This window comes from Schistocerca serialis, chromosome 12 (assembly GCF_023864345.2).
Source record: "Schistocerca serialis cubense isolate TAMUIC-IGC-003099 chromosome 12, iqSchSeri2.2, whole genome shotgun sequence".
In the NCBI taxonomy this organism is placed as follows: Eukaryota; Metazoa; Arthropoda; class Insecta; order Orthoptera; family Acrididae; genus Schistocerca; species Schistocerca serialis.
Genome location: NC_064649.1, coordinates 116,100,525 through 116,218,900, shown reverse-complemented (window position 1 = coordinate 116,218,900; position 118,376 = coordinate 116,100,525). Strand labels below are relative to the sequence as shown.

At 41.8% G+C, this 118,376-nt stretch overlaps 1 protein-coding gene across 5 annotated transcripts; it reads left to right on the top strand.

Annotated features, from left to right (window-relative positions):
* The first annotated feature begins 26,714 nt into the window (after positions 1–26,714).
* Positions 26,715–115,026, top strand: LOC126427912 (uncharacterized). 5 transcript variants are annotated; one of them, XM_050089805.1, is made up of 10 exons: positions 26,715–26,850; positions 26,991–27,247; positions 27,998–28,289; positions 44,388–44,642; positions 57,538–57,682; positions 68,167–68,550; positions 73,014–73,201; positions 88,223–88,372; positions 95,031–95,198; positions 113,145–115,026. In XM_050089805.1, exons 2-9 carry the CDS (start codon positions 26,992–26,994, stop codon positions 95,161–95,163), a joined length of 1,803 nt encoding a protein of 600 aa, XP_049945762.1. In that variant the 5' UTR covers positions 26,715–26,850; position 26,991; the 3' UTR covers positions 95,164–95,198; positions 113,145–115,026. The 5 variants fall into 5 exon arrangements, with proteins under 5 accessions (XP_049945762.1, XP_049945765.1, XP_049945764.1 ...); XM_050089808.1 differs by having other exon boundaries at positions 44,385–44,642; positions 68,167–68,538; positions 73,020–73,201; XM_050089807.1 differs by having other exon boundaries at positions 44,385–44,642; positions 68,167–68,538.
* The last annotated feature ends 3,350 nt before the right edge of the window (positions 115,027–118,376 follow it).

Genomic DNA, 118,376 nt, shown 5'->3' with positions numbered 1-118,376 from the left:
TGATATTTCACTTTTTATGCAGTAAAAATATTATTATAACTTTATGGTGGAATTTCATTCCTTTGTTGCCGTGTACATCTGTTTATGACGACTATACTTTACGGTCTTCAAGTCCAAAACAAGCTGGAGGCATAATATGACAGGGTACGAGAAGAGAATTTGCTACTGAAGAAGCATATAAAGCAAATTAGTGTGCGGCACAAAATAACAATAGCACACTTAGAAACTTGAGCTGCAGGTATAAAAAAAGACTAATTAAGTTTCTGATGTGTTTAGTACTGAAAACGTAATGCATACGTTAAACAAGCTTCTATAACTTCATGCTGACGGTAAAGCATCACTATATTCTCAGCAAATAAGGAAACTGGCCCTGATCTTACATTTTTATTTTCCTAGGTTATATAGTTACTTACGAAAATTTGATAAATTATCTCACCCACGAATACTTCACTGCAATTACTAAGAAGTTCGTTATTTATAGACAGTGGCCATCTCTTTAAGGAAACTTACATGGAGAAGAGGTGCATTAGGTAAAATATAAATGTGCGCCACAGGGATTATTTTATCTGCAGAATACGTCTTTTATGTAAATCTTAATGTTTTGAGCAGACAGGTTAAGTTGAATATTTTAATATGTTATTCTACAAGTAAAACTAAAGAAAAAAGTTCATATAAACATAGGTCTGCAAATGTATAGTCACGGAGTTACGGCTAATAACAGATTTTGCCTGAAATTTAGCAACTTCGCTAATATGAAGCCATTGCAAAACTTTTTGGGGTTAAAGTAAAGCACGATTTCCATTTATTTTGTTGTAATTGGTCTGGTGAATCTTATAAAATAGTCACAGGCGTGTATCTGCAGTAGTTCTCCAGACCATCCAGAGTAGCAAAGATTATTATACAAGTAAATTTTTTGCTTTCCATTAAGAATGTAGAAACGATTATGCCATTGTTGGCAACCATTAGTGAGTTGTTTCAGTCGTTTCCTGACCTTGAAACGAGTTAGTTTTTGTTCAGCGAAAGAACATAACAACAACAGTGTATTTAAGAGAAACCAAGTAGTAACTGCTGTAGTTTGTAGATTATTTATGAAATAGGTGTGCCTTTCAAATATACGACAGAAGAATACGCCGATATGGTGTTTTTTTATGGCAAATGTGATTTAATGCTACGTCTGCAGTTAACGAATGTAGCGTACGTTATCCAACTCGGAGGATTCCGAATGCAAGAACCATTAGTGGAGTATTTCGAATGTTGCGGGAGACATGTTTTCTACATAGCCTTCATAATCAGTACGAGCGCTCGATACGTGAAGACGGTGATGAAAATATTCGCCTTAGCCCGGGTACCAGTACACGACGTATCTCTCAACGATTAGGCATTTCACAGTCTAATATGGCGTACACTGAAGTACAATAATCTGTATCCTTACCGCAAACAAGATGTGCATCTTTTACATCTGGGAGATCCTGCCCTTCGCTTGGAGCTGTGCCACTGGTTAAAAACTAATCGGCAATTACACAAATACAGGTTATTTACTGATTGTGCACAGTTTACTCGAGATGATACAAACAATTTACATAACGAGCACGTATGGTCTGAAGCAAACCAAAATGCAACAGTGCAGCACAATTTACAGCAGCGATTTAGCATAAATGTGTGGTGTGGTATAACCAACACACACTTTATTGGGGCATTCATTTTCCCAGGACGTCTAATTGGCGAGACGTACTTACCATTCCTTCAAGAAGAAATGTCCCACTTGTTCGAAGATGTTCCACTTTCTACGCGATTGCAAACGTATTTTCAACATGACGCGGCGCCTCCACATTTCACCAACGCCTCTACTGCACATTTAAATGAACATTTTCCCAGAAATGGATTGGTCATGGTGCTATATGTCTGTGGTCACCCAGATCGCCCGATTTTACGCCAATGGATTTTTGTGTACGGGGATGGATGAAAGACATAGTTTATGAGGACAAAGTCAACACACGTGAGGCTTTATTTGTTCGCATTATGAATACAGTAGACGAAATTAAGAACAACCCTGTGAAACTGAAACGTGCAACAAAATCTGTTCGTTCATGTGCAGCTAAATCCATTGAACTCGGTGGAGAATATTTGTTGAATATTTGTTGTGAATGTATTGTGAAATTGTCTGTACATTGTACAACTTCATTAACACTGAGCTTTGTTTTTCTTTCTGGTTTAACATGAATTCACGTGTGTTATGGCATTAATGAAATCAGGTTATTTGATACATTTGTACAGTTTCGGTTAACGTTATTACCATCATTTTTCCAAAATTAAATTCTCTAGAGCGCTATGTCTTGACTGGTTATGAATCTCGTATGCAGCTTAATTTCAGTAACATATGTGTGACAGCTTAGCATGCTTATTTCTGTCTACTCACATCTTCACTAAAGTGAGCCAACTTAGTGTGCACATGCCATTTATAGCGGTGAGTATAGTCTGTGACCTCCAATTATCGCTGCTTGTGTTTAGATACTTGTATGGAAGAGAAAAATTTATTCATTTTGAAAGTGACGTTAAAGAATAGTGACACACTTTTGGTTCCTCAATCTTCATATATGCAACACATTTCTACAGAAAAATCCCTCAAGGAAATAAAATTATACTAGGATGTATTACATTTTCACATGTATGAGATATAAAGTTTCTTTAAAAGACTACAAGGAATCTAGTACTTCTTATCTTCAAGGAGAGAGCTACGAGACTGAACACAAAATGCTCTACACATGTGGGTGCTGATCTCTTTGGAGCAGGGTTATTAAAGGCCTTAGAGCCAGTAAGAAGAATTTCCCCTGATCAGTCGAAACTAGTTACAACCAGGGGGGGCGCAGAAAGCGATGTGCAGAAAGCAACGTGTTTTCTCAGTTGTGCGCATGACGTCATGGTGGAAGCAGCTGTGCCAAACAGTACACAGTTCGAATTGTGTGTGATTGTTTTTGTTGTTTTGTGTTGTGTTTGAAGGAGTATTTTGATTGAGTTCTTTCTTCTCAGGTACTCAGTCAACAGCAGAAACATTCAGAATTCGGGAGTGTTACGGTTTTTGCTGTAATTGATATTTGATTCGGAACTGAAATAGTTAGCGATAGTGGACAGCGGGATCAACATTGTGTTCGCCAGCTCTATAGTTTATGGTTCGTCCTGTGAATTTCTTATTGGAGAATCTACAACTGAGTGAGAAAATTAATTTTTGCAATGCCAGGCAGTGCTGTTATGGGCTGTTTTTTCTACAACCGGAACTGACGTAATGTATCACAGTTTCCCGCAAATATGAAACATTACAAAAACTATGGTTGTCGAAATGTTGTAGGAAAGACAGTGTAAATGTTGCGCATACACGAATATGCTCTCGGCATTTCGCAGAAACAGATTACTTAAGGAATTTACAGTCTGAATTGCTTAATTTGCCCTGAAAAAAGAATGCTCAAGCCACGTCCAGTTCCTTCGTGCAATTTGCCGTGCAATAGTGCGACTGTCAATGTGTCACCCGCAACAGAAGACAGAACCAAATGGTATAATAAACGAGAACTACATAAGAGATCTCTGAAAACTCTGGAAAAGCTGTCACCAAATAAGAAACATCATAATAAGAGCACATGTACAGAAATTAGTTTTTTTGTCAGACACAGATGAAGTTAGTTTGATGAATACAATAGCGGCATTAGAAAGAAGGAATGCTGTTCTTACAAACAAGTGTGTTCAACTTCGAGCGAGGAATAAAGATCTTCAGAATCAGCTGCCTAGAACACGACGACTTATGCGCAAAGAAGAAATTAATAAGGAGATTCTTGTGTCTAAGGAAATTACTCGTGTGCTGGGAAAAATATTTTCACCCAATCAAATAAAAAAGTTTATTAAGTGACTCAAAAAGGGTTAGATGGAGTAATGAAGACATTTGTAAATCAATTACTCTCCATGCTATATCTCAGAAATGTTATAGTTTCTTGAGGGAAAAAATGGGGTATCCTCTACTGGCTGTGTCGACGTTGAGGGCCTGGATAAACCGCTCTTTTAGCTGCAGTCCTAGTATTTTGAAAGATGTCTTGATTATGATGAAAATGCAGGCTAAGACATTCACTGACAGGCAACATGTTTGCGTTTTGTCCTTCAACGAAATGAACATCGACAGTAGGATTTGCTATGATCAACAAGAGGACAGGGTGTTAGGACCCCACAGTAATGTTTTAGTTGTTATGGCGCATGGACTGTTTGCAAGTTGGAAACAACCTGTTTATTTTGATTTTGATGTTCGCATGACAGCTGCCCTCATGAATGAAATTATTGTCGCCTTAGACAGTAATTCATATAAGGTTGTAGCTTGTGTGGCCGACATGGGAACAAAAAACGCTTGCGTTTGGAATGAGTTTGGCGTGACGCACATAAACAGTTGTTTCCCTCATTCTAGCGACACCCGGAAACGTGTGTGGGTGTTCGCTGATGTCCCACATTTGCTTAAGCTGTTACAGAATCATTTGCTGGATGAAGGACACACTAGCTACTTCATACAGCTGGTCGGTGATACCTTATATGGCCTCAATTCAAGGACCTTGGAAAGTAAGAAACCTCTGGCCTGTGGATTCGGAATTCATTTTGAAGCACAAGAACAATGTCTGCGCAAGTTCTACAACTCCTGTGAGAGGATGCATGTTGGATCATCAAGACATTTGTTACCTTTTCAGAAAGGATTCATTAAATGCATTCGGTCACTTTTAGGTCTATTCAGTGGCTTAAGAGAATACAATGTCAAACATATACTTCCTGTCAGGCTGAATTAGGACTGTCTAGAAAACTTCTTTTCTCTTGTAAGGGGCCTGGGACATTTTTATGACCATCCAACTCGTGTAAATTTAAAAAATAGAATAAGACTATTATCGTTAAGTGCCAATTCTTTAGATATCTCTGTATCTAGTGCTTCTTTTGTTGAACCTGATGAAAAAGGAACATTTGTGACTGCAACAGTGTTCAGTAGCATTCTTCCCAATACGCCTGAAGCACTGTCATTGGTTGAAGTGCAGAAAGAAATTGAGGGGACAGAACTGACTGTAGAAAGTTATGAGAGTTCCTCAGCATCGGTGGATTCCATGCGGTACCTTGCCGGAAATATAGCTTTTCAGTGCCGGCAGTATGGCAGAACATTATCCACACCTACTGAAGAGCTGATGTCAATCCCAGGAGAAAACCCTGCCAGCTGGTTAGGCACGATTTCTAGGGGAAGTTTATTTGTGCCTTCAGAAACATGGCTTGAGACAATAAGCCAATTCGAGCTGACTTTGCTCAGATTCATGGCAGTGACAATTTGTCTAGACAAAGGGGCATCATTAGTAATTTTCTACAATAATACCTTCATCCAGCAAATGATTCCGTAACAGCTTAAGCAAATGTGGGACATCAGCGAACACCCACACACGTTTCCGGGTGTCGCTAGAATGAGGGAAACAACTGTTTATGTGCGTCACGCCAAGCTCATTCCAAACGCAAGCGTTTTTTGTTCCCATGTCGGCTACACAAGCTACAACCTTATATGAATTACTGTCTAAGGCGACAATAATTTCATTCACGAGGGCAGCTGTCATGCGAACATCAAAATCAAAATAAACAGGTTGTTTCCAACTTGCAAATAGTCCATGCACCATAACAACTAAAACATTACTGTGGGGTCCTAACACCCTGTCCTCTTGTTGATCATAGCAAATCCTACTGTCGATGTTCATTTCGTCGAAGGACAAAACGCAAACAAATACCGAACGGTCAGAGAAGATGTGTGAGACAGCAATTCGGCTGCTAAACGAACTCTTTGTCGGACACTGGCCTTAATAGGATGTGTGACTGAGTTAACTTCGGGCACGTTTTCATCTCGCCACTGTCTAAAGCCAAAAGTCTCTCGAATACGGATTTTGTCACTAACTTATTTTCTACAATAATCCCTTCAGCCAGCAGATGATTCCATAACAGCTTAAGCAAATGTGCGACATCAGTGAAGACCCACACACGTTTCCATGTACCTCTAGGATGAGAGAAAGTACTGCTTATGCGCGTCACGTCAAGCTCGCTCCAAATGGAAATGCTTTTTGCTCCCATGTCAACTACACAAGCTGGAACCGTATACGAATTACTGACTAAAGCAACAATAATTTCATTCAAGAGTACAGCTGTCATGCGAATGTCAAAATCAAAATAAACAGGTAGTTTCCAACTTGCAAACAGCCCACGTACCGTAACAACTAAAACATTACTATGGGGTCCTAACACCCTGTCCTCTTGTTGATCACAGCAAATCCTGCTGTCAATGTTCATTTAGTCAAAGGACAAAACGCAGACACATTCTCCGCCAGTGAATGTTTTTGCCTGCATATTCATCATAATTAAAACATCTGTCAAAATGCCAGGACAGCAACTAAGAGAGCGGTTTATCCAGGCCCTCAACTTCGACACTGCTGGTAGAGGATACCCAATATTTTGCCTCAGAAAATTATAACATTTCCGCGATATAGCACGCATAGTTATCGATTTACAAATGTCCTCATTACTTCATCGAACCCTTTTTGAGTCATTTAATAAACTTTCTATTTGATTGGGTGAAAATATTTTTCCCAACACACGAGTAAACTTCATTAGACACAACAACCCCCTTATCAATTTCTTCCTCGCGCAGAAGTCGTCGTGTTCTTAAAAGGTGATTCTGAAGATCTCTATCATGCTCTCGAAGTTGCACACAGTTGTCTGTAAGTGCAGCATTCCTTCTTTCTAAAGTCGCTATAACTTCATCAAAGAAACTTTATCTGTGCCGGAAGAAAGATTGTCATCTGCAACTGTGCCCTTATTAGGATCTTTCCTATTTGGTGACAGCTCTTGCAGATCTTTTATGTAGTTCGCCTGTCTTAATACCGTTTGCTTCTGTCTTCTGTTGCACGTGACACATTGACAGTCACACTACTGCATGGAAAATTGTATGACGGAACTACATCCGGCTTGAGCACTCTTTTTTTAGCCAAATTGAGCAATTCAGACTGTAAATGACTCTGTAATCTGCTTCTGCAAAATGGCATTCAAAATATTTACACTGTCTTTCCTACAACATTTGGACAGCCATAGTTCTTATATTGTTTCATGACACGGGAAACTGTTACACATTATGTCAGTTCCCTTTGTGTTCTGGATGTAAGAAAAACAGCCCGTAACAGCACAGCCTAGCATTGTAAAAAATAATTTTCACACTCATTTGTACAATCAGCACTGAATATTTCACAGGACGAACTATAACCATACAACTGGCGAAAGAATGTTGATTCTACCGTCCACTGTTCGCTAACTATTTAAGTTCCGAATCAAATGTCTATGCAATAACAGCAAAAACCGTAACACTCGCGAATCCGTTAAAAGTTTCCACTGTTGACTGTGTGCTACCGAGGGAAGGACTCAATCAAAGTACTCCACCAAATATAGTAAAAACTATTACACACAACGCGAACTAATGTACTGTTTGGCGCAGTTGCTTCCACTCTAACGTCATGCTAGCAACTGAGAAAACTTTCTTAGCATTACTTACTGCGTACCCCTGCACGTACACTTTAAACATTAGAGCCACCAGAGATGAACCAGAGATGAACAACGTTACAACACTATCACAGACGACCAACGTCAGTGGCTATCGATAGTGAATATTTATCATCGCCCACTTGTAAATTCCCGGGTTCCGCGCCTCGAAAAACAGCACAATACAAGAAGGTATCACATTCGCGATTGGTGCACTCCAAGTTTGACTGAATGGCCCTAGACGCTCTCACTCTTACCACATCTGCTGCATTTAGATTACTTTTCTCATGATCGTCTTTTTATTTTAATAACGCATCCCTTCAAAGCATTCAGTCACATTAACTCCAATACTTTTTTAAATACGGTTTTCACGCTTTAAAAGACGAGGTTAGTTCAAATTCCCCTTGCAACGGCTTTCCTGTCCTCAAAACCATAAACTGATAACATTATGTCACACATTTAGTGCAAATCACTATATTTACATCCACCTCTATAGATAGACTCTACGAACCACTTGAAGCGTGTGGCAGAGGGTACCGGCTGTCATACCAGTTATTAATAGTCTTTTCTGTTCCATTCAGGTACTGAGCATGGGAAAATTTATTGTTTAAATACCTATATCCATACTGTAATTAATCTAATATTGCCCTCATGGTTTGTATGCAAGCAGTATGTAGAGTCTTGTACTATATTCCTAGAGTCATCATTTACTGGCAGGCTCTTGAAACTTAGTTAGTAGACTTTCTCAGGATAGTTTCTATCTATCTTTATGAGTCCACCAGTCTGAGATCAGAATATGTTCCAAGATTCTAATACAAATCGAAGTCAAGGATAACAAAGGGGCTAACATAGCTGCAAATTCGGTGCAGAATCTGATAGGGATGTCAAGTTAATTTAGCAGCAATGTGGCAGGATAGGTCTGTGCCATCCAGGAAGTAACTTGTCAGCGGCACAATTGCAAAACATTCTTTGCTGTTGCCAAGATTCAATTATGCTACTAGCAGAGAGAATATCAACCGATGTGTTCCTCGAGTGGGCTAGGAAATGACTACAGCAAATGTCTCAAAGACATGGCTGTTGGGGAACAGATTACCCAAAGTATACGTCAGTAAGTCTTATTCACATTACTGTAACTAGGTTTTGGGACTAGCGCATAGTTACTAATTCTTGTCAGATGCACTGTATGCAAACTAAACATCACAGATCAATAACTATCACAATAATTTGTGTTTTTTTTTCGTCTTATGCCGACTGCAAACTAAACAGCTCGTTCATCAGACCTGATTAACATTTTATAATTCTCTCTAGTAGCTATACTGTAAATATTACAAACAGGCAACACATCATTTTTATATTTATAGATGTAGAAAATCTTTTTCTTGACACCACTGTTATTGGTGCTATCCCCATAAGAAAGACCTAGCGAGGTGGCACTTTGTCAGCACACTGGACTGAAATTCTGGAAGACAACAGTTGAAATCCCCGACTGCTCAACCTGATTTACTTTTCCCATGGCTTCCCTAAATCGTTCCATGCAAATGCTTTGGTGGTTCTTTTGAAAGAGCACAGCTGATTTCCTTCCCCATTCTTGGAACAATTCGAGCTTGTGCTCCATCTCTAATGACCTCGATCTCGAAACATTGCCAAAGAGAGGCATACAGAAGAAGAGACAACAACACAGCACCGATTTCAAAACATGAACATCCACAGGGAGCCTTCCTAATTTACAAGTGAGGAGGGGCTACTGTGTCTGAAACCATACGCAGTGACAGAAATTGTGGGTTCCAAAAACCATTGAAAATTGCGTGTAAGTGGTGTTGTAACAAATGTGGGTGAAAAAAACGCCGGAAATCAGCCTGCTAGAGCATGGGGACTAATAAAGATATCTCCAGGACCACACATATGGGCTAACAGCATTGAAGATACTTCGCAAATAAAAGAAGAGAAATGCATATGGCAATAAACAAACTGCCCTTCAGTTAGTTGCGTAGACGAAACATATCTCAATAATGTATTATCTACTCGTTTGATTACAATGTATTCACTGCCAATTGTTTATCAATAAAAGTACAAAGCACATATGTTGAAGACCTTTTCAACGTGCAGTATGCTTAAGGCAGCGTAGACTCGAAATAACAGCAAGTTCACCAAGATCAGTATCATTCTGAGATTTCTCCAACATTTGCATGTGAAAGACGTCTCTAAGCTAGCACAATGTATATGAGAATAATCGAGTTGCAATGCAGTGGCAAAGATGGGCAGATCTAGAATTTGTAGAGACTTTCCATATGCTACTGATTCAGAGGGCCAAACGACTACTATGTCGCATTATAGACCAGACTTAATTTCTGGCTGTGAAAGAATTGCTCAACAATGGGTGAATTACATCAACACCCCTGCACCCCATAGACAACACGGACTAATTATATTCCAATTAACTGCAGGAAAACGCTCTATGTGCCCAGATTTCTGCCAATGACTTAATTTCGTGCTCATCATACTATCATCCTATTGTGGTGTGGGCTGCCACAGTCTACCATCATTGACACCCACTTCCTCCACCCATCCACACACCCACTGTGGATGTCTCATAAATTATGACACTGAATGCAGATTCATACCTAAGTTAACTGGTTTCTTAATGTGAGCTTTTCTGACTGTGTAGGTTTCTTACCGTCAGCTTTTCTGACTGTGTATTCTGGCATTGCTCAGAATACGAATACTTCAGATAAGTACGAATATTCTGTATGAAAACATCCAATGTTTCCATTCTTCCAACTCCACCATTGAAACAATAGCGAAAAAAACAATAGAAAACTCCTATCAGCTACTAAATAATAGATAGTAATAGGTAATTAAGTTTGTCGAACTCCATTGGTCATCTCACTATTATAAAATGCTACCTCTTTGACACACACAGCATTCAAGGGTTTCATAGGGTTCCATTACTTGAGTTCGTTGCAGCCATTTTCAGTTACAGTAAAGAAGGAGGAAAAACATTTGACTTTAAATATACCTTTCTTGTGGGATTTTAATTTATGCCACAGTTGCAGTGGCACACAATTCCTAATGGCATCAAGAGTATGAACATCCTCTCATTGCAGAATTAGAAGGTAAGGCAGAAAGATGCAGATTTCTCACAAAGTAAACGATGAATGACAATGTGTTTCATAAATGAAGCAAGCTTGTTGCAGCTGAAAACTTAAATGTTTCTAGTTTAGCATCACTTATTACAAATTAATTTTTCAGAGTATTCTATCAAAATCACACATAAATATCTAATGAACTTAGTAGCTCCAGTCCTGGAAGTCTGACAATTATCACTGAGTTACGAAATATTTTCCAGATGGCACTTTAGATACAACTGTTTTTTGAAAGAGGGAAGATTAGGTTTTAACTTGCTGCCAATTCTGAGATCGTTAGAGATGGAACAAAAGTTTGGGTTGTTTTGAGGATAGGGAAGAAAATCAGCTGTACCATTGCAAGGCACTTGAAATTACGTTAAATCACTGCTGAGGCAACACCAAACTACTGCTGCACCTTTCTTTAATTACTCTATTTGTCACGCCTTCTCCTCCTGTTTCAAATGATTATCTATTCCTACATTATTGTCCTTTGTGATTGCGACTGTACTACATACACCTTTCACCTCACGTTTACCTTTGTATCGACTATCTTTGTGTCATTTACTTCGAGTACAAGACCAACTGTTTGTTCTTGGAGCCCTTATCCCCTTCATACACATGTAAGCTATTAGTTTGATCAGACCAGTTATTTCTTTGTGTTCCTGAAACGCCCAAAGTCTGTGTAGCCCATGGTGTCCAATATCATTCTTCTTGCCGCAGTTGGCAAAGTTACCATGTCCTCGGCCTGCCACTACCTCTGACTAGTCCCTTCATAAAATTACTTATTCTCCATTTCTCTTCCATCTTTATGGTACATTTACATTTCGAAAAAATCGCCAGCCATACTTATTGGGGCAGCGATCAGTATCCTGAACTTTTTCCAAAAATGTCTCAAATATCTTATTATTACTTCCTATGATTTTTTTAGAATCGTCTGGCAACTTTTTAAACAATTCCCAAACAGTTTCTGATTATGATTTCCTTCCGTTATTTGCTAATTTTCTATACCATTTCTCAAATAGTGTTTCAAGAAATTTTTCCCAAGCAGCTTGAGCATTCTATAGATGATGAACTCACACCACAAGCTGTCCTGTTTCTGTTCTGACCAATATTCTTGTAAGAATTGTACCTTAAATTCAACAAATTTCATATTTGATAAATCTAAATTTAATCGCTGACATTTTGTGTCAGCAGCTACAACGTCAATCACAGTTTTAATCTTCTCTTGGTCATTCATTTCTGCTGACAAAGCGGTATTACAATTCCTTAGGAATTCCACAGGGTACTACACTACTGGCTTTTGATGTGGATCATACTTTGCTTCATTATTTAAGCATTCTACCTTGTCGATTACACACGATACACAGTCCTAGTCGTTTTGCACATACTGCTGCAATGATTCAGTTCTGCAGTGGATTATAAACTCATAATCTCACATCAACCTAAATGCTGACCTATAGTATTTTGTATTTCATTTTTCTATTTTGAAATTTCAGCATCTGCTGCCTCTTGAATGTTTGTTTTAACTATTTTCAATGATTCTAGTACTTTCGATTCAGCCATTGCTTCAATATTCTTTCCAATGCTCTGTGTCTCACTATTAGACCTTTCGTTTATATCTGTGAGTGAGTTTCAACTTCCTGTAGTTCTTTGTGAATGGAAACCCCTTCCTAATCTATTTTTATTATCTCAATTCTGTTAGCTAAGTTGGCATTCAATTCCTCCTTTCCCTTTTCCCAATTATTTCATATTACATAGAATCTTACATGAAACATCCCTTTATAATTTGATCATTTTACCCAAAAGATCGCTTCCTAATTTTGTTACTGAACTAGCAAAGTTATTTCGATTGATAGCCCTAATAGTTCCAAACTTGGTATTCATATCCTGAAACAACTGCATGATTTGTTTATTAAATGATTGCTGATTGATAATATTATCCCTCCTGTTCTCTTCTTCCCTATAACCAGAAGCTTTTGAATTGCTTTTGACATAAAAATTTTCGTACTGTTTAGGGTCTTTACTTTTACTACACAAGAGTTAATTTGCATTCAAGCCACTTGCTTCGCTGCCTTGACCTAACGCCACTTCTTAACCCACTGCCCTAACAGCACTTAAAGCGATCGCGCCTGTTTCCTTTTCACTCAGGGTCGTAAATTTCTCACCAGATCTACCTCCTGTCAAGGAGTGCAGTGGGACTTCACCTGGCTATTTGGCCTTTGGCTGGGCCAACTCGCCCACTGCCCAGCACACAAATTAATTCTTTCTGTTCTTGTGTGACTGCATTGCAGCCTCCAATTTCTCTAGTATATTATTTCTTAACTTCTGAAAATACATATTGCGTTCTTGTTTTCCAAATGTATGTACACTGATGTTAAAAATTAAAGCAACAAACTTCTGTTTCCTCATCCTGTGTCTAATTCATGATATAATCATACAAACTGTCAACAGATGTCGTTACGATTGTGTTCTGCATGTAAGATGCCATTCCGTTCAACTAACAACCACACCGACAATGATGTCAGGGTACCTGTCAATAGGATGGCACAGGGAAGACGCCTACAAACTCTCGGCTGTGGATGACCATTGGAAGAATGGAAGCTGGAGAGTCGGAAACTAACGCGTCCTGATGGCTTAATGTGAATCGTTCTCTTGTTTCTCGGATGTGGCGACAGTTTATAGAGACTGAAACTACATCCCATAGACCAGGAAACGGTCGACTCCACGTGACATCAGAAAGAGTGGACCTTTATTTGGCTGCAGGGACACAACAGTAATGCCTGAGTACTGCATTGCAACTGGAATCCCCTGGATGTACTGTATCGAGGCAAGCGGTGTACACAAGGCTTCAACAGAGTGGTCTTTGTTGTCGGAGACCCTCTGTCTGTTTACCTCTGGCGTTTCTTCACACAAGGGAACTTCTAGAGTGGATCTGTCAACATGTCACCTGGACAGTGGAACAGTAGTCCAATGTTCTTTTCACAGATGAGTCCCGATTTGGTCTGGAGTGTGATTCTCAATGTAAAATGAAACTGGCTACTGTGAGTGAAAGGATGCCAATCTAGGCAAGCACGCTCTGCTGTTTCTTTCCACAGATTGGTCTCTCGCATAAAGATACAATTAAGCATGCACTGGACTTTGGGAGTGACTACTGCTAGTACAAGGCTGCTATGCAAAAACATGGTCGTGAAAACGATTGATAGGCTTCTGAATTTGCCAAAGCTGTGTAATGATACTGATATAGCTGGTGAAAGACGAGACGCTGTCGTCTGCATGCAAGCGCTGCTCAAGCATTGTACAGGGGGAGTAGACCCCACGACCGCCGGTGATTTTCTCACGTCCGTGAAAATATGAAGTTTCGCCCTGGTGTCTGACCGTCTTCACAACTAACTGCTCTCTCCATAGAAACGAAAGAGTTCTAGCGACTGTACTCAGTGACTGTCGAGAAGCAAGTCGCCATCTCTCCCTTTTGCCCAAATCCTTCGGAAAAAAATTTCCACCCCCCCCCCCCCTCGGTGTTCTAGAATAAACCTATCATGGCTCAGCAATGCCTACCATGCCACTAATGTTTTCTAGCAAGGATATCCGATCTTTCTAAACCAATCACTGCAATGCAGTACACATTGTGTTCTCTGAAAGAACAGCATACAATGCCTGGAGGTCCTGCAGCCAAACCGCGGCGCGTTTCACAAGATGAGGAAAGCTTCCTAGTGAAAACAAACTCCGTCCTGTCCATAAAACGATTTAGTGGGCACCCCTTTGACGGGGCGTGGAGGCATCTAAGCAACTAGACATCCAGAGAAATTCGTCATCCCGTCTCACAGGGTATGCTGTTCTTGTAATAAACACATTAGCCAGGCTCTAGCCAGACGTCGCTTTACCTGGACCCGCACATGGAATAAGGAGACCAGGCTTCCACACCACGTCCTCTCGCTAATAAAGCGGGTAGGCCGACGCAATGGTGCCTGGCGCCGCCAGTTTCTAAAGAAGTGTCATTTCGCATTGAGCCACACCATTCCCACCCTCTTGCTTGGCCACTAGTGGAACAAGGGCAGCCGCCAGAATGGCGGCCTATGAACCGCTGCCCTCCCAGGCCCATGGCCCGTTTCAGTGCGTGTAAAAGGAAGGCTAGTAATGAGAAGGTGCCGAGAACTTGCTGGGAGAAAGTTTTAAAGCTGTCCCTAATCCAAATGGTCACCTCCAGGGTCCAAAAATCTGTCTCTATAGCCGAGTTTAATTCTCCTATTGCTACACAAGTCATACAAGTACTGTGGGATCAATCAGTAGCTTACCCTAACCCCAACAGTCCATTAGCCAGGGAAAAATTTACACATATCGAAAAAACTTTCCATCACTCCGGTTGCCCAGAATTCCTGAAGATAGACGTTCACTGTGGATATTGTATCACAGACACAGTCCCACTGAATGTTCAGAGATGTCACTAAACGCGCCCAAAGATGTAAACAACCACGCACGAGCAGAGCCTATTACACAGACGGGTCCGACAGCCGATCAGTTCCAGTCATTCCACCAGAAAGGAGGTACACGGCTCGTGTTGCCTGTAGTTCAACCATGCCTACACGGTCAATACCGCGGTTCGATCGCATCCGCATTGTTACTTTGTGCCAGACTCTCAACAAGCGAGGTGTCCAGGAGTCTTGGAGTGAACCAAAGCGATATTGTTCGGACATGGAGGAGATATAGAGAGACAGGAGCTGTCGATGACATGCCTCGGTCAGGCTGCCCAAAGGCTACTACTGTAGAGGATTTCTACTTACGGATTATGGCTCGGAGGGACTCTGACAGCAACGCCACCATGTTGAATAACGCTTTTCCTGCAGCCACAGGACGTTGTGTTACTACTCAAACTGTGCGCAATAGGCTGCATGATGCGAAACTTCACTCCCAATGTCCACGGCGAGGTCCATCTTTGCAACCATGGCACCATGCAGCGAGGTACAGATGGGCCCAACAACATGCCGAATGTACTGCTCAGCATTGGCATCATGTTCTCTTCACCGATGAGTGTCGCACATGCTTTCAACCAGACAATCGTCAGAGACGTGTTTGGAGGCAACCTGGTCAGGCTGACCGGCTTAAACGCACTGTCCATCGTGTGCAGCAAAGGGTGTTTTGCGGTGGTATTATATGGGGCCGACGTACGCCACTGGTGGTCATGAAAGGCGCAATAACGACTGTACAATACCTGAATGCCATCCTCCGACCGATAGTGCAACTATATCGGCAGCATATCGGCGAGGCATTCGTCTTCATGGACGCCAATTCGTGCCCCCATCGCGCACATCTTATGAAGGACATATCTCGACTAGAGTGGCCAGCATGTTCTCCAGACATGAACTCTATCGAACATTCCTGGGATAGCTTGAAAAGGGCTGTTTATGGACGACGTGACCCGCCAACCACTCTGAAGGATCTACCCCGAATGGATGTTGACCAACAGTGCCTTGATGAACTTGTGGATAGTATGCCACAATGAATACAGGCATGCATAAATGCAAGAGGACGTGCTACTGAGTATTAGAGGTACAGGTGTGTACAGCAGTCTGGATCACCACCTCTGAAGGTCTTGTTGCATGGTGCTACAACATGCAGAGTGTGGTTTTCATGAACAATAAACAGGGTGGAAATGATGTTTATGTTGATCTCTATTCCAATTTTCTGTACAGGTTCAGGAACTCTCGGCACCGAGGTGATGCAAAATTTTTTTTGATATGTGTACATTCACCAAAGGAGAATGAAATTGTATGATAATCACCAAAACACAATGAAAGGGATGATGCCTGATGGGTACTACCACGGCAGTGGCCTGTCCAGAAGGCACGGCCACCTTTCACAGTGTTCACACCCCAACAACACTTTACTTAACATAATAAAAGCTATTTTGTTACTGACTGCACATTTGTGCCATTGCAGATACCAGAGTTGATATAATCTATCATGGACACATGACATATCAATTTCGACAAGGCCCTGCACCAGTTCTACACCTGTAATGACACTATCGCCCCGTTTTCTATTCGTAAAATATGATGTTCTGTAGTTTCACTGTGGGTGCTCTTGAAACACAGCAGCCATTTCTGCATGCCGTTTACATCAAAATTAGAGTGTGACTTTGTAACCCAGAGACTAACAACAGGGTTTATTGATGAAGTGTGATCATCGTGACTGGGAGTACAGTGCTCTATGTAATTGTCATTTCTTTCCATTATTAAGATGGTGATGCACTCACTGGTTTGTGAAAGTTTTTGGTGCATAGGCGAATAAAAAGTATATCATATTACAAATGGCGAGCACGGAATGTGACGGACAAATAGGGCTGATTGGGGTCAGGGACAAGCCCCCAGGAGGCCAGAATGCCCATCCTGAGAGATGGCAAGCTATTGTCCACCTATAAAACTTCACAGCCTTATGTCCAGTTGGCGATTAATACAGCTTCGAAGATAGTCATCTACCAGTTGTAGCAAGTAAGGGCTACACGACACAGTCTAGGCTCACAGCGACTCTTGATTTATTTCTCAGGTGCTGAGATGCGAGGCTAATGGTGAAGGTAGGTGAACGCGCGATGGTAGAAATAGTGTGTGACGTCAGGACTGCAGCTCTGAAGTCAGTGATGTTCTTGTTGCGATTGGCGTCCGAAGTAGACGCGCTATTTTGGGGGGATTCTCTAGTTGAAGGGAAACATCGCAATTGGGCAGTAATACCTCTTAATTTTGCAATTGACAATTAGCACTGTTTTGGCTGAAAAGAATTAGGAGGTCATAAGTGAGTGCCACTGCAGGTGTTTTTCAAATCCTGTATTGATGATCCCTACGTGGGTGATTCTTTGGCGGCTGAGAAATATCTTTAAATTCGTCACTTAGTAGTGGTTCTTGGGCTTTTGTCACACAATTTGCAGATTTTTTCAAGAGCCTGCAAAATGATCTTTCTCGACATCTCTGTGACATTCTCCCATAAGTCAACAAACCTGTGACTTTGTGTTGCTCTACATTTGTATGCAATACACTTACTGATATGGTAACACTGCTCTGCACTGCACTGAAATTGTAAACATCAGCATCTAAGTTGTTAATTTGGTTAATATGGGCAGTAGTTCAATAATGAAATGTGCAGTAATAGGACAATAATTATACTCAGTCATCTCACACACAGAGTGGTTTTTATCTGAATGCTACTTGTAAAAAGTAACTTTCTTGGCACATTGTCAGAAGCACTCAGGGTGCTGTCTGACCTATGCTAGTGATTTCTAATGTGTTCTGGGGCTCATTTTTCAGAGATGATTCTAATGTTTCAGTGTATAATACCTATTAATTTGACAGAATTTGATGTTAAACTTGTTTTTCTTTGCTGCTTTCAGCTGGTCTTGCAGTAGCTGTGAATCCATTATAAATAAACAGTTATCAAATCGGTTTCCTAAGACAGCATGTACTGTTGTTTTTACAGAATGTGACTCTACTTTAAGGTCTTTTGCGTCAGTGCTTAACTTTTATTCTGGTAGAGCATATGATGATAGCAAATGGGGGCACCTTGTTTCATGAAAGATGCAATTTGTATGTCCACAGAATTCCTTCGATGTAATGGTTAGTGAATTTATGAGTAAGAGTTTAAAATGACTGTATTTATGAACTTCAGTGCTCACAAGGGGCACCAGTGGCTACTTGATAATCACGTGGTATTACAGTCTAATATGACTAATGCTGCGAGAAAGCTTGAAGTCTTTTCTTCACATAATGAAAAGTGGATGCAAATACAGTAACCTAATCATCTTTGAAGATTACTGAACAAGATTTAAGATAAAGTATACTGATTAATAAGTTGAAAGTTTGTTTTGTTTGTGAAAGTGAAATAAAAATTTAATTAAACAAAGCACTGGAGTATTGTTTTGTTGCATATAAAATAATCATTTATGTGTATAAACCATTTGTTGCTGTAATTCCTTTTACAGATTCGTAACTGATTGTATGCTCCCGGTGATTGTAATGTAAGCTGAAATCCTGACTGAAATATGTATTGCCGACTGTGCAAAACTGTTAAACTGACTTGGTAGTATGTAGAATGACCTAAGCATTCTCAGAAGGAGGAAAATTTCTGAGAGAGATAAAAGAAGGCTTTACTTGATGTTAAATATGAGCTTTTGATTTTAATATTAATGTTTAATTCTACCTAATCTCAATAAATAATTTTCAAACAATATTGTCGTGTGCCTCTGGCTAAAAGGTGTCATTGCAGTATTTACTTTCTGAAAACCGTATATTTTGGTAGTGAAATGATTGGAAGGATGTTGTGCTGTTTATACTGTTAACTATTAAAGCTAATAGTTCGGTTTCAATTAAAAAGATGGGCTATTTTGCCATGATTTTGGCAATGTTTAAGAAATGAAATTTCGCATCAATGAATTAAGTTCTCAATCATCTGATTATGTGTATGCCTGCACAAAAGTAAAAATCTAATTACGAACTCACATGTGATTATCAATTCAGTGGCTTGCATTAGAGAGGTTAAGTTTTGCACAGGATTTTTAGGGAAAAACCCTTGTCTTGGTCTCAACAATGTGGAGGACTGCGATTGACTTCTGGCTTCAGCAAATGCCTGATCTCAGCATATTTAACACCATCTCCATTTTTCTAACCTCCTTAATCTGTGGCATAAAAATAACCTCAGAATGAGGAAAATTAAATTATGGAATGCCACTGGGTTCAGTACTCGGTCCATTCTTCTTTGTAACCAACATAAATTATCTCCCAGTGAAGTTAAGCGTGAGCTCAAAAACTGTGAGGTTTCCTTTTTATACAAGCACAGTAATCAAGGGTCCAAACTCAACCTTAGCAAACATCACTGAGTAGATAGTTTAAGTTGCCTACATAACTTCACATGTAACAGTTTAAGTCTTAATATCACAAAGACTCATGTTAAAGAGTTTCAAAGAGCAATAACGAACTTGTAGCGTCAGAAGTAGGCAGTAATGCTAACAGAGTGAAAGAAATACCATGTGTAAAATTCTTTAGTGTCTACTGGATAACAAGTTAAAGTGGAGTGTACAGATGTATAAACTAATCAAGAAGCTCAGTTCAGCATGTTATGTTTTTAGTAGGCTCTCTCTTTGTGGTGATCTAAAGACAAGAGTGTTGCCATATTTTGTATATTTTCACTCCCTGTTGACTCGTGGAATTATGTTTTGGGAATGCAGCCATAAAGTAAATAAAGTGTTTGTTCAGCAAAAGGGGGCATTAAGAAGTGGATAACTGAACAACTCGCAAAAACTTTTTTAATGGTCTTGGAATTCTTACACTCACATCCCAATCCGTTTACTCCATAACGATTTCTAATGTCGCTTAAATCAGTTTGAAATGTACTGTGATATAAATTGTCACAATACAAGGGACAAAAACAATTTTCCTTAGCACTTTGGCTTCTTCTTTAGGATTCAGACATTAACTGTATTCACTGATGGTAAGATATTCAACAAGCCCCATCTAATATAAACAGGAAATTGTGAATCCCTACCAACTGAAAACAAAATTAAAAACATATCTCATTAGACACTCTTCTACAAGTTATTCAGGGACTCAAAAATTTTGTTCATTACATGGTCAGTGCCAATATTTATTGTAACTTTGTATGACTAGTATTAATGCACTATAAATAGGACTCAGTATATAAATAGGTGTAAAATATCATCGTAATTAAGTAAATATTAACCGAGGTACTTGCTTCAGAAAATTGTAGGAGCTGAACCATGTGACACATATGGGAGCCTTTATATTTTATCAAGTAACAGCTTTTTCATGAGATGAGAAAACATTTTATTTTCCAAGCGCAGATCAAAAACTGACAAGAATAAACAACTCGTAACCAAGCAGACTACGGCAAAGACAAATATCTATCAGCTGCAGCTTTAACCCGCTGTTTTTGGCGCAGTGGATAAATGACGTCGCCACATCAGCCCCCCTCCTTTTGAAACCAGGTGCACCAGGTGTGTGGTTAAACTTGCACTTGATTTTTCTACCAGCTCTCGTGAAAACATCTGGTGCAGGCAATGGCTGCTCCTGTTCTGCACTTGCTGCTTCGTTGTCCTCTTCTGAAACCGAGGGCTCAGCGAGACTCTCCGCTGTTTCTTTGGCCTCCACGTTTGAGGGTGATTTTGCAGACCGAGGAAGGAGTGTACCCTCTTCGGTGTAAGCAGGTTTAAGCCGCTCAATTGAGACTGTCTCTTCTTTACCATCCTTATCAATTTTGAAGCTGTGGCTTCCTCATGTGATTACCCTGTATGGTCCAGAGTAAGGCGAAACAAGCGGCGGGCGCACCGTATCATCCCTAAGCCACACGTGGGACGTTGCTTGCAGGTCTTTATCTACAAACACTCTCCGGTCTCCATGTCCGACAGGGTTAGTGGGTTTGATGTTTCTCATTCTAACGTTGAGTTGTCTCGCGAATTGCGTGCATAGCTCAGGGGCGAACGGCTGTGTAGATGCTGGAACGATAAATTCTCCAGGAACCCTCAATTGCTCGCCATAAACCAATTTTGCGGAAGAGCATTGTAAGTCCTCCTTCACAGCCGTTCTCAATCCGAGTAGGACCAGCGGTAGTGCTTCAGGCCATGAAGTGGAACTACACATTAATGCAGCTTTGAGTGTGCGGTGTAGTCGTTCCACCATTCCATTACTAGATGGATGATAGCTTGTGGTGCGTAGGTGGTTGCACCAGCACAGTAGTAAAAGTTCATTGAAAAGTTGGCTCTCAAACTGCCTTCCGCGTTCTGTTGTTATGTTTTGCGGAAAGCCAAACCTGGAGAACCATGAATGCAACTCCGCAGAAATGTCTTGTATTACAACTACTTCTGGCCACTTGGTAAAGCGATCAATGATTGTGAGCAAATAGCATTGTTCTGAAGAGCATGATAGCGGGCCCACAATGTCCACATGTATATGTGAAGATCTTGCAGATGGCGTCGGGAAGTCAGCAACAGGTGTAAAGACATGTTTGCTGATTTTATTACGCTGGCATGTTAGGCATGCATGCGCCCATGCACAACAATCTTTTTGTATTCCAGGCCACACTACTTTGGAGGAAACTAACTTGGCTGTAGCTCGTACTCCTGGATGTGATAGGTTATGTAGTGCACTATAAATCTCGGGATGATATTGTTCTGGTATGTAAGGTCGCTCCTTTCCTTTTGCTACATCACACCAAATTCCGTCTGGAACATTTGGGACAGACACACGTCTGAGCCGCAGCGCAGTTCTCTGTTCCTGTATTAGACGGCGCAAGAAAGGATCTTCTCGTTGTTTAGACGCTAACTCGGTCCAACGAATTGAATTTAAACTGGCACAATTCCTAGACAGGCAATCTGCGACCAGGTTGTCTTTTCCTGAAATTTGACGCACGTCAGTTGTGAACTGTGCAATGTAATCGACTTGCCTGCACTGACGTGGTGAATTGAGCTCTGTGTCTCGTTGAAATATAGCTACTAACGGCTTGTGATCGGTAAAAATTGCAAAGTGTCTCCCTTCGACAGACGTGCGAAAATGCTTTATGGCTAAGTAAATAGCAAGCAACTCACGGTCAATAGCATTCCATTTTTGCTGCTGTCGAGTCAGGTTTTTAGAGAAAAATGCGAGCGGCTGCCATCTGCCATCAACTTCTTGCTGTAGCGCTGCACCCACTGCTGTTTGGCTCGCATCAACCATGAGCGCTAAAGGAGCGCTCAATCTTGGATGTCCCAGTAGTGTTGCCCGAGAAAGACATTTCTTTAAGTCATGGAAAGCTGCTTCAGCATCTGGACTCCATGGAATTTTACGATTTCCTGTTGTATAGCATGCCTAAAAATCTGCAAAGTCCTTTGTAAGTTGTGGGAAGGGGCATCTGTTGTACTGCTTCAACCCACTCAGGCAAAGGTGACAGGCTTGCTGCTGAAACCAAATATCCCAGGAACTTAACCTCGCGTTTTCCAAACGTGCACTTTGCTTCGTTAATAGTTATGCCATACTCTGTCAGACGGCGGAAAAGCTGCCGCAGATGTTCGACATGCTGATATACAGAACCAGAGAATACTAAAATGTCGTCCATATAACAAAATACGAATGGTAATTCTCGAAGCACCTCATGCATGAATCTTTGCCATGCTTGGGCAGCGTTTCTGAGGCCAAATGGCATAAAATTGTACTCAAACAAACCGAATGGTGTGATAACTGCTGTTTTTTTAATGTCAGATGGAGCCATGGGAATCTGGGAAAATGCTTTGGCGCAATCAATCACACTAAATATTTTGGCATTGCTAATCGTACTGTTAAAATCAGTCACATTGGGCACTGGGTAGCGGTCGGGAATTGTGCAGGCATTGAGCGCCCTGTAGTGTCCACATGCTCTCCATGAATTGTCTTTTTTACGGACCATGTGTATTGGAGATGCCCATGAACTATCAGACCTACTTACAATACCTGTTTGTAGAAGTCTGTCGAGCTCATCTCGAGCCGCGAGCAGCTTCTCTGGAGGCAGACGCCGCGGGCGGAAAGCAACGGGTTGACCTTGTGTCGTGCTGATGTGGCGTTGAGTATTGTGTTTGCATTTCCTGGTTGCGTTGACGGGTTCGGTAAGTGCTGGAAAGTCTTGAAGCAGTTTACGACAAAGTGATTCCTCCGACAGTGCTCTGATATTGCCTACAGTATACGAATCGTTACGACTGTCGGGTGTCTTCTTGCGTGACGCACACGTGTGCGCCCCGCTTAGTTGCGGGTACGAAATCGTATCACAATATCCCGACGCGGATGACGCGGTAGAGGAGCCGGAAATCTTCGTGCGGAAAGACACGGGCACATCGCACTGCACTTGAACCGACGCGGAAGACGCAGTAGGCATTATCCCTTCTGTGGGAACTGTCACCAAATGATGGTTAACCAGGTCGGGCATAAGTCGGTAGTTCCGCAAAAAGTCCGCTCCAATTTTAGGACTCGGCACATCAGCAACCACAAAAGTCCATTTTGGATGGAAGTTGGAATTCAGATGTAATGCCTACTGTTTCTCACCATAGGTAGACATTCTGGAATTGTTTGTCGCAGTCAGCACATGTTGCGTTGTTGTCGTGAGTATATCACCTCTCATTCTTGGATAAACACTGACTTCTGAGCCTGTGTCAATCAGAAACTTCTCACCTGAAGAGAGGTCCAACACGAACAATCGGTGTGATTGGTTGACTGAAGATACCGTGGCGTTTTCACCTCTTTGAATCACGCCATGACTCGGGCGCCTATGTTTTTGTTGACGAACGTTAGCGCCCTTTAACGCCCGCCTTTTAAGTTTGGATAGCTGCAGGGTTGAATACATTGATGGGCAGTGTTACCGAAGCGTCTGTGGTACCAGCACCATTGATCTGTCAAATCCTGTTGGATAGCATTTCTTCGTCTTTTCCAACTGCGACTTCGTAGCTGCTGGTGGTGTGAAGTTACTTGCACGTTGAGTTTTGCCACTTGTGCTGCCAGTTGCTGTATGGTGGGTTCGGTCGATGAGCACTGCTGTTGGGAAGTATTATTGCATGTTCTTCGCTCACTGACCTCAGATTCCATCACACTACACGTTCTTGGGCCTCTATCCTGGCTATAGTTGGCCGGCCGCGGTGGTCTAGCGGTTCTAGGCGCTCAGTCCGGAACCGCGCGACTGCTACGGTCGCAGGTTCGAATCCTGCCTTGGGCATGGATGTGTGTGATGTCCTTAGGTTAGTTAGGGTTTAAGTAGTTCTAAGTTCTAGGGGACTGATGACCACAGACGTTAAGTGCCATAGTGCTCAGAGCCATTTGACCCATTTGAACCTGGCTATAGTTGAATTCGGAACACGCAGAAACTTCGGTTAAGGTGTTTGCGATGGTGTCTGCCTTTTTTGCTAAGACTTGCAATGGTAAGTCTGTTTCTGCTGCAATGACGGCACGGATGTTGGCAGGAAGTTTACAAAGCCATATTAGACGTAAAGGCTCTTCAGGTAGGAGTTCCGGGCCGGCTAATGTACGTAAGGCTTTGAGTACTTGTGACGAAGTCTTGTCGCCCAAATCTTCGTATGCGAAAATTTTTTGTAGTCGCAAATCTGGTGACAACATATAATGCTGTATGAGAGCTTCCTTTAGCACAAAGTAATTTTGTTGCAACAAGGTTTCTTCTACTTGCTCTATCACTTCTAAATTTATATGTGAAACCACTATATTAAATTTGTCAATGTTGTTAGACACCCCACGCTCCCGAAATATGCATTCAGCCTGCGTAAACCAAAGCTGGGAGCGCGTCGGCCAGAACGCGGAAAGCTTAACATTTCCGTGTAGCGTGTAGGTACTCCCATCTTTTGCATTAACATCTGTCGTTCCGTTTTGTGGCGAATCAAAGGGCGTGGACCGCGATCCTTGGTCGAACAGACTGTAGTCTTCGATCTTGATTCCACTGCCCCATGCTTTTGTCTCTGAATTCATTATTCTCGTCGGTATATATATTTTCTTTATGCTTCTGCTACGATTTTTCGGGGTCACCACTATGGGAGCCTTTATATTTTATCAAGTAACAGCTTTTTCATGAGATGAGAAAACATTTTATTTTCAAAGCACAGATCAAAAACTGACAAGAATAAACAACTTGTAACCAAGCCGACTACAGCAAAGATAAATATCTATCAGCTGCAGCTTTCACCCGCTGTTTTTGGCGCAGTGGATAAATGACGTCGCCACACACAAATAAATTTATGTTGTAATGTGCATTTTACATTGAACAGCGGAAGTCATAAATAATAGACTGGTTTGAATTTTTGACCTTTTGTCACCCTCAGAATTAAAACAAAATATCGACATGTTAATTTCTGTGCCTCAAATGGTGGTAAATGATAAGCTTAAGGTATTTTTCCATCCATTCATAATTTAGTACTGTAGCATATAACATATCAAGCACACATTAATATATTTTTGTGGGTGTATATAACATGTACAAACATTGGACAGGAATGGGGCGAGAGCAACATTCATTACATCTTTGAGGATATATATTGATGAGAATTTAAATAGAGAAAGAATTAATTTTAAATTAAAGTATTTTGTTTATAATTTGAATATGTCCTGTGAAAATATAATTTCTGCACTAAACCATCGTTAAGGAAGAAAGTTTCTATTGGAAAAAGGGCTGAATGTGAATACTCTGTAGATCTCAGTGCTCTAAAGAGGCAGTTGACAGTTATTTTGACTTCATCATGACTGCAAGCCCTACATATGACTTTTGCTGTGAAATGGGATGCAACTAGCTGATGTCAGCTGAGAACGAGTTACGTATATGCAGTTACAATACCGGTACTAGAAGAAAAAAGTACCTTCCTCTCCATTTATTAATACCTACCTGTAACTTGGAATAGAGCAACACTGAAGATAGGAAAATCGTCGATCACTTCCTAATGACAAAAAATGCTTCATAGACGGCAAAGCTAAGGATCAAGGTTATGTAAATTGTTGCTTCTCACCAACTACTTTTTAATTGTCAAGTTTTTCATTCAAAGTGTAATGTATTTGACGCAAAAGAATTACAAGTTTAATTCCGTTGTTAATCTAATTTTTTCTGTTATGTATATTCCTTCACAAGTGGAATGTATGCAATTATTTCTTGTCTTCATGGAGGTAGTTTTCGGCGTTCGTGAACATTGGAATTTCGATTTAAATATTAATTAAGAAGGATTTCTATTAATTATTTTATGTATGTACTGCAGCTGTGGCTAGAGAAAATACGCTGTGATAATTCTGGACAGATTTTTCATTCAATGTGTTCAATGTTCTACTCCAGAAATTGTAACAGTAGCTGTCCCTCTTCTGTTTAGTGATAACTGGTTTTAACTGTTACAATTAAAAGAATTTTTAGGAAATTCATGTTTATTAGTATTTTGAGACTCTTATCTATCCTTTATGGCTATAAAATCAGGGAAACTTAATGGTGCCCATTTGTGTAGCAGCATCATGCATCTGACGGCAGACACTGAAATCCGAGCTGCAGTTGCATCTTTGTTGAGTGTTTGTGCGCTTGTCTCATCTTTGAGCACTTCTTAGAAAATTGTGGCAGTGTTTAGGGTATAATGGTTGTTTGGAATTGACGCAGCAAATAGGTTGAGGGCTTTGTCGTCGAAGGCTTTTCGGAGGTATAGAAGTAATGTTAATATAGTTAACTGCTTTCCAGTTTCTTTGAGTCCTTAATTTTATATGCGTGATGAGTATTTAGCGTCTGTTACAAACTGCAAGGCAGAGGAACTTTTACGGTAAATTTATTAATTTCTTACAGCATGGAAAACAAATCGGAGCCTGTCGGCATTGCCGCACTTGGAAAAGGAGAAACTGATGGATCCCAAAACAGAGCTGTGGGAAATGGAGAAAGTTCGGACCATCAAAAAGAAAGAAAGACAGACGAGCCAAAACCACAGACATCAGACGAAAGTTGCCGCAAGAGAAAAGTTAAGCTTGAAAGCAGTGAAAAAGTTCACAAAAGAAAACGAATGCTTGTTCAGCGTTTGAAGCTGAGGTCTTTAAGGAAGAAAAATGGTGAGTAGTGCGTAGTATGTGTAATGCTACCTTTGTTTGGACTGTTGTCTTGTCTGAAATTACTTACAGCTGTTTAGAATTATGAAACTATACTAACAACGCTTTGAAGAATGTTGTGTTATGTAGGTCTAATGCAAGCGAGTGGCTCGCTTTGGTTATATGTTTGGATGGTACAGTAATTTGCTTTCTTATTCTGTTAGTTTCTTTCGAAATAAAAAGAGACGCCACAGTTGGTGCCTCAACATTTAACAGCTAACTCCTGTTACATTATATGGAAGAGATGTAAACTATCGATGAATGTTGATTTTTATCGCACTGACGTTCTCAATTACAAAAACATCACGGTAGAGCCTGTTTAAAAGTGTAGCGGAGGCCACACGATACCACAAAAACTTAAAATAGATCTAATACAAGTTACATTTGAAGTCAATGGAAAACTCATGTGATAAGCTGCAAATTGAAAGTATAGATAATATCAGATTTAAGTGGTTACTTTTACCAATTTGGACAGTGCAAAATGTTGACGTTTTTGGTTGCCTGTTTGTATGTTTAATCACTCCGTGCACTTGAATCTGTAGTGAAATATCTGTTAACTGGTGCCTTTTATAAGAATTAAATGATTTTTACTCCTGTGGCTTTTAATTATGTTGCATTTTAAGTATAGGCCCATTTTGTAGTGGTGGTATCGTGTGTGGCAAATGTCAAAGTGTTTTTCAAAATGCTGTCTCAACCACTTGTTTTTATTTTCAGAAGCGGCTAGAAGAAGTGCTCAGCAGTACGGTCCAAGTCTCACAGACTTGTCAGACGAGTTGCTGCTGGTGGTGTTGCGTTCACTGCCACCTCGTGACGTGCGCTCTCTTGGGCAAGTGTCATCACGGTTCGTTAATGTGGTTGCTGACCATACGTTGTGGGTGTCTCCAGATTTCCGTCACCAGAGAGGATTGTCTTGTGATCAGTTCTGTGAGCAGTACTTGCCATTCTTAGGCCCGTGGACAACTTCAGTGGCTACTCGAGGTCCTCTCCTGTCTCCAGAACCAGCAAGGTACTTAATGTAGATGCAACTGTTACCAGGTATAAATGAAATGTAAGCTATGTAGACAGTAGAAGAAAGACTTATTTCAGCAGACGTGAAGGTTTGCAAATTTACAGGTACCTACATTTAGCACAATAAAATCAGGTCAATGGAAGCATCCGATTCCAGTTGTATGCTTTGACCCATGATGTGATAGTATAGTGTGTGACACCATTACGGTGTGGAGCTTTAGAGTTGGTTCTGTTTGTAGATATCGTGTTGTTATATTTGATGGTATCCTCTGGTAGTTGAGGGTTACGTGCCAAGTTTAACTTCCTGTATTGGGTTCAGTTGAGTTTTGGTTGTCATCATACTAATGTGGTTTTGAGTTTATGTAGTTGGTGCAGTAATGGGAAGTGTTTTCAGTGGGAGATTAAGATTCGTTTTTGTTTATGTGTTTGGTGTTTTTGTTAGGTCTGGTTAGTTTGGTGTTTGTTGTGCTGAAAGAAGTTTTTTAGTACTTTTTCATTAGATGTGGATATGACAATGAAGTTCATGAGTGTATCATTACGTTCTGAGATGTGTGGTGGTATGATGTCTGTCATACAGTTTCTGCAGCTACTCAGTCTTCTTGCTGAATATGTTGTGTGTCACGTTTGTGGGGTTGCATTGTCGTGTGTGTGTGTGTGTGTGTGTGTGTGTGTGTGTGTGTGTGTGTGTGTGTGCGCGCGCGCGCGCGCGCCTGCATGTGCATACGTACGTAGATGGTAAGTGATTTTTGTCATGGTTTTATTGTACATTGTGATGTTTTGTGTTTTGCATAGTTATTTATGGTTGGTCAGTTGTGTTGTTTTAATGTGAATGTGGCATATTTGGGTTTTTAAGTTGTGGGGGTCTAGGTTCCACTTTTCAGAGTTGTAGGTGTTTGTTTTTTGGTATTGGTAGCCATGTTCGAGCTGTATAGGTCAAGGGAAATGTCCAGTTCCTGTGGTTTTGTTGGTGTACCAGAATGTCGTCATTTAAATTTTTTTTATGTTATTTGTTTTGGGATAGAGGGTTGTTTTTCATTTTATTGTAGCTTGTCCTCACCTTAACCCTACAGTTGTCCTGTTAGTTTCATTTTATTTTTGGAGTGAGAAGTTATTGCTTGCTTACTTACTTATTCCGTGGTGCTACAGCCCATGTAGGGCCTTGTCTTCTCTGATGATCACAGCCCAATCCTGATGATTTTCTGCTCGCTTCCTCCATCTCCTGACTCTAATCTTTCTCAAATCATTTTCGACATCCGCCAGCCATTGTTTCTGCGATCTACCTTTGCCACCCGGATTTCCCGTGTGAACCTTTTTGGCAGCTCGATCCTCTGATATTCGCTCTACATGGCTCAATGGCTCAGCCATCTTAATCTGTTACACTTAATTTCAGTCACCAAGTCAGGATTTCTGTATAGTTCTTCCAATTCCTTGTTTCTCTTTATCCTCCATTGCCCCACCTCATACACAGCTCCAAAAATCTTTCTTGATATTTTCCTCTCCCATCTTCTCAAGAGCTGCTCTTCTGCTAAAGTCATTGTCCATGTTTGAGCCATACATTACCACCGGTCTTATGACTGTTCGATAGACACTCACCTTCGATTTTCTGCTCAGTCTATGTGACTGAAGGATCTTGATCAGGGCAATCCTAGATTTTATTTCTTCTCTTATTCTGCTATCCTCCATAACCAGCACTCCCAGGTATTGGAACTTCTCACATCTCTCATAATTGCCTCTGTTCAACTTAATATATTTCTCTTCAACAGCAGCATTTTTCCTGAAGCAAAGAGATACTGTGTTTTTGTGTTGTTTACTCTAAGTCCCAACTGTTCTGCCACCTTTTCCAGTCTGTCAAATTCGTCTTCCATTGCTTTCAAACTTCTAGAGAACATACACACATCATTGGCATAAGCTAGATTTCGGTGCATATGCTTAAACAGAGCGTCACCTCGGTTAACAGTCTCCACCCTTCGCATCACTCTCTCCAACACTATGTTGAAGAGTAGAGTGGATAATACATCATCCTGTCTTAACCCTTGGTAGACCTGAAATTCTTTAGAAAGTTTTCCTTCTACTTTTACCTGGCATTTTGTGCTGGTGAGGGTCATGTGTACCAGTCTGATAAGTTTACTTGGGAATTCCATCTCCATTAAGGTGTCATACAGCTTTTTCCTTTTAACGCAATCATAGGCCTGTTTAAAGTCTACAAAAAGTTGATGTACATCCACATTATATTCATAACAGTTTTCCATTATTTGCCTTATAATGAAGATCTGGTCTATTGTTGATTTGCCCCGTCGAAAACACTGGCAGTCTCGAGTATTTCTTCTGTAACTGGTGTAAGTCTCGTAGCAGTGACTTTGGCTAATACTTTGTACACATTGCTGACTAAAGCAATAGCGCGATAATTTTCACAGTTTGCTTTGTCCTTCTTATGAATTGGGAATGTAAAGGCCATGTTCCACTGGTCTGGCATCTCTTCCTGGATCCTCATTATTCCTCTATTGTTGGTATAGGTACAGGTCTTTGTCTGACTAACGTTCTGCCACAGTTGGTGACCCTCTGTTTCATTTTCTTCCAGAACTACTCTTTCTGTTGTGATATTCAGCAGCTCACTGAAATATTCTGCCCATCGGTCTAGAACCTGTTCTTCTCCTCCTATAAAATTTCCTTCTTTATTTCTACAGAATACCGTATGAGGTCTTCAGTTCCTGAACTCTCTTGTGGAATTTTCTTACTTCTTGATCATTATATTCTTCTTCTAGCTCCGTAATCCATCTCCTCTCTAATTCCTCCCTGCAAAGCATTTCTGCTTCTTTCCTTTTCTTCATGAATTCTTCTGTGTTAGATCTTGTTGTCCTGTTTATCATTTTCTTCCTTGGCTCATTTCTCTCTTCCACTGCCTTTTTACAGTCATTGTTCCATCTTGTCCTTCTCACTCTTTCTTCTAAACTTACGACTTCTGCAGTTTCTAGTGGAGTCTTTTTAATCATACTCCACTTCCCTTCGATGCTTTCCACAGCTTGGCTTTGCTTAGCCTCACGCTTTTTCTGCAATTCTGTTTCAGACTTTTCAGATACTCCCTTCTCTTTCAATTTGGAAACATTGTATCTTTGTGGAGCTTTTGTCTTCCCTCTGGATCTATAGACAGCTATGTGTTGTCTGTACTTCACTGTTACTATACAATGATCCGAATTGTGGTGAGCCCGCCTGCAGCTGTCAACTTCGAGGATGTCAGACACATGTCGCCTGTCGATTACCACATGGTCAATTTGATTAAAAATAGTGCCATCTGTCGAGCGCCATGTGGCTTTCCTTATTTTCTTTCTCTGGAGCTATGTACTCTTCACTACCATTGCATTGCCCATGGCAAAGTCTATAAGTCTTTGACCAGTTTTATTTGACACCTCGTACAGGCTTTCATTTCCTACTGTTCCTCTAAAGGCTTCTTCTTTTCCCACTTTTGCATTGAAGTCACCCATCACCATCTTTACATCATTCTTTGGTATGCCTTGTAATTCCTGTTCCAGTCGACCATAAAACTAATCTTTCACTTCACACTCCTCATTTTCTGTGGGTGCATCCACACATACTAGAGTGATGTTGAAGAAGCGGGCTTCATTCTCAAAGTACACATCCTTTCATTTGTTGTTGTTGTTGTTGTTGTTGTTGTTGTTGTGGTCTTCAGTCCTGAGACTGGTTTGATGCAGCTCTCCGTGCTACTCTATCCTGTGCAAGCTTCTTCATCTCCCAGTACCTACTGCAACCTACATCCTTCTGAATCTGCTTGGTGTATTCATCTCTTGGTCTCCCTATACGATTTTTACCCTCCACGCTGCCCTCCAATGCTAAATTTGTGATCCCTTGATGCCTCAAAACATGTCCTACCAACCGATCCCTTCTTCTAGTCAAGTTGTGCCACAAACTTCTCTTCTCCCCAGTCCTATTCAATACCTCCTCATTAGTTACGTGATCTACCCACCTTATCTTCAGCATTCTTCTGTAGCACCACATTTCAAAAGCTTCTATTCTCTTCTTGTCCATACTAGTTATCGTCCATGTTTCACTTCCATACATGGCTACACTCCATACAAAACTTTCAGAAATGACTTCCTGATACTTAAATCTAGACTCGATGTTAACAAATTTCTCTTCTTCAGAAACGATTTCCTTGCCATTGCCAGTCTACATTTTATATCCTCTCTACTTAGACCATCATCAGTTATTTTACTCCCTAAATAGCAAAACTCCTTTACTACTTTAAGTGCCTCATTTCCTAATCTAATTCCCTCAGCATCACCCGATTTAATTTGACTACATTCCATTATCTTCGTTTTGCTTTTGTTGATGTTCATCTTATATCCTCCTTTCAAGACACTGTCCATTCCGTTCAACTGCTCTTCCAAGTCCTTTGCTGTCTCTGACAGAATTACAATGTCATCGGCGAACCTCAACGTTTTTACTTCTTCTCCATGAATTTACTCCGAATTGTTCTTTTGTTTTCTTTACTGCTTGCTCAATATACAGATTGAATAACGTCGGGGAGAGGCTACAACCTTGTCTCACTCCCTTCCCAACCACTGCTTCCCTTTCATGCCCTCGACTCTTATAACTGCTATCTGGTTTCTGTACAAATTGTAAATAGCCTTTCGCTCCCTGTATTTTACCCCTGCCACCTTTAGAATTTGAAAGAGAGTATTCCAGTCAACATTGTCAAAACCTTTCTCTAAGTCTACAAATGCTAGAAATGTAGGTTTGCCTTTCCTTAATCTTTCTTCTAAGATAAGTCGTAAGGTCAGTATTGCCTCACGGGTTCCAGTATTTCTACGAAATCCAAACTGATCTTCCCCGAGGTCGGCTTCTACTAGTTTTTCCATTCGTCTGTAAAGAATTCGTGTTAGTATTTTGCAGCTGTGGCTTATTAAACTGATTGTTCGGCAATTTTCACATCTGTCAACACCTGCTTTCTTTGGGATTGGAATTATTGTATTCTTCTTGAAGTCTGAGGGAATTTCACCTGTTTCATACATCTTGCTCCTTTCATTTATAGGATTAAAATTTATGATTGCTGCTTTATACTCATTGTCTAAAAGAAAGCCAGAACCACCTTCTATACCACTGTCTCCTCCACTATACATAATTGTGTAATTACCACTTCTTATGATGCCATCTCCTTTCCATATGACCTCTTGAATTGCTGCTACTCCTATATGCAGGGTGTATACGATCTGGGAAAAATCCAGGAATTTTTCCATCTGGGGAAAAACTGGGTATTGTTTAGAATTCCGGGAATTTTTCATTGTTTTAGTTTTCAGTTAAATTTTTGTGATTTTTACTGGTAAGAACCAATATTCTAACAAAGGATATTACTGTATCCCGCTACTGCAGAATAATACTGCAGCAACAAAACATGAACGAGAGAAAAGAAAAGCGAAAGTAAAACTTAAGTTGCAAAGGAAATGCGCCGTATACAACAATAAAACTGCTCATACAAGCGTCTGCCAACAGCAAAGTGTGTCAAAGGCTTTAGGAAGACTATGCAATGCTTTATAACAACAAATTGCCTCTGATGAGTGTGATGTGACAACTGTTTAAATGAGATTCGTTTGAGCTGTTGCGGGCGGGCTCTTGAGCATGCGCAGTTGAGTCGCGTTGAGTAGTACATTCTCCCACTTCTGGTTACAGAAGTGTGGCTGGGCGCCACTACTTAATATTGCCTGGTTCGGAAATATAGTAAATCTGGGGCTGATGCACAGAGCAGTCTGAGTTGAGGTGAGGAGTCTCCACGTGATCTGTATTTACGTTCAGTGATTTTGTTGTTTCCTCTTCATTTATTGCTCTCACGTTAAATGATAACAAAACGGATTTTTGTAGCCGGGAGCTATTAAATGAATTAAAATACGTTCGCATAATTACGGAAGGATAAAATATGTTATTAGTTTCAGATTTTATTTCCATCTTTCCGACAGTCAAGCATTAATCGCCTTACAGAACAGTGAAGTTAATTTTGACAGCTTGCTAAAGAGATTTGGCTTAAAATTAATTTTTTCTGCTAAGGGAGTCAATTTATTTGAAACGAAGTGTTTAATTTCACACTATTAGTTAGTTTCAACTGTTCGCTGCATTTCAAGAGCACGCATGGCATTATGCCATAATAAAGAACCAAATATGAGATAATACAGTTCTGGTACTCCAAGAAAGTTTATATGCAAATGTCCATTTTAAGCCGAATTATGTGTTTTAGTATGGTTCACGAAATTCCGAAGCTCTTGGAGTATTGTCTGATGTCTTGTTTATAACATATGTAAGATCTTTTATGTTTTACACCAACAAACATCTGGGCTTCCTGAGTCATTGTAGCTGCGCAAGCGTGGTAACGCCTGTTATCTGGTGCTCTCTTGCAACTGCTGAAACAGACCTATTTGTAACTGGTAGCTGGAAAATATTGTGCGAATGGTGGTTCGAAAAGCGTTACATTCAAAGCAGATTTCCTTTTGCCCGAGAAGAACTGTGTGCGATAATGTACGATGAATTTCTTAAATCACAAAGCGTTTGAATCTCATTTAAAAATCAACTCTTTAAGGGCAACCATTTAGAAGAATTTAGAGCCCAGATGATCAGACATTCACGTCGTTATTAAAAATTTTACTGGCACATTTGTGTGATGTATCTTAAAGTGTAACATGTGCAAAAAAGGTCAACATTATAGTGGAAACTTAGCTTCTCTTCCAGCTTATTAATCTTAGAGACACAATATTATATGTGAATGCTATGTATGTTAATTTAAACCATTAACTTTTCTTATTTGTGTGTTCGCACTACTGAAGAGTGATCTTGCTATTGGCTGACTTCATCACGTATCCTATGCTGTCATCAGCTGGGGAGATCACGTGACGTGAGCTATGACTGTCTTACAAAAGCGCATCGCAATCTTGATTTCAATGTTTCGGAAAGTAACATGGGGTGTTTGGTGGAATTCAAATTTATACCTTCGTAATACAAAAATATGCAGTGTACATGTTGCTGCACATCAAAGGTCTTTCAAGAAGTGTTTTTTTTCCCCCTGAGTTTCTATTTCTAAGGTGCTGGGAAATTCTACTCTGGTATACAAAACCATAAACATTCAAAGGATTGATGAGGTTTACTGTGCCGAGGAAGAGTATACTGTCACTTGACACGGAGAAAGTGTATTTTTAACCGGGAAATCTGGGAATTTTTTTCCTTGTCCATGTATACACCCTGTATATGATATTTCTCCATCTCTTGTTTGAGTCCATGTACACCTCCTGGTTTGTTCAAAGTTCTTAAATTCCAAGTAGCAAAGTATGTATCATTTCTCCATTTACATTGTCCTTTTCCTTGCATGGGTCGTTCATCAGTATTATCAGTCCAGGTGTCCCTATCTTTTATTTAGTATTGTAACAATGTTTTTTCTTATGTGGGATTGTTAACCTCGTGATCAACCCCAACCTGGAGGTCTTGGATTTGTATTGGGTTTACGTCGTTAGGGAGACCGGCTTCACCATGCCTCTAGAGCCCTCCCTGCGCTATGTAGGAAATTGAAAATGATAAGGAAAAAGGATGGGATAGGATAGGAGACAGGTTATTGATAGGACGTTGAGGGACACACTTCGTCTGGCTCCTTCCCTTTGGCCTCTCCGGCATGGCTGACCCTGTTGGTAGCTATGCTACCGCCGGCATAGTCCTCCAGATCCAGAGCACGCTAACCTTTCCCACACGGACAGTGCTACATTAACGTGGTGTCGCCTGAGAAGTTATTGTGCCTTTTTTATTTTTGTTTGTGTTTGTTGGCGTGTGTGTGTAGTGATGTCATTTTCGGCATTTTGTATATGCTGGAAGAACCTGTTTCTGCCATATTAATGATGTCATGGGTTAAAGCAGAGGGGTGGAAATGGATGCTTCTGTAATGCCTAAAGTTCTTACGCTGGGTAAAAGTGACTCTATATCTCGAAGACGCGAAACGGTATCGGAAATTTGTAAAGTTTTTTATGGGGTGTTGCTTAAGACTTGGGAAAATTGTAGGTGCGGTAGACATCATAATGTTCAGCTGGTTAAGAGTTGGCTAGAAAATACGTTTTTAGGGGTCAACAGAAGTGTCCGGCCCACACGTCTGCTTTGACCCGTGACGTAAGGGTGTTGTCGTGTGTGACGTCATGAAGGCGAGGAGTTTGGTTTGTGATTGTGGCGTGTTTGTAGATGTTGTTGTGTTGTGGTTTGTTGTGCTCTCTCGTGGTATGCTCAGGGTCTTTATTTGTGTGGTGTGATGTGCTCAGTTTGCTTTTGCTCGTTATCCAAAATTGTTAGAGTGTCGGCTGTGTTTGTAGTGGAATTCATTTCACTGAGTTAATGGTTTTGTGTGAAGGTTAATTTAAAGTTGTTCGCTGTATATCGTGTGGTAATTTTAGTAAAATTAATCGGTTGTTGTTTTTGTTCAGGAATGGATGTGATGGATAAAATTAACAGTGTGCAGGTCAACGGAAGTGTTCGATCCCAATGGTTGGCTGTGTATGTTGATATTGGTATCAGGAGATGTTTTTGAGCTATATAGGCCAAGGGAAGTGTTTGATCCTAATTTATGGGATCGGGAGCTGCTGTTGAGCTATATAGGTCAAGGGAAGTGTCCGATTCCAGATGATGTGTTTAGTGGTATATGGGGAGTTTCGTGATGTCGGTTTTTTTTGTCGTTCTGTGTGCTTTTGTATGGGGGTGGGTGTCCAGATTTGTTTATATTTAGTTTCCCCCTGCCCAAAACACCCCATTTCCCACGCTTGTCCCCTTCATTGTCATTAGGCTTCTTGTGGAAAGTGTGTGTGTTTGTTTTTCAATGTATTTTCGTCCTCATAATGTGTACATACCGACTTTATATGCGCCATATTGGAATCGTGGTTTATGGTCGTTTCCGCCATATTTGTGACGTCATGGGTCAAAGCAGACGGGCGGGATCGGATGCTTCTGTATTTCCGTTTTTAGTTTACCTTGCAATTTAGCTTCGCCATACCCCTGAAATTTATTTTGTTGCGGTAGTATTCACGTCTTTGAGCCGAACTATTTTTTTTTTTTATGCAGATTGACACAGGTCAGTTTTTAATTTAGTATTGAAATTGGGTGTGACTTTAGCCCTTGTGAACTTATGGGCAATGATGAGTGCTGGCAATTGTGTGACGTTTATATTAACAGGAACGCCTTGTTATGAAATATTCAGGTTACAAGGATAACTAATTTACTGAGTGGAACAAGGGTATATAAAAGAATGTGTCAGCCCTTGAGCAGGAACAGCATTGATTATTTACTTCGTGGCCAGTTGTTGCCTGCATCACCACACCACACCGCCACTGCCCCAAGTAAAATGTTATCTGGTTGGCCACTGGACAATCATGTGAGAGCACCCCCTGTCGTGCCTACCTGTTCAGCATGCTTAATGCATGAAAAAACTTTTATTCAAGATTTATTCTAGGAAATAGACAGGGAATGGACATTGATTGAAAATATTCAGTCTGTTAATTTACTGATAGTTTCAACTCAGTTCTTTAAAAGGTTGTAAATGACTCTTTTTTCCATGTTTGAATTGCCATTGATATGCTGTGCAAAACTTTTGGAAGGAATTTGAGCTACTTATTCACAATTTAATTAATTATTATTACATTTTTTCAGTGCAGTGTTGTTAGTAAATAACACCATTTTGCTGATATTTTTCTGCAGATCAGTTAGAACAGTATAAGGCAAAACTGCTGTATTGTGCTAAGAAGGAAGAATTGCATACAGGTGCCCATTTCTAACTGTTAAGTGAAGCAACAGACTTCACAAACTTCAAATGAATTTCTGTTGGTGATAAACTACTGGAAATAAAGAATTTTATGACTGCGTAGTATTCCAGTTATTCAGTTTGAATGAAATGCTCAAGTGTGCTTTAAAGTTCCTTGTAAACAAAAGTGGTCCACATATAAGTTGACAACTTACTTACAGTGTTCTGCAACATTGTAACAAAAGCATTATTTCACTGATAACTCTGTGTTTATGCTGGTACAAGGATTTGTCAGGGTAAGATCTTTGTGTACAATGAAACTGAAAAGGTATTACCATTTAAAGGTTGTTTCCTGTGCGTGTGCTATGTACTTTCTGCTTTCACTGGGCATCTACTGGCTTCGGGTATGAATGTTTGGCGTACCTTCTGTCAAAGGATTGCTGTTTCTGAAGAGCCTTTATCTTATCCCTAAACTTATTGATCCATTGTTTGTTTCTGCTTCACTACTCTTCTAACATTTGTAGTCACAGTCGATTACTTTCCATTTTGCGCAGGGAATACCTAACTGCCTCTGACAGCAAGTCCTTCGCGTGCACTGTGTCCACTTCTTTTGTCGACATAGATGGTGCTATCCCTTGCTGGCCCAAATCCCTGGGGACTAGGAAGCCTGGCCCCTAAGCCCCAAGTATGAGAGTTGTGGCCTAAACTTTGCAATGGACCGTCCGTGTGCTGCATTTGTTAGTAGTGTACAGCAGATTTTGGCAGTGTGTTTCTGTGTATGTTGGAAGCAGTTTTTCACAATAGGAGGATAGTAGTGGTAGCCAATGAGCAAAGTGATAAGATTTACACTACCAACATGCAAATGAATGACAGTTTGGTGACAGCTGTTCCTTCACATTCTGCTTCTGCCACATATTGAAGTTTTTGTTATTGTTAAATAGCACATGCACCTTTTATTTAGGCATTTTATTAAAGATTTTACATTCGTGAGCCGTCTGTAATGTTAACGGCTGCTATGGTATCACAGTTTTGCTGCATATATTCAGTTTTGTTGTTAGCTGGCAAAGCTGACGAATGGGAAAGCATATGAATCTGGTTGTGGCGAGTGAGTGATCTGCAGCTTAGCCCGAGGTTTAAGTTGTCAGAAGTTGTCAGTTTGGTTGTTGGTTACTGGAATCAATGAATGTGAAAGTAGAAAAAATCCTAGCTATGGTGACGGATTGATCTGTGTGGTAGCCACAGGTCTGTGTTAGCTTCACAAGCTGATAGTTTTATTTCCACCATTTTCTGTTCATTTCCACCCAGAGTCCTGCAGCATATACAGGGTGGACATTAATAAAACTGACAAACTATTGGAAATAGAGGAAGAAAGCTCCAATGAACATGCTCGGAAATGGACGGTGTGTGTGTGTGTGCGCGCAACGTCGACAAATTGTCCTGGAACACAGAACAGAACTGCAGCACATCCACATCACACCAGATTTTCAAAGTGGTGTCTGTGAGAGACAGTGCACGTGTTCACACGTTGCATCACGGATTGCCTCACTCTTCGCATGTTCTGGCCTCTCTCCGAATAGTACCACAGGTGTCGTGAACACACCGTTGAAAGTTCTGCACATTAGAAACTGGTTTAGCATACACAGTGTTTTTCAAATGCCCACAGACATAAAATCCAGGGGATTTAAGTCTGGTAATCTAGCAGGCCATGCTAAAGGATCTCCGCGTTGTATTCGACATCTGGGGAAGATGTCCTGTTGAAACCAATCCTTCAAATCTGGTGTAGACACAGTCCACCACCTACCTGCCTGTCTGTATTTCTGAAAGGACCTACGATCACACAATCTGCCACAAAGGGTTCGAAACGCTTGTGGTTGTTGTCTGTGAGGGTACTTGTTTTGGTATAGGTGTGCTGCCTCTCAACTGTTTCCATCTGTTTGGCCCCCCACAGACACCATCTTGGCTTGTTCCATGAATACCGGACCGTTCTGCTGCTTAAAGTATGCTGCGTCAGTCACATAGTCTGCAACATACAAGGAACACCCTGCATATGTTCAGAGAACTTTCATTTGCTAGTGCCATCTACCGTAGCAACAATGCATTTCCAGACACATGTTCATGGGACCTTTTCCCCTCCATTTTCAGTCGGGGAACCTATCACTACAGTGTGTTGGTTTTATTAATATTACCCAGTATATCTATAACAGAAATACAAAGGTGCAGCAAAAGCAGTTAATTGAAATTCGGTGTTAAATTATTTTTTGACCTATGTGGGCATTTGTCCCTGAAAAGTGCTTTTATGCAAAAATTTGTTTTGGCTCTTTCTAGCCTGTAGTATGTTAACCCTTTTGATGCTGAGAGTGCCGTAACAGTGTGTGCGTACCCGTGTATGTGGTCGGGCCGCCGTGCTGGCCATGTTATGGCGCTATGCACTGTTGTGCTGAGCTTTTATCATTGCGGGCTCTTCTTTTTTTTTAAACCTCACCATTAAGTTATTAAATTAAAGTTGGAGCTTTGAATCTTCTTTATTGTTGGTGCTCATAAAACTGTATAACATTACAAAGAAGCACATTTATAAAGTTTTCTGTGTGATATGTTTCAAAACAAGGTGCAACACACAGTCCCACATCATTTCACATACAATATACAGTCCCACATCACTTCACTTAAAACAGTAACGCGTTCTTGTTGCATTCAGTGCATCTTCTTAGGGGCCGTGTTGTTTTAGTGACAGTTCAGCAGTGCCATTAAAGTTCCTTTCTTGAAGCCACAATGGATTTTCTTCATCTGATTGATGGTCTCCAGATGCATTCCTTTCTCAGTACTATGTCTCTAAATGAGGATGAAATTAAATTCACTAATTGAAGTATTGTTTCTGATTCAGCCCTCATAAGTGACGTGAGAATGTAGCATGCGCTTGTCGAAGAGATGAAAACAGTTTTTCGTAATGTTTCAGTGTTTTGTGAGCGCATTGTCGAGCTGTGCAGTGTGTTGCACTTGTCCGCTCCTCCCATAGACTGATTGTAATGGGACACACATTTTGCTTTAAATTTTTTGGTATTTATTTGCTGGTCCATTTTCCTAGCTGATTTTGTGTTAGCTGTTAGGCATGTAATCACCATACATATGTCTTTTGTCATACCACTTAAAAGCCATCACAGTGGATGTCTAACCTAAATGCCATCTCTCCTCTTTGCAGTTTGGCTTCAAGTTTTGATGTATCTTTCCTGTTTGTACTAACTGTACATTGCATTGCAGTACAGTATTTGTTCTCCTTTGGAAGACAGATAGACTTGTGTAATAATTGTCCACATATAGTGTGTCCCCTTTTCCCAAACAAGTTTCCAAAAGTGTTGTCACAGTGCTTTCAAATCAAATGATTTTATTCTGTCTTGAAGTATTTTACAATGCACCTGATGCCATCATACAGAAACACATGAAATACAGTAGATAAAAACAAATACATAGAAAATACATGGACATTTTATACGAAGGATATGAACTGGTTAAAATAGAGCCAAAAAAGAACTACAGGACTTCAACAATCTCACTTATAAGAGTGTCATTAGTAGATAAGGTTTTCTTTACATTATGTATGAAACTCTTCTAGTGTATAAAAAGCTTTATCTGTTAGCCATTTCTATGTGAATTTTTTAAAAGCAAATGGTGGAACATCATATGCAATGAATTTAAAAAAAAAAAAAAAAAACTGGTAGCTGTTAATTCTCTTCTGAAGCGTAGTTGCAGGTGTGTGTGTTTTCTTTCTTAAGAATGAATATGAACTGTCACAACCGCAAGAACCTTTTTTTTATGAGATTATCAGTTTTGGTCTTTCACACCATCTTCAAACCTCACACCGTGATGACAGGAGGTGGCAGTTATCAATCGTGGAGTGAAGCGCCTGCTCCGTTCACAGCCCTTTACCATCACGGTGTGAGGTCAGAATGGTCTAAAACAGACCAAAACCGATAACGTTATATAAAAAAGTTTCTTGCATTGTGACTGTTACTTTTTATTTTTAAGTAAAAAAAAGCCGCTGAACCCCAAAAGAAACGTTATCAAAAATTACTGTTTTCTTTCTGTCGTGTCATATAGGTGAATAAATTTTCATAGGGGACATTTTTGATTTTCCTTAATGTGTAGTAACCAACTGAATAAAAATAATGATCAGATGGTCAGTATTTTCAGCCTTTTAAAGTGCACTGTGCAAGAAGCTCTACTATCAGAAATTGGCTTTTTTTTTCAACTAAAGACTTTCTTTGCTCCTAGTGAGTTACTGCATAGCAATATCCCATGTGTTAGGTGTGTATGAAGAAGGCACAATATGAAATAAGCCAAGTTCTAAGTTTACCCAATAAATGACTTTTGGGTAATTTCAAAGAATGATTGCCTATCGAAGTTGGAGGGCTACAAATGATACATATCGAAGGTGCGATAGTAAATCGATTATTGAAGTCTCGTGGCGTGTGTTAAGAGTATGTTTGAAGGTGTCACTACAGAATGACAAAAGAAAAGCGTTAGAGAAGCACTTGCAAATTGAAAGGAGACAACTTATCTTAGTTGTCGTCGGTGTTATCGTCTTGTGACAGTCCGTGTGATGTATAAGCTGCAGGGACAATTCCTTTTTTCCTGTACCCAGGGTAAACTCTGCCAATATTGCGCAGGATTGTCGGCAGAGTGTTGCATGCGTCAACTTTCCCCTGCAAACGCAAGTTGTGAAAGTATAAGTACTGCAACAAATACAGTTCGTCCCTCTGTCCTGGACGCTCTTCTCTTTTTATGGTAGACTTGACAGACTTCCACAGCCGTTCTATATTCTGGGTATGGACACTGGCGTCATCTGAAGAGACAAACTCCACAGAGTGATTCATGAATTCGTGTTCAAACCCTTCAGCTTTGAGAGTTTGGTACGACTGAAACCCGTCTGTGATGACTTTTGTTCAGGCAGTATGAAATGTTTTACGAGACCCACTAAAGTCACATTGTCTCGGGACAATACCCTCACAACGAAACACTTGCGTGACTCCCTTTCTATCCCATCAAAAACCCAAATATGATCTACTTCACTTTTAGAAGGTCGTCCTCTCTGATTCTTTCGTCTAACAATATGAGACTTGTCAACGTCCACTATTTTATTTGGTCCACCAATTGGCACACTGTCATTTGTCACTGTCACGTAGCACACTTCTCGGCAAAACCCGAAGTAGTCACAGACGGTATCGGCGATAGCTCAGTTTCTGATGCTGTGGCCTGCAAAGTATAATCTCGAATCCAGCATGACACAAGAATTACGCTAGTCTGAATCGATAATTTAGAGGACTTGAACCACGTATTTTTTCTGATGCGGGTTTGCTTTCTGCAAAATCCGCAATGAAATTGCAATGAAATCTGTGTCCACACTCCTCTTACGCAGTTTCACAGACTTCGCAGCACCACAGTCAACACAGTCTCTCCTTTCGTTGTCCATATTTCTGGCAAAAAGTCAAACATTTGTCTATACTGGATATGCATGCAATTAGAGTTTTCCATGTGAGGCAATCCGCAGAAGAAACTTGAGAAGCAGCACACTCGGTATTAAGAGAAACTGTGTCAATTTCCCAATGGAATCACAAACAATTACGGTGGGAATGTAATGTACTTGAACTGAAGAAACAACGCAAAACTGATAAAAATGACGTTCACAAATAATTTGTCGTAACAAGCGCCATGAGACTTCCATAATCGATTTACTATCGCATCTTTGATATGTATCGTTTGGAGCCCTCCAACTTCGATAGGCAATCATTCTTGGAAATTACCGACTTTTGCTAGCTCTGTGCATATAAAATTCGTATTTGTCTCCCAAGTTAATACTGAGGAGCTTTGTTGATTTATCTGTTTCTATATTCTGTAGACTGAAGATGTCTAATTCCCAAATAGTCCTTGAGGACTACTGTATCACACTTTGCCCTAATGTAAACTACAAAGTCAGGTATAAATCTCATTTCACAGTCATACATAAACAATCATTTCTACACCAAAATGATGTCTTTTAGACGGACTGTACTGTTCGAAAGTAAAGTGTACTTCAAAGAATACGAAACTTTCGCAAACACAAACTTCTTGGAGTGGAGTGACTACCATTCTGAACTTCTCTGTTATGAAACAATGAGTCTTATTTTATGTAATCATTCATGTGAAGTGGGAACTTTATTGCAAAAAATTCTGCATATGTCACTAGACTATTTCACCAAAAACTGGAGTTTTGAGGAAAGGTTGAATTGACAGAGATTCGGAAGTTCATTTTGACCTCAAAATTTTCCTCTATTGTAGACTATAGTGCAGTTCGCCTGTCAGCAGACTACTGCCACGAGTCGGCGACTACTTGTCAGCGGAGTTCGTCGCCAGACTGGAGGCGCGCTGTCCGAACCTGAAGGCGCTGGTACTGCGGGACCACCGCATCGACGCACGTGAGGTCTGCCCGGGCACGCTGCCGCGCCGCCTCGAGCGCCTCTCCTTCCGCCGCTGTGGCCTGGTGGGCACACAGCCGGGCGACTCGTACTTCTCGGGCTTCCACACTGCACTCGCCCACCTGCAGGAACTGGAGCTCAACAGGTGCCACTTCCGTATTTCTGTCGAGGGAAAAACTGATAGATTGAGAGATAGTAAGGGTTCCATTGTCAATCACTATTTCGGCCTATTTGTGCCACGCCAGAGCGAGCTTGTAGTGAAGTTTATCAGTGCGATCCAGTTATTGAGAAGGTAATGTTCTCATGTCAGTTGTGTGTATATATTGCACATATATAAGAAGATGGGATATTCATCACCTCTGTAAAAGAATGTTGTGCTCCGTGTAATAATTACTGTTGAATCTGTTGTCTGTGCGCGTAATTTCCAGTGTGCAATCGCCTGATGTTAAATTTGAGAAATATGTTGATTTTCACCAATTAAAACTGATGTTGGAATAGGTCTGGTGGCGTACTTACGTGTTTTGTGGAGCAATGTTGTCCGAACTTGCCAGGATATATGATTAGAACAGAAAGTGTTTTATGCAGTCAGTGGGAGAGCTGCAGGCAGACAGTGTTTCAAAGTAATACATTCACAAGAAAGGGTGAAACATTGCTCTAAATGAGGATTATAAATTTAATTGCTCCTTGTGTGTCACAGCTATTTAAGCTGCGCTAGTATCTGCAAACAAAGGATAGCGTTGCAACCCACAACATATTCAAAATAAAGCAGTGAAATAGTTCTCTGCTCTTTGTTGCTATGCAGTCAGTCTGTGTGAGCACATCGAGTTAGTGGATCAGTATTTCTTAATTAAATCATGTGAGGAGGTAGGTGTATCAATGTTCATTAGTATATGTCATTGATCCATCTACCTTCCCCATTGACTTAATAACAATAAAAAAAAAGTTGATGTACTTAGTGAGTTTGCACAGATTGATTGCGTGGCCATTTCATGACATTTGATACATTTTCGCGTCTGCCCATTTAATCCGTGAGACACCCACCAATGGCCAACAGTGTCATGCAGAACTAAATGACTTAAACCAGTTAACTTTGTCGCATGCACTGCCATATTCACAAAATATCTCTCTCAAAACACACTAATAAACCGAAAAACAGCAAACGAGACACTTTTTTGTTTGTTTTGGCAGTAGAAATATGTTCTCTCTCTTTTCATCTCTCATGTCAAAGAATCATCGCATTGGACATGTGAACTGATGTGCTGCCAACCTATGAGCAATAGATAGTCACCACAGTGACTTCACTGGTCCTGATTTAGACTTCAGTCCAGTGAAAAATGATCTGATGGTGAGTGACATTCCCAAAAAATGTAAGATACTAAGGACAGCGATTGACACAATGAAAATAGCCTGTTTTAGAAAAAGTGAAGATTCATGTCTTATTATAAATGTAGAATGTTATCGTGATAGAGAAAGGACATTATCCTCGTAAGAAGAATGATGCATTGACAGACTTTGTAGTGAGCACTGCTCGGAAATGGCGCAGTAGGTTGAAATCGTGATAGTGGTGAATAAATATGTTTAACAGCAGAAAATATTGTCCTTAGTTAATATTGCAGGACTTTGGGCATGGTTAAGCAGAAAATATTTGACATAGAGTTGCTTTGCTTAGCAAGGTAAAATGTGTAGTACTGTCAATAGACGGTACAGAAGTGAGAGTGACATATTACCTAACAGAGACAAAGGGCTCAACACACATACCTTCTTACTGCCTGAAAAACTGATAAATTGGATGTATGTAGGCATGTTAGCCAACAGACTGACTGATGTTTCTCATTGGATGGTCGGTTTGGTAAGAGCACCCGTCTATCTGTTTTTCAGTTTGTGGGTTTCTTTTCCGATTCTTATCGGAAATGAAATCTGAAAACTGAAAGACAGAGTAAATATGGACAGCCGGTGAGCTGTTGGTAAAAACACATTTGCTTCTTTGTTAGAAGTGTTAAAAAAATCCAGCCCATCACCAAGTCTTCAGCTATAAAGACCAAAGAGTAGGACTACTTTCACAATGCTAAAAGCTGCTAAATGCTTCATTTTTATGTATGTGTTGGTCTATTTATTACATGATTTGCACCACCAGCATTTGTAGCCTTTCTGCTTCTAATTTTAAATTAGTTCCTTAGACTTGTAGGTGACATCTTTCATGCTGCTTACATTATAAGTACATGAGATTTGCATCAACATTGTGTTTTATTTGTTTTGCTTTACTGTGATGTAGTTCATCACACAACTATACATCACAATGTGGGTTTCTAGAATCATTTTAGATAGTAATTGTGGGGATACAACTGCACTGAATTTGAAGTCCTTGGAACTTCTGCCAGTGCTAGGAATGGTAATACAGCTAACAACCTCTCCTTTCAGCGTACAGCTTCTCTCAAGACAATTCTATTTTACCACATGTGGTTTGATGACAAACAGCAGCTCCAAAAAGCAGTTTTGTCATCTGTTAAATAATTCTGAAACTCTTCAGTTTTCAGCTCCTTAAGTAAGAGTCTGGGTAAATTTCTTCCTTTGCATTAGCCATTTCTCAGTCCACAGCTTTCTCTTGGCTTTTTTTGGCCATGTTAAGTCTTAAACAGTCATGGAAAGTCCCACTCTTTGTGTCAGAGTAATGCCGAGTGGCATCTCGTACAAGATAACCTCAATGAACGTAAAACACTTCGCAACTAGTTATAGGAACAGGTCAGTGCTTTAGTCACGGACTGCTGTCGGTCATGACATTTGTAGCCGAGAAATGAAATTGGTTAGTCAGTTGGTCTGCCGATAAACTGGTGCTCGTATAGGCCCCTTAGTAGTTCCTTTCTTGGAATTGTGGACTAGGTCACTTGGACGCTGGGATTAGGAGGATTCTCCTTTAATACGATCGATGGTAGTGAAGGTTAGTGCGGAAGGAGTAAGGAGGTGGCATATTAGTAATAAATACATAGCTGAATAAAAAGTATAACAGAAAAGAGTGGGAGCTGTGTTAATAGAGATTAGGTCCAGGAGGATGTATGGGTGTGAGGCTCTGACAGAATGCGAGTTCCCACCTCCAGCATTTGAGATGACAGATACGGGATTGGTATGGGGAGGCTGTCAGCCACATAGTATCTCTTTTCAGTGATTGACTCAAGAAACTCATTGCCTGGGTAGAGTGAAGTTTGAGGCATTCCAGGGTGACAATGGTGGTGGTGGTGGTGGTGGTGGTGGTGGTGGTGGGGGGGGGGGGGGGGGTTGTCTTTCTGCTTGGGAAGTTGGAACTGTATTTGTCAGAGGGTGGGGTAATTGTGGGTGAGGAAAGCCTGGGAGAGGTTGTTGGCGTAAATGTTGAGAGATTCTATTGTGAAGTGCACACATTTGCCATGCATCCCTGCATTTACATTCATACTCCACAAGCCACCATGTGGTGTGTGATGGAGGGTACTTTGTAACATAGTGGTCATTTCCTTTCCTGTTCCACTTGCAAATAGTGAGGGAAAAAGGACTGTCTGTATGCCTCCCTATGTGCCCTAATTTCTTTTATCTTTGTGGTTCTTACGTGAAATGTACGAGGGTGTGCTGAAAAGTAATGCTTCCGAATTTTTTAATGTGAAAACTCTTACAACGCGGTAAATGAAACAGATGTTACTAACATTTTACATCTTTATTCTTCATGTGTACATATTTACTTTGCAATATAATCACCCTGATGACGAACATATTTCTCTGAATGAGAGACTAGTTCATTGGTATCATCACTGTAGAATGTTTCACTTTGTCGATGGAACTATAACATTGCTTCTGCTTGCTTGCCTCATCACTGTCAAAGTGAAGTCCTTGAAGCCATTCTTAAAGACTTGGGAACAGATGAAAATTGGATGGGGCCAAGTCAGGATTGTCAGGAGGATGATCAATGTCAGTGAACCTGAGGTGTTGCGAGTGATCCAGATGTCACAGTAGCCATGTGGTCTGGCATTGTCGCACTCCATATGCGGATGAACTCTTCGAGTTCGATACTCGATTACAGCACGCTGTTTCTCCCACACCGACATTAGTCCGTTCACCAACTCCCTAGGGGGTTCACAAAGCTTTTGCATGTGCTTGGCTACCATGGGGTCCCAGATTTTGAAGCATTACTTCCTTTCCATGCTGCATGCTTATACTTCCACTATCCCTTTCTCCCTCTGCCTCTGTATTGAATGGTTTTCTTGGTGATGACCCTGCTTGGACCTGCTTTATGATTGGCCTCAAGTTTCCTCTTGCAACTTATTCTACAGCATCTCGTTAAATAAACACAGTCCTCATTGTTGAGTTTTCAAAATTCTCCAGAAGTGCGGATTGTGCAGGGAAAGTTGCCCAGTGAGGTGTGTTCTCCACCTTTGTGCCTTTCCATTTATGCACCCTTGCCTTTAATACAGAAACACACCCAAAACACAGCACAGTAGCCATCCCATAGGGGATGTATTAGCATGGTGGTAGCCTCCTGACCATGCAGGGATCGCACTGTTGGTGTCTGAGCCGAAAACTCCTCATGCATACAGAGGAGTATGTGCTCATCGTGACTGGGCCATGGGGACTTCCAGCAGTGGATTACTGGCCAGGTAGCCATTGCTGAAGCTGGGTGGCGCCCACGGGAAGAGCACTCATTCGGAGTGGGTGGTACCGTGGACAATCAGCCGCAAATGGAGTGGATGAAGTTACCTCCCACTGGTGGCCATACGACCCCAGCAGTCTCTATGAAAGGACAGTCCTCTTTCAATGCAGAGAGATAAGACTCTAAAATGTTCCATTCCCTGGCTCTGCCGTGGGACGAATGCCGGGCTGAGCAGCAAGTAGAGCAACACTCCATGCAATACTTGGTTTGGACGAGGAGTGATGGTGAGTTCTTGGCCACAAAGCCCTTTTTCTATGTGGAGAACTTAGAAGGCAAGTTTGGGGAAGTGACAGCCATCTCTAAAAAGAAAAGTGGGTCAGGTCAGTTCTGTTTAAAATGACATCCCTTTCCTAGTCGCAGGTATTGCTTGCTTGTAACAAGCTGGGTAACACTCTAGTGACCCTCACTCCCCACAACAATCTAAATTTAGTTCAGGGCATCATTTTCCACAGAGATTTGCTCGTACAATCTGATGAGAAACTACATGCCAGCTTGGAGTGATCTGGTGTACAGTTTGTCTGTTGTGTACTTAGGGGGCCAGCGGACAGTACGGTTGCTACCAGAGGCTTCTGTGGCCTTTGAGGGTGATTAATTACCTGAAAAGGTGAAGAAGATGGTGTACCGATGCAGTCGAAAGCACCCTTCTCATTGCTCACCCGATTGCACTTGTTTTTCCAGAGAGAATAGAAAATTCGAGAATACAAGACTCCGGACAAACTCAGTTATCAAGAAGCCAAGTAAAAGTAAGAGCCGCTGCACCCTATATGTCAACTAATGCCGTGGGCTACAGCTATAATGACTTCGCCCACTTCAGCGACGGTACTCCCACCCGTTACACTTCCTAAAATGGACCCTTAGGGTCGCTCAACCGTGCCTGCCCCCGTGATAATTGGGGGCTCCCCTCTTGCTGCTTCCCCCACATCCATTTTGGGATCAGTGGCTTCCCACTCACCACTGATGTTGGTCCCTACTTCCCTGTCACAGACAGATCACCCTCCAGTTGCCAGTCAGGGGCCCCTCAGGACACTTGCCTATAACTAGGCACCAGTCACTCGCTAAAGGAGCCAAGGACTGCTAGTCTTTACCTGAAACTGATGCAGAGAAACTCAGGCAATCGTAAAAATTCTGTAAGGAAAGGAAAGACAAGAAAAAGTCCTCCAAAGAGGAGCCGAGGTGTAAATTCTGGTGACACCACATGACTGAAACCGGAACTTACATATATTGACGCCATAACCTGTCAGCCAGTGGCAACAGGTGATCCTAAGGCATAATGTGCCCCCTTGATCCCTTCATGACTTCACTGTACATTGACAACATTATACCCCAATGGGATTGTGACAGTTTTTTCACCATGTGGCTGATCTATGACATCTTTCAAGCACATCATCTACCTTCTGCATTGCCCTTCAGGAGACTTGTTTCCCAGCAATGCAGACTCCAGTTCTTCATGGATACTGGGGGTATTATAAAAATTGTGCTACCTATGACAGGGTATCTGGAAGTGTGCAGATACGTTCCAGATAATATATAGTGAACTTGTGTCTCTTAATACTCCTTTGGAGGCTGTGGCCGTTCGGGTAAGGGAATTTCAGAATATTACCATCTGCAATGTTTACCTTCCTCCTGATGGTGAAGTGTCTCGGAACATACGGTTGTATTGGTTTCTCAGCTCCCCCACCTTTCCTAATCTTGGCTGATGTCAGTGCACGTAACTCTTTGTGGTGTGGAACTTTAGTGACTGGCTGTGGTAAGGACCTTGAAAATTTACTGGCAGAACTTGACCTTTGCCTCTGGAATATTGGTACCCCCCACACATTTCAGTGTGGCACATAGAACCTTCTCGGCCATAGACCTTTCCATTTGCCCCCCTTGTCTTCCCCCATTCATTAACTAGAGGGTTCACGATTACCTGTTTGGTAGTGACTACTTCCCAATTATCCTGTCCCTTTTGTCATTGTCACTGCCCTGGATGCTTGCCCAGATGGCCTCCCTACATTGCTGACAGGGATGCTTTTCCCTCTATTCAACAACTGATTTTGTGATCCCCTGTTCCTTGGGCCCACCCTGACGGAGGACAGTACATTGGTGGTCTGCAGAAATCACGGAGGCCCTTTGAGATTGTAGGCAGTCTCTCCAACACCATTAGTGGACCCATCAGTGGAGCACCTCATTGCCTTTAAGCAGCTCTGTGCCCAGGGCTGCCACCTAAAAAAAGACAGAAGTGAGAATGCTGGGAATGGTGCCACAAACCTCTTCTATGCAGGTTTGGGCTAAGATCAGACATCAGTGGATACCAGACACCTACAGGTGTTCCTGATAAAGCCTCGAATGGCACAGTCTACACTGACCCAGTTGCCATCGCTGAACATTTCGCTCTGTTCTGTGCTCGAGCCTCAACATCTGAAGACTATCAGCCTCCAGCAGCAGTTGGAGTGAAAGCAATTATCTTTTATTACGTGCCACGTGGAGCCACTAGTGCCCCACACAGTGAGTGGGAATTCGTGAGTGTCTTTGCCCACTGCCCTGATATGGCTCCAGGTCCAGACCGCATCCACAACCAAATGACCAAGCACATACTGGCAGATTCACAGTGTCGTATCCTTGACACTTTAACCACATCTGGAGTGAGGGCGAGTTCCCATTGCAATGGTAAGAAAGCATCATTGTCCCATTACTGAACCGGGTAAGCACCATGTAGAGATGGACAGTTATCACCCAGTAAATCTCACTAATGTTACCTGTAAGTCACCTGAAACCACAGTGAGCCAATGGCTGTGTTGGCTGCTTGCGTCTCAGGGTGTTCTGACTCCTTCCCTGGGTGACTTTTGCCAAGGCTGTTCCACTACTGATAATCTGGTTTAGCTGGAATCTGCCATTCAAACAACTTTTGCCTGATTCCAACATCTTATAGCAGTCTTCTTCGACCTACAAAAGGCATATGACACCACAAAATGACACCACATCCTTGCTACCGTAAGGTAGCAAGGATGTTTCAGAGGTCCGCTCTAGATTTTCATCCAGAGCCTCCTGTTGCACCATACTTTATGGGTTTGAGTTGGTGCTTCTTACAGCACACCCTCCCATCCAAGAGAATGGGGTCCCACATGTGTCTGTACTTGTATCCCTCTCTTTTTAGTAGCCATCAATGGTCTAGCAGCAGCTGTGGGGTCCTCTTTACCACCCTCCTTGTATGCCGATGACTTTTGCCTCTACTGTTGCTCCTCTAGCATGGGTGGCACTGAACATAAATTGCAAGGTGCCATACAGAAGGCACGGGTGTGGGCCCTCACCCCATGGCTTTTGATTTTCTGCCACAAAGCCTCATGTCATGCACTTCTGTCAACATTGTACCCTTCACCCACAACCAGAACTTTACCTCGACGACCAGTTACTCAATGTGGTGGAGACGTATCGCTCGGAAGGACTGGTCTTTGATTTTCGATTGACGTGGATTTCCCATCCTCACCAGCTTAAGTGAAAGTGCTGGGTGCACCTAAATCACACTATTCTTCTGCACCTTTACAAAGCCTCAATTATGGGAGTCCGGCATACGGTTTGGCATCACTCTCGGCATTGTGGATACTGTACCTGATACCACTTCGTGGCTTGACTTGTGACAGGAGCTTTTCGAACCAGCTTTGTGAACAGCTTACTCTTGGAGGCCGGGGGTCAGGCTGCAACAATTATGCTACCCATATTCGCAGCTCCCCTAAGCATCCAAACTACCATCTCCTGCTTCCAAACATGGTAATCCATTTCCCATAACTGCAGCCCTGATTGAGGATGACAACTGCGATCCACATCTGGTCTATCCTCTCTGAACCGCAGTTGCTTCCACTTCCATGTGTCCTCTGGATCCACCCCGTACACCTCCACGGTGAATCCCTCGGCCACAGCTTTGTCTCGACCTATCGCTAGACAACATTCAAACAAATCGTATAAATGAGTTTTTAGTATGATAAGATAATTATAATACTTATCTTTGTGTTACACAGATCTGTCACAAGCAAAGGGTGACATGCGAAATAAGAAATCTCTTCAGTATAAACAATCCTAAGTTGCTGCTATACAAGTGCGTAATCCAGAGGCTGCTCTTCGACAGGGCCGCGACCGGTTGTGTGCGGCGCTTATGTTCTCTTCACACAGGGACCACTGCTGTCGTGTTGTCATCCTGGAGAGGAGTTAGTCAGCTAGCAAAGCTGACCTCTTCTCACAGCCCTCTCTATAGTATTGTTCCTGACTGGCATGCCAGCACTTTACTTTACGCCGTAACGAAAACTGCTGTTGCATTTCTTACTGTATTCGTAAATGAAACAGGAAAACATTGCCTACTTTCTCGTGCCTACATTTATACCAGTCGGCTTCCAATGTAGTAATGCTACACAAATATTGCCCAGTGTGGCTACCTGCACACCAAAATGTTTCGGTGCTGTGATCTTGCTGCGAGCACACGTGACCGTTGCTAACTAGTGTGCAATGAGCCTGAGTGTGGATGGTTCTTGCGTGGTGTCAGAGAGACCTGTGCTTCTGTTTTAACCTCCACGACATATCCCTCTGTAGTCCCCAAAGAGCCGCCTGGAGTGGCCGAGCAGTTCTAGGCGCTAGTCTGGAATCGCGCGACTGCTACGGTCTCAGGTTCGAATCCTGCCTCGGGCATGGATGTGTGTGATGTCCTTAGGTGACATCAGAAGTTAAGTCCCATAATGCTCAGAGCCATTTGAACCATTTCGTCCCCAAAGAAGGAACTATTACCAGAATGAGATTCTCACTCTGCAGCGGAGTGTGCGCTGATATGAAACTTCCTGGCAGATTAAAACTATGTGCCGGACCGAGACTCGAACTTGGGACCTTTGCCTTTCGTGGGCAAGTGCTCTACCATCTGAGCTACCCAAGCACGACTCACGCCCTGTCCTCACAGCTTTACTTCTGTCAGTATCCCGAGTTTGATTCTCGGTCCAGCACACAGTTTTAATCTGCCAGGAAGTTTCAAGGAACTATTAAATCGGATAGCTGGGTTAGTTTTTAGTACTTTTGTGTATCTGAGTGGTACTGAAATGTTTCTTCCAGAAGGTGCTATGTGAGTAAGAATTGTATCACTTTAATTTTACGCTTGCCAAATATAACTTTTGTTGAGCAGTAGATGGGCAAATAAAGCAAAGGAGTTAATATTTGCTGAATCTACTTCACAATGTATTCTTCAGTTATGTTTATCTCTTATATAAGAATAAATTTTTTCTGCCTTTTGCAATTGATTATTGTTTTTAACCAAACACTTTGCCTGTTTGTGTTGGGCATAATCAGTGGTCCATAAAAATAGTAGAAAATTGTTCAACTATAAATATTTTGTTTTGAAATACATAGTGTATCATTGCATCACATTTACATTATCTTATTATTACATTAATGAGAGTTAGGAATTTCTGACTAGCACTTTTATGTCTCTTGTTATTTTTGTGTTCTAGTGCTTACACTAGAGCCCATGAGCACATAAAATATTTGGATAATATGATAAAATAAGACGGTGGTGTGTGTAGTTCACTAAATCTCATAGTAACATACTGTACCTTACAAAATCATTTAATGACTAGCAAGGCACAATGAGACAAATGATTACTGCTTGTAAATAAGTCATACACATGTGCAGATTTTACATTTTCAGAATTTTTTATACTGGTATGCAGGCACAGTCTGTTGAATGTAATACGGTTTCTTGACAATGCTGTGTGTGTGTGTGTGTGTGTGTGTGTGTGTGTGTGTGTGTGTGTGTATATACAGGGTGATTCAAAAAGAATACCACAACTTTAGGAATTTAAAACTCTGCAACGACGAAAGGCAGAGCTAAGCACCATCTGTCGGCGAATTAAGGGAGCTATAAAGTTTCATTTAATTGTACATTTGTTCGCCATTTCAGCCAATAATGTTTTTGGTCCCTTTTTCTTCGAAGGTGCTACTGTAACTGGACTACAGTATCTGGAGATGTTAGAGAATTGGCTGTTCCCTCAGCTCGAACAAGAAGCACAACAATTCATATTTCAGCAGGATGGAGCGCCACCACATTGGCACTTATCTGTCCGTAACTACCTGAACGTCAACTACCCGAGGCGATGGATCGGCCGCCAGGCAGCCCGTGACAGAGCACTTCATCACTGGCCTCCAAGAAGCCCTGATCTTACCCCCTGGGATTTTTTCTTATGGGGGTATGTTAAGGATATGGTGTTTCGGCCACCTCTCCCAGCCACCATTGATGATTTGAAACAAGAAATAACAGCAGCTATCCAAACTGTTACGCCTGATATGCTACAGAGAGTGTGGAACGAGTTGGAGTATCGGGTTGATATTGCTCGTGTGTCTGGAGGGGGCCATATTGAACATCTCTGAACTTGTTTTTGAGTGAAAAAAACCTTTTTAAATACTCTTTGTAATGATGTATAACAGAACGTTATATTATGTTTCTTTCATTAAATACACATTTTTAAAGTTGTGGTATTCTTTTTGAATCACCCTGTGTGTGTATATATCTTAAAAACAAAGATGATGAGACTTACCAAACAAAAGTGCTGGCAGGTTGATACACACAAACATACACACAAAATTCTAGCTTTCGCAACCAACGGTTGCTTTGTCAGGAAAGAGGGAAGGAGAGGGAAAGACGAAAGGATGTGGGTTTTAAGGGAGAGGGTAAGGAGTCATTCCAATCCCGGGAGCGGAAAGACTTACCTTAGGGGGAAAAAAGCCACTCGCGCGCACACACACACATATCCATCCGCACATACACAGACACAAGCAGACATTTGTAAAGGCAAAGAGTTTGGGCAGAGATGTCAGTCGAGGCAGAAGTACAGAGGCAAAGATGTTGTTGAAAGACAGGTGAGGTATGAGCGGCGGCAACTTGAAATCAGAAATTAGCAGAGGTTGAGGCCTGGCGGATAACGAGAAGAGAGGATATACTGAAGGGCAAGTTCCCATCTCCGGAGTTCTGACAGGTTGGTGTTGTGGGAAGTATCCAGATAACCCCGACGGTGTAACACTGTGCCAAGATGTGCTGGCCGTGCACCAAGGCATGTTTAGCCACAGGGTGATCCTCATTACCAACAAACACTGTCTGCTTGTGTCCATTCATGCGAATGGACAGTTTGTTGCTGGTCATTCCCACATAGAAAGCTTCACAGTGTAGGCAGGTTAGTTGGTAAATCACGTGGGTGCTTTCACACGTGGCTCTGCCTTTGATCGTGTACACCTTCCGGGTTACAGGACTGAAGTAGGTGGTGGTGGGAGGGTGCATTGGACAGGTTTTACACCGGGGGTGGTTACAAGGGTAGGAGCCAGAGGGTAAGGAAGGTGGTTTGGGGATTTCATAGGGATGAACTAAGAGGTTACGAAGGTTAGGTGGACGGCGGAAAGACACTCTTGGTGGAGTGGGGAGGATTTCATGAAGGATGGATCTCATTTCAGGGCAAGATTTGAGGAATTCGTATCCCTGCTGGAGAGCCACATTCAGAGTCTGATCCAGTCCCGGAAAGTATCCTGTCACAAGTGGGGCCCTTTTGTGGTTCTTCTGAGGGAGGTTCTGGGTTTGAGGGGATGAGGAAGTGGCTCTGGTTATTTGCTTCTGTACCAGGTCGGGAGGGTAGTTGCGGGATGTGAAAGCTGTTTTCAGGTTGTTGGTGTAATGGTTCAGATTATCCGCCAGGCCTCAACCTCCGCTAATTTCTGATTTCAAGTTGCCGCCGCTCATACCTCACCTGTCTTTCAACAACATCTTTGCCTCTGTACTTCCGCCTCGACTGACATCTCTGCCCAAAATCTTTACCTTTACAAATGTCTGCTTGTGTCTGTGTATGTGCGGATGGATGTGTGTGTGTGTGTGTGTGTGTGTGTGTGTGTGTGTGTGTGTGTGTGTGCGTGCGTGCGCGAGTGTATACCTGTCCTTTTTTCCCCCTAAGGTAAGTCTTTCCGCTCCCGGGATTGGAATGACTCCTTACCCTCTCCCTTAAAACCCACATCCTTTCGTCTTTCCCTCTCCTTCCCCCTTTCCCTATGTAGCAACCGTTGGTTGTGAAAGCTTGAATTTTGTGTGTATGTTTGTGTTTGTTTGTGTGTCTATCGACCTGCCAGCGCTTTTGTTTGGTAAGTCTCATCATCTTTGTTTTTAGATATATTTTTCCCACGTGGAATGTTTCCCTCTAGAGAGAGTGAGTGAGTGAGTGAGTGAGTGAGTGTGTGTGTGTGTGTGTGTGTGTGTGTGTGTGTTTCGTAATAGTAGTAGTAGTAGTAGTAGTAGTAGCAGCAGTACAATGTCAGAAATGGGAATCAGCAGCGTCTGCATGTGCACATTTAGTTTGTGACTGGTTTGTGTTTGTGCTTGGTACAGGTGCCCATGGTTCTATTCACACTCACTGATGGCACTGAGCAAGTGCGCTCACTTGAAGGTACTCCGCATCACACAGTGTCCCGGCATCGTCGACTCGCTCCCGTACATCAGCCTCTCCTGCCGGTTTGGCTTCAAGAGCTTGGAGGTTTGTGCTTACTTTGTGCAACTTTGTTTTGTCTGTCACACCTATTGAGGTTTCTTGAAGTGTGTTTAACTTGATGTGAATGTTTGGAAGGTTTTTGTGTCAGTGAAATGGGAAGTATTAATCAGTCAGTTTGAGGAGACTGTTGGCACGATGGCAGACAGGATTAGCTATTTCTGAGAAGTCTGAAGGCAGTGCATTGCTTTGCGCCGATATTCACTCGTTACTGTCACAACTGAATTTAGTTTTCCATACTCTGCTCAGAGACAATATTACTAGAATATATCAATAAATTTCAATTTTTTCAAACTTAACATTTCTGTAATTTTTAAAAATTTTAACTATTAAGTCTGCTTTTATTTATGAGTATGTTGACACCTGCTCTCTGAAGTTGACAGGCTGCCTGGGCCGAGGAAGCTGCCGGTACCGACTGTAGCCGTTACAGCAATACAACTACTTCTGTCAGCATCAGACTTTTATTCATACCAAAATACAAAAAAATTATTACAAACTTTGCAAATTGAGATGTTTTTTATGCTCACATAAATAGTTGTCCCACTGGGAACAGATTTCAAGCACAGGTTGAATTTAAAATGAAGATTGTTGTAAAAAAGTAATTTAGTCATATTCATTACTTATTATTTTTGTCCGTTGCTTAATCAGATCGGCACCGACAGCAGCTGCTGTGCACGATCTCATAACTGAGGAACCCTCGACTGCTGCCTGCATTTCAATATAGAGATGCAAGCAAAGCGTTTCTTTGTGATCGAAGTCAGGATCGGGACCCATAGGAAGGCGGGACAAGGTGTCCGCATTGGCATGTTTAAACATAGATCGAAAATGGATTTCATAATTGTAGTGAGACAACAACAGTGCCCAGCTTTGTAGATGGTGTGCTGCTTTGTAAAGCAAGGAATGTCAGGGTTAAACAAGGAAACCAGCAGTTTATGGGCAGTAATAAGGTGAAACTTGGAGCCGTATAAAAAACATGAAATTTCTGTTAAGCATAGACTATGGCAAGATCCTCTTTTTCCACCTCAGAGTAACATTGCTGGGCTGGAGTGAGAGATTGAAGTGGAAGCAATAGTTTGTTCAAAGCTTTCAACAAGTCTGTGCACTATGACTGCACCGAGGCTATAGTGTGAGGCAAAACTCTGTGCTGGTCCAGAGGGAACATAGCTAAACAAGGGGCCAAGAATAGTTTGAAATTCAACATCTGAAAAGAAAATTCGCAACCCGGACTCCAGCAAAGTGGTACATTCTTGTGCAACAAGTTGTGCAATGGGAAGGTCACTGTTGCCATCCCGGCAGTAATTTATGGTATAAGGTTATCTTCTGCAGGAGGGCCTGAAGCTCCTTTGTGGATGAGAGGTGGGGCGTGGACGTAACAGAAATGTGGTCTGGCAGAGGGTGAAACCTTCTCATGAGATCTTTAACCCCAGATAAATAAACAATAGAGGGTTGAAAAAACTGAGATTTTGCGAGGTTTTACAGTAAACCTGCGGACGAGAGACAGAAAACAGTGCACAAATTTTTCAAGTGATTAGTCATGATTACAATATCATCCAGATAATTAAGGCAACCCAGGACAGGCATAGTCAATTGCTCTTAAAATTGCTGTAAAGCAATACGGGTGCAAATATTGAGACCAAAAGAGGTATTCAAAATCAGAACTTGCCAAGACTCTTCATCCATGGGAATCTGCAGACATATTTCAGACAAATAAATTTTAGAAAAGTACTGGCCACTAGATATTTTCCTGAGAGGCTATGTATCCACGATCGACTGCGTGTTGCCAGTAGAACTGAAGTCGCCGCAGAGGCAGAGTTTCTCAGACGGCTTCTGAACTACAACCAGCGGAGATTACCATACGTGTGCCATAACAGGTTGCATCACCTTAGAGATTGAAATATGTCCAATTCTGCTTTCACTTGACCTCTCAGGGTGACAGAAATAGGATGCGCACATAAAAATGAGGCCGAGCTTTGGACTTTAAAGAAGTATGATCAAAAACAATTCATAGCACACCCTATACCTTCTGAAAACAAGTCTGACAACTCCTCACACAGTATTTCCAACTGAGAATACGGTGCCTGATCGGACACAAGGTAAACTGTATCGGTGACAGAAAATCCAGATGCCTGAAATGCATCCCTCCAAAAAAAGTTTTCAACACTGGCATCAGCAACCACCAAAAATGTAATGGAACGAACCACTGACTTGCACGGGGCAGATGCCGTAAAATGTCCCAACAGCTCAATCTTCTGTTTGTTACAATTGACCAGCTCCCACGGGACTGGTGTCAATGGCGGCAAGCCTAAACTCACGTCAGTTTGAGAATGCCATAACGTCACTGCGGCACCTGCAGACAGATGACTTACATCCAAACTGCCAGATGCCACTCAGATCTGTACCAAATGTTGTATGTCTATAAAGTATCAACCAAAATTCCAATCTAGTGCGTTCTGTGTGCTGTCGTCCAGCAGAATGGATGCAAACATTAATAAAAGTAACACCAGAATTACCAGAACACAGGAAACGTGTGTTTTTGAAGATGTGCACGTTGCTGCTGTGGGTAAGTTGGTAGAGCGTTAGGTTGTTGTACCAAAAGTCCTGGGCTCATATCTGAATTAAGAATTTTTTTTTAACTGCTTACACATGGAACTGTTATATCTTTCTCTTCTTCATTGGCACTACATCCCAAGATGGTACTTAGCCTCTTTGACAATGTTCCACCATTTCTCTATGGATTTCACGGTAGACCTCCAGTTATGTCAACCAACTCGTGCAATGTCTTCTCCAACCTTGATCGTCCTCTTGCTCTTGTTGCTGCAGGTTCAGTGCAGCAGGCTTTCCTTGCAGGATCTCTCTCATCAAGTTGTATTACTTGTCCAACCCATCTCAATCTACACAACTTTATGAACTTGACCACATCATCCTCCTTACAGCAGTCACAAAGCTCGGCATTCCTTCGCCTCCGCCAACTCCCATTTTCATACACAGGTCCAAAGATTCTACTCAGTGTATTTCTTTTGTGATCTCAGTCTACTTTCACCCTGCTCTGTAGCTGTCCATGTTTCTGGACCATACATAAGTACTGGGCATATCAGAGTGTTATAGAGTCGGCACTTAGTCACTCGTGATAGAAGCTTGGGTTTAAAAAGTCACAGCACTCCAAAATAACATCAATTAAAAGCACTATGCAGGCCATAATTTCAGTCAGTGCCACCATTTGTTTCTATCTTTGCGCCCAGATAAGTGAAACATTCCACTCGTGCGAAAGTCGTTGTGTTATGGGTTACTGTGTGCTGTAAAGGTTGATTTGTTCCATTATACAGGGTGATCCCTTGATTGTGACCGGGCCAAATATCTCACAAAATAAGCATCATACGAAAAAACTACAAAGAACGAAACTTGTCTCGCTTGAAGGGGGAATTTAGATTGCGCTATGATTGGCCCGCTAGGTGGTGCTGCCATAGGTCAAATGGATATCAGCCGCATTTTTAAAAATAGGAACCCCCATTTTTTATTACATATTAGTGTAGTATGTAAAGAAATATGAATGTTTTAGTTGGACCACTTTTTTCGCTTCGTGATAGATGGCACTATAATAGTCACAAACGTATAAGTGGTATCATGCCACATTCCGCCAGTGCAGACCGTATTTGCTTCGTGTTACATTACCCGTGTTAAAATGGACCATTTACGAATTGCGGAAAAGGTCGATATCATGTTGATGTATGACTGTTGTGATCAAAATGCCTAACGGGCGTGTGCTATGTATGCTGCTCGGTATTCTGGATGACATCATCCAAATGTCCGGACCATTCACCGGGTAGTTGCATTATTTAAGGAAACAGGAAGTGTTCAACCATGTGTGAAACGTCAATCATGACCTGCAACAAATAATGATGCCCAAGTAGGTGTTTTAGCTGCTGTCGTGGCTAATCCGCACATCAGTAGCAGACAAATTTCGCGAGACTCTGGAATCTCGAAAACATCAGTGTTGAGAATGTTACATCAACATCGATTGCACCAGTACCATATTTCGATGCACCAGGAATTGCACGGCAACGACTTTGAACGTCGTGTACAGTTCTGCCACAGGGCACAAGAGAAATTACGGGATGATGACAGATTTTTTGCACGTGTTCTATTTAGCGACGAAGCGTCATTCACCAACAGCGGTAACGTAAACCGGAATAATATGCACTATTGCGCAATGGAAAATCCACAATGGCTGCGACAAGTGGAGCATCAGCGACGTTGGCGGGTTAATGTATGGTGTGGCATTATGGAGGAAGGAGAATTGGCCCCCATTTTATCAATGGCAATCCAAATGGTGCAATGTACGCTGAATTCCTACGTAATGTTCTACAGATGTTACTACAAGATGTTTCACTGCATGACAGAATGGGGATGTACTTCCAATATGCGTGCGGTTGAAGTGGTATTGAATAGCATATTTCATGACAGGTGGATTGGTCGTCGAAGCACCACACTATGGCCCGCACGTTCACCAGATCTGACATCCCTGGATTTCTTTCTGTGGGGAAAGTTGAAGTATATTAGCTATCATGAACGACCGACAACGCCTGACAACATGTGTCAGTGCATTGTCAATGCATGTACGAACACTATGGAAGGCAAACTACTCCTTGGGGAGAGGTATGTTGTTACACGTATTGCCAAATGCATTGAGGTTGACAGACATCATTTTGAGCATTTATTGCATTAATGTGGTATTTACAGGTAACCACGCTGTAACAGCATGCGTTCTCAGAAATAAGTTCACAAAGGTACATTTATCACATTGGAACAACCGAAATAAAATGTTCAAACGTGCCTATGTTCTGTATTTTAATTTAAAAAACCTACCTGTTACCAGCTGTTCGTCTAAAACTGTGAGCCATATGTTTGTGACTATTACAGTGCCATATATCAGAAAGTGAAAAAAGTGGTCCAACTAAAACTTTCATATTTCTTTACGTACTAGACGAATAGGTAATAAAAAATGGGGGTTCGTATTTAATAAAATCCAGCTGATATCCATTTGACCCTATGGCAGCGCCATCTAGCGGGCCAACCATTGCGCCATCTGGTTTCCCCCTTCAAGCTAGACGAGTTTCGTTCTTTGTAGTTTTTTCGTTTGACGCTTATTTCCTGAGATATTTGGCCCGGTCACGATCAATGGACCACGCTGTATATGTACTTTGTCTTCTCTTCATTAATTTTCTTGACCCATCTTCTCCTCCCTCAGTTTTTGAGCTGAGAAGGCTCTTTGTAGATCTCTAAATGTTCTCATTCGGTCCATATCATCTGCATATCCCATCAGTTGTACGGACTTATCGTAGATAGTACCTCTTGTCTGGATACCTGATCCTTGCACCACTTTTTCCAAGTGCCTAATTGAAGAGTAGGCAGGAAAGCTCACCCCTTGTCTTAGCCCAGTTTGTGTGGAAGACTGGGGTGATAGTATATACTGCACTCACACAGTACACAGGGGGTGCCTTAGGGTGACTTCTGTCAAATGCACTAACTCCTCAGGCACTCAAAATTTCCGTATTGCCTCATAAAGTTAGGCCAAATTTATCGTGCCGTATGAAGATTTGAAATCAATAAAAACATGGTCTTTTCTACTGTTTGTGGGAGAGTAAATATCTGATTCACAGTTGACTTTCCTGGTCTGAACCCACACTGATAACTTCCAATAATGTTTTCTGCTGTGGGTGAGAGTCTACTTCAAACACGATATTTGACAATACTTAAAATGCAATATTTAGGAGTGTTATGCCTCTGTATTTGCTGCATTTAAATACACTCCTGGAAATTGAAATAAGAACACCGTGAATTCATTGTCCCAGGAAGGGGAAACTTTATTGACACATTCCTGGGGTCAGATACATCACATGATCACACTGACAGAACCACAGGCACATAGACACAGGCAACAGAGCATGCACAATGTCGGCACTAGTACAGTGTATATCCACCTTTCGCAGCAATGCAGGCTGCTATTCTCCCATGGAGACGATCGTAGAGATGCTGGATGTAGTCCTGTGGAACGGCTTGCCATGCCATTTCCACCTGGCGCCTCAGTTGGACCAGCGTTCGTGCCGGACGTGCAGACCGCGTGAGACGACGCTTCATCCAGTCCCAAACATGCTCAATGGGGGACAGATCCGGAGATCTTGCTGGCCAGGGTAGTTGACTTACACCTTCTAGAGCACGTTGGGTGGCACGGGATACATGCGGACGTGCATTGTCCTGTTGGAACAGCAAGTTCCCTTGCCGGTCTAGGAATGGTAGAACGACGGGTTCGATGACGGTTTGGATGTACCGTGCACTATTCAGTGTCCCCTCGACGATCACCAGTGGTGTACGGCCAGTGTAGGAGATCGCTCCCCACACCATGATGCCGGGTGTTGGCCCTGTGTGCCTCGGTCGTATGCAGTCCTGATTGTGGCGCTCACCTGCACGGCGCCAAACACGCATACGACCATCATTGGCACCAAGGCAGAAGCGACTCTCATCGCTGAAGACGACACGTCTCCATTCGTCCCTCCATTCACGCCTGTCGCGACACCACTGGAGGCGGGCTGCACGATGTTGGGGCGTGAGCGGAAGACGGTCTAACGGTGTGCGGGACCGTAGCCCAGCTTCATGGAGACGGTTGCGAATGGTCCTCGCCGATACCCCAGGAGCAACAGTGTCCCTAATTTGCTGGGAAGTGGCGGTGCGGTCCCCTACGGCACTGCGTAGGATCCTACGGTCTTGGCGTGCATCCGTGCGTCGCTGCGGTCCGGTCCCAGGTCGACGGGCACGTGCACCTTCCGCCGACCACTGGCGACAACATCGATGTACTGTGGAGACCTCACGCCCCACGTGTTGAGCAATTCGGCGGTACATCCACCCGGCCTCCCGCATGCCCACTATACGCCCTCGCTCAAAGTCCGTCAACTGCACATACGGTTCACGTCCACGCTGTCGCGGCATGCTACCAGTGTTAAAGACTGCGATGGAGCTCCGTATGCCACGGCAAACTGGCTGACACTGACGGCGGCGGTGCACAAATGCTGCGCAGCTAGCGCCATTCGACGGCCAACACCGCGGTTCCTGGTGTGTCCGCTGTGCCGTGCGTGTGATCATTGCTTGTACAGCCCTCTCGCAGTGTCCGGAGCAAGTATGGTGGGTCTGACACACCGGTGTCAATGTGTTCTTTTTTCCATTTCCAGGAGTGTATATCTCCTTTCTTGTGCATCAAACACACTGTCATTCCATTCATCTGGCAACTCTTCCTTTTCCCAGATACGGCGCAAAAGCTTGTATGCTCTGCCATTTAACTCAACTTATCCAGCTTTCAATAGTCTTTATATTAGGTTACCTGTCCCTAATGCTTTGTTCTTCAGTTGGTTGTCTACTTGTCCTTGAGAGAGAGAGAGAGAGAGAGAGAGAGAGAGAGAGAGAGAGAGAGAGAGAGAGGGGGGGGGGGGGTTGGGGGGGGGGTGGTAGGAAGGGGGGTGACTATGGCCTCCTAATCTTCTTCAGGGTGGATTAGGATCTCTTCAATAGGGGGCTCTGGAGCATCCAACAGTTCACTAAGATATTCTATCGTCTTGATCGTCAGTAATTCCCCATTTTTCCTTTTACATATATTAATATGCAGCTTAAGTGTTCTTCTTTCACCATTAATTTTCTGATAGAATTTTCTGACATCATTTGATTTTTCAATTGTCTCCAATTCTTCAGTCTGCTTTCTTCCCTCTCACTTTTCTTCTTCCAAAGCAGTTTCTTCTCTTCTCTCCTTTTATCTTAATAACTTCTTACCACTAAATGTGTAAAAGATTTCTGAAGCATTTTCCTATAAGCCAAGTTTTTTTTTCATGTCTTATTATTTTACAATCTTCATCAAACCAGGAATTCCGTGGTTGTTTTCCTTCTTTCCCTAGCACTTCTTCTGCTGCCTTAGTGACTGTGTCCCTGCAAGCACTCTATTCCTGATCCAGACTATCACTTACACAGGGTGTGTATAGTGTAATATTCTAAACAACCTTCTCAGAGTACGTTTCAGCAAGCTATTCATTACTTAGCTTTGATGCCACATACTTTCTTTGAGATCTCCCTTTCGCACTTGCCTAGCATTAGATATTAGAGCTCTTAGTTTTGCAGTTACGAGGTAGTGGTCTGACTCTACATTAAGTCCTCTGTAGGTATGTATGCCTGCCGTCAATAATTACGTGATTATTTCGGCTGTAGATATGCTGATCAGTGCTAACAATGTTGCTTTATGGGTCCTTTTGTGTGGGAACATTGTGCTGCCTACAACCATGTTATGTGATAGTGCAAACTGAACAACTCTGTGTCCATTATCGTTTGTTTATTCATGGAGGCTATGCTTACCTTTTGCTGGACAGTAATGATCTTCTTTCCCAATCTGTACATTGAGGTCTCCAATAATTATTTTAACATCTTGCGCTGGACATTCATCATAGGCTCTGCCGAGGCTCTCGTGGACGGTGTCTAGTTAATCCACCCACTATAAGTTTAAATTCTTGTCTTGCTATGAACTCTGTACCAAATTCATGGTTGCTCTCTCAACCATGGAACTACTATATGGTAGATCTTTTTTGTGACATGTAAAAAGATTTCCTGGAGTTTGTAGAAATGTTGTCTTGGCAGTCTGCTTTCACTTTATTTCTTTGAACGTAGTATGTATAGAATACATTTGTAGTTTTACAGAACATACAATCAGAACAGAAAAATAAAGAAAGAATTGCATCACATGTGCAGTAGTAGTAGTAGTAGTAGTAGTAGTAGTAGAAGTAGTAGTAAAGAAAATAATAAGATTAATAATACATATATAAAGTTCAAAAATCAATGCAAATAAGACCCACATGCACATGCGCGCGTGCGCAGTGTTACTCATTCATTGCCCATCCATCCTGTAGATTGCAGAATGAAAACCTGTGTTCGAAACAGAACTGTGTTGAAGTTTCAGAGGGTCTGGGTTCATCAATGAGTTTAGCCATTATCCACCTGTGATGTTGAGAACTGTACACTGAAGACCCAAAGAAACAGATACACCTGCCTAATATTGTGTAGGGCCCCCGCGAGCTTGCAGAAGTACGACAACACGACATGACATGGACCCGACTAATGTCTTAAGAAGTGCTGAAGGGAATTAACACCATAGCTGTCCATAAATCCATGAGAGTATGAGGGGTTGGAGGTCTCTTCTGAAGAGCTTGTTGCATGCATCCCAGATTTGCTCAATAATGTTCATGTCTGGGGAGTTTGGTGGCCAGCGGAAGTGTTTAAAGTCAGAAGACTGTTCCTGCAGCCACTCTGTAGCAATTCTGGACGTGTGGGGTGTCGCATTGTCCTGCTGGAAGTGCCTAATGCACAATGGACATGAATGGATGCAAGTGATCAGACAGAATACTTAAGTACGTATTATCTGTCAGTCATATCTAGACATATCGGGGATCCCATATCGCTTCAACTGCACACACCCCACAGCATTACAGAGCCTCCACCTGCTTGAACAGTCCCCTGCTGATACACAGGATCCATGGATTTGTGAGGTTGTCTTCATACCTGTACATGTCCATCTAGATTTGATATGAGACTCTTCTGACCAGGCGACATGTTTCCAGTTATCAACAGTCGAATGTCAGTGTTGACAGGTCCAGGTGAGGCATAAAGGCTTATGTCGCACAGTCGACAAGGGTACACGAGTGGGCCTTTGGTTCCGAAAGCCTATATTGCTGATATTTCGTTGAATGGTTCGCACACTGACACTGAACCCTCTGCTAGACACTAAAGTGTGATGTGCAGAGTAGCCACGAAGTAGATGTAGGCAGATTCAATCTGATTCAGCCTCACCTTTGCGCGGCTGTTAAGTGGCAGGTTAACACACTCGGCTATCTGCACAGGTATGTGGCATTTGAGCAGCTAAATGAGGCAGATATAGGCAGTGGAGGGAATAAGAGGTGATTGAGGAACCTGTTACAGCAAACACTGAGGTTCTTAAATCTGGTGGTCTGTCGTTAGAGGATGTTCCACTATATTAATGCTTTGACTATCTGGAAAATCAGGAAAATAATAAATGGAGAGCAGAAACAGAAAAATTGGATAAATGTTTCCCAAAAGTTAACTGAAAGAAAGCCAAAGATCCCGAGTTTGAGTCTCAATCCGGCACACAGTTTTAATCAGCCAGGAAGTTTCAAAGTGATACGAATTAGTTTGGTTTAAGTGTAGTTTTGTAAATAAATTGTCTATTTCTGGCAACTAATGTGTCTGGTGTGCAGTGGATTTTAAAATGTGAAATGTAGCGTGTTTTGAAAATATAATAAATAGCAGTTTTCGATTGTCTGGATTTTGCTCTGTTATTTGTCCGGTGTCCAGAGCTCGCTGTAGTGCAGATTTAAAATGGTCCTTTTCCCTCGGGTGTTCCGTATTTTAATTTTTGTTTTCGGGTGTGGCAGGTGCTGGACTTGAGGCAGACACCGGTGGGGGATCCGGAGGTGATGTGCTTCAGCCAGCTGCAGCGGCTGGAGGAGCTCCTGCTGGAGCGGCCGGGCGCCGTCGCGTCCGCCGTCGCAGACAGCTCGGACTCGTCGGACGGCAGTGACGCCGAGCTGCTGCCCTGCACCGCGGGCGCTTCCGCGGCCGGGCGCTGGCCCGTGCCGCGCTGTCGCTGCGGCGAGTCACCGCCCGAGTGGGGCGGCGGCAGCGGGGCCGGGCGGCCCTGCTACGGCGGCGCCAACTGCGGCTGCTGGGGCACCGGGGGGCGCTGCAGCCCGCCGCCCGACGACGTGGACCACCACCAGCACGCCCACAGCAGCTGGCACCACGAGGTCGGGCACACGGTAACGCCGTAGTCATGTCGTCTCGCGGTTCCCCTGCTCTCTCTAGTGGGTTGCCTTTTCTGCAATTACCTCTGTCTGATTTGCGGTGAGTTAAGAGTGACTCTGCTGGGGCACTCTCGCACGTTATTCCTGTACGGTGTATTTGCAGTGAGTTTTCCAACTGCCAGTGGGAGTTGTGGGGAACGGAGGGAGCGAGACGGACTGCTGAGTAGACCACAGGGTGAGGAAACTTTCCGGGGAGGGGGGAATGAGCTGTGCCTGCCTCCCTCTCGGCTTGCGGGCAACGTGACTCGTGCTTTATGCTTCTGCGAGACAAAAAGTTGAAAATCTATGTAAAAATTCGTCAGTTGTGCTTCATGTTCAGAACTGAAATCATTTTATGCAGTGACACCTTTAATAAAGATTGTAACTGTTACAATTAAGAACATTCATCACCAGGAGAAGAAAAGTGTAAAACAGAGAGAAGTGCAAAGCAGCCATGCAGCAGATGATACTGTAAATACACTCATGCTCATAAATTAAGGATAATAGCAGAATGTGGTGCCACACAACGTGGCCTTACACAATACTGGCACTAACAATATAGGCACACACGTTACGGATCTGTAAGTCTACGGTATTGGTGATAAGTTGAGAAAACTGTCCCGAACACATGTGCTACAGAACGCCACTGTTTCCTCTGCATGTACCCCGACATCAATATGGTATATGATCACCGTCCACACGTACACAGGCTGCACAACGGGTTAGCATACTCAGGATCAGGTGGTTGAGCAGCTGCTGGGATATAGCCTCCCATTCTTGCACTAGTGCCTGTCGGAATTTGAAGACATGCAGTGATGTGTCGACCGAGAGCATCCGAGACGTGCTCGACTGGTTTTAGGTCTGGAGAACAGGCAGGCCACTTCATTCGCCTGATATCTTCTGTTTCAAGGGGTACTCCTCTACGCTGGCAGCTCAGTGGGACTGTGCATTATTATCCATCAGGAGGAAGGTGGGACACATTGCACCCCTGAAAAGGCGGACATACTGGTGCAAAATGACGTCCCGATACACCTGACCTGTTACAGTTCCTCTGTCCAAGACATGCAAGGGTGTACATGCGCCAATCATAATACCACCCCACACCATCAAACCACGACCTCCATACGGGTCCCTTTCAAGGACATTAAGGGGTTGGAATCTGGTTCCTGGTTCACGCCAGATGAAAACCCGGCGAGGATCACTGTTCAGACTATACTTGGACTCGTCCATGAACATACCCTGGTACCACTGTTCCAGTGACCATGTACTGTGTTCTTGATACCAGGCTTTACGGGCTCTCGTGTGACAAGGGATCAATGGAATGCACCTTGCAGGTCTCCGGACGGGCGAATAAACCATGTCTGTTCAGTCGTCTGTAGACTGTGTGTCTGGAGACAACTGTTCCAGTGGCTGCAGTAAGGTCCCAAGCAAGGCTACCTGCAGCACTCTGTGGCCGTCTGCAGGCACTGATGGTGAGAGATCAGTCTTCTTGTGGTGTTGAACACTGTGGACGTCCCGTACTGTAGCGCCTCGACACGTTTCCTGTCTGCTGGAATCATTGCCATAATCTTGAGATCATACTTTGTGGCACACAGAGGGCCCGTGCTACGACTTGCTGTGTTTGACCAGCCTCCAGTCGCCCTAGTATTCTACCCCTCGTAATGTCATCAATATGTGTTCTTTGAGCCATTCTCAACACTGTCACCATTACCATGTCTGAAAACGTCTGCACACTTACTCGCTGCACCGTACTCTGGCATGCACCAACACACCTCTGCGTATGTGAACTGCTGCCAACGCCACCGTGTGATGACCGCAGGTCAGATGCACCGCATGGCCATACCCCGAGGTGATTTAAACCCACAAACTGCCCACCATTGCGTTGTTTCACCATGTATCAGCATTATCCTTTATTTATGAGGATGAGTGTAATAACAGTATAAGGAAAAACATAGATTCCTACTCACCATAAAGATGACAAATTGAGTTGCAGGCAGGCAAATGAAAAGACCATTACACATTTAGCTTTTGATCAACACATTCTTCGGAAAATGAAACACACCAAAGTAAGCACAGCTCACACACATGATGACCACCTCCTTCGGGTCTGACTGGAATACATTTTGGAATGTAATGCCGCTACTGTTGTTCGGGCATTGTAATGAGGTGGACTATATAGGCTACAAGTTTTTGTGATTGCCTTTGCTTTACTCTGTTTACTGTTTGACTGGACTGTGTTGCTCTATCTGAAGACAGCACACTGTTCTCGAAGATGCCAAGTCCGTGCCCACCAGTCACCACAAAATAAATTCACATGCTGCTTCTTTATTGCACACGTATTTTACCTCTTTTGTATTCATTCCATGTTAGATTTTGCTATAGCATACAACTTTAATGAAGCTCACAATCAGTATCTGCATTTGTAATTTAGCTCTGTTCTCTGTGTCTCTCCCTTGACAAGTGACTTCATGACCATTGTCTCGCACATGAGATTCTGTGGTTCACAGTGAATCTCTGCAGTGGGATGGCGTTTTCACGTAATAACTGCTCCTACGAATGAGTGTGTAGGAATCCAGATGCCCATCACCCCTGCCTTGCAGATATGCTGCATCCATTTTCACTCGCGTTACATGCTTCCTGCATAATATGTGACACAAAACAAACACTTACTGAAATAACAAAAATGCTTGCTCAAGGTTATGACTATCATTTTTCAGACAGAGAGACAAATTTCTTTGAAGTGGTATGTCACTCCTGAAATTTGTAGTGGATTTTTAAGCCTTCTATCTGCTTTTAGTTTCTCCAATTTTATGACTTTCGTTCCCATTGCTGCTGGTTTTCAATTTTGGTTTTTTACTGTTTCCTAAGCCACGGACTGGGCGCTAATGACCATAGCAGTATTGCGCCCTAAAAAAAAAAAAAAACCTCCTGAAATTGTTGAATAGCAGCAGTCTGGAGGGGCCAGGGAAGGGGAAGGGACAGCAGGGCACAGGTGGGGGAGAGGAGAATGCTGTTCGGTGGAGCATGCCGGGATTAGATGGAGGATGACAGAGTGCCACCAGGTGCAGTATCTGTGCTTTGGGGTAGGGAGCAGGTGGGGTGGGAAACTGGAAATGGAAATGAGAGGAGCAGTGAATGGGAGGGGGGGGGGGGGAGGAGGAGGAGGGTGTGCGTGGTGTGATGATGAGGGAATGTGCCACATTCTGCCAACATCCCCCCCCCCCTCCCTCCCCCCATGTGTTTACTTGCTTGCTTACACGCGTGTGTGCGTGCATTCGTGTGTTCTGGGAGCTGTCAGCCATGTAATTTCGCTCTGTTGTGGTGATAGGTTGTGAAAGACCATCCTCATGAGCATACTTACCGTGCCAAGTATATCTAATTTTTCTTTTACCTTCGCTTCATCTCTAATTTTTGCATCTCAAGCGGAGCTGCTAGAGACTGAATTGGCTGTCTTTAGCTGCCGGGTTTATCCATATGAAGTGGTCCAGTGATGGTTGCTTGACCAATTTTAAATATTTTAATTTTTTATATGTGATTGCCCTATATTTGAGAAGTTCAAAACAGTTCTTTTTAAATAATTTATCTGTCACCTTTACTGGATGGCAGCCATTTTTATTTGCAGGCGCGCGACGATTATTCAGTCTGGAGACATTAGTGAAAATTTGAATATCTCTGCACTGGGTTAAGTTACAACATTGCAATTGACATGATTGTTTTTAGAAAAGTGTCCTCTACAACATTGTCTCTGACACAAAATATCCAAATTCAAAAATGACCAGTCTAAATTAACTCCAAAGTTTGGTATCCAAATTTTCATAAATCCATGTTTTAGGCCTAAAAATAACAAACAAGGAGTGATTTATGAGTGTCTATTTTTTCCTATAGTTAGATATTATACACTACTTGCCTCATATAGAGCAAAAACACTTGCAAATGTTTCCTTAAATTTTTATGAATTTTTGAAATTTGGAAAATTTTTATTTTTTGTAAAGTTTGAAGTTAGTTATCTCAGGTGAGACTAAGTATAAAAATATGATTTTTGCACAGTTTGTACACCTATATGATAGCAACGTACTGTAAAAATTTCAACATTGATATCTGACTGAACACTTCATCATAATCAAATTTCCTTCCTCAAAAATCTCTCTGCACTTAGGAGAAAAGGTAGTAGGCACTCGGAAGCTAGATCCGGACTATAGGGTGGGGGCAGGGAGAAGGGGTCAATCTCCTAGAAGCCACTTTTTTTTACTGTGGCCTTGGCAGTTGCCTACAGGTGCACTGGTGATTGTCATGGAGAAAACAAACACCACGTGAAACCTTCCTCACCTTGTGAGAGTGTGTGGGTGTGGGTGAGAGGAGGGTGGGGTGGGAGAGCCTTTCCTCCCTCTCCCTCTTCCAGCAGCTCCTTTACCGCATGAGGTATTCATTGCCATTGACAGTTGCAGGGTCGTCATCCAGGAGTCAACTGCGTGGACTGGTCACCCAGCTTGATGGAGTCGGTATCTGACACAGGGATCTGCTCCCTGGGGAAGGGCACACGCTCCGCTCCGGGCGTGGTCGTCGTGCGCATGGTCGGCATCGCCCTGACGGAGCACAACCCGCGGCTCAGGAAGCTTGTCGTGCGCGGGTCAGTATTGTGTGTAGAACAATGCCATGCCTCTGCTGTGAGTCCTTACTTACTAAAATTGTGTCCTGGCAGCAAGTTTCACATAGATGGTTTTATATCATTTACAGTGTTTGCTTATTTTTACTGAACAGGCACCAGTTACAGTGTATAACAAACTTTGTTCCCATTTCTAATATTATTGCCTCAGCCTGCATTGTAGCAATCCTTGTTTGAGATAAAGTGCTGCCCAATATGGTGATATGAGGTGTGTTAAAAAGTAATGGGAATCTCAGTTTTTTGTAAACATTTTTATTTCTTCGTCTACTCCAATTATGTAGATACACCAGCACTTTTTTTCAATCCTCAAAACACTTCTGGAACTTTTTACCTTCGGCATAACTTTTAATGCTATCAGTGACGCCATTTTAATGTCAGCTTTTATGCTTGTAGAACAGAGTACGTTTAATGTTTTCTTTATTTTTATGAAAAGAAGAGTTGCACGGGTCCATTTCTGGCGAGTATGTGGGCTGAGATCTTGATTACAGTGCTGTTTTTGGCCAAATATATGTGAACGAGCAACAAAGTGTGAGCAGATGCAGAATAGTAGCGCAAAAGTGTTAAATTACTTAACTGTAAATAGGTTTTCTGCACCAATTTTTCCTGAAAGCAAGTTGGTTTTAATTAGGATTCCAATACACTATTTTATTCCCCACTCTTTTGGCAACAAAACCTATTTATTAACATAATCTCCATTTCAATGCGGCTGGCTTATACCACTTTAGTGGGAGGGCCCATATACCTACACTGCTCAACTCTACTGATCGACGTCGGAGTCGACGTCTCGCTGCATCGGTAACTTCTCCATCATCCGTGTACTGCTTCCTCCTGAGTGCATTCGTCATTGGACCAAACAGATGAAAGTTGAAAGATGAGAGATCCATTCTGTAGCATGGATGAGGGATAACAGTCCAATGAAGTTCACTAAGTCCCCTCACATGCACAGACTTCTGTGAGGCCTCGCATTGTCATGGTGTTTTCCTGAGGATAGCATGATACATTTCAGCATTGTTTGCAGCACCATGAGGGACTGATTGATTGATTTTAACAGGGAAGCTAAAACAGCTTAGGTCCGACCCGCCACTGCCCTCACCGAAACTAGGTTTATTGTGCTGTATCGATCCCTGTATATCTAGTAAAGCCAACCAGTGCCCTTAAATAGTGCAAGGAGTCCATCTACCAGTTTTTTTGCTAGATAAAATTTCTTCAGGTCTAGTTGTCCCGAAGATCCTGTATCTTTTACTCTCCAGTGCCATGCATTCCAAGATTAGGTGTGATGCAATTTCTTCACCCTCGTCACAGATCCTACATTTAGGGTCCTCTTCCGTTATACCCATTGTGTGCAAGTGTTTTTTGAAATTCCCATGGCCTGTCGTCAGTCCAGTCAGGAGTTTAATCTCTTTCCTGTTCAATCCCAGGATTACAGAGCTTCTTTTAAAACATGCCTTGGGTATCATTACCTCACCATGTTTTTGTTTATGGACCTCGGTCCAATATCCTACGTGCTGTTTCCTAAGCCGGTTCCGTACTTCTAATTTGATGATAGCCTCGGTGATTGTCAGGACAGGTTCCGGTCCAATAAATGGAGTTGTTGTCCGCATCCTAGCCAATCTGTCGGCTTGTTCATTGCCACAGATCCCTGAGTGGCCAGGCACCCACACTAGGTTTACCCTACTGCTTCCCCCTAGCTCCACCAGAGCCCTGTGGCAATCTGCAGCAATCTTATATCTTGTTGCAGGCGCTGCCAATGATTTCAGGGCTGCCTGGCTGTCTGAATAGATGTAGATGCTACGGTCATTGTAGCACCTACGTATATTATCCTCCACATGTGCCCCGATTGCAGTAATTTCAGCTTGGAATACCCCTAGAGAGATGTTGCTTTCCAGTTTTGGCTGAACCCTGTACACCCCTGCCCCAACGCCTACTGTGAGGGAAGACATTAGATTAACCTCTCAAGAGTACCAGAAGGTTTTACCAGCTGAGTGTGCACCTTTGAACTTTTTCTTCAGGTGAGAGGTGGTGTAAGGTCACTCACAAGGGAACCTTCCCATCGCACCCCCCTCAGATTTAGTTATAAGTTGGTACAGTGGATAGGCCTTGAAAAACTGAACACAGATCAATCGAGAAAAGAGGAAGAAGTTGTGTGGAACTATTAAAAAAAAATTAGTAAAATATACAAACTGAGTAGTCCATGCGAAGATGGGCAACATCAAGGACACTGGGACTCCAGGAGCGCCGTGGTCCCGTGGTCAGCGAGAGCAGCTACGGAACAGAAGGTCCCAGGTTCAAGTCTTCCCTCGAGTGAAAAGTTAAATTTTTTATTTTCAGTATATGTGACAAACTCTTATGTTTTCATCACTTTTTTGGGAGTGATTATCACATCCACAAGAAAACCTAAATCGGGCAAGGTAGAAGAATCTTTTTACCCATTCGCCAAGTGTACAAGTTACGTGGGTCGACAACATTTTCCCGTCATGTGACGCACATGCCGTCACCAGTGTTGTATAGAATATATCAGACGTGTTTTCCTGTGGAGGAATCGGTTGACCTATGACCTTGTGATCAAATGTTTTCGGTTCCCATTGGAGAGGCGCGTCCTTTCGTCTACTAATCGCACGGTTTTGCGGTGCGGTCGGAAAACACAGACACTAAACTTATTACAGTGAACAGAGACATCAATGAACAAACGGACAGATCATAACTTTGCGAAAATAAACAAAGTAAAATTTTTATCGAGGGAAGACTTGAACCAAGGACTTCTCACTCCGCAGCTGCTCACGCTATCCGCGGGCCGACGGTGCTTCTGAGCTCGTAATCTCCTTGATGTTGCCCATGGACTACTCAGTTTGTATATGTTACAAATTTTTTTCATAGTTCCACACAACTTCTTTCTGTTTTCTCCATTGATCTGTGTTCAGTTTTTCAAGGCCTATCCACTGTGCCAACTTATAACTAAATCTGAGGGGGTGCGATGGCGAGGTTCCCTTGCCAGCAGATTGCCATTTTGTTTCTGGTTCAAAGTGATGAACCCACATTTCATCACCTGCAACAAGATTCTCACAGTGAGCCTCGTAACATGCAAACAATTAAGTACAGGTGGTGCTATGTTGCTCTTTATAGTCTTTCGCCAGGCATTGAGCGACTCGGCAGGCACACACCTTTGAGTACCGCAACTGGTGGTAGAGTGTGTCAGCACTACCAAGAGACACATCTAGTTGTGCAGCAAGGGCTCAGATTGTGATCTGTCAATCACCTCAGATGAGCGTCCTGACATTCAAACGCTGCAGGAGTCACAGCTGTGCGCGGCCGGTTGGTGTGCAGATGATGATACGGATTTTTTGCAACCTTGTTGTGATACTGACAGATGTCTCGCCCAACAACTCACTGTACTTTTGTTAACTGCCAGGTTTCAGTAGCCATTCTGCAAGTGCCTCAGTTTGAGGTGGGTTCTTTAAGTAAGGTCCGTTTTGTTGTAGGCACTAGTATTTGGCGCGCATACCACGAGCACGTGCGTTGTGTACCGGCAGGCCTCGGGAACAACTGTGCTCAGTTTCAGCTCTGTAGCTAACCTGTACAGTTCTGTTCTGTGCTTTCAAAATGTTTGACTACCAACTTGCCGCCGCATGTGAGGTTTGCTCAGTGATACAGTTTCTGTCAGCAAGGAACCTGTCTGCTGCAGAAATTCATCTACAGAATTGTGAAGTGTACAGTGATACTGTTTTGAGTGAAAGCAAAGTGCGTAAGTGGGTATGAGAATTCAAAGATGGCCGTGATAATGTCCGTGATGAGGACCTCTGGTTGCCCTTCTTTGATTACAGACGGTTTGGTGGCTTCAGTTGAAGTGGGGATTCGTGACAACAGGCACTTCGCAATAACAGGTCTCTCACACGAATGTCTTGGCGTGTCGAGATCAGTGCTTTACAACATTGTTTCTGCACACGTAAAATTTGGGAACTGTGCTCCCATTAGGTCCTGAAACTCCCAGGAGAGGACGACAAAAACCAAAGATTTGAGTGTGCGATGAAGTTCTTGATTCATCACGAAGAAGGTGACGGCTTCGTGAGTCAGAATGTACCTGGAGACAAAACATGGGTTTCGCATATCACGCTCGAATCGAAGCAATAGAGCATGGAATCGAGACACACACTCTCGCCTGTAAAGGTGAAGGCCAAATACTCTATCCCAGCACAAAATCATGGCATCGGTGTTTTGGGATAGGTATGGTGTTTTGTTGGTCAACACCATACAACGAGGAACCACTATCAATGCAGAAGCATAGTGCCAAACCCTGAGAAAGCTACGCAGAACGATTCAAAACAAACGGCGCAGCATGCTGACAAAGGGAATTGTTCTTCTTCATGACAATGCAAGACCTCACACTGCAGGTCAGACCCGCAATTTATCGGACAGGTTTGGCTGGAAGTATTAGACCAGCCTCCGTACCGTCCTGATCTTGCTCTGAGCGATTACCATCTGTTCCCCCACATCAAACAACACCTCAGTGGCAACCGTTCCAATGGAGACAACATGAAAACGGCAATGAACTCTTGGTAATCAGAGCAGGCGGCAAGTTTTTATGAAGCGGGTATTTTAAAATTGGTACAGAGATGTGATACGTGTTTGAACAAACTTGGCAACTATGTCGAAAAATAGTGTATTTTCTGAAAGTAAATTTACGTTTTTGAAATAACCTTATGTTGTGTACTTATGTTCAAATGGACCATATTTAAAAAAACACGCGTTGTATTTGCAGTACTCTGGTTTTGTGCTAGAAGAAATGCAGTGACAACTCTGTGATTGGATTGCACCTCCGTTACAGATTCCATTCTGATGGCTATGTACAGCACCACCACTTATTGGAACTTCATGAAATTACAGGGGCTGGGAATGTTCCACATTGTCCCATAACAAACTGAAATTGGCTGAGAATAAACAGTGTTGTATTACGTATTGAAAGTTCCTCACAATACTCTTCACAGATAATTCGACCTTCAGTCAACAGCTCATGGTATACTGTGCTGATAAAATTTAAAAATACAATAAGGGTAATGGGTCATTCCACATCAAGTGGACCAAATGAGATGGGACCCGGCAGGACCATTTCAGAATCCCATGAAATTTTTGAGTAGGTTCCACAATGTGTCACACAGATATAAAAAAAAGTCAGCTCGATATCTCCTTTGATTCCATTTCTACACCCTCTCGTAAATAGGTCTCCCAAATATGCATGACCTGTATGCATGCTAAAGTCTATCTTTGGATAATCTTTATGAAAGGACTCTTGTCCCAGAAGTGCCTGATGTTGTATAGTTAAACAATGGTCCACTTCACAAGGAATGACCCTAACCTTCACATTGAATTTGCCAAACTTTTTTGGGTCTCAGTAATCCACAATGTGACGAATAGGACAATGGAGCCTTAGTTTCGATGTAGAATCCTTAAACCTGTGTTTCATCGTGTATTCTGACACATTTCAATATTTCTGCATCTTTTGCTCACTTCAAATGCGACTCATGAGCAACTTGCATTCACTGGTGTTTTTGTTAGAGATTCAGCAGTATTACTGTCACAAGTTTCATACCTAAAAAATCCGAAAAAAGAACTCACGGCACGAGCAACATCTCAGGTTGTGCTTCAGTGATCATTCACAATAATTTCTTTCAACATTGTGTCGATTTTACCAGTTGATGATGCTTTGGGGCGTTTGGTGTGCTCGTCATCTTAAACCTCTTTGTGGCCTCCTTCAAAATGCTTCTACCAATCTTAAATAATTCTTTTACTTTCATCATACTAACCAAAAGCAATATTTAACATTTCTAAAGGTTCACTGCATGTTATTACATTATTACAGGGAGATGTAATAATGGGTCACTGATTTATTTCTATACAAAAAAATCACCAGTACTACCAATACACATGTAACCTTTTTGCAGCTGACATCATACTAAGTATTGGATATCGCTAACACTGTACAAATACTTCCCAGACATCTTTACCAACTCAATAAAGAAAAAACTTAGAACAACTGTTTCAAGCAAAGTTGGTGTATAAAAAACTTGGCTGGAAAAGTCAAACAATGGAAATTACATGTAGGAATATCAACAATGTAGGAAAAGATAAATTGCTGCTTACTGTAGAGGTGACGCATTAAGTTGCAGACATGCACAATTAAGACACTTACACATAATTTTTCGGCCACAGCCTTCATCAGAAAACGAAAGATAATCACACACCATTCATTCACACAAGCAAACATGTCTCGTGTACATGACTGCCAACTCTGGCAGTTCAGACCAGAATACAACTATTGTGTGGAATGGAAGCAGCAGTGGGGAAGGGGTGGAGAAGGGGTAGGGATAGCAGGTACAGGAAGGGTGGGGTGGGGTGGGGGGGGGGGGGGCTGGAGAGGTACACTGTCTGGCAGAGTGGAAACTGTTGGGTGCTAGGTGTGGGGACAGTGCGTTACCATAGGTTGAGTCCGGGATAAATATGGGAGTGGAAAATGTGTTCTAATGGTAACTCCCATCTGCACCATCAGGAAAGTTGGTGGTGGAAGGGAGGAGTTTCCACTTCCTCTGTCCTATCACCTCCTCCCCATTCTCATCTCCTACCCTCTTCATTTGCCACCTTCTGCCAACATGCCAGCCCGTCTTTCCCAACTCCTCTCCTTTGTCACTCCATATTTAAACAATCATCTTCCCTTTCTAACAGTGGAAAATCCAGGATGGAATGCAACAATATTATGAAAAGGATAGTTGCCACTCACCATACAGCACTCTGGCAGTGTGGTTTCAGGTGTATGAGGTTGCGTTTGCGTGTTAGTGGTCTATTGTTGACGAAGGCCTTAATGGCAGAGAGCTTTATCTGTGACGGTCTTCTTGTTGTGCCTATCTGAAACTCAGCATCTCCGCTGTATGGTGAGTGGCAACTATCCTTTTCATAATATTGTTGCATTCCATCCTGGATTTTCCACTGTTAGAAAGAGAAGATGATTGTTTAACTACACGTATTTTCAATCTAAAGATTGAGATTTATAACTGACTTTTACATTTCCTATGCTTATTCTTGTTCACATTGGCTCTCGTCCAGGCACCAGATGAACACAAGATGAGTTGCCACTTTACAAGTCGCAGTAGGCATTTCATTGGACATTACATAGCTTTTTTTTTAGGGTTGACAGAGTGATTAGTGCATTTTTAAAATCCCACTATTGAGCAAGCAACATAAAAATACCTGTAGGTGGGGTATCGGAGTGCCAACCCCCTGCTTCGAGCAATATTGAGGGCCTCGAGAGCTTTCTCATGAGTCACTGTGCAGTCAAATGGTGTTTTAGCACAGCTTGGGAAAGAAGGTCCTTCACAGTTGACAATGCTGTTGCCAGCTTACAGCTGTGAAACAAATAGCTGCAGGCAAAAATGAACCGTGCAAGCCCAAACAACTGTCAGTCTTTTCTTCTGCCGTCTCCATTATAGGGGCATATTAACCTGACAGATTATTTATCCGGATAACAATGTAGGAAAAGACAGATTGATACTAACAGTAAAGATGACATGTTAAGTAGTATACAGCCCCAATTAAGACACTTGCACATAAGCTTTCACCCTGAACCTTCATAAGAAAAAGAAAGAGAAACACTCGCCATTCACTCACATGTGCAAGCACACCCAACACACAAGACCACCAACTCTGACAGCAGCTGACACCAGAATGCAACTGCCGTGTGGAATGGAAACAGCTATCTGGAAGGGGCAGGGAAGGGGAACGGATCATAGTGTACAGGTGGGGGGGAGAGAGGAATGCCATCTGCAGAACATGCAGGGACTAGAATGCTAGCAGGCGCAGTGTCGGGAGGTGAGGGAAATGGAGTGAAAAAGGAGAGGAGTTGGGAAAGACAAGCAGGCGTGTTGGCAGAAGGTGGCAAACGAAGAGGGTAGGAGATGAGAATGGGGAGGAGGTGATAGGACAGAGGAAGTGGAAACTCCTCCCTTCCACTGCCAGCTTTCCTGAATGGTGCAGATGGGAGTTACAATTACAACACATTTTCCACTCCCATAATTATCCCGGACTCAACCTATGGTAACGCACTGTCCCCACACCAAGCACCCAACAGTTTCCACTCTGCCAGACAGTGTACCTCTCCAGCCCACCCCCCCCACCCTTCCTGTACCTGCTATCCCTATCCCTTCCCCACCCCTTCCAGACTGCTGCTTCCATTCCACACAATAGTTGTATTCTGTTCTGAACTGCCAGAGTTGGTAGTCATGTACACACGAGACATGTTTGCTTGTGTGAATGAATGGTGCTTGTTTATTTCTTTTTCTTATGAAGGCTGTGGCCAAAAGCTTATGTGTAAGTGTCTTAATTGTGCTTGTCTGCAACTTAATGCGTAATCTCTACAGTAAGTAGCAATCTATCTTTTCCTACATTGTTGATACTCCTACACGTGCGCGGCTCGTAATTAAAGGCTCTGAGGCGGAGCCGCCCCAAAATATATGTTAAAGTAAATTTGACTAGAACGTATTACATAATTTAAATTATCAGGACGAATTTCGCATATTTCCCATTCCGGTTAAGAAAACGGCGGTCAACGTTTTTGGAACTGTTTGTATCGATAGATGTTTTCCGAACGGTTAGTACTGTTTAGGCTGCGCCTTGGAACGTCCGTAAGCTGCATGTAGTGGCGGTTTGGGGGCGTGGCTTCTACATAGTACTGCTCTTTATGGACGACCCGAAGGCTCAGAGCTTGCAGCCTAAGGGTGTCATACCAACCACCACACATTTTTCAGGTTCCACTATCTATGTAATAAAGGAATGTAGAGTGGCCGAAACTTCGCTATCCAATCTCTGTCTCTGCACATCTCTACTACGCTTCGATGCGTCATTAATCGACGTTTAGTATAATTGTTTTGATAATGTTTTACATAGTTGTTTTGTTTCAGCCATTGGCTATTTAATCCACATTTAGAATAAGTTTGCAAATATCCCGCCAGAGTGCACTACACTACAGTAACATACCAGTACTGCCATCTAGCGAGAGTTTCCTAAGTGGTTAGAGGACAAGGCGCGCGAAGTTTGTCCCGTTACTTTACTTTCCTTGCTTGCTGATGCTGACTGCTTTTGTTGATACTGTGTAATATTAGCAAGTTTCTTTTTCTGAGTATATTTTGCAAGATTTTAGTGAGTTTTACTTGCTGGTGAATATCTGCGACATACCGCGAGTGTGAAACAAGCGCAATATGAATTCTGTGTGCAATTTAATAGGTAAAAACTTGGAACACGGCCATAGAATGAAAGTGAAAGAACTTTGTGCATCCAGACCCGCATTAAAGATCTCTCCTAAACGCGTCTTTCCATATGATTTGCTGCAAAGTGTCAGAAAATGTAATGACGACGTATAAAAACACTTCCCAAAGATTTTAACTCGAAGTTAGCTTCTAATGATATTTAATACCTGATTATAGAAGATACAGTACGTAAAATTATGGGTAGAGAGTGATCTGCCCACCCCGTCCACCTGAATTCTTAGTTGTTTATGTCAGACTAACCTGTAGCATAACCCGAGGTCTATGTTGGCTCCGACCGATAAATGCCGCAGCCTTCCCCAGTATAGAAACCACGAGCCGCGCCTGCTCCTACATGTAATTTCCATTGTTTGACTATTCCAGCCAAGTCTCTTTTATACTAACTTTTCTTGAAACAGTTGTTCTAAGTTTTTTCTTTATTGAGTCGGTGAACATGTCTGGGAAGCATCTGTACAGGATTAGCGATATCCAATACTTAGTATGTTGTCAGCTGCAAAAAGGTTACGTGTGTTTTGGTAGTACTGGTGATTTTTTTGTATAGAAATAAATCAGTGACCCATTATTACATATCCCTGTAAGAATGCAATAAAGTGCAGTGAACCTTTAGAAATGTTAAATATTGCTTTTGGTTAGTGTGGTAAAATTAAAAGAATTATTTAAGATGGGTATAAGCTTTTTGAAGGAGGCCACAAAGAGGTTTAAGATGACGAGCACACCAAATGCCCCAAAGCATCATCAACTGGTAAAATTGATGCAATGTTGAAAGAAATTAGTGCGAATGATTGCCAAAGCACAACCTGAGATGTTGCTCGTGCCGCGAATTCTTTTTTCGGATTTTTTAGGTATGAAACTTGTGACAGTAATACTGCTGAATCTCTAACAAAAACACCAGTGAATGTAAATTACTCACGAGTCGCCATTGAAGTGAACAGCGATGCAGAAATATTGAAATGTGTCAGAATACACGATGAAACACAGGTTTAAGTATTCTACATTGAAACTAGGGTTCCATTGTCCTAATCATCGCATTGTGGATTACTGAGACCCAAAAAAGCTTGGCAAATTCAGTGTGAAGGTTAGGGTCATTCCTTGCGAAGTGGACCACTGTTTAAGTATACAAAATCAGGCACTTCTGGTACAAGAGTTCTTTCATAAAGATTATCCAATGTTGGCACTTCAGCATTCATACAGGTCATGCATAATTGGGACACCTATTTACGAGAGGGTGTAGAAATGTAATCAAAGGAGATATCGAGCTGAAACTTTTTTCGTATCCGTGCAACACATTGCGGAACCTACTCAAAAACTTTCACGGGATTCAGAAATGGTCCAGCTGGAACCATTTCATTTGTTCACTTGATGTGGAATGACCCATTACCCTTATTGCAGTATTGCCATCTGTGAAATTTTTCTTGTACCCTTTTAATCTTGACACTTTTGCTTTTGCTTTCGCTTTCACTGAAGGTTGTTTCATTTCTTCTGAATGTGGAATCGTTCCTGACAGTGACCATTTCTTTTTTGATTTGCTCACTTTTTTTGCAGTGACTCTGCCTTAGCTTCTCTGCACTTGCTATTCATTTCATTCCTTAGTCACTTACAATGATGTATTCCTGGTTTTCTGTGAGCATTTTTGTACCTCCTTCATTTGTGGGCCAGTTGAATTATTTATTCTGTTGGCCTGTGTTTCTTAGGTACCATCCTTTGTACCTATATTTGTCTCCCGAACTTCCGTGAATGTGTGTGTGTTTTTTTAGATATGTCGATTCCTGTTCAACAGAACTGCCTTCTGTGGTGTTTAGTTTCTACAGCTTTGGAGCACTTCCAGTGCGTGTCGTCATTCCTCAGTGCTACAGTATCCCAATACTTACCACATTATTTGTTCTGTAGCATTTCTTGAACTTCAGATTACTGTTCATCCTTATTAAGTTGTGATATATATCTGTATTGGCTCTGAGTATGGTACACCGTAGAATCTCACATCTCGCCATTATGTAATGGAGCTCCAATCTTCCCATATCTCCTAGCCATTTCCAGGTTACTCTTTCTGTGATTTTTGAACAGTGTATTTGCTACTACTAGCTTAAATTTTAGCTCAGTTAGGCTCTCTCTTCTCTCATTTTTTTTTTTTACAGATCCCATGTTATCCTGTAAGTATTTCTTGCATGCCCTTCCCTAGTACCACATACCAGTCTCCCATCTCCATTTACATACGGAATTACCCAAATATTCAGTCTCCTCATATACTTTCTCTACATCTGCTTCTGCGTGTGATATTGGCATGTATACTAGCACATTTCCCATTTCCCTTTTCCCTTTTCAAGTTTCCTAGATTCCCTACCACATTCAAACTTCAGACATTTGACACTTCGACTCGTAGACTATTACCCTTCCACTGTTAAAGGCTGCATTTCTCTTTGCTTTTCTTGGAAACACACTAACACACCCACAACTTTACTCAGCACATACTGGTATAAGGTGTATTACACAATGCTTCTGAATTTTGTTCATTTTTTGCTCCATAATTGTTTTGTATGCTTGATCTTGGTCTCGATATTGATATTGGTCTCTGTTACTCCATACAGACTTTTCTAATTTCAGAATAATTGAAATTGCCAAATTCCAAAAATGGTTGTTATTTATGCCAAACATAAATGCAATTACAGAACCGTCACACAATTATAAAGTGAGAAAACTGTGTGCAGATTAGTTAATGTTTTCACTCGAGATAAAATTAAAATTGTTAATCCTATTTGTGGGAACAGACATGTTTCTCTGACCTTAGTGTCAGAGTGATCTACTCTCTCGCCTCCAGGAAGGGACTGTTAGTTCTAAAACCTAGATGGTGTGTTACTTCCATATGTGTTATTGGTAGTTCTGTACATTTCATCTGAAGGTGAGAACTGGCTACCATTTCTGTTTCATAGTTTATTAGTTTCCTCAATTGAATTTTAGCATTAATTAACTCTTTTCGTCAGGGAGATGAGATGTTCATAGCTTGTGTTTAAAGTCATTTAAATCTAAGGTCAGTTCATTCAGTTCATTGACCACATTTATATTTAAAGACAGCACTAGCAAAACCCCAATTGAAAATATGCTTACACATTACTTCTCGGTTCTGATTAGTTAGGTCATCTTATGTTCCACAAGATGATTGTGAATACTAAACATCACCATTTCAAAGATTGCTCGGGGATATGTAGTGAAGTGAAATTTAGATCCTTCCTCTACATGTAAAATAACTGATATTGTCACAGTGATGAGTGTTTCCTTATAAAACAGTGTGTTAAGTAGATCAGTCAATTTTATTTTGTTACACTTATTCAGTATAAATGTAAATTGTGATAGCAATTCCCTCTCGTGACAGCTCTATGAATGACGATTCGATACAGTGGCTCCTAGTCCTGTCTCTGGTCACTTACAAGCCAGCAGCACAGAAATGAGTTTTTCTCATTTTGAAAGCAGATAGTCGTACTGAGAAAAGGATGAAAGTATTAGTTTTTTTCGTAGCTTACTGCCACAAAGTAATAAAATTTTTGTCGCATGTGTGTTCAAAAGAATTAGTCTGCTCTCGAAACAGTAACAAAATGTAAACATTGTGAATTGTGATAAATAATGGAATTACATTTTTCCTTGAGACATAAGAGTCTCAACTCTATCTTTGATAATGATAGAAACTCAAGAAATGAATTACAATTTGTGTCACGGCTTGGACTTCAACCCAAGTCTCCTGCATACTAGGCAGATTTGCTAACCATCACGTCACCTAAGTGATACAGCTAACACAGCTGCGTCCAGTGCCCTCCGTAGCACAAACTTCAATTCATTTCGTCAGCTTCTGTCATTATCAAAGATAAAGTTGAGACTCTTATGTCTCAAGGAAAAATGTAATTTCGTGACATCCATAGAACATTTATGCCTGAGGCACAGACAGCAGGGTTTTCCCATTACATATAAAGCTGGGGTGCTATTCCAGTGCCAGAGAGCTTTGGCAGTACTGACGATTTAAGAAGGGGGGAAAAGAGCCAAAGGCGTGAATTGAAGTTTGTTAGGGAGGACATTGGACTAGTATAGTCTATTCAGCTTTTGTTACACATACTGCTATGGTGATGTAATGGTTAGAACATCTGCATAGCAAGGAGTCGTCCTGGGTTTAAGTCCCAGCAGTAGCACAGATTCATTTCTCCGGCTTCTGTTATTGTTTTGTTGTTGTCTCTGGTCCTGAGACTGGTTTGATGCAGCTCTCCATGCTACTCTATCCTGTGCAAGCTTCCTCATCTCCCAGTACTGACTGCAACCTACATCCTTCTGAATGTGCTTAGTGTATTCATCTCTTGGTCTCCCTCTACGATTTTTACCCTTCACGCTGCCCTCCAATGCTAAATTTGTGATCCCTTGATGCCTCAGAACATGTCCTACCAACCAGTCCCTTCTTCTTGTCAACTTGTGCCACAAACTCCTCCCCAATTCTATTAAATACCTCCTCATTAGTTATGTGATCTACCCACCTAATCTTCAGCATTCTTCTGTAGCACCACATTTTGAAAGCTTCTATTCTCATCTTGTCCAAACTATTTATCGTCCATGTTTCACATCCGTGCATGGCTACACTCCATACAAATACTTTCAGAAACAACTTCCTGACACTTAAATCAATACTCGATGTTAGCAAATTTCTCTTCTTCAGAAACGCTTTCCTTGCCATTGCCAGTCTACATTTTATATCCTCTCTACTTCGACCATCATCAGTTATTTTGCTCCCCAAATAGCTTCCTAATGTAATTCCCTCAGCATCACCCGACTTAATTCGACTACATTCCATTATCCTCGTTTTGCTTTTGTTGATGTTCATCTTATATCCTCCTTTCAAGACACTGTCCATTCCGTTCAACTGCTCTTCCAAGTCTTTGCTGTCTCTGACAGAATTACAATGTCATCGGCGAACCTCAACGTTTTTATTTCTTCTCCATACCTACTCCGAATTTTTCTTTCGTTTCCTTTACTGCTTCCTCAATATACAGATTGAATAACATCGGGGACAGGCTACAACCCTTTCTTACTCCCTTCCCAACCGCTGCTTCCCTTTCATACCCCTCGATGCTTATAACTGCCATCTGCTTTCTGTACAAATTGTAAATAGCCTTTCGCTCCCTGTATTTTACCTCTGCCACCTTCAGAATTTGAAAGAGTATTCCAATCAACATTGTCAAAAGCTTTCTCTAAGTCTTCAAATGCTAGAAACGTAGGCTTGCCTTTCCTTAATCTTTCTTCTAAGATAAGTCGTAGGGTCAGTATTGCCTCACGTGTTCCAACATTTCTGCGGCACCCAAACTGATCTTCGCCGAGGTCGGCTTCTACCAGTTTCTCCATTCGTCTGTAAAGAATTCGCGTTAGTATTTTGCAGCTGTGACTTATTAAACTGATAGTTCGGTAATTTTCACATCTGTCAACACCTGCTTTCTTTGGGATTGGAATTATTATATTCTTCCTCTGTTATTAGCACAATAAATAAATAAATATGCACAGCAATAACAAGTTATAGGAAAATCTTAAAACATTGATTACATTGAAGCGTTTGCTTAGTCTCCTGATATTGCAGCAGTTCATAACAATTGTCTCTCACTTAGACAGTGGCCTATTGAAAGACCGAGTCTGGCAGTTATTTTACCCCCGTCGTCTGCTACAGGTTCTCATATGTGACTGATGCGAGTGTCCGCTACCTGGCCCTGGTGAACACACTGCGCCACCTGGACCTCGCGGGCTGCGGAGTGACACGCCGTGGTCTTGAGGCGTTTGCTGCTCTCCGCCCTGACGTCGAAGTCGTGGGACTGCAACGGTAGTCACACTTCATTTCTTTTGTGTGTGTGTGTGTGTGTGTGTGTGTGTGTGTGTGTGTGTGTGTCCACTGTCCAACATTTCACACATTTTCTAAATGTTTCTTTTGTTCATTAGTGTTGAAAGTTCAGTGTGTATAATGGCTTTTGTTTTGGTTTGACTGACTGATATCACATCTTAACGGTAATTTATATTGCATCTTAGTGGCAGCTGACTAACATTTGAATGTTCTATCTGAGTAAAATACCTCCAAACTTGAATGGAAGCTAGATCCAGTATAGAAACTGAACTTGTAATACTATATGTTTAGCAGCTGAGGACAACAGAACATTCACTCCCAACCACAGAGAAAGTACCGTATTTACTCAAATCTAAGCCGCACTTTTTTTCCGGTTTTTGTAATCCAAAAAACTGCCTGCGGCTTAGAATAGAGTGCAAAGTAAGCGGAAGTTCTGAAAAATGTTGGTAGGTGCCGCCACAACTAACTTCTGCCGTCGAATATATGTAGCGCTACACAGGTGTGCTTTGCAGGCACAAAGATAAATACTGGCACCAAAACCTCTGCGCCAGCAAATAAATTAAAAGAAAAGATAGAAGAATGTAAACATTATGCCGTGTATTCTTTTGTGTTTGCTGCTATCTCATTTAAATCCTGACTGCCTAATAAACTACGAAACTAGAGTGAGACAACAGCAAATACGGAAGAATATAAATATCATGTCATGTTTATATTCGTATTATCCTTATGCTGAATAGTGATACAGTCAGAAATGAAGCACGTCAACTGACTTGATTTTTAAATCTAAGATGACTAATTTCTGTGCAGTATGTAATGTACTAAGGAGGCATCTGCAAAGAGTTTCAAACGGAGAAAAATTTTCCCTAAACTCGCGTTCAGAACGTCTTCTATCATACGCTGTATATTATTTGGTTCTTGTTATCATTATCAAAGAAAGCAGCAGTGTAAGTAACAACAAATAGCAGTCTCTTGCCATTGTTTCGCTTCTGAGACAATTCCTCTCTTTTTTTTATTGTAAGCGGTGGTAGTGCGCACAAAAGCGAGCATTGCCGCGAGCGGCTACAGGTCGTAAACACTCATTATCAGAATGCGACAAACAATGCATGACACAGTTCAATAATGCATTTTCAGCTTAGTGACGTAAACACCTATAACAAAGAACGGCACTTATCAGATCAAAGCACAATAAGCAATCGATTCAAACCGGACGAAGCGCATGAAAAAGAAAGGATACACTTCAAATACGGACAGAGCGCCTGACACATAGCAATGGCTACTTGGTAAATCTTAACTGTTAAGCTTACAACTCGAACCAAACTACTGTAGCTGTATCTTCATCCATTCGGCCTGAATTGTCTCTCGTGTTACAATGGACCAACTTTGTTTCGATTTGGAGGCGTGGTCTAAAACTTTTCTCCCCCCTTGAATTTAGAGTCTCAAATTCCAGATGCAGCTTAGATTCAGGAAAATTTTTTTTCCTCGATTTTGAGTCTCATTTTTCAGGTGCAGCTTAGATTCGAGTAAATACGGTAGTTAAGACCCGTCAGAAGTGATTAGGGATGTGTCGTGAACTACAATTGAATTATTCCACCATTCTTTAGCATGGAGGGTGGGGGGGGGGGGGTATTAGAAACCGAGTTACGTTCTTGACTCTCTCCTCTTTCTGCTTCATTTGTTCTGTACCTGTACTGACACCAGAGTGGAATGAAAACGTCATTTACCACTACCAGTAATCTCACTAGTTCAACATTCTTCACTGGAAAAGTAGGCTGAAAAAATATCAGTTGCATGCATTTTTCTTTTTTCCTCCTTCCCCCTCTCTATGTCTCTCCTTTTCCGCTAACTATCCCTCCCCCTCTCCGCCCCAGCCTCCTCCTTACCTCCATCCAGTCGCCACTCCCATCATGCACTGGTGCTGCTGCTTACAGTGTGGTTTCACTTTTTATACCTGGGATTCACAGTCATGTAGAACTTTATAAAAGACATCATTTTACGCCAGTGACTGTAAAACTTTCTTTATTTCATGATTGCAATTTCGGCCTTAGGCCATTATCAAGTGCAGCTTTTTAGCTCGTTTTGCTGCCGTGGAGGTAGCTTTAATTTTCACATTGATATATTTTGGAAAAACTTCATTACTCTTGCACTGTTAAAATTTATGTATATCCTTTCGTCCAGGAATGATAGTCTTGCAAGTGTTACACATGAGCTTCTGTGAGGTTTGGAAAGTAGGAGATGATGTACTGGCAAAAGTGAAGCTCGGTCAGAAGAGCACTTGCCAACAAAAGGCAAAGATCCCAAGTTCAAAGCTCGCTCAAGAACTCGGTATTACGCTGCCAGGAAGATTACATAAAATGTTGATTTCCGCCCCATATAATGTTAATTTCTGACCACCTGTTCCTGATCTCAAAATACTCAGTTTAGGATTCTCTACTGCCTATGTAATTTTGACATAGATGCAGAATGAGATTTTCACTCTGCAGCAGAGTGTGCGCTGATATGAAACTTCCTGGCAGATTAAAACTGTGTGCCTGACCGAGACTCGAACTCGGGACTTTTGCCTTTCGCGGGCAAGTGCTCTACCATCTGAGCTACCAAAGCACGACTCACGCCTGGTACTCACAGCTTTACTTCTGCCAGTATCTCGTCTCCTACCTTCCAAACTTTACAGAAGCTCTCCTGCGAAACTTGCAGAACTAGCACTCCTGAAAGAAAGGATATCCTTTCAGGAGTGCTAGTTCTGCAAGTTTCGCAGGAGAGCTTCTGTAAAGTTTGGAAGGTAGGAGACGAGATACTGGCAGAAGTAAAGCTGTGAGTACCGGGCATGAGCCGTGCTTCGGTAACTCAGATGGTAGAGCACTTGCCCATGAAAGGCAAAGGTCCCGAGTTCGAGTCTCGGTCGGGCACACAGTTTTAATCTGCCAGGAAGTTTCTTGACCTAAATGGTTTGGGATAGTATGTGTAAAATATTGACAGGTAACTAAAGGTCACTTTTGGCTGTGATAATTATGACAACTGTGTACCGATTAAAAGTACAAACTATGATACCTTGGGTTCACTCTGTTGTCTTGTCAGTCGTTGCACTCCCTCTTATTTATCTTCAACTCTTACACCAGTATCTGAATGTCACAGAAAAAAATACTCATTGTCAACAAAGTAACATCCTCTCTATACCACTACATAGCACAGCCATCTGTTTCACAAACCCAACATCGGAACACTCTTCCTCAAAATATCGGGGAAATTAAATTGTTTCCAAACTTCAAAAGGCACCTCATGGTCTAACTTTTATCACAGTAGGAATCTCTTCCACACACTAGTCTGCAGATGACTCTTGTCAGTAGCAGAGCCCTCTATTGAAAGTCAGTGCACTCTTAACAGCTGCTGTCGCTGTTATTTCAATCTTCTCCATTATTAATTATTCTTCCCAATCTGATTAGTAACGCAGCTTCAGATGTGCTAAACTAATCAATATTTTTCTTATTTTTAATGTTCTTTATTGTTGTTGTTGTTGTTATTTCTTTCCTTTCTCAGACGTTATGTCTGGTTAAAAATGGAAAGTGACGTGGACCTTGATCAAGCGTGACTTCCTTTTAACTGTACGGTATATGTTACATTGCATTTAGGAACGTTGGGTAACTGAACATATATCAATAATTACAGATTTCTGTAGTTGTATATATAAGTTTGGATGTAGATGTATTGCGTTGATGTACTGGTGGATATTGTGTGGTATGACTCCTGTAGTTGATAGTATAATTGGTATAATGTCAGCTTTATCCTGATGCCACATGTCCTTGACTTCCTCAGCCAGTTGGATGTATTTTTCAATTTTTTCTCCTTTCTTCTTTTGTATACAGGGTGTTACAAAAGGTACGGCCAAACTTTCAGGAAACATTCCTCACACACAAAGAAAGAAAATATGTTATGTGGACATGTGTCCGGAAATGCTTACTTTCCATGTTAGAGCTCATCTTATTACTTCTCTTCAAATCACATTAATCATGGAATGGAAACACACAGCAACAGAACGTACCAGCGTGACTTCAAACACTTTGTTACAGGAAATGTTCAAAATGTCCTCCGTTAGCGAGGATACATGCATCCACCCTCCGTCATATGGAATCCCTGATGCGCCGATGCAGCCCTGGAGAATGGCATATTGTATCACAGCCGTCCACAATACGAGCACGAAGAGTCTCTACGTTTGGTACCGGGGTTGCGTAGACAAGAGCTTTCAAATGCCCCCATAAATGAAAGTCAAGAGGGTTGAGGAGGAGGAGATTAGTGTTTAACGTCCCGTCGACAACGAGGTCATTAGAGACGGAGCGCAAGCTCGGGTGAGGGAAGGATGGGGAAGGAAATCGGCCGTGCCCTTTCAAAGGAACCATCCCGGCATTTGCCTGAAGTGATTTAAGGAAATCACGGAAAACCTAAATCAGGATGGACGGAGACGGGATTGAACCGTCGTCCTCCCGAATGCGAGTCCAGTGTGCTAACCACTGCGCCACCTCGCTCGGTCAAGAGGGTTGAGGTCAGGAGAGCGTGGAGCCCATGGAATTGGTCCGCCTCTACCAATCCATTGGCCACCGAATCTGTTGTTGAGAAGCGTACGAACACTTCGACTGCAATGTGCAGGAGCTCCATTGGGCATGAACCACATGTTGTGTCGTACTAGTAAAGGCACATGTTCTAGCAGCACAGGTAGAGTATCTCGTACGAAATCATGATAACGTGCTCCATTGACCGTAGGTGGAAGAACATGGGGCCCAATCGAGACATCACCAACAATGCCTGCCCAAACGTTCACAGAAAATCTGTGTTGATGACGTGATTGCATAATTGCGTGCGGATTCTCGTCAGCCCACACATGTTGATTGTGAAAATTTACAATTTGATCATGTTGGAATGAAGTCTCATCCGTAAAGAGAACATTTGCACTGAAATGAGGATTGACACATTGTCGGATGAACCATTCGCAGAAGTGTACCCGTGGAGGCCAATCAGCTGCTAATAGTGCCCGCACACGCTGTACATGGTACGGAAACAACTGGTTCTCCCGTAGCACTCTCCATACAGTGACGTGGTCAACGTTACCTTGTACAGCAGCAACTTCTCTGACGCTGACATTAGGGTTATCGTCAACTGCACGAAGAATTGCCTTGTCCATTGCAGGTGTCCTCGTCGTTCTAGGTCTTTCCCAGTTGCGAGTCATAGGCTGGAATGTTCTGTGCTCCCTAAGACGCCGATCAATTGCTTCGAACGTCTTCCTGTCGGGACACCTTCGTTGTGGAAATCTGTCTCGATACAAACGCACCGCGTCACGGCTATTGCCCCGTGCTAATCCATACAGCAAATGGGCATCTGCCAACTCCGCATTTGTAAACATTGCACTGACTGCAAAACCACGTTCGTGATGAACACTAACCTGTTGATGCTACGTACTGATGTGCTTGATGCTAGTACTGTAGAGCAATGAGTCGTATGTCAACACAAGCACCAAAGTCAACATTACCTTCCTTCAATTGGGCCAACTGGCGGTGAATCGAGGAAGTACAGTACATACTGATGAAACTAAAATGAGCTGTGACATGGAAATTAAGCGTTTCCGGACACATGTCCACATAACATCTTTTCTTTATTTGTGTGTGAGGAATGTTTACTGAAAGTTTGGCCGTACCTTTTTGTAACACCCTGTATTTGTTGTATTGGGTATGGATATTTCTATTAGTTGTGTTAATTTCTTCTTTTTATTGGTGAGTATGATGTCAGGTTTGTTATGTGGTGGTGTTTTATCTGTTGTAATGTTTCTGTTCCAGTATAATTTGTATTCATCATTCTCCAGTACATTTTGTGGTGCATAATTGTATGTGGTAACGTGTTGTTTTATTAGTTTATGTTGTATGGCAAGTTGTTGTATTATTTTTGCTACATTGTCATGTCTTCTGGGGTATTCTGTATTTGCTAGTATTGTACATACGCTTGTGATGTGATCTACTGTTTCTATTTGTTGTTTGCAAAGTCTGCATTTATCTGTTGTGGTATTGGGATCTTTAATATTATTATTATTATTATTATTATTATTATTATTATTATTATTATTAATGACAATTCTGTGCTATTGATTGTTAATACTTGTGTTGGTGATTGTAATTATTCTCATAATAATTAATCAGGTTTACATAAATGAAACAGAGGTCTATTTAGTAATTGAGTTTTGTAATATGTTTTGGAATGTGCTGTTCCTGGTCCGATGCGCGAGAGAATGTTAAGGCCCGAATGCAGCCGTACTAAGTAAACAAAAAAAATGTTCAAATGTGTGTGAAATCTCATGGGACTTAACTGCTAAGGTCATCAGTCCGTAAGCTTACACACTACTTAACCTAAATTATCCTAAGGACAAACACACACACCCATGCCCTAGGGAGGACTCGAACCTCCGCCGGGACCACTACGTAAACAAAAGTGATACATTCATTTCCTCATAATATACATCTGAACTGGGAAAGGTCTCTGCCAGTGTGGATATATTGTCCACATATTGTCCACAGAAAATAGTATGTGAAGTGTTCCGAGATTTTAATGCGTCTCGGAGAGATCAGAAACAAAATGAAATTATAAATATGCCTGGTTTGGTTTACAGGAAGAGAACAGAATGGGAGGAGTACAGGGACCGGATCGAAGGGTCCCTGGCGGACAAGGCGGCGAGGGACGTGGCGATACCCGAGAATGCGAGGAGTGCCGGCCACTCAAAGACGTCGCAGAGGACGGGCTGAGAACCGGCACAGGAGCAGCAGGAGGCGGAAGGGCGGTGAGTAGTGTGACCTAGGCATCGGGGTGCGGAATGGGAAACACACTCTGGTAAGGACGTGGCTTAGAAATATCGTACATGTGCTGTGTGCCAGTTCAAACTGCCGTGCCGTGCGGGGACTGTGTACTGAGTGAGGGCAGTCCTAACCTGTAACAGCTATATTGGTATTGCTGAAGGATTGGTCTGTGAAGTGGGGATGATGTGATTGTCTATTTTTTTTAACTTTTTACAATTTGTGTAAATAATGTTAAGAGGGCAGCAGACCAAACAGCTGCTATTGTTGCTTTCACCTGTAAAACCACCAATTTTCATTAATGTCTTGTAAAGTAATGTTTGTGGAAGTTAGCGCTTTACCTCATTTCTTCTTGATAACAGCAGCTCCAGAGTCTTTTTCTGTGGCCTTCTTCTTACTGGATAAATAAATTTCTTCTGACTGTGTCGTATCGATAAGGCATATTATCTCTGTGATATAAAATTTTTGTAGAAGGGATTGTAATGGACTTTGGATTTTCCTCCTCCTGAATAAAACCTCACTCAAGGCTTGTAATAAACACTGTATTGAGATAAAAGTTTACACTTTTTTTGCTTGACACAAAAGACAGAATGCCTCCATGAAACATTGTACTGTGGAGACGTCCAAAACAAGAGAAGAGATTAATAAAAGAAAACTGTTAAGAAATGAACAGTAGGAAATTTGGAATTACTGAGATAACGTAGATTCAGTGCCACATGTAGTATAATCTTCCTATAAATAATGAGAGAGAGAGAGAGAGAGAGAGAGACAATCAATTTAACAAATTTCCGGTCTTTCAGGTATCTCAGTTTCGGTACAGTACAACTGCCCCCCTTACTGTATACTGCCGCTGTCCAGACTTTACTAGACGACAGTATACAGTTCTGGTGCAATTTTCTGGTTGTTTAGGGTTTGTTTGTTTGCTGCTCAGAGTAGACATTACGTTACAATTTCTGTACTAGGTCCTTGACCTGTAGGGGGCAATACCCTTCATTGTTTGGCCAGACTTAATAAGTTTTTATGTTTTAACTTTTTTAGTTTTCCTTCACATGTCAACTCTTTTCTTTCTATTGATTTTACAAAATTCTTTTATACAATAATATTATTTGCAGTACGTAATATAATTTTTCTCATATCTATGCCCTCCTTAGTTCAGTTGATAGTTTCTTACATATTGTTCCTGCAGTGGGTGTATTGAGTGTTTAAATCCATTCTCCACTTTGCATTGTTAACACACAACCGTCACAGAGTACTTTAGCCAGACAGTATGTCTGCACAGCATAGTGACCTTGTGTATTGTGCAACTAAATGAAAATAGTCTTTCAGCAGGAGCAGAACTTAGTAAACAAGTTTTATCTTTAAGGGTAATCTTTTTTATTTCTTTTTTACATTTGGATATCTGTTCAAGGTAACTAAACTATTGTCATTATCTTTTAAATACTGCATTATTTCTAGATGTATTATAGTATTGGCAGTATTACTCACTACAGAAGAATCAGAGTAATTTTATTATATATATATGTCTGCTTGTGCCTGTATATGTGTGGATGGATATGTGTGTGTGTGTGTGCGCGCGAGTGTATACCTGTCCCTTTTTCCCCCTAAGGTAAGTTTTTCCGCTCCTGGGAATGGAATGACTCCTTACCCTCTCCCTTAAAACCCACATCCTTTAGTCTTTCCCTCTCCTTCCCTCTTTCCTGATGAAGCAACCGTGGGTTGTGAAAGCTTGAAATTTGTGTGTGTGTTTGTGTTTGTTATTGTCTCTATCAACATACCAACGCTTTCGTGTGGTTAGTTACAGCATCTTTGTTTTTAGATATACTTTTCCCACGTGGAATGTTTCCCTCTAATATATATATTTTCAGAGTGTTGCAAGCTCTTCCCTTGTTCTCGTTCCCCTGTATTTCTGGGGGACGGGGCGGGCAACACCAGTTCTTTAACGTATTCTCGGCTAGCTTTCGATACCCATTTTGATTTGAGAAAAAGGATAAGGTGTGGATGCCAATATGCCATCCTTTGCTTTTGGTTCCTCTAATTTGTAGATTCTTTCAAAACGCCTATTAACCCTTTCACGGCTACAAGGGCTGAGTGTCCTGGCTGCCCGGCTGACTGTTGGGAGGAAACACAGTGTGCGCTTGGCCGGCGGGCGGTGGACTGAACCCTATAGTCGCTGTAGGCTACGGCCACTGCAGGCTTCCCTCACATTCCGGTGCGCACAGAACGACTGTTCAGTGATATTCTTCCTAAAAACAGTATAACCTGTATGGTCACAGTGGTTATAGTTTCTGATAACCACGAAAGAGAGCTTCAAAACTAACCAACACTTTCAGTTAGATTACTTATTGTGGGCTGATAAACAGTTTGTTTAGAAAAATGGGAACTTTTTTTATTAGTAATTCCTGTAACTTGGGACTTAGACTGTCAATATGTCTCCAACATATTAAAATATCATTGACATCAAACGAATGTGTTTGAAGATATATGGTTTTAAAGTGAGTTGCGCATAGCAAAAACACCGAAATCTCTGACAATTCTTGCAACTATCTTAAATAAAAAATAATTACAGAAATTTAAAACCACATTGTGTCATGTATCCAGACTCGGCGATAAACAAAGAATATATCTGCATAACACTTTTTGAGATAGGCCCATGGCTTCGTTTGTAATTAAAGTCGAGAGTCGATTCTCCACAGTAAGAAATCGGGTAGTAAACGTCTACTTCTTCTTGCTCGCTGTTTTCTTTTTTAGCTTGTCACGTTCAGTACGGTTTACTTTAGTGGTTTCCCATTCTCATTTTTGACGCTGGCTTTGGATTGCTACTGGCTGTGTTAAAAACCATTTTTTTTTACTTTTATTTAATTTTTTATTTTTATATTTTATTTTCCTTTACTTGAAATGTACACAGTTATTAAAACATCTAAATTTCTTTAGTGTGTGATATTTTTCGAAACATGTCACCATGCAGAGAGCCGCATCACACTTTTTACATCTTATGAATGAGCAGTACATACTACAGTGTCTCTGGGGAATCTTTTTCTCCTTACTACGAGGAACCGTGGATGACGTCCCTCTTCGTTCTGCAGTCTGAAAGGGCTCTCTCCTTTGGTTGTCTGTGGGATCGAACTTTTACACGTCTGACTATGAAATTTATCAAGCAACTGACAGATTATTTTCAAGTGGTATTTCCATAGTGGTACCTTCTGTTGCTTTTGTATTACAAAAATAGTTTTTGCATTAAGCACACACAAGTCAGCCAAATGAAAAAATACTTTCTTGTACCACTTCATTGTCTTTTGGATGCACTGTTCAGAAGATAACAGCATATCTGTCTTATCAACTGCTCCCATTGGCTTATTATAGCTGACAACACAGGTAGGTTTCAATTTGTTTTGGCCCGTTTTATGTTCTTTTTTCTTTGACTCCACAAACTCTTGTCCATTTACGGTTAAAAGCATCCAGACTTCTTTCTTGTCCATCCATTTTAGTGCCATTAACGTTCTACAGGATTTGAACTATATTTCTACATTTTTCAGGTTGTCTGCAAACGGTGGTAAATGTCTCCTGTTTTTGAGTACTGTTACGCCGGTGTTTATACATTTATCATAGAGCCACAGGAATAATTCAGAGCTTGAATACCATTTGTCTAAATAAATGGTATGACCTTTGTTGAGGTATGGCAATAACAACCTCACAACAACATCGCCTGATTTTTCCCAAATCAGCATTTCCGGGTTCTATTTCCGTAGTGGCACCAGTGTAGGCAGTATAATCCAAAATATAATTGGTTTGTACGCCACAAAGGATGAAAATTTCAATGCCAAAACGGCTATGTTTATTTGGTATGTACTGCTTACATTGGAGCCTTTCCTTGAAAAGTAACTGACTTTCGTCAGTGAGATGCAGTGGAATTATCACTGAAGTGCAATAAATGCAGGATCAATTTGTACCGTTCCTGGCTCTTATGTTAGAAAATATTGATGTTTGAAGCAAAGAATCTGTCGACCAATATTCATTCACTGATTTTTTACTTCTAGGCATAAGCAGAGAACACACTAGAAACAATAAAATTCTGCTGGCTCTATATGCTTCCAGTGAGTTAACCTCCTGGATACTGTCATTTCTTTTTCATTAATAAATTTATAATAACTATTGATCTGTGTACAGATGGCATAAACAAATTCCCTGGACATGAAGTAATAAGAAAAATCTAAATGGCTTGCTGACTCTTCGAAATCTGCTTTTAACCTGCTAAATATGTTCACAAAATGGTGTTGTTTCATCACTGGATGATTATCTGCCCAGTCATACTTTCTTCTTCCTGATGAAGTTTCACTTACTTCTTCTTCTTTTCTGTCTTCAGAGGAAGAATCTTCTGTTTGTGACATCGAGGATTCAGCAATACGTTCAGATGCATCCAACACTTCGTCGGAAGAAATCCAAGAAGTATCACTACAATCTTCGTCGCTACTATTCGTAAGAATATCCACGATTTCCTTGTCTGATATATAGTGTCCCAATGTGGCAAAGCCTACACACGCAAACTCTGTCGTCTCACCAGAAGCCAAAAGAAGACTGGCCGAATGTACGACTCGTAAGCAGAAAGGGCCAGGGGAGGTGAAAACTAAAGCCCTTTCCTACTTTACAAAGAAGACCAGATAATGACTCTGTCGTCAGAAATGTGGACAACAGTGAGTAGCCAATCTGTTGTGTACATTTACGTGCTCCCGAGCTTGGGCATATATGAATGCCATTAGCCATCTTGACTTTCCCCCTGCCGGGCATACATGAATGCCCGTAGCCGTCTGGACTTTCACCTGCCGGGCATACATCTACGCCCATAGCCATTTCGCCTTTTTACCTGCCAGGCATCAACGTATGCCCATAGCTGCGAAAGGGTTAAGATTTTCAATAATTTCTACCAGCACACCACAGTTCGTAGGTCTATCCATTTGCAAGCTGCTTAGCACACATTGCATTCTTATTACTTCTGGCAGAAGGCATCTATAGTATGTGCTGGTACCTTTGTCACCTTCTGCACTTTCTTTTGATATGGCATTGCAAGTTGTATGTAACTTGATTTTACATTAAGGGTTAATTTCCTAACTTAGTACACTTAGTACATTAGTACATTACCCATAGGCAACTACAGCCAGTCACTGTTTACAGACTGTTCCGAAATACCATTAAGTGACAATCATTATTACTGTCAATACCTTATGGGGCTTGTCAGGTAGGCAGACCTCGTAATAGGGTCATAGAGTTACACATTTCTGACCAGCACTTTCTATTTGTATCTCTAATATTATTCTACATATTTATATAGTTTTGTAACTGCAGTTGTGTTATGAGTTATTTTGCCTTAGTGTGTCCCTGATTCATCTTGTTGCTGTATCACTATATAATGTTTAATTTTCTCTATCATCGTACTGTCACTTAGTGTCATGGTTATGTTTGGTGCAGGTCTATATAGTGTCACTTCTGTGTATTCTTTTTGTAACATTCTTGATATAGTGTCTGTTGTTCTGTCCCGGTCGTCTCCCCATTGGTCTGGATTCCTGATGGAATTGTATATGTTGTTGTGTTTCATTCTTTTGTCTTCTACCCTGTGTATGGGAGTCTGGGACTGTTGTTGTTATGTAATAAGTAAGTTCAATTTTTTAGTTTAGCAAATTGGTGGATGAGCCTCTCGTATTGCAAGGAAATTGCCACAATCCAAAGAGGAGGTACTTGTACATTAAAGACAATTTGGACATTTGTGACATTATTTGTGCACATGTTAATGAGTTGGCAAAAAAATAAATGTTCTGCAACATCCACAGAGTTTTATTATAAGGGCTGCAGTGCGCACAAAAATTGGCAGTAAAATCGTTGGTCACTCTAGAAACAGATGGGGGGAAATACAGCACTAAGTTCACAATGTTGTCGACCTTTTTGACAGATGGTCATCTGAAAGGAAATGTAGAATACTTAAAAAAATATTGTCAACTCTGTGGAAACTACTTCCTGTTATAAAACAGAAGATTCATTTTCTGTGAGACTCGCATTCGGGTTTTCCGTGATTTCCCTAAATCGTTTCAGGCAAATGCCGGGATGGTTCCTTTGAAAGGGCACGGCCGATTTCCTTCCCAATCCTTCCCTAACCCGAGCTTGCGCTCCGTCTCTAATGCACTCGTTGTCGACGGGACGTTAAACACTAACCACCACCATTTTCTGTGAGAGGAAGATGTTCTGCACAGGACACGGTGCACTTTCATTGGTAGAGAACTGGAAGTATACGAGCTTCCTGGCAGGGAGAACTGATGTAAGTAACATGTGCAGATGCTTCACACACTTAAGGAAATTAAGAAACAAAGGCAGAAAGTTTTTCTTACATTGATGAAATGTGAATGGGTGTACAATATATGTGCAAACTGACATACAGGCATTGCAATATTTATTTGAAATGTACACCAATTATTAAATTAAATTAAGCAATGTTGTGCCTGACAAAAATACACTCGCTGGTATGATGGTGGGTTCTTTCGTTTGCTCTGGGAGGAGACGGAGTGGATACCGTAAGTTGTAAAATATTAGTTCACTTTATTACAACATAGATCAGAAGAATTACTTAACTTTGTACAATTCATTTCCACAGCGATGCCATGAGTATTTACAACTGTCTCTGAACATTACTGTATTGCTTGATACAGAGAAAAGAGAGTTTCTCCATCAGACTACACTTAACAATAACTTTCACTTATAGTTGTGAGTTCTACCTAAGACACTGAGTTTACAGTTTGAAAACAATGCTCTTGTCTTACTCAGTGATGGCAAATGGCGATGAGCTGCCCCGTGCTCGGTGGTAAATAGATGAGCAGATGCTGTGGTACAGCGAAGCATTTGTGGGTGTGGCTACACAGGTGTGACTAACTTGTCAGCCCGGCTTGCAGTGACTATCGTACCTTGTGGTTTCATTGCAAGGTAACAACCTTGCTTTGGCACCTCACTCTTTGAATGAGACACATTCCTCCCCTCCAAACCTCAACACCGTTGTCATGTAAGGCTGTGGCTCCCAGCGGTGGAATGCGGGCAGACTGGATGCAGATGGGGCTCTCTGACTGCACCCTGATATCCACTTTGCGAGTGACCGGGAACAACGGCTGAGAAACTGGTCACAGGGTGCACACCCGTGCCCTGAGACCAGTCGCCGTGGTTGGGCACACAGCAAGTTTACTGTGGTGGAGCAGTGATCGTCTGTGGGCAGCGCGTCCACACACGTCAGTTCATTGGCAGCGGTGCCAGGACATTGACATCTGTGGACACCACTGTGGACGGTGTGGGCTGCAATTGGCAGAAAGCCAGAGACAACTGCTTGCGGGGACCACAGTGGCATACCAGGGTTTCTGGGTAAAAACTCTGTGGCAGAATCTGTGCCGTACTTGGAAGCACACCATAGCTGGTTGTGGTGCAGCCCAGTGGAACCTTGTAAAATGTAAGAAGAAATTACAGTGGCTTTTGTAATAACACTGTGCTCACTATTTCTCTCCAAAAAGTTTGTAAAATATTTCATCTTGTGGCTGAAACTTTCTCTCCTTGCAGAACGAATTGTTTCCGTAGTGGCCGCAGGAAATGTAACAGGGTGCAGTGACTAAGACTGTGTAATTCGAGAGTGGTTTGAAAAGTTCTCGGAACAAAATAGAAAAAAAGTACTTACAGCACTGAAACTTTTTTAATTTTTCAATGTAGTCTTTTTCTAGATTAGTGCACTTGGTCCAATGATATTTCAGTGCCTTGATCCCATCTCGAAAATGAGTTTCCTCCAGGCCTGCAAAATAGTTGTCAACTCCAGCTATCAGTTCTTCGTTCGAAGTGAATCTTCATCCACCGAGAAAAATTTTCAGTTTTGGGAAGAGATGAAAGTCTGATGGAGCCATATCAGGTGAATAAGGCAGTTGTGGTAACAATTCGTACCTTAGTTCGTGTAATTTTGCCATGGCGGTGGCACATGTGTGTGGATGCGCATTGTCGTGATGGAAGATGACTTTCTTCCTTGCTAAACATGGCCTTTTTTTGAGTATCTATTGTTGCAATTTGTCCAGGTGGTTAGCATAGTATTCTCCAGTAATTGTTTGTCCAGTGTGGAGATAATCTACAAACAGAATCCCCTTCGCATCCCAGTACACTGGTGCCATGACCTTTCCTGCCGAACAAATTGTCTGTGCTTTCTTTGGTGGCAGAGAATCAGCATGTTTCCACTGATTTTACTGTTGTTTTGTCTCTGAGGTATAGTAGTGCACCAAAGTTTCATCTGGGGTCACAAACTGGCGCAAAAAATCTTGTTCGTTTCTCCTAAAATGGGCCAAACATTGTTCCAATATGTCCATTATCGTGCGTTTTTGATCCAGCATAAAGAGTTGCGGCATCCATCTTGCAGATAATTTTTTCATTTCTAATTCTTCAGTGAAAATGTGATGTAACCTTTCAGATGACATCGGGCAAGCGTGAACAATTTCTCGCACTTTCAATCGGCGATCCTCCGTGACCATTGTGTGCACTTTTGCCATGATTTCTGGAGTAGTGACACATCTTGGCTGAACACTGTGCGGAACATCACCTAAGCTCTCCTGACAAAATTTAAATTCATTTGTCCACGTGACAGCAGTTGAATATGAAGGAGTAGAGTCCCCCAGTCTTTCTTGAAATTGGCATGAATGTCTATTTGCTTTCTTACCTTTCTTTACGAAGTACTTAATCACTGCTCGAATCTCGATCTTTTTCTGTCTTCGCAAATCACTACGCGGGAACAACAACACAGGCACATCACAATCACAACTCTCTACCAAGAGCACTGATGTGTCACGTGTTTACAGACAACAGTCTAATGAATATCACGTGAAAAACTCGTTGCGCTAGTGCTGACCTCTCGTGGTGATTCCGAGAACTTCTCAAACAACCCTTGTAATTCTGCCAGTGACATCCCACCACATGGCAAGGAGGGACAAAAGAAGAAGAAGAAGAAAAACAAAAAAAAAAAAAAAAACAAAAAAAAGAACCTAAAGGCTTGCTCCTGTATATGTGGGAGGAACAGAGGTTCTCCATGTGTCATTTGAATGCTAGAATAAACTGTTCAGCTTCACCATTAGACTGGGGGGTAAAGATGTAGTAGCCACATGGTGGATGGAATTGGCAGCATAAAACTGAATTGACTACCATGAATGGTGGTCGACTGTCTGAGACAGTGATCTCAGGAAGACCTTAAAGACATAAATTAGAAGATAAAGTCAAAGCCCTACTTTCAGTAGTGGTAGATGTCCGGGGGACAACTAAAGGAAGTTAACTGTGTGCTTCTACCACCACCCACCATGGCAGAGACTCGCAAAATCAATATGGATATGTTGCCACAGTTTTGATGGAGCTGGCAACTCATAAAAGCATTGTGGTGGAGCTGATTGATGTTCCGCAGAAACCTTTTCTCAATCTGAGCATCCATGCCCTGCCAGATACAATGGTTTCTGATGAGTTGTTTCTTGCAAACTATGCCCCAATGACCGGGATGTGATAAGGACAAATCTCCTCTCTCAGGGAGAGAGGAATCACAACATGTGCATCGTCATTCTCTGTATGCAACAGCAGAACACTTGACCATTCAGGTAGTGTGTGATGATACAAAAATAGCGACGTGCTGCTGAGTGGAGAATTTCTATCAAAGTACGTGGCCACCCATGGTACATGTATTGCAAAATGCCGAAGAGCTGGGTCAGGAGCAGTTTCTGCGGAAATACAGCAGAAATCGAGAAAAAAATTTTGAAGATTTTCAAATTCTTGCATATAGATTTAAGAATGATACAAAGCATTAGAGCCCAATTAGAGCTGATAGAGGCCTATGATCTCTAATGAAATAGAACTTCCAGCTGTCCAAATATTGGTGGGATGTGGTAAGACCAAAGGTCATGGCGAGCACCTCTTTCTCGAGCTGACTTTGTTTTAAATTGCATTGTGTTTTGTTAACAGTTTTTGAGGCAAAAGTAATAGGTCTATCAGAAAAACAAATTCTGTGCCAGAGCACAGCTCCAGTCCCATAATAATGCATCCACAGCTAACACAACAGGCTTAGCTGGTCAAAAAAATCAAACAAAGATGATTTAATAATGTGTCCTTTTAATTGCCGAAATGCATCCTGAAATTCTTGGTACCTCACGAAAGGAACATTTTTCCAATTCTGCCTGTTCGATGGAGTAGCAAATTGTGCAGTGGTTTTAATGAATTTGATATAGTAGGTAAGCTTCCCAATGAGAGCTTGGAGCTCCTTAATGCTACAGTGCACCTTGCACCAGCGTATCTTTTATTGCAGACAATTGCAAAGTAGCAGGATGAATTCCCTGTGCATTTATTATGTGTCCTACATAGTAAAATTTTTTTTGGAAGGAGTAGTACTTTTCCATATTGCACTTTAAACCATCCACGGAAAGAAATTGAAATAAGCAATCTAAATTTGCCAAATGTTTAGCAGGCGTACAACCGATGGCTAGAGTATTGTGCAAATACGAGAGTAATCCCAAACGTAAGGTCTCCTATTTTTTTTATAAGTACATAGACCTGTTTATTCCTACAATGGTTTACATTAGTTTACAGCTTGAACATTTAGCTATTTTTCGACATAATCACCATTTCTGTCGATGCACTTTTGTAGACGCTGTGGTAGTTTTTGTATGCCCATGTCATACCAGCTCGCCGCCATGCTGTTCAGAAAGTTATGAACCTCTTCTTTCACCGCGTCATCACAGCTGAATCACTTTCTGGCCAAATGTTCTTTTAACCTAGGGAACAGGTGATAGTCACTGGGTGCCAAGTCAGGACTATAGGGTGGGTGGGTGATTATGTTCCACCGAAACTGTTGCAGGAGGGCAACGGTTTGCCGAGCGATGTGTGGGCGAGCATTGTCACGGAGAATGTGTACGCCCTTGCTCAACATTCCTCTTCTTTGGTTCTGAATTGCTGCCCGTTTGAGTTTTTTCAGAGTCTCACAGTAAATGTCAGCATTAGCGATTCAGCTCCGATGATGAGGTGAGAGAGGAGGTTCATAACTTTCTGAAGAGCATGGCGGCGAGCTGGTATGACATGGGCATACAAAAACTGCCACAGTGTCTACAAAAATGAATCGATGGAAATGGTGATTATGTTGAAAAATATCTAAATGCTCAAGTTGTAATCTGATATAAACCGTTGTAGAAATAAACAGGTCTATGTACTTACATAAAAAAATTAGGAGACCTTACTTTTGGGATTAACATCATAATTTTTACAAGAAGGGGCTTTTGCTGTTAGTGGTTCCAGGCGCTGATGAGAAATAGCAGGAGCTGAAACACTTCTGAACGGTAATCGCTTAAAAATCATTAGCCCGTACTAAAAGTTGGTCAAACATTCAGAAACATTAGTGTGACACACTGAAACACTGATTTGTAACATCAAACAAGTCTAACCGAATATGTTTGCTCTGTTTCTAGAACTGAGTACATGAAACGATATTCATTTTGTAATTCCAGGAGAAGTTGCTGGCAAACTGCACATGTCAAGCACTGGAATTTTGTGTGCATTATAGGCAGATACAACAGAAGTAGGCAGCTGTAGCTGTCCACTCTTAAGGGACAGAAAGCATGTCCTCCTGTCTACGTACTGCAACAGAAGAGTTCTGCAATGTGAAAGTGAAGCAGTTGCCTGTCCTGGCTTTTATGACATTTCTGTTACAGAATGCACTTGTCGCTAACTATGCTGTGGCTGTGTGCTCACAAAGCATCTGCATTGCTTGTAAACGAACTATTGGAATGTGACCTTGCTTTCCACATTAGAAATATTTTGCGTCACGATAAGAACGAGCGTTCTGCTCATCATTCGAAAAGTACCGAGGATGAGACTTCCCCACTGTATTCGATAGTACATGTTGTGCACCGTGAAACTGAAAGTTTTTGCCACAGTGTTTACTGTTTGTCTGAGCACTATTTTTATTCACTTTAATACTAGGATTAACATTAGGGAGTGTGTCTTGCACACTTCGAACAACAGAAATGTAATGAGGCCTAAAATCAACCTCTGTTGAGCCTACAGTAGTTTAAGATTCCACAATAGACAGAACTGTTTTCAGATCAGGATTTGACAACTTGAGAATGACAGTGTGAATATGTGTCTGACACATTCTGCCTGATTGCATCATGTAACATGTATGGGGAACTGGAATTCAATAGCTGGAGAAGGAATAGAAGGGAAAGTAGTAGATGAATATGGAATGGGGGTAAGGAATGAAAGAGGAAGCCACTTGGTAGAATTTTGCACAGAGCATAACTTAATCACAGCTAACACTTGGTTCAGAAATCGTGAAAGAAAGTTGTGTACATGGAAGAAGCCTGGAGACACTGGAAGGTTTCAGATAGATTATATAATGGCAAGACAGAGATTTAGGAACCAGGTTTCAAATTGTAAGACATTTCCAGGGGCAGATGTGGACTCTGACCACAATGTATTGATCGTGAACTGTAGACGAAAACTGGAAACAGCAAAAAGGTGGGGATTTAAGGAGATGGGATCTTGATAAACTGAAAGAAGCAGAGGTTGTAGACAGTTTCAGAGAGAGCATTAGGTAATGATTGTTGTCAAGAACAGGGGAAAGAAATACAGTAGTAGAAGAATGGGTAGCTTTGAGAGATGAAATAGTGAAGGTAGCAGAGGATCAAGTAGGTAAAAAGACAAGGGCTAGTAGAAATACTTGGGTAACAGAAGAGATATTGAATTTAATTGATGAAAGGAGAAAATATAAAAATGCAGTAAATGAAGCAGGCAAAAAGTAATGCAAACGTCGCAAGAATGAGATCGACAGGAAGTGCAGAATGGCTAAGCAGGGATGGCTAGAAGACAAATACAAGGATGTAGAGGCATATATCACTAAGGTAGGCATGGCCTACAGGGAAATTAGAGAGAACCACGTGTATGAATATCAAGAGCTCAGATGGAAACCAGTTCTAAGCAAAGAAGGGAAAGCAGAAAGGTGGAAGGAGTATATAAAGGGTCTGTAAAAGAGCGATGTACTTGAGGACAATACTGTGGAAATGGAAGAGGACATAGGTGAAGATGAAATGGGAGATATGATACTGTGTGAAGGATTTAACAGAGCACTGAAAGACCTGAGTCGAAACAAGGCCCCAGGATTAGACAGCATTCCATTAGAACTACTGATACCCTTGGGAGAGCCAGCTCTGACAAAACTCTACCATCTGGTGAGCAAGATTTATGAGACAAGCGAAATACCCTCAGACTTAAAGAAGAATATAATAATTCCAATCCCAAAGAAAGCAGGTGTTGACAGAAATTACTGAACTATCAGTTTAATAAGTCATGGCTGCAAAATACTGACAGGAATTTCTTATAGACAAATCAAAAAACTATTAGAAGACAACCGTGGGGAAGATCAGTTTGGATTCCGTAGAAATGTTGAAACACGTGAGGCAATACTGACCCTATGACTTATCTTAGAAGACAGATGAAGGAAAGGCAAACATGTGTTTCTAGCATTTGTGGACTTAGTCTTTCACAGTGTTGAGTATAATGCAAGCCTTTGACAGTGTTGAGTGGAATACTCTCTTTCAAATTCTGAAGGTGGCAGGGGTAAAATACAGGGAGCGAAAGGCAATTTACAATTTGTACAGAAACCAGATGGTAGTTATAAGAGTCGAGGGGCATGAAAGGGAAGCAGTGGTTGGGAAGGGAGCGAGACAGGGTTGTTGCCTATCCCCGATGTTATTCAATCTGTATATTGAGCAAGCAGTAAAGGAAACAAAGTTCGGAGTAGGTATTAAAATCCACAGAGAAGACATAAAAACTTTGAGGTTTGCTGATGACATTGTAATTCTGTCACACATCAAAGGACCTGGAAGAGCAGCTGAACGGAATGGACAGTGTCTTCAGAGGAGGATATAAGATGAACATCAACAGAAGCAAAACGAGGATAATGGAATGTAGTCGAATTAAATCGGATGATGCTGCGGGAATTAGATTAGGAAATGAGACGCTTAAAGTAGTAGATAAAATTTTGCTATTTAGGGAGCAAAATAACTGATGATGGTCAAAGTAGAGAGGATATAAAATGTAGACTGGTAATGGCAAGAAAAGTGTTTTTGAAGAAGAGGAATTTGTTAACATCGAGTATAGAATTAAGTGTTAGGAAGTTTTTTCTAAAAGTACTCACATCAAAAAAGTTATGCATCACCTTGGTTCCGAGAGTTATGGAACCTGTACAGAAAATTGGAATAGAGATCAACATAAACATGATTTCCGCCCTTTTTTTATTGCTAATGAAAAATAAACATTGCATGTTGTACCACCATACAGCGAGACCTTCAGAGGTGGTGATACAGATTGCTGTACACATTGACACCTCTAGTACCCAGTAGCATGTCCTCTTTCATTGATACTTACCCGTATTCATCGTGGCATACTAGCCACAAGTTCATCAAAGCACTGTTGGTCCAGATTGTCCCACTCCTCGACAGCGATTCGGCTTAGATCCCTCAGAGTGGTTGGTGGGTCATGTCGTCCATAAACAGCCCTTTTCAATCCATCCCAGGCATGTTCGATAGGGTTCATGTCTGGAGAACATGCTGGCCATTCTAGTCATACAGTGTCGTTATCCTGAAGGAAGTCATTCACAAGATTTGCCTGTTGGGGGCGTGAATTTGTTGTCTATGAAGACGAATCCTCCCTATATGCTGCCGATACGGGTGCACTATTGGTCGGAGGATGGCATTCACGTATTGTACAGTTGTTACAGCGCCTTCCATGACCACCAGTGGCATATATCTGCCCCACATAATGCCACCCCAAAACAGCAGGCAACCTCTCCTTGCTGCATTTGCTGGACAGTGTGTATAAGGCATTCAACCTGCCCGGGTTGCCTCAAAACACGTCTCTGACGATTGTCTAGTTGAAGGCATGTGCGACACTCATTGGTGAAGATAATGTGATGTCAATCCTGAGCGGTCCATTCGGCATGTTGTGGGCCCACGCTGCATGGTGTTGTGGTTGCAAAGGTGGTCCTCCCCATGGATGTCGGGAATAAAGTTGTGCATCATATAGCCTATTGCACACAGTTTGAGTCGTAACGCAATGTCCTGTGGCTGTGCGAAAAGTATTAAACGTGGTGGCATTGCTGTCAGGGTTTCTCCGAGCAATAATGCATAGGTAGTGGTCATCGACTGTGGTAGTAGCCCTTGGGCGGCCTGAGAAAGGCATGTCATCAACAGTTCCTATCTGTGTCTTCTCCATGTCCGAATAACATTGTTCCAAGACATCTGGAGACCTCCCTTGTTGAGAGCCCTTCCTGGCACAAAATAACAATGTGGACACGATCGAACTGCGGTATTTACCATCTAGGCATGGTTGAACTACAGACAACACGGGCCGTGTACCTCCTTTCTCGTGGAATGACTGGAACCGAGTGACAGCTGTGAACAGTCAAAGGGACTGTGTCTCTGATACAGTATCCACGTCAGTTCTGTGAATCGGGCTGATGCAAAACATTTTTTGGTGTGTGTATTTGTATGGAGTGTAGCCAACACACATTCACACAACCAAGCAGACTGTGTGCGCTCGCTCGCTTGCTCGCCATCTCTGGCAGGTTGGTTGAGGGCATCAGTGTGGAAGGATCATGGAAGGGGAAGGTATAGGATGCTATGGGTGGGGGAGAGAAGAGCACTGTCTGGAGGAGTGTTCAGGGACTAGACTGCCAACAGGTGCAGTGTCAGGAGGCTGTGGTGAAGGGAGGAGGGGGGGGGGAGTGAAAAAGGAGAGGAATGGGGAAGGGGAAAGATTGGCAGTTACATTGGCAGAGTGAGGCACACACAGATGATGGGGGGTGAGAATGAGGGGGGGTGGGGTGAAAATTGTTGGGCGGAGGGTATGGAGACAGTAGGTTAGAGTAGGTTCCCCACCCCGTCAGGTTGCTGCTTCCATTCTCCGTGACAATTCCATTCTGGTCTCAGCTGCTGTAGATCGCAGTTGTGTGTGTAAAGTGTACTTGCTTGCTTGTGTGAACGAATGTGTGGGTGCGTTCATTTCTTTGACAATGGCTGTGGCTGAAAGCTAGTGCTAAAGCTAAGCTTTTTCTTGTGCCTCTCTGCAACTTAATGTGTCATCTTCATGGTAAGTAGCAATCTATCTTTTCCTTTCATTGTTGATATTCCAGCCTGAAGTTTCCATTGTTTGTTTTTAACTATTTTTGTTCATACTTAATAGCATTTACTCTTTAATAATGTGATTCAAAAGATGCAATCGTACACTGTATTTTGTAAACTGCTAACACATTTATTGGAAAATAAAATACAAAGTTACCTTTCTGTCCACGCACAATGTGTTGCCCCTTCTAAACACACACTACAGTTGGGCCAGTGTGAACTCATTGCGGGGCAGCCTCACTGTGATGGAGCTGTTTCTCACATTCCCACCTCCAGTTTGCCAACAGACCATATGTAGCTGATGTACAAGGTGCATTCAAGTTCTAAGGCCTCTGATTTTTTTTTCTAATTAACTACTCACCCGAAATCGATGAAACTGGCATTACTTCTCGATGTAATCGCCCTGCAGACGTACACATTTTTCACAACGCTGATGCCATGATTCCATGGCAGCGGCGAAGGCTTCTTTAGGAGTCTGTTTTGACCACTGGAAAATCGCTGAGGCAATAGCAGCACGGCTGGTGAATGTGTGGCCACGGAGAGTGTCTTTCATTGTTGGAAAAAGCCAAAAGTCACTAGGAGCCAGGTCATGTGAGTAGGGAGCATGAGGAATCACTTCAAAGTTGTTATCACGAAGAAACTGTTGAGTAATGTTAGCTCGATGTGCGGGTGCATTGTCTCGGTGAAACAGCACACGCGCAGCCCTTCCCAGTCGTTTTTGTTGCAGTGCAGGAAGGAATTTGTTCTTCAAAACATTTTCGTAGGATGCACCTGTTACCGTAGTGCCCTTTGGAACGCAATGGGTAAGGATTACGCCCTCGCTGTCGCAGAACATGGACACCATCATTTTTTCAGCACTGGAGGTTACCCGAAATTTTTTTGGTGGCGGTGAATCTGTGTGCTTCCATTGAGCTGACTGGCGCTTTGTTTCTGGATTGAAAAATGGCATCCACGTCTCATCCATTGTCACAACCGAGGAAAAGAAAGTCCCATTCCTGCTGTCGTTGCGCGTCAACATTGCTCGGCAACATGCCACACGGGCAGCCACGTGGTCATCCGTCAGCATTCGTGGCACCCACCTGGATGACACTTTTCGCATTTTCAGGTCGTCATGCAGGATTGTGTGTACAGAACCCACAGAAATGCCAACTCTGGAGGCGATCTGTTCAACAGTCATTCAGCGATCCCCCAAAACAATTCTCTCCACTTTCTTGATCGTGTCGTCAGACCGGCTTGTACGAGCCCGAGGTTGTTTCGGTTTGTTGTCACACGATGTTCTGCCTTCATTAAACTGTCGCACCCACGAACGCACTTTCGACACATCCATAACTCCATCACCACATGTCTCCTTCAACTGTCGATGAATTTCAATTGGTTTCACACCACGCAAATTCAGAAAACGAATGATTGCACGCTGTTCAAGTAAGCAAAACGTCGCCATTTTAAGTATTTAAAACAGTTCTCATTCTCGCCGCTGGCGGTAAAATTCCATCTGCCGTACGGTGCTGCCATCTCTGGGACGTATTGACAATGAACTCGGCCTCACTTTAAAACAATGTGCATGTTTCTATGTCTTTCCAGTCCGGAGAAAAAAAATCGGAGGCCTTAGAACTTGAATGCACCTCGTACTGAAGGAGTATGCCATCCAAATGATGTCAAAGTGCAGGGAGCAGCAAATGCAACTGCCAACAGACTGAGCGGTGCAAGTGAAAATGAAATCTGTTTCTCATGTTGCAGCTGATATACTGTGCCGCTCCTGCTGCTTCTCAGAGGACTGTTTCGTTTGCTGTACACCAGTATTACTTGCGGTGGACCACATAGCGGCTGACTGGGCCAGAATACTCCCAGATGTGTGTATTCAGTGCTTTTTCTCTGTTTTTCAAATTAGTGCATCACATTTTCGCTTTATAGCACTTTGTATTTCCTGTGTAAATCGTCATCTCAAAAGACTGTCTGTTTGACAAACCTTTACAAGTTGGATGTCAACAGCACACTTGAAACTTGTGCCACAAAAATATTTAGTGAAGAACATATGGCTAGTTGTTTTATGTTTACATTATACTAACAGATGTTTTACATACACAGTGTTAAATGTTTTTTGTGCACACGCTCGTGTGTGTGTGTGTGTGTGTGTGTGTGTGTGTGTGTGTGTGTGTGTGTGTCAGAAATTTCATAACTGATTAATGTTGTCTGCAAGGAAAATTGTGTGAAAACTTTAGTGTAGACCTTTTCTGGAAAAGGAATTGTATTCAGATAAGTTACGCTTCGTAGTCCTTCTGCAGTGTGCTGTGAATGTGTCTTTCATTTTGTTAAATGAGGAACTTCATGTGGTTACAGAATATGGGACATTGCAACTCTTCTGATATTTATTCTTAATCGCAGGTTGTGTGAAAGACTGTTTGAAAATTTGAGAGTGATTGGAGAATATTCGTAAGAAAGATAGATGTTACCGATGGTTTTTATGGAGGGAACTAAGAACAGAGGTACCCACTAAGAATATAATTGATCCTATAGTCGCCGGACATGATGCAGGTAGTGTTGTGACATTATTTATAACAATGACAGCAACTGAGGTATTTGTAGGTAAACAAATGATCAGAGATTTGTCATCGATCACCTTAAGAAGTTGTGGCAGTGATAGCCTTCCCAACTTCGTTTCACGAACAGTCTCACGTACAGGTAAATTACGTTCGGGGGAATAATAAAACAGTGGCCTCGACATGGGATTGAACGGTGGGAGTGCTAAGATTCTAGCATTCTGATTTGAAGAATTTAATTAATGCATTAGAAGATGCAGATGTCAGAAGAAAATGACAAAGTGCTGCACCATGAATTCTGATCTGAGCAATGGAAAGGACAGTTTCATTGCTTCCAAACAGGAGTTAATGAATTAAACTGTGAATTTTGCGATCATCATAAATGTTCTATGTGTGGAAACAAGAGTTAATGAATTAAACTATGAATTTTGCAATCATCATAAATATTCTGTGTGTCATTTCTTAAGGGCAAGAATGTTGCATGATAAATACTTTAGTTTGTAGTGTAGCCAATGAACTTACTTAGATGTCTGTAAGCCCTATCTATGTGATGATGTGTTGGCAGTGGCCTCTCTGTGTCAAAACTCGTAGGTTTCTGTACAAAGCCAAAGATGTAACACCACCATGTTGTGCAAAAATAACTAGCTCAGAAGTATAGCTTTGTATTACCTGTGAACATCTTTTCGGATGGCTTTTATTTTTGCCCATATGTTGTATGAGATACTTTATGCTGATGACACTGATTTCTGTTATATGCCAGCTGTTATCGTATTGATCATTCAAAGATTCCTAAAGCGTGACTGAGTTTATCGTTGATTATACATTCAGATATTGGAATGTATATTTTTTTCATTTATGTGACAAATATTTAATTTGTTGAAAATTGTATAAGAAAATGTATCTCTTCACATGTTAAATGTCGAGAATAGTAAGTACACGTATTTTCTAAGCTAAATATCAACAATTTATAGTAGTAGCATCAATTTGAATGTAATTTCATTTAGTACAAATCCTTTGTAACAAAGATTGTCGATACAGAACCAAACTAATTGTTCAGCTTGTAACTATATAAATGAATAAAAAGATCCCTTTGTCAAGTACAGTCATCATCTCTCTAGATATAACAAATTTGTGATTGATTCTAATATAGGCTTATTTAAGAAAGATGATGCAAATGTAAAACTGACTTCAACTTTATTGCAATGACATAATTGTATATAATGATAGGTGAACTTTACATATTCTTTGTCTGTAAGCTTTATGCCTGTTTGTGTAGTTCATGAACTCGTTGCACCAAAACACTATAGTTTTTGGTTACTAAATAGCTCCTCTGTGCCTCAGTAGGGAGTATCGTGGTTGAATTGACACGCGTGTGCATTGTTGTAACTGATTAGAGAAACACAGTGTAATGAATGACCACAAAGTGGGAACGTATGATCACATTAGCTGCAACAGTGCCAGCTGCTGGTTCTCTCTGCAACCCAAGAAATGTGAAATGAGATAGTCACAAATTGAATGTGCCCCAACAGACTACATGACGTATTCTATGAAAACATGTCTAGTAGGTCAAAGAAACTGGAATGCAATAAAAAGTTGCAACTGGCAGATAACCTGAATTTAACTTCAGGAGACAAAATCATGAGCTGTTCCAAAAGTTTCCAAGATTTGAATTCTACGCACAAATTTTTACACGGAAATACTGCTAGGTGTAAGTTCTTGAATCAGTATGGCAAGCAGCTGTGAGTAGAGTTGTTTAGTCAGTCACTGGTTAATAGATTTTCATTTTTGTGTCTCCGTCGCTTTTCCTTTTACAACAGCTGACTTGAGAGAATAGCATGTCTGTGTAAAGCTTTGTTTTAAACTTGGAAAAACTACTGCAGAAAAGTGTCAAATGTTGAAGCAAGCTTTTGCATACAACACTTTGTCAGACACAACCTTACAACTAGTATAAAAAATTCAAAAATTGGTGAACATTGACTGGTTGCTACAATCATTTTGAAAGACCTGTAACAGTGCTACCCCATCAAAATATATTAAAAATTGTTAGTTTAACAAATTATAGAGCTAGTGAATGTAATGGTACAACACCATATTTTTAACACCACATACCAGTGATGGATGCTAGAATGTTAAAGATAAAACAGCAATACACAGGTTTGGTTGTGAGATATGTTTGTCTCGGGTTTCATTAAAGGAGATAATAGGATACTAAAACCCCTCAGTTTTCACTTTAATGTTAAAGGCAAAAACTATACACTGCAGACAGTTAGTTATTACAGATTCTTTGTGCAAATTTCATAACAAATACCGAACCCACATGCCAACAGCTCAGATGATGACAGCCAACCAGGCCAGATCCTTTGATATCTATGCCACTGACAAATTTAAAGTTTCTTAACAGCTACTGCTTCCCATTCTTTTTTACAGTGTCAGTTACACACAGACAATTTCAAAACTGACTTCTTGCGATAACCATTTAATATTTTCATCTAAAGTCATTACAATCATTGAATTTTATGAACATTGTTTTTTACTAACACAACTACATGGTTTTCCAGTGTAAAAGAATGTAAAGAAAAGAAATAGACCATGTGTACAGCCTGCAGCCAATAAAATCAAATACGCTGCTGTGAAGTACATACGCAAAGCATCTGATGAAATTGTGCGTATATTCTGGAAAAAGGGTTGCAATTGCCTGCAGAGCAGAAAATAATACAAAAACATTAGTTCTTTGTAACTTTCCAGTTGAGACTAATAAATATGGAAAATCTGGGGTCCACTAAATATTATGCCGCAACTTCAATAAAAGTTATATCGGCTATACAGGCAGGTCCTTTGACTTGAAATTTAAACCAACAATAAAAAAGATTTAGATACTGAAAATGAAGGATGTAATAGTGGTATTATTGACAACTACAAATTTTAGACAACTTGAAAAAGGTAAACAATTACACACATTAACTGACAAAGCAAATTAAACACATAGAAGAGACCACCAGATGACAATGTAACTTCATGCACAAACACATCATCGGCATGTGTGTAAGTGGTTAGAGTTGCAGTTCTCTGTGACAGCTTGAACAGCTGCTAGACTGCATTAGGGTTGTTCGTGTTCAGTGGTGTTACCAGGCCGGGTATATAAGGTGAATGGCGTCAGATGTTGTGACCCCTCTGAAGGACTCGGAGATACTGTGTACTCATTCAGACAGTGTTATAGGCACCTGTTGGGCTTTAAAATGGGTCTCATAGAGAGTCCCCATTTGGCTGGTTGGCTTAATTGTGCAATATCCAGATTGGTGGGTCATTCAGAAGTGACAGTGGCCTGATGTCGAGTTGCATGCGAACGTGAGGACAGTTACTCACTGTCAAGGTTCCGGCCAACCGCGTCTCACCATCAGAAGGAAGTGTCGCTGTATTGTGCACCAAACACATTGTAGATCCTGCACGTCTGCGGCTGCCATATGAAAATGTGGACTTGTTTTGACTCCCAACTGCAGTCTGTCACACCACACCATCAGAGACTAGCATAAGGTGGACTGCCCCATGAGTGGGCGGCTGTGAACACATGGCTGCAGTTGGAGTGGTGACATGACAGGGAAATGTGTACTGTCGAACAGTGTTGCCTCATTGAATGATGAACCACAGTTCTGCATTACCCCAGATGACCATTGTTGGCAAGTATGGTAGCAGCTTCAGGAGAGGTCAAATTCGTGTCTGTGTCTAGATGTAACGTCAGGTTGCAACAACGAGGTGTAAGGAACGGACCTATAATGACAGGTGGTTCCACACTACTACTCTGTTAGCAGCTGAAAGGAAGTGACTTTCAAATGAGAACCGCAAACATTTGATGACAAGACGACAAGTCAACTGAATGTTCCACAGGAAAACAAGTCTGGTGTGTTATACATGGCATTAGTGACAGTACGTATGTCATAGGAATCTCTTACCTATGCACCCAATCTGTACACCTGGTCAGGGAGTAAGATACGCCTCCTTGTCCAGTTTAGGTGTTCATGTGAATGTGAATGTGATCACTCTCAAGGAAATGATGAAAACATAGTAGTTTGTCACATAAGCTGTAACAAATGAAAGCAAAAGTTTCACAATCACACAGTTTCTCCGTGCTCTGTCAAAATATATGTTTTGAACGTTTCCAAAGTTGCGTTGCATTTGGAAGTTTTGACTCTTCAATACATTTGTAACAACATAGTTCACACCCCCCTGTTTGTTGTTTTCATTTCTGTGAGACGTCTACATGATACCTCGCCTCATCTCCCTATTCATCACGTTTACTTGCGACAGTAATGTATTCATTCCACATGACACATTCTACACGGAAGCGCCAAAGAAACTGCAAGAAAATAGCAATGCATATTCAAATACAGAGGTGTGTAAACAGGCAGAATATGGCGCTGCGGTTGGCAATGCCTAC

Bases quoted from the DNA above. Each gene is read 5' to 3' on its own strand.
- LOC126427912 (XM_050089804.1), top strand. From the start codon at position 26,992: ATGGAAAACAAATCGGAGCCTGTCGGCATTGCCGCACTTGGAAAAGGA. The intron at 44,643-57,537 runs GTGCCACTTCCG...TGCTTGGTACAG, and splicing joins CAGGAACTGGAGCTCAACAG to GTGCCCATGGTTCTATTCAC. The intron at 88,373-95,030 runs GTAGTCACACTT...TTTGGTTTACAG, and splicing joins GAAGTCGTGGGACTGCAACG to GAAGAGAACAGAATGGGAGG.